The 141,245-nt window shown below is 48.7% G+C and overlaps 6 protein-coding genes across 9 annotated transcripts; 3 read left to right on the plus strand and 3 right to left on the minus strand.

Annotated features, from left to right (window-relative positions):
• Positions 1-12,082: 12,082 nt before the first annotated feature.
• Positions 12,083-28,148, minus strand: DMKN (dermokine). Of its 4 annotated transcripts, none has more exons than XM_049901692.1 (19): positions 27,610-28,148; positions 27,121-27,324; positions 26,943-27,008; positions 26,605-26,655; positions 26,395-26,463; positions 25,614-25,670; positions 24,780-24,977; positions 24,496-24,546; positions 22,745-22,777; positions 22,021-22,074; positions 20,791-20,838; positions 20,557-20,604; positions 18,025-18,081; positions 17,474-17,521; positions 15,638-15,682; positions 15,168-15,227; positions 14,106-14,129; positions 13,947-13,994; positions 12,083-12,453 (listed from the first exon to the last, which is right to left on the minus strand). In XM_049901692.1, exons 1-18 carry the CDS (start codon positions 27,961-27,963, stop codon positions 13,947-13,949), a joined length of 1,515 nt encoding a protein of 504 aa, XP_049757649.1. In that variant the 5' UTR covers positions 27,964-28,148; the 3' UTR covers positions 12,083-12,453. The 4 variants fall into 4 exon arrangements, with proteins under 4 accessions (XP_049757649.1, XP_049757648.1, XP_049757650.1 ...); XM_049901691.1 differs by lacking the exon at positions 12,083-12,453 and adding an exon at positions 12,933-13,365; XM_049901693.1 differs by lacking the exons at positions 12,083-12,453; positions 17,474-17,521; positions 18,025-18,081 and adding an exon at positions 12,934-13,365.
• Positions 28,149-44,910: 16,762 nt separating this feature from the next.
• Positions 44,911-49,451, minus strand: SBSN (suprabasin). Its single transcript, XM_049901471.1, has 4 exons — positions 48,074-49,451; positions 46,552-46,617; positions 46,398-46,442; positions 44,911-44,994 (listed from the first exon to the last, which is right to left on the minus strand). Exons 1-4 carry the CDS (start codon positions 49,406-49,408, stop codon positions 44,971-44,973), a joined length of 1,470 nt encoding a protein of 489 aa, XP_049757428.1. The 5' UTR covers positions 49,409-49,451; the 3' UTR covers positions 44,911-44,970.
• A 5,733-nt stretch (positions 49,452-55,184) lies between these two features.
• On the plus strand, positions 55,185-66,239 carry GAPDHS (glyceraldehyde-3-phosphate dehydrogenase, spermatogenic). Its single transcript, XM_049901472.1, has 11 exons — positions 55,185-55,251; positions 59,111-59,285; positions 60,117-60,213; positions 60,406-60,512; positions 62,776-62,866; positions 62,949-63,067; positions 63,410-63,491; positions 63,811-63,962; positions 64,147-64,309; positions 65,871-65,968; positions 66,056-66,239. Exons 1-11 carry the CDS (start codon positions 55,185-55,187, stop codon positions 66,126-66,128), a joined length of 1,224 nt encoding a protein of 407 aa, XP_049757429.1. The 3' UTR covers positions 66,129-66,239.
• A 459-nt stretch (positions 66,240-66,698) lies between these two features.
• On the plus strand, positions 66,699-68,676 carry TMEM147 (transmembrane protein 147). Its single transcript, XM_049900574.1, has 7 exons — positions 66,699-66,925; positions 67,001-67,070; positions 67,597-67,656; positions 67,748-67,884; positions 68,089-68,173; positions 68,274-68,395; positions 68,480-68,676. Exons 1-7 carry the CDS (start codon positions 66,849-66,851, stop codon positions 68,601-68,603), a joined length of 675 nt encoding a protein of 224 aa, XP_049756531.1. The 5' UTR covers positions 66,699-66,848; the 3' UTR covers positions 68,604-68,676.
• Positions 68,677-72,520: 3,844 nt separating this feature from the next.
• On the minus strand, positions 72,521-85,837 carry ATP4A (ATPase H+/K+ transporting subunit alpha). Its single transcript, XM_049900676.1, has 22 exons — positions 85,826-85,837; positions 85,590-85,730; positions 85,429-85,488; positions 84,718-84,921; positions 83,423-83,536; positions 82,946-83,198; positions 82,458-82,726; positions 81,630-81,828; positions 81,132-81,241; positions 80,917-81,051; positions 80,255-80,447; positions 79,575-79,750; positions 78,462-78,598; positions 78,228-78,378; positions 77,971-78,139; positions 77,726-77,880; positions 75,633-75,756; positions 75,014-75,159; positions 73,376-73,509; positions 72,962-73,063; positions 72,780-72,871; positions 72,521-72,549 (listed from the first exon to the last, which is right to left on the minus strand). The coding sequence occupies exons 1-22, from the start codon at positions 85,835-85,837 to the stop codon at positions 72,521-72,523; spliced, it is 3,105 nt and encodes a 1,034-aa protein (XP_049756633.1).
• Positions 85,838-124,691: 38,854 nt separating this feature from the next.
• On the plus strand, positions 124,692-140,136 carry PMIS2 (PMIS2 transmembrane protein). Its single transcript, XM_049902475.1, is given in 3 exon segments — positions 124,692-124,731; positions 139,644-139,822; positions 139,966-140,136. Coding segments are annotated over 3 exon segments (390 nt in total).
• Positions 140,137-141,245: the final 1,109 nt, after the last annotated feature.

The following is a 141,245-nucleotide window of genomic DNA, read 5'->3' on the forward strand; positions in this document are numbered from 1 at the left end:
CTGAGTGTCTAGTTATCTAGTGCTGCTATAACAGAAATATCACAAGTGGATGGCTTCAACAAATGGAAGTTTCCCCTCTCACAGTCTAGTAGGCGAGAAGTCTAAATTCAGGGCGTCAGCTCCAGGGGAATCTTTCTCTGTCAGCTCTGGAAGAAAGTCTTTGTCATCAATCTTCCCCTGGACTAGAGCTTCTCAGCGCAGGGACCCCAGGTCCAAAGGACCCACTAGTCTACCAGCGCTTCTTTTTTTGGTGGCATGAGGGCCCCCGTCTCTCTGCTTGCTTCTCCCTTTTATATCTATCTCAGAAAAGATTCACTTAAGACGCAAACCAATCTTGTAGATGGAATTCTGCCTCATTAACGTAACTGCCAGTAATCCCACCTCATTAACGTCGTAGAGGTAGGATTTATAACACATCGGAAAATCACGTCAGGTGACAGAATGGTGGACAATCACACAGTCCTGGGAATCATGGCAGAGCCATGTTGACGGATATTTTGGGGGGACACAATTCAATCCATGACACTGACTTAGCATTAGAAAGTAACTCCTGAAAATTTGGCCCTTTACCCATTTGTAATTATGAGACCTCTTGAAATTAAAATTAAGGAAGCACACAATCTTTTTCATTAAATGACAAGGTAATGGGTTTGTTACTGGCCGCTTTCTTGGAGCCAGAAAGAAACAAGTGTAACCATGCCATAGACCCACTATGAGTTGGCATCAACTTGATGGCAGCGGGTTTTTAGAGTCAATTAGTAACTTCAGATGAAAAAAACAGGCCAGTGAAGTTGCAGGCAAGTTCAATTTGGGATCAGGTATTTTTGGTTTTGTGGGTAAGAAAAGCTTCTTGAAGGAAAAGTAAAATATTTTTAATAATTTTTTCCACACGTGTATACATTTCTCCTTTTTCAGATTCCAGTCTCCCTAGACTAAAATTGTTTCTTCACTCCGTTCCCTCGGCACTCACTCAGACACTCTCTTGTTTTAATTATGTACAGTCAGTGTGTATGTGGTATAGCAGAAGCCTTCTGCCCTGGGCCCCCTCCCCATCACATACACGGCTGCCTCTCCCACGAGACAGAACTACTATTCTGAACGTTGTTCATCGTTCTCTGGCTTCCTTTTTCTCAGTGGTTCTCAAGCTTCAGTGCATCAGAATCACCGAGAGCACTTTTTATAACAGATTTCTGGGCCTCGCTGCCGGTTTCTGATTTAGTAGATCTGGGGTGGAGCCCAGGAATTTACATTTCAGTTCCCAGGTGATGCAGCTGATCCCAAGACCACGTTTTGAGAACCCTGCTTTATCTCAGAGGTCCTCTTGACTTTTCTATGATGACAGTTGTCCTCCCCCAGAACCTTGTCACTCAGTAAACGTGTCTTAAGGACTTCCCCCTTCCTTCCTCTACATGCTTGTCACCCAATTTTGAGCGCTCAATCTCTGTTAAATATTTTAATGGATTATGGAATTTAGTCTTTTTTTTTTCCCTCTGGTAATCATCCCATTTATAAGTTTCTTCTCGTGTGTGTGTGTGTGTGTTGTTGTTGTTTGTTGTTACTTAACCAGAAGGCAGGGTATTTGCATGTCTTATTCTTCTGGTCTACAAGCAAAATTTACATGCCTTATTCTTCTGGTCTGTAAGCTCTTGAAGCAAGAACCAGGTTTAATTTCTTTTTATATATAGTACACTTCTTCAAGCAAGCAGTTTGCAAATTCAGTTGCATTTTTTTCCTCCAGTTGCCCTCTAGTCAACTCTGACTCATGGCGACTGCACGTATGAGGGTAAGTCACAAAGTATTGCTACGAGGGTTCCAGTTCCTACATGCACAGGTTTATTCCAGACAAAGCGTGCATAAACATGTCTCTGTGATCAGTGGATGGCTGCAGACAACCACTCTTAGTGATACACTCGTCTTAGTCTCATGAGGGTGCCTTCAAAAAAAGGACACTTTTTGTGGCATGGAAAAAAACGATGTTGAGGTCAGAACTAATACCACATTTTTAACAAAACTCAAGTGGGCATCTTCCCAAATCATTGAAGTTTTGCAGCAAGTCTGTGTGAATGCTGCTGCACATAAAACAACAGTTTTTAGATGGATCAAGCATTTCAAGGCCAGTCAGGAAGACCTCAAAGATGAGCCAAGAGAGGGAAGATCACTCAGAAGGTTATGGTGACAGTTTTTTTGGATTCCAAAGGGGTAATTCTGATAGATTTTCTTGAAGGGCACAGGATGATCACAGGGGCTTATTATGAAGAAGTTTTAAGAGAAATCTGCATTGGTGAGAAAAAGGCCAGGAAAGTGGGGCCGAGGAATTTTTTGCCATCACGACAATGCACCTACTCATTCTTCGAGGGTAACAAGGGCTGTCCTGTGAGAATTTTCTTAGGAAATCTTACCCCATCCAACTTACAGCCCTGATCTTGCCCCTTCAGACTTCTTTGTGTTTCCAAAACCCAAAGAACACTTAAAAGGAACACAATTTGAGCCTCTTGAGGATGTCAAAACTGCCATTTGACGTGGTATAAATCGAAGAGCACAGAATTCTTCGGGGAAGGGTTAACGAGATGGAATCACCACCTTCGGAAGTGTGTAGACCTAGATGGAGGATATATCGAGAAACAATAGCTTCATATTTTGATATTTTTGTTTAATAAAGCTTTCTATGATTTTGTAGCAATACTTTTTGATTGACCCTCGTATGTTAGAGTAAAACTGTACTCCATGGGATTTTCAATGGCTTATTTTTTAGAAGTAGATCGCCAGACTTTTCTTCCAAGGTGCCTCTGGGTGGATTCAAACTTCCAGCCTTTCAGTTATCAGTTTGGTGAGTTAACTGCAACATTCAGGACTCCAGTTATATATAGAGTCTTAAACGGCAACATAAATAAGTGAAGCCTACAAGGTGGAAACTTTACTAATGTGGAGGCTGTGTCCTGTGTAAGGAGAGCAGCTGCTACTTGGCTTTAAGCCAATTGCAGGTCCATTATTCTCCAATTTTCCCCTTTTCAAGAGAAATCAGAAATAATCCCAACTAATTTAGCATTTTAAGTACACTGAGCAGACTATAGAGAATATATCTGTGGGAACTGATTTCAGTCCATGTTTCAAGACTTTTACAGAACATGGATGGATGGATGGGTAAATAATGAATCTGGGTCATTACAGCAGCTCTCTGGTTAGAACTGGGAAACAGTGGTGAGAACAAGCAATTGAGTGCTGACTATATGCCCAGCCCTGTGCAAGGAGCTTTACGTACCTTACATTTGACCTTCGTAACACCACCACAAGTAGTTATCACTCTCGTTCATTTCCATTCTCATTTCACAGATAAAGAAATAGAGGATTATAAAGCCCAGGGTCACACCGGTTTTTCTTTATAACCTAAGTTACCCCCCCAAAAAAATATATATATGTATTGCAGATAGGCTCACGTGATTTAAGCTGTGTCTTGAATTTTGGATTCCATATATCTCTTTATACCAAATTGCCACCACAAATGGAATGGGGTTCTCAAAAACCAGGTAGAGGGCAGGTGTCAGTAGGTGTCAGGGAGTAAGCTTGATTTCTTGGGCATCTCACCAAGCGACTTGTAGCTTCATATTCCTCCAAGATGATATGACAATATTACGGAGCTAAAACACAAGGGGTCTCTAGCCATCTTGTTTGTATGTCCTCCTGATTTTCTTCCATCTCCCTCTGTAGTCCCCCCTCAGAATTCAAGACTTCTGCCTACCAGCCTTGGGCTCTTCCTTGGAGTCCACTCCATCTTAATTCCTTTCTAGAGCTCAGTAGGACAAAGAGACACAGGTAAGGAGATGCTTGGATGGAAAACATTTTATTGGATTTACTGAGCCGAGAGAGTGATCGTAGGATGGTGATCAGATCCCATGCTAGGCCCCTCTTCCATCGAGGGTCGGTAGTGCTGGTCTTGAAGGAATGGTCACTGAGCATCAGGAGTTGCACTCCTTAATCCTTTCAACTGGAAGGAGAGAAGTTATGGTCGGATTGGGGATACCTGGGCGGGGGAGCTGGAGTCCTCCATAAGGAAGCCCAGGACAGGGTGAGGGTACTGATGGAAAGGACTTTCTGCCCAGTCTTTAAGTTCTTGTTCTCTAGACTATAGTAGCTGCGATTTCCCTTGGCTTTGGTGAAAAGAAATTTCACCCTCCTTTCAACACTCCACAGCCTCCCTCCAGTACCCTCTGCTTTTTCCTTACCCTCATCTCCTTGTGCTCCTAATGTCCACATCACTTACCTTAGGAAAGGCATCCCAATTCAGAAAAGGAAGTTTCCTTTTGAAAAGCTAAAAAAGAGAGGGAGGGTAAGTAATGTGCGTAGGTCAGGTGAGCATGGATCAATCAGTAAACACTCACTGAATGAGCTCCCCAGAGTGGTAATGGTGTTCTTGTTTTATTATTATAGTAAAAACCCACCCATTGCTGTCAAGTTGATTCTGACTCACAGCGACCCTATAGGACAGAGTAGAACTGCCCCATAGGGTTTCCAAGGTTGTAATCTTTGTGGAAGCAGATTTCCCCATCTTTCTCCTGTGGAGTGGCTGGTGAATTTGAACTGCTGACCTTTTGGTTAGCAGTCAAGCACTTAACCACTGATCCACCAGGGCTCCTTATTATTACAGTAAGATTCATAACACCTGAGGCCTTATTCTGTATCTGCCTAGTACGAACTGCTCAACAGGCATGATTTGGTCTTCACAGCAGCCTTTTGATGAGGTACTGTTGTCACCCCCACATCACTGATGAGGAAACTGAGGCTCAAAGAACTGAAGACACTTGCAGGAGGTCACACAGCCAGTAAGTGCAGTCATGAGATGCAAGCTGTAGTTCCAGCTGTCATTGACTTAGCCTTCAGAGTTCAGGTGGGCCACCTCACCTGCGACCTCGTTTCCTCGTAGAGAATGAGGGGATTCGAATAAACTCTCGACTGATTAAGTCCCTCCTCTTCCAGCGTTGTCTTTGTGGCCCTGCTCCCTCACTGCCACGCTAGGAAACTGGGGCGTAGCCCTGACAGCCTCCTGGGGAAAGGCTTTTTGTCAACAACACATCAGGCAAGACCCAGGCAGGGCAGTTACTCCCTCTTGTTTTTGTTAGTTGCCATCAAGTCCATTCCAAATCATGGTACCCCCATATGTGCAGAGTAGAACCGCTCTGTAGGGTTTTCAAGTCTGTGACCTTGAAAGAGTTTACCAGGCCTGTCTTCCGAGGCACCTGTGGGTGTGTTCAAGCCACCAACCTTTCAGGTAGAAGTCAAGCACTCAACCATTTGAACCACCCAGGGGCCCTTGCTCCCTCTTAGATCTCAGGAAAGAACCAAAAGGGCTAGAACTAGAATGTGTTGCCATTGCCTTAGAAAGACTGAAAATGATCGAGGAGAATAAGGGACTCCCAAGCACTTACCTCAAAGAGGGCATGCCAGTTCAGGAACTCATCATTCTTAAAAGCCTGTGGTGAGAAAGAGAGAGACCAGAAGTGGGTCAGTTCCAGGGGAGGACAGAGCTTAGACCCAGCCCTCTGGAAAAGGCAAAAGACAGTGGCAGCTTCGCAAGCTCTCTACCAAGCTGTTATCTCCTTTATAATGTGGGGCACTGCTAGAGAATTATACTTACGGATTTCAACTTGTCCAGGTTGAGGAACTGAGTGTTAAAGGCCTAGGCAAAGAAGCGGAGTGTTAAGAGAGTTGCTAAGGAGCACAAAGAGAGGGGGGCAAACTGAAGGCTGGAGTGCAGGGAAAGGGATCGCTTACCTCAGGTCCTGCCGCATAATTACCAATGGTGGTTTCTTCCTGAAAAGTGAAGGGAGAAGAGGAATCCAGTGATCACACGGTGGCAAGTCCCTCGCCCAGATTCCTCTCTGCCGGCTCCTCGAGATTGTAGCCCGTTATCCACCAGGGGGCCCCCTCTATTCCAATAATGCAGATGGCTGGAGAAAAGAGAACTCCACCCAAGAAAAACTAGCTAGTGTTGGTCTACCCAAAAAAAAAAAAAAAGTGGTGTTCTACAGTTGACTTAATTCTAAGAACAGTTGATTTGGGGTGTTCCTTGAGATACCCACACTTAGCCCATATAGCTGGGCAGGAAGGATTAGCATGCTGGTGGGAGCCTAGATGCTGAAGTGACCTGCCTGCCCTTGAGGTTGGTTTGCTTTGTGACTTTATTGCCACCAGCGTTGGAGTCCCTATTTCCCTCTTCCATTCAGAACTCCCCCAGACCTCAGCACTCACCCAAGCTTCATTATTGGCTTCGTTACTCCCTCCTCCCTGCAGTAGAGGTCACAAACGTGTGACCCATGGGCTAGATCCAAATGTTTAGACCACATAGTGGTTTGTTTTTTAATTGAAATTAACCATTATTAATTAGGAAGAATTCATAAATATATCCAGATTTCCAGTTACTCTTGAAAATTGTAAAACTCTGGCCATGCTGGGCACATTTCCCCCCTGAGAAGCCATCATACAGAGTAGTGAATGCCCCCTTTTAGATTGGGCACGTGCATGCCACTTCACCTGAGGCCTGCCAGACTGCTGGCTCATTCACACCACTTGCTTCAGTTCTATGCAGTTGAGCTTTTGACCCCCTATCTTAGACTTTTAAATTCAGAGTTAACATTCTTCTCCTACTTTGGGATAAGATGGGATAAAGGGGACCAGGATTCCTCCTTGGCTGGGGACTGGGCCATCAGTTCCTGCCATCACCTAGGCTCCAGAGATAGTAAGAAGCTTCCAGTCACCTGGAAACCATTCACGGGGATACAAAGGAAGCAAAGATTAGGCTGAGCCAACACTTCCAACCATCAACTCCCATCTCCTCCCAGGATTCAGTTATCCAGCCACCACTCCACATTTCATCATCTCTCTCAGGCATGTCTTTCCCTAAATATCTTCCCAGAAATGCTGTGTTCCTTTCCTCAGAGCCCCAGTTTCTCATTCAGCCCGTGACAGTACCCAAAAATGAGAGCCACTCATCCAGTAACAGAAGATAAATTGCAGAGGGGATAAAGTAGGTAAAAGGTGTAAGAGAAGGGAACCCAGGTGGTACGCTCACCTCAGGACTACCCACGGCAGCCCCCCCGGCAGAATGGAGTGCCAGAAGAGAAAGAAGAGCCACAGCAGGGAGAACTGGGATCTTCATGGTGTCAAGTTTGGGGTGCTGTGAGGCGGAGCCTCACTGCTTGCCCTTTATATCCCCAGGGAGACGGGTATGAGCAGAAATGGGGTCCCCACCCCACTGACTCACCCCAGGTCCTGTCACCCACCCCAGGGCTCTGGGAGGGGGAGGTGTGGACCGCTCCCCACTTAGCTTGAATTTCTCAATTCACATTCTTCCCCAGGCGCTAGGAAGGTGAGACTGCAATGGGACTCCCCACGCAACTGGGGTTGGGATGGAGACTGGTTAGACCTGTCCCTCCAAGGGATTGACGATGACACCCAAGCAACTTCTCCTCTTGTCTTGGTCTCTTTTCCTTACATCCCTCCTTCCTGTCTTACAATTCAGGCTTATTTTCCACCCCACCGAGTTCAGTCTAAACTCCTTCGACTGGCATTGAAAGCCTTCCACGCTCTGGCCTCAACCTGCCTTTCTCCCTTTGCCTTCTACTGCCCCTGCGTGTACCTCACGTTCTGACCAAGCTGGGCTCTTTACCAAATACACCCCTCTTCTTCTCTCCTCTAAGCATCTTTCCATGCTATCCCTTATTCCTAAAATGCCCTTCTCTCATCTCCTGTCATCTCCAGTTCTCAGAACCCAACATCCACCTTGGATGAAGCTTCCCTGATTTCCTCCATCATTCCCCCACTCCCCCCAACCATCGCCCCCAACTTCCACCCCCTCCCCCAAACACACACATACACTTTTTTCTTTCTTGGAGTTGTCATATCGATTCATTTGCATCTCTCTGGCATTGTGCCTGGAGCAACTTATGTTCTTCTCTTATTCTGCTCTTAGAATATCAAGTTCCTTGAGGTCAAGAATGATATCGTAATCCTCTATATGTACATCCCCCTAGCACCATGCCTTACACAGAGTACAGGAGGAGCCAACATGTGTCAGATGGAATATATTAGACTTCACATTCAAACACCCGTCCACCAAGTTGTACAATTTCCTCCCTTGGGGCTGTACCCCTCCCATTATCTAGGTGCCTATTAGTCTTGGTCTTTGGAGCCAAAAGGACAAGGAATAGAGAAGCATACAAAAATGCAAGACCAGGCCTCAGAGATGCCCAGTGGGAAGTCAGATCTAGGCTAACTGAACTTGGCACGCCTACTCCATTTCATTGTGTTTATCTTCCCTTCCCTGCCAGCTTGGAAGTTGGATCACCTCAAAGTGACAGAACATCCTAAGCAAGCAACTGTCTCCACAATGAGGCTCAGGTGGTCCAACTGGTTCCTGGTGTAATGTAACAGGGAGGTGCCGGGACCTGGACTGGTGCCGCCAGGGCAGAGCAAGACCTTATCTAAGAATGGGCCTCCTTACCCTGACCTGATGCCGTGCGCGTAGATGGCCAGCCTAGGCAGGGAGGGCTGGATGTCATTCGTGAACAACCTTTCTGAACACCAGAAGCTGGCACTGGAGTTCAGTGCTTACACTGTCGCCCGCCCCAGTCCCAGACATCCACTCCTCCTGAGCCTCAGGAAGCCCCAGAGTTTTTATAATGGCATCTCCCCTTTGCAGAGCTGCCTGAGGAGACGATGCCTGAAGAACACTCACTAAGCACAGGTGACCACATGGCACGGATGCCATGTGAAATTCGTGTGGCTGGAGGGAATGAGTGAGGGAACGCCTGAGGTGGGTGGAGTGCATCCCGGAAGGTTTTCTGGAGGACAGAAGTTTTAATGTGTAATGAGTTCTTGTTGATTGATTAATAGTTACTGAAGGAGCACATTAACCATCTTCCTGTCAGCATAGGGCCAACACCAGGAGTGGAGGGAATGGAGAATCAAGAGGAGAACTGATAAGCTGTAATCAACTGCAGTTAGACCTGCTAATGGAGGAACACTTTGACGTGGGTCAGCCAAAGCACCAGAAGACCCAAACGCCATCATCTACGGGGCTTGCGAGTCTGTGATCGCACTTTTGCAACAAATGACCCTCTGTGTTTTCCTTTGCACCTACGCTGCTAATAATAATGAGAGCCAGTTTACTGAGGGCTTACTATGTGCCAGGCGTTGTGCTAAGTGCTCTGCATGCATGATCTTGTTGAAATATCAGGGTAATTCCGTGAGGTAGGTATTATAATTAGCCACATTGTATAGGTGGGGGAACCACAGCACATAGAAGCTAAATAACTTACCAGCATCACGTCGCCATTGCATGGCAGCCAGCATTGGAACCCTGGGCTTCCTGATTCCAGAGCCTCGCCTTTTATCACTCCTCTGCTGTGCTGTGGACTAGCGTCCTACAAAGAGCCTTGGCCAGCCCAGCCCGTGAAACACCTCCAGTGAATTAACCCCATGCTGGGAGAGTGGCACAGTGGTTAAGATCTTGGCTGCTCACCAAAAGGTCAGCAGTTCGAATCCACCAGGTGCTGCTTGGAAACCCTATGGGACAGTTCTACTCTGTCCTGTCGGGGCCCTATGAGTTGGAATTGACTCGAGGACAACAGGAGAGTAGAGGACAGGTGCATTCAGCCCCCACTAGCCCCCTTTCCCAGGGGCCCTTTGTGGCGTGCAGCCTACACAGCCATAGGTGGTGACTCCAAGCATAATGCATTAATTTAATTAAATGACAAAAAGGAAAACCGAACTAAGAATTCACTGACACTCGATATGTCCCAGAACGAACCTGCATCGCCTCAGTCCCCAGATGTCTCTCGCAGTACGAGCATCTTGCCACACCAAGTATGGCTGCAGTGTTTAAGACAGGCACTTTTCATATAATGCCTCTCCATGAAAACCACTACTTCATGTGCTCAACCAAAGAAACGGAATTCCTTTCCCATGCTGGAGGAGAAGCTGGCCATGTTGGCCGAATCGTTTGTTTTCATTTGGCACCTGCCCAGTGGGTTTTCAAGGGTAATTCCAGCTTTACATGGTTTTCCCTGTAAGTGCCGATTTTGGAATCTCGTGTCTCTCCAAGCCTCCCCTTCCCCACCACCTATACTGCCTCAGTGAGTCTGTGTCCCTGAGTGTCCAGTGGTTGGACAGGTGGGGGAAGAGAGGAGTGGGGGGAAGTTCTCATTGGTAGAAAGTCCAGCAGCTCAGGTAATGGGTGGCAGGCAGGATAATCCAGCGAGATTCAGCTTTGCTTTGGACATGTCATGTAGGGGTACTGGAGTCAGGCATACGCACAGAGCCTGGCTTTGCATCCCCCTGTTTCCAAGCCTGATTGATTTCCTAGTTCCCTCCCTGAGACTACTAGTACACCCCTGTTTTCCCACAGACACCCCGACCCCACCCCAAATCTGCCAGAACTTGAGTATGGGTAGGAGGTGAGGCACAGCCCAGATTGCTAAATTACAGACACACCTAGGGGCTGGGAGCAGGCCTCCTGGGGTGAGGGAAGGAACTAGGGGATTTGAAGGATGGAAACTTGGTCCTTGGAGGCCTTGATGAATATGGTGAAAAGCCTAGAACGCTTGGAGAGGTGTGGGGCACTGGGAGGCAGGAGCCAGAGAATACTTGCCGATCGCTTCCTCCCTGTCGGTGTTAAGAGCACACCCAGGAGCACTGCTGTACTGCCGGCAGGTCTGGTTTCTTCGTTTGCCGCCATCTTCTGCCCTCTGTGTCCTTCCCTAAACTTCTCCCAGGAAGACTTCTCGGATGGATCCCACTTAATTCTGATCCTTCCTTCCATTCATTAATATTCACAATATTTATTGAGGAGCCACTTTGGCCCTTGGCATTGGGAACTCAAGAGGGACAAGGTACCTACCCTGTGGGGCTTACACTCCAGGGTAGGAGACAGATATAATTAACAAGAAAATAAATAAACATGATAATTCCAGAGAAGGATATGTCTGGGAAGAAAATAAAACAGCAATAGGGATGCGTAGGTATCATTGGTTAAGATGGCCTAGGGAGGGACATTTGAGTTTAGACCTCGAAGCACTTAAACAGGCAGCCCTGTGAAGACCTCAGGTTCTGGGGCAGGGAACAGCACTGTTCCCGGGGCGCCCCTTCTCAGCAGGTCCTAGAAGAGACCTGCTGAGGAAAGGCCAGAGACAGATCACACAGAGCCACACAGACCATGGTGAGGAGGTGGGATTTATTCTGCGCCAATGGAAAGCTTTAGGAGGATTTTGAGCAGAGGAGCAATGTGGTCTGATATCTCCCTGACTGTCCTGGGAGAATGGATGGTAGGGAGCAAATGAAAGTTGGCGACACCAGGAGGCTACGGCAGAGGCCCAGGCAGGAGAAAGGATTGCCTTCCCTTTTATCAGAGGTCCCTTTATGCCAGAGGGCCTGACCTTGCTTCGGGGGCAGATTATCCAATAGACAAGGTAAGCATGGCTCTTACCTTGCTTACCAGACCATCTGCATTGAACAGTTTCAAATTTTGTCAAAGATTCTGCTTCTAGGTATGGCTGGCATCTGTCTCTCCCCCAATCCCACAGCACCTTCCTGCAGAATCCAAGCCTCTTTTCAAATTTACAGTCCCTGAAGGGCAAGTGACCCAGTAAGCCAGGTAAGCACAGGCTTCCTTGTGCCCCCCTACTGAACTGTAGTCAAAGTGCAACAGATGAGTCAGTACAAGGAAGCCCGTGCTCACCTTGCTCGCTGGGTCACCCGTCCCTGTCTAAAGTTGGAAGGACTGTTTCAGCCCTTTGGGCCACCCCAAGAGTCCGGAACCATGTTGACCACTTCCGCTTCTCCCTGACTCCCTCAGTGATTAACTCTAGGAGGCCTGAGCTCCCAGCTGTTTCTGACCCTTCACCCAGGTTCCAGGAAACTAGTTGCCAGGGGACAGTAAAGACTGAGTGTGCTCCCTGAGACGGCCACATGTTCTCCTCCCTGTGGCTACAGGAGGTACTGCAAGGCTTGAGACAACGCAAACCAATAGGTACAATTTAAGGACAGAGGCACTAAGTGCTACAGGCATGCAGAGCAAAGCCGTGGTCCTGATCTTCCTCCCAGTCAGATGGGTTTCGTCAAGAATGTCTCCCAAGTCAGTTTTGGAGCAGGTTTCTGTAACTTATTCATCCAACGTTTGAGGCTAAGCCCTGGGCACGGAGCAATGACCGAGGCAGCAGGAGGTCATGCTCTCAGGAAACTTGACGTCTTGGAGAGGGTCACTGAGGCTGACAGGGTGCTTCATGTCCTCCATGTGCTTCCTGTGCCCCTGCAGGGATGTCAGCTGCAGGGTGCACGGTGGCGGGGCCTTGTTGACTTGGGCATGCTGCATCGGCTTGGTGGGCGTTTGACTCAGAGACTCTTAACTGCAGATTCTCGCCTTGTCCCCAGGGCTCCTCAGGTTGTGACAAGCCCTGGCTCAGCCTGTACCAGGAGTCTGTGTTTCATTGGTACATTAATGGAGTAGACCTGTTCTGCCTCCCTCCCTCGGCACCTTAGAAACACAGAGCAGCTGGCATATCATAAGGTACCAGCACCCCCGCCCAACTTCCTAAACACACCCATTCAACCGTACCCCCTCACTTCTGTATATTTACATGGCCAAGGCAGTTCTCTACCAGCCCCTTGCCCCTATTTCCTGCCCCTCCCTGACCTTCTGGAACTGTCTCATCTCTTTGAACAGCCTCCTTACTCCCAACTCCTGGTGTGAGTAGCTCCGCTGTTGCGTTTTCAGTCACCAGAATACCTGTGACTGCTCCCAGTGCAGTAAGCATGGTATTCGGATGCCGGCAGGGCAAAGATTATTTTTTAGAGATGGGGAAACTGAGGCATGGTAGATAGGCTAGCTGTTTCTTGTCAGGCCTAAAAGCTAAGTCTGTTCTTTCTCAGCCTACCATTTTTCATACAAGGAGAAAGGCAAATTATCTACCCCTAAATCTCTCTTCCATCCTCCCTGACCCAGGCCACCAACACAGTGTTAAAGAATAAAATTTGAGAAAGTTTTAGGGAAATGAGAATCATGTTTTATTTCCACAGTGAAACTTAGAAGTAGGAAGTTCCTCCTGAACAATTGTCACTGTGACTTCAGGTCACAAAGTGGGGGAAGTTAAGAAAGTAGCTGGTTTATCTGATGAGACCAACACGGTCAAGGAGACACTACAATGGGGCGGGAAGAAACAGGGGACAGACAAACCAGGTCCCCCGCCTAGAGAAAGCAGGTGTCAGGACTCAGGCTGGGCCAGCACAGGGTGGGAGAGCTGGGCCGAGTGGGGCCACAGTCAGGCTCCTTTACGACCGGCATTTTTCAGGGCCTCAGTAGTGACTGGAAGAAATTGTCTAGAAGAAAGGAGATCAAATGATAGAAAGCGGCCACTCCTAATCCTGTCAGGTCTCTCTTATTTCAGCATCCTTCCGTTCAGCCTCCACCCTCCCGTTCCTCCGCTGTCCTGCCGGTTCCAGCTGACCTTCCCTTACATGTCTGCTCCTAAATCTACCACAAACTCTCTGGTTTTGCCGAGTGGCTCTGTTATCTCTTCCCCACTGGAGACTCACTTCTTCCTGCTGCTGAACCTTTGCACCTAAAAGGCTTGTTTCTCTACACATCTCTCTCCTTTATGTTCCCTCTCCTTAGCCTAGCACCTCATTCTTCTCAGAGCTGTCCCCAAACGCCTCCACCTCTGCTCAGGCCTTCACTCAGTGTTCGCTCACAGGGTGCCTCCCGAGTGCCCTAGGTCATTTTGCTCTGCTCCCTCCACACTCCCCAGTGGGCTCATTAATATCTTTAAGTGCCCACCCAGATGGAAGCTGACTTAGTGTCCCCAGCTGAGGTCTGAGAAAAGGCCAAGACTCCAGGCCTGCCCCTGAGGAAGGACTCCACTTCCGCTTCCTGGCCTCGTCCGGCTCACGTTGACACTCACCTACCAAAGCTTCATCCAGCGCAGCAGGCCAGGTTGTACCTGGGAAGCCTGCAGGACAAGGAGAGTGTCTGAGCAGTCATCGCACTGCCCCCGACACACACACCTTTGGCCGCAGACCCCTTCTCTCTTGAGCCAGATTTTCTCAGCCCCCATACTCACCGAGGAAGAAGGTGTGACTTGTCCCTGTGAAAAGAAAATCAGAGGAGGTGATTGGTCTGTCTGTACTCAGCCAGCCATGTCATCCAGGCTCAGGAAGTGCCCAGGGCAGGGGCAGGCTCAACCCAGGATTATCTCAAAGATCCCTCGGTCTGGCTGTGGACATTCGGCCCATGGAATTTCTTTCCACAGCAGATTAACCATGCTAAGTACGTTTTATCCAAGATGGTACTGAACATAGTCCCTGCACACGCGCTGACCAAGAGGAGTGAAAGAGGAAGGGTAGGTATCCCTCTGCTTGCTAGCTTGCTAAAAACCGGCCCTTGTAACTGGCAAAGTGGGCACCCACAAGCAGTATCAACTGCATCTCCATCTCTTTTCAGTCCGCGGGTAGTTTCTGGTGTCTCAGGAGAAAGGTCCTCTCCCCGAGGGTGGAGGCCTGATGGTTCAGAGAGCGGGAGGGAAACGCCCGGCCTGTTTTTGCTTTGCCAGCCTAGTTAGTATTCAGAATATTCACTTACCGAACTTCCAAGATTGCTTTCTCAACAACTGAATGAAGCAAAACTCTCTAAAATATTTTTTTTTCTTTTTGTTTTATTTATAGAATGAAGCATTCATTTTCCCACTAACGAAGAGTTCCCAGGCTAGCTTCCCCTGAATGCTAGTCTGCGCGCCCCTTCCAGAGGTCAGCAGTTAAAGAAGAGGCAGAGAGGAAACACTTCAAAGCAAAGCCATTTGTTTGTTTGGCCACACGCCTTGTGTGGTTTTTCAGAGCCGTCTGTTCTTCCTTGAAGGGATCTTGGCTTTCAGTGCTCACCACGGCATCTGACGCAGGTGCTGCTCCCTTTAAACACTTTCTGAGCCGTAGGTGGGTGTGAAGGGCATTGAACCCTCTACCCTGCCCTTCTGAACTCTCTCTCTGGCTGGGAAGGCATGCCTTTTAAAGTGAACAGGACTCTGCATCAGCTAACCAACCTAGAGGTCCCTGTGGTGAGAGCCTGCCTGCCTCTCCTCCGGCCACGGAACCCCGGAACCCCGTGGGAAAACAGCAGCTGCAAGTCTTACCTTAGTAGAGGTCTTGCCACTAGAGGCAGTGGGATGGGGCCGCTGGTTATAATTGTAGTTCTGTGGACAAAAGCCGGGAGGGAAGGTGTGAGAGCAAGGGGGTGAGGGCACTGTGATCTGGAGTACACGGCCTGCCTCCCCGCCCGGAAGGACCTTTCCTAAAGCCTCTGCCTTCTCCTCTCCTTACGGCACGTGCTTGCTTTTATAGACTCTCCTCCAGCCAGCCAGAGCCCACACCCTCGCCTAACTTCATTAATGTCTTAGCCCAGATAACCCTACCTCCTTCTTCCCTTGCTACCGCTCCCAGCTCACAAGTGTTACCTGGGATGTGAGGCTGGGAGACGAGGAAAAGAGGTGAAGGCTAAGTCAGGTGGTCAGGTGACACCAGTGTCCCACCTTAGAAGTTACGGATGCCACCTCTTGCCATCCTGGGCAGACTGAGAAAACTGGAAGGAGAGAGAGAGACTCACCTGATTAGCAGCTGTCCTCGCCTGCAGTGATGAGGCGTCTGCGCCCTGAGAAGCAGATGGGAGCCACCACAGTTAGTGTGTCCCCATGGCCATGCAGGCCTCACAGGCTTCCGGAGCACCAGCATCCCACCACCCCGACCCTCTCAGAGGTCCATGACAGAGGCTGCCCACAGAGCCGGCGGTGAGCCCGGAGGAAACCAATGACCCAGATTAACACGAGACACAGATTTCCACACTCAGGGTGGGGAGCACAGGTAGAGAACCAGGTCTGGCAACACCGTCCGCACCCAGGCATCCGGAGCATTGGCAGCCTGGGATAAGACTGAGCTAGAACAACAACCGCTGGTGCCCCCACAGGTTTCCCTGGGGTGGGCCCACGCACCTCAGCCCCAGCTCACCCTTTGCCTACACCAAACCTTCTAGGCCCTTTTATCTTTGTATGCAAATGCCACTCAAAGGGGAGAAGTAGAGAAAAGCAGGTGAAGCCACTGAAGACTCTCCAGAGACTCGCTTGGCTCCCTTCCAGTCCCCCCAGGCTTTCCCCAGCCCACCATCACCAGATCAAGGCGGAGGGATTCTAGCAGTAGAAGAGAGGAAGTTTCGTTTCTGCCATCGCTTCTCTGCTAGGACCACACACATACACACACGCACACGCATACTCAGTGTAACGATGTTCTTCCTAACTGTCTTTAAGTCTCTGCCTTATCCAGACCTGGCCTTTAATTTTAACTAATATTCGTAACACCGAGGTCGCAAACTTGCTGTCCACAGGCCTCCAGACATTTTTTGCTTGGTCAGCATTTTTCTTTTTAATGAAATGACTTGCTAACAATTAAAACTCAGACATCTAGCTTTTCTTGAAGAATCAGATGACATGACCACACTGGTTGACATGCATGCATGACAGCACTTGGCTGGAGAGCCTTGACCTCCCCCTTGGCACGATCCCATCTGTCCAGCCTCACGTGCTGGCCCACATGGATGTGTGAGTGGGCAACTCTTGCCTCAGTGTCCACAGGTTCTAATTCCCAAAGGCCACTGCCATGCAAAATTAAGGTGTGGTCTTCTGCAGAACCCAGCCATCCTGCCCATCCCTCCCGGGACCCAGATACTCAGACCACCTTGACCAGATACTCAGCCTGCACTTGACCCTGACCTGGTCACCACCTATCGTACACTGACTGCCTTCCTATTTCACTTTAGCACAGGAGAGTTGGCTTCAATTCCGGGTCCCTCCCCTTCCTCTCTCCCGCTTTGTGGTCCCCCTCCCCTGCTTCCCTGCATTGCACACCCGGTAGTCCCACCCCCAACCGAAGCCCTAGTGGCATAGTGGTTAAGAGCCCAGCTGCTAACCAAAAGATTGGCAGTTCAAATCCACCAGCCGGTCCTTGAGAACTCCATGGGGCAGATCTACTCTGCCCTATAGGGTCACTATGAGTTGGAATTGGAACTGACTCCCAAGAAGTCTGGTTTGGTTCGGTTTAGAGCCCCCCCACCCCCCACCCCCAGCCCAGCCAAGCCCATATGAGCAGCAGCAGAGCAGAGGCAGTGGTGGCTGCTGGCATCTGTGCCTGTAGAGGCCCCAGCCATAGGGTCCTTTGCCTTTATCCTAGGGAAGACCTCCCACCCTACTCCTCCTTCCTAGCTCTTCCTCTCTCTCCCACCCCAACCCTACTCACGGTGGCAGAGAGAGAAGACATGGGGAAGGGAAGGAGGCACCTCGGCAGGGAGGGGAGGCAACTGGGGCAGACTCCGTAAGCTGCCTGCCAAGAGCCCAGAATCCTGTGTCCCCAGCAAAGCTAGACCTCAGCCAGGCGTCTGCCCCCGGCCTCTTACCTCAGTAATTGCTTTCCAGTTGAAGAAAGGAGTGTTGTGTTTGAAATCCTGGAGGGGGAAGGAGAGATCAGCGACCCCAAAACCAAAAGCCCACTGCAGTCAAGTCGTTTCCGACTCATAGCAACCCTATAGGACAGAGTAGAACTGCCCGATAGAGTTTCCAAGGAGCACCTGGCGGATTTGAACTGCCGACCTCTTGGTTAGCAGCCGTAGCACTTAACCACTACACCACCAGGGTTTCCATCAGCGACCCACAGGGGACAATTCAGAGGGTGGGGAGGCACAGGGAGTTGGGGCAAGTTTCAAGATCAGGTGTAGGCATGTGGTTTAGAGCCTAGGTGTGGTTAGGGTTAAATGAAGGTAAGCATGCCGGAGATTGGGGGTGTTAGAGTTTGAGATGGTATCGGTGATATGATTCGGGTGAGGTTACCAGTCTCAAGAATGACAAGGAGGGATTTTGTGACAGGCTGGAGGTGAGGGTAGCTGCCCAGAGGGAGATGTGGAGAGGGGCAAGGTGACCGAAATTCCCAGTTCTTCAGAAAGTCTCCTACCTCCCAGACACGGCTGAAGTAGAGGAGGGCTCGAGTGCTGGGGGATGGGACTGGGCCCTATGGATGAAAGGTGGGGAGCTAATTAGGCGAGGTCTGCTTTCCTGCTCACCTAAGCCCCCTGCTCCACTACTCCATCTCTCAGCTGTCAGAATCTCACTGTGACTGAGGTTCGGGAAAAGCTGGACATCTGTGGGGACACTGGAAGCTCTTTTTGGAAACAGAGAGGCAGGCTAGATCTCTGGAGCCATTAACTCCTCACCCTAACACGCACACAGTGTCCTTCTCTATGCCCGTCTCCCCCAGCCTCTGGCAAAGCACAATTTTAGCATAAACCCTGCACAGGGGCTTGCCCCCAGAGCTTCCCACTTTTCCACCTGCCGTGCCACCTCCAGCTCATCTCCCGAAGCTGTGGGGCTGAAGTCACCCCCTCCACAGGCCTGCAGACTTTTTTTGCTTGGTCTGCATTTATTTATTTCTTAATGAAATCACTTGTTAACAACTAAAAATCAGATTCCTAGCTTTTCTGGGAAAATCAGATGACGCGGCCACCCGGGTCTGGCATGGGGGCACGACAGCACCCACAGGGAGCCCTGGCCTCCCCTTGGCGCGGCCCCACCTATCCAGCCTCAAACCCCACCCCACCCCGGCAACTGTGGAGACAAAGAAAGGAGCAGAGACTGGGAGTGTGGGGCAGCTAAGGTTTATTTCAAGGGCAAAGGTTGAGCTTAGCGGTGAGATAGCGATGTTTTAGGAAAGGCTGGGGCAGAGCTCCCATCCATGTGGTAGCTCCTTGTCTGGAAGTCACTGGATGCGAAAGCTCCTCTGGTCCTGGGCAAAGAAATAGGTTCTAAGAGGAAGCTCTAGGAATAGGAAATTCAGGGAAGTAGCGGGCCAAGGCAAGGGTAGACTAGACCCTTGCTCCAGAAATCTGCAGGGCCCTTTTGCCCACTGTTGTCACCCAGTCAAATCCAGATAGCCCAGCTCAGGCTTGAGAAGCCCCCTACCTCACCAGGAGTGTGATTTATAGTTCCCTTTTTTTTTTTTTTTTCTCCTCAGTCCTCACCCAGGCTGCAGCCCTCAGCTCCCTCACCTCCCCCCGCCCATCTCCTGAGGGAGAATGGGGTTCTCCCTTCTTGTCTCTGCCCATCTCCATCCCGGAAGCTCTGCCGGACAAATGAATCCCGTCTAACTGCCATCCCTCCCTTTACTGGACCTCAAGATGCACAAAAACATTTGGCTGTTTGTCCTGGCCCTCTGGAAGGTGTCTGCGTGTGCCCTGGTTCTCCCATCAAACCAGAAGTTCAGGGACCTGGTTGCCCTGTGGGCCACAATGAGGAGAATGTCCCCACCAGAGACTGAATGCTCTCGATTTTGGTTATTTAAGACAGAAATCCACTGCAGCTAGCAACTTTGACACCCTTCTCTTTCACGTCCCCACCCCATTCCCGAAAGGTCAGACCTTGATTTTCCTGAGGTTTGGGCTATCTCTTTGCCTACCCCACGCTCTAGTGCAACCTTTCCCTCAGAAAGACCAAAAGGTTTGTGAGGGCAGAGATCCTAGTCTTCGTTCTTTCACAGTAAGAGTCAGAAATACAACAGCTCACAGGGACCAGTCAGATGGCTGAAATGACCTGGACAGGTAGGGGTATTTGTCTGTAGGCCAGCAAACGCCTCATCACAAGAGGCAGTTGCTACTCAATTCTAGCCCATCACTACCCCATGGAAAAGGGGCCCAGTGTTCCCAATTTTTCTCAAGAGAAACCAGAACAACAAATGATCACGTAAGCTCTCTCTCACTGTTTAAACTTTGACGACTAATTCATATTCTTAAAAAAATGAAGAGTGGATCAGACAAGACACATCTGCAGGCCACCAATTGCAGCTTCTAACTTTGGTATTTGTCTGGATCTTTCATCTGCCCTTCGCCTCTACTCTTGAGGTGCATCTGCTATTCTGGTGTCAAATGGCAGCCTGCCCAGGGGTTCCCCTGCAGGAGATTGGGGTGGAAAGAGAGGAAGGACAGAAGGGGTTCTGGGCCCCAAGTGTCACCTAAGATTATGTACATGCAGGGCCTGTCACCCATCAAGCACTCAAGGAAGTTCATTTCCTTCTCCTTCTGAGAGCGATTATCAGTCCTGTGGCCTTTGAGCTCCACCCAACTCCCCCTCCAGCCTGCCCCGGCCCCACCTCTCTACTCCATCTCTGGTTTCCCAAGGATTGGGCCTACTTACTCTTCCCTTAGTCTACCCGGTCCCAAAGGGAAAACTAAGGTCCAGACCTTGCTCAGTTCTGTACGTTGAGATATTAAGGAGGCCCCATTCCCTTCTCTTATCCCTAACTGTCTCAGATTCTCCCTCTCTTTTTAGGTCTCTGCTGTCCTTCCCCCAGTTTTGTGTTTGTTTGTTGAGCACTCGCCTGAGTGCTTTCTTAGCCATCGTCATCGTTTCCCCGGCTCAGCAAGCAGAGGTTTAGCTTCCTTGTCTATATCCCTCTCCCCCAAAGAATAGGATGGTGTGGCTTCCCAGCCCTTACCTTGTTTATGGCATCCCAGTTAATGAAAGCCAGCTTGGATTTAAAATTCTGCAGAGAAAGGAAGAAAAAGGAGGATGGCCAAATTGGGCCACAATTGAAGTGGCTCTGGGCCTCAGGACAAGAGAGGTCAAGGGCCACCTTCGACTGTTGGTACAGAACGATGACTTCAGTCTGTGGGGGCAAGGGACAGGGTTGGTTTTCCAAGAGTGAGCAGAACAATTTTTCAGAACTCACCTTCCAGAAAGTGTCAAAGTTGAAGACCCCAGGAGATGTCTGTGAGTCCTAAGGAACCAGATGAGAAATGGGGTGAGAGTAAGAACCCATTTTGTGAAAAAGAGGCAGGGGCAGAAGATCTGGGTTTCAGGAGGGAAGGCAAGGATGGTTCGACAACATGGTCCCTGCCCAGGGCGGAGCAGTGCCTCCACTCACCGAAGTATTGATTCCACTGACAGTTTTACCTCTTCCACTCTCCTGACCAGACCCTTGCCCCTGAGTGGGGGAAAGGGGAACCAATCTCCAAGGCTTATGCATCCTGGGACTCAGGCCACCTATCACCTTGCACCTGGCCTGCTTATCTCCACTTAGCTCAAGATCTGTGTGCTCCTCTCTATAAAGCCACCTCCTCTTTTTCTTTAAACAGCACCCAAAAATCCCACCTCCAGAAAGCCTTGCTAGAATGACTTGCTACCTTATCCCTCTATCAGATCCTTTGAATCATATTCTTGCCCCTCCTTATTCCCTGTTCCAAAAGCACCACTAGGAATGAGAGTAGCTAATGCGTTTAATCCCACCATGCGCCAAGACCCATGCCTTATCCTGCACCATTCCTATGTGGGAGAGAACTCCATTTTGCAGTTGACAAAACTAAAAGTTAAACGTTCACTTGAAGCTTAATAAAAGTTAAAAAAAAAAAAATTAAAGTTAGAGCAGTCCAGCAGTAGCCTCAGGATCTGTCTCCATGTCTGACTCCAGTGTCAGACTGTGTACCACCTTGGTCTCTTATGATGCAGAAAGCTCTACAGTAAGTGTGGGAGGTGAGCAGGTTGTCACTGTCCCTATATCACCCAAGAGGAGGCTCAGGCCCAGAGAGATTAACTGGTCTGCCTGAGGACACACAGAGAACAAGTGTTAGAGCTAGACTTTGAGCCCCATCTTTGGACTCAAAGTTCAGTGACTTTCTACTTTTCAACACTACCTTCTTAAGTATGTTTTTTAAAAAAATAGTCCCTTGACAATTCTCTGTCATTTTTGTCTGCTTTTCCCCTCAGAGAGGTGATAGAAATGAATGAATTGAGTTTGAATGGGGATCCCAGGCCCCCATTGTGGTCTCCTAATGAGGGTAACACAGGTTCAGAACAGTTTGCAAGAAGAAACAGATACTTCTTTCCCCAGGCCCCTGGCATTGCGTCCCCACTCTCCACCATCCCTCCTCCTAAAGCCAACCCTGCCTGCTCCTAGACTCACCTGGTTTTTGCCTTGGGAGCTCTCAAGAGGATGACTGCCCTCTTGGCTTACTTCCTGTGGAGACAGGAAATGAAGAAGAGTCAGTGGGGAGGCAGGCAAGTTAAGAGATGAGGGGGCAGGATAGCAGGATTTAGGTGAAGGATTCCTGAATCAAGGGACTGAGGCGTGAACATGACAGAAGACTTCCCAGCACTCTCAGAAAGAGGCCCTTTTATCTGGATAGCTCCATCTTCCCTGGCAAATCTCATTTCAACCTTCTGTGGCTCACTAATGGTGTTTATGGATAGCATCACCATCTTGGTTTATATGCATTTCTGCAAGCTGTCCAAAATCCAGAAGGAAGGGTCTTTGCCACCAAAGCATCTAAATTCTTCTCTGGTTGAGGCAGAACTGAGCCAGGCTGTTGTACTAAATGGATTCAGAATTAAGGGCCTGTTTGGGCTGGTGTTTTGCCCCACTCAGAAAGTGGTGCTAACTGGGGAGCTGAGGTGGACTGGTTTGCCTCCTCCTAAGTTAGAGGTAGGCTTCTCTAGAGTCCAGCTTACATCATTTGGTGTGAAACATGGTGCTTCTCAGGTCCTTCAGCACCCCTTCATTCCCAGAGCTAACCTGTAGACCAGGCCACAATGTGGAATTATCTGTTCCCTGGTCCCCTTCTATTAATATTGCTACTGGAGAGTTGAACCCACCAACAATCTATGCTCGAAGCTTCCCACCTCCTTACCTTGCTGCTGGAGGCTCCCTGCTCTTTGGATCCCTGAAGGACAAGACAGATGAAGATCATTGTTTTCGATGACAGGGCCATCCCACGAACCAAAGCATTGAGTTAATACAATTCCTCTAAAAATCCTAATGGAATTCTCTTTTGGAACTTGTCAAAAGAACCTTGAAATTCATGTGAAAGGATAAATGTCTAAGAAAACTCCAGAAAAAATAAATAGCAGTGGAGAACTTGTACTGGCAGACATTAAAGTACTGTAAAAAGCTACCATAAATAAAGCAGCGTGGCACCTCTCTCACAATAAAGGACTCTATTCAACAAAATAAGACTCCCAGAAGCTCCCCCTAAATATTCGGGCACTTACAAGTGGCATTTTAAATCAGCGGTGGAAATGATACAACACATGGGGCTGGGAATGTTAAGTATTTGGAGAAAAAAATAGCTAAACCTTTTCAGTTTCCTCCCTTCTATTTTAATCTGATTTTCCCTGCACACAGCTCTGATGCAAAGTGGAGGGTAAGTTTGGTTGAATTGAGGAGCGGGACTAGACAGTATCCCAAAAAAGAAAAATCAAACCCGTTGCCATCGAGTCAATTCCGACTCATAGCAACCCTACAGGACAGAGTAGAACTGCCACATAGGGTTTCCAAGGAGCATCTGGTGGATTCAAACTGCCACCCTTTAAGTTAGCAGCTAGCTGTAGCTCTTAACCACTACACCACCAGGGTTTCCAGACAGTATACAGAAAAGTAAATTCCAGATGGATTAAAAAGTTAAGCCGAAAAAATGAACTTTTATAAGTAGTGCTAGAAGAAAATAAAGACCTTTAAAACAGTACACCAAGAGCAGAAGCCATGAGAAAAAGATTGATATATTTGACTACCTATAAATTTAAGACTTTGATATATCAAAAACTAGAAATAGAGTCACAAACTGGGAAAAATTTTCTTAAAACCTATATACCCATAGAGGGTTAGCCCTGGTGGTACAGTGGTTAAGAGCTTGGCTGCTAACTAAAAGGTCAGCAATTGGAATCCACCAGCCACTCCTTGGAAACCCTATGGGCGCTTCCTCTCTGTCCTGTAGGGTCGCTACGAGTAGGGATGGACGCAATGGCAATGGGTTAGTCCTTAATATATGAAGAGCCTCTTCAGAAAGCCTTCTGAACTCAGCCCCCACCTGGCCCGCTTCTCTGCCCAGAGCACTGGCTACCAGTGTCCCCTCACTCAGGAGCTTGTTAGAAACAGAGCCTCGACCCCACCCCACACCTGCTGCATCAGAACCTGCATTTCCACAAGACCTTTAGGTGACTCATGTGCACGTTAGTGTAACACTGTCAGCACCAAGGGTGTTGACATCAAGCCCAGATTTCCAGAATAACTGAAGAGGAAGTGTCACTTCCCAAAACACGTCTCTCTGTCAGAGAGCTCACGATCAAATTCTGTTCACTGGTCGGGTAGAGAACACGTGAAGCAATTCCATTTTCAAAAGGGCTGGTGTACCTACGATTTCTCGCAGCCCCGTCTATGGTGTAAAGCAAGGTGTATCTCGTAAGGATTGGCAACGAACTCTGACTTTGAAGTCCTTAATATTTTTAGGAGTATACGTTGGCTTTCTCCACCCTGAGTTGTAAGCTTCCTGGTGACGGGGCTGAGAAGGAGGTTAGCATCAAGAATGGCCCCAAGCAGCAAGTTCAGCTATGAGAAGCCCGCACAGTTGTGATGAACCGCGGTGACCCCAGCCTTGACTCTCACCTGACCCCCAGACCCTCCAGATATGCGGACTTCGTTCTTTGGGCTGTCACTCTGTGGGAGAAAGAGAAAAGGAAGACGTTGCCTCAGTCCCCCACCAGACACCAATTCCAGCCCCTAAACTGCAGCATTTTAACCCCAGGCCAGCCAACGAATGCCCCGCCTCAGCAGCAAGCACCCGGTCGTTGTCAGCCCCAGCCCCTGCTCTCCTTCCACCCGAGGGGTCTGAACTCCTCCAACATTCCCCCCGCTCCCGTGTGAGGGCCAAGTGCGCACACTCCGCTCACCTCGGGTTTACTGCCACCTCCACTTCCACCAGGTTTACTGCCACCTCCACTTCCACCAGGTTTACTGCCACCTCCACTTCCACCAGGTTTACTGCCACCTCCACTTCCACCAGGTTTACTGCCACCTCCACTTCCACCAGGTTTACTGCCACCTCCACTTCCGCCGCTGCTACTGGAGGAGGAGCTGCTGTTGGATCCCTACAACAGAAGCAGTTCACGTGCTGTCTTAAAGGGACTTGGAATGGGATCAAACAATTTGAAAGGGATTCAAACAAGCTGTGCTGTGAATGTCTTTAACCTGCAGTCGGACTCCAACCCACTGCCCCGCCTCCACACCTTCCCCATTTTTAGCCAGTTGGTCACCCAGGCAAGTTATTCTGAGCACAGAGCGGGCCAGGTGTGGTAAAGTGTATTTGGAAATGCGTACTTGGAAATTGGGAATTCTGAGCTGCTGCCCCCACCCTCAACTGCATGCCAACCGAAAAAACCAAACCCCTTGCCATCAAGTTGATTCCAACTTATAGTAGGACAGAGTAGAACTGCCCCATAGAGTTTCCAAGGCTGTAATCTTTCCAAAAGCAGACTGCCACATCTTTCTCCTGTGGAGCAGCTGGTGGGTTCAAACCGCCAACCTTTCGGTTAGCAACAGAGCATTTTAACTTCTGTGCCACCGGGCTCCTTGACCACAGGTCAGGAATTGGAAAGACTCTGGAGCCCAGCTGCATAGGAGCTGAGATCCTTGCCACCAGGGGGCAGGCTGGGGCTCTTGATGCCCGCTCCTGCCTCTCATCACCCCTCTCTCTCCTGCAACCCAGAAAAGGAAGGAGTCCTTACCTGGGAGCCTGAATGGCTACTTTGATCAGGCTTCTTAGAACTGTCTGAGGGTTGGTCCTAGACGGAAGGAAGAGGGGTAGCAAGAAAAGCAGTAAATGAAAGCAGCTTATGTTGTTTGTCTTGTCACAGCTACTTACCTCCTCTGGCCTGGATCCTTTCCCAGGCTCCCAAGGCTGCCATGCGAGGCTCCCTCTCCCCAGGCCTCCTCTCTTGGAGCAGCCAGGCCGTGGCTTCCCTCCTGGCCCTCTCACCCCTCATGTGGGAGGACTCGTGTGGGCACTGTATTTATTAGTGTCACCTACACCACTGCTCTGTAAATGCCCTTAGATCTCCACATATGCAGCCCTGCCCCCATTCTTCTGGAAGCTTCCCAAGGGCAGGAGGCAAGTGTCATATGTTTCTGTGCCCACCCCTCTTCTAACATCTGCCATCCCTAGGCCTGCTCAGACTTGTCAGATGGACATGACCTGCAGGAACAGACGTTAGACAGGACATGGAACACCCCTGCCATCAGAGAGTGGAGGATAACGGACCAGAGTAAACAGAAATAGGTAGGGCACCTCCACTGGAAAAATTATAGCACGTATTTAAGGAACAGGGCTTGGTTGGGGCTGGAAGGGTGGGAACAGAGGCTGAGGGAGCCCTAGGATGACAACCACCGGTGACACCACCCACCCAGGGCTGCAGCGCCCTTCAGGAAAACCTTGGAGTGCCTCCCTTCAGCAGCAACCACCAGGGGCCACACCCCCATCTCTGCCTTTAAGGAAGGAGCAACACTTACCCAGCTGGGCCCTGGGCCGCCACTGTTGCCTCCACTGCTGCTGCTGCTCCCCTGGGGGCTAGTGCTTCCCTGAGCAGAGGAAGAGACCAGGCCGGGACCCAAGATGAGAACAAAGATGGCCTCCCTCACTCCCCTTCCTCTGCCCACTCAAAGACCACCAGAGCCTGTCTCGTCCCTGGGCAACCTGTTTCAAGTCCCCTCTCTTCTTACCCCAGAGCTGCTAAAGCTTCCACCGGAGCCAGAGGGTTGGGGGTTGGTGCACTGCGGAGAGAAGGAGACAAGCTGAGAGATCTTCAGGCAAAGCCATCTCCACAAGCCAGGCCCTTCCTGCTTGTGGTGGACCGTCTTCCCCTAACATGTCACTCCCTCATTCCCTTCTCATCTCTCTCCCTTCTTCCTATCCTCTGTCCCCACCCACTTGTCCTTTCTAGTCTTCCTCTCACCCCACCCTCTCCCTTCCCCATCTTTCTTTTCACTTTATCTCTCTCCCCCACTTTCTGCCATGTGTCCTCAGACATCCCTCTCCTCCCCCAGCCTCTCCCTTTTACCCCGATATTCTGGTTGCTGCCACTGCTCCTCGCTGAGTCATAACCAGGCAGGGCCACGGTCCCTACCTGCAGGGAGGAAGAGACTGAGTGTGGGGTCAGGGAGGACAGAGAGAGGAGTGGGGAGTGGGGGCTTAGAGGGAGGAAGATGGCTGGGTTCAGGCCTAGGTGGTTACTTTACCTGAGTGTTGGTCCCAATGTTGGATGACCCTCCATTGCCTCCTTGACCCTGAGAGTTGGTTCCAAAGCTGCCACCTGAGCCACTGGGGCATCCATGGTCCCCAGAAGTCCCTGGGCCTCCAGGGTTTCCCTGGCTATGGCTGCCGAGGCCACCCTGAGAGCCAGAGGTACCATGGCCTCCAGATGGAGGTTGTCCATTGGTTCCCTGTAAGGATGACACCCCTACAGTTAGTGTGACCATCTCTGACTCTGTGGGAGGGGGGAGGGGCAGACACAGCAACCATAGAAGGGAACTGTAGGGAGAGACCCCAAGGAGGTGGGAGAAGGGGACAGAACATGTAATGCAACTGCCCCCAGACAACCATAAACAAGAGACCCATTTATCCTTTCAAATGTTTCCCGAGATTCTCAACCCAGCTTCCCACAGCCTCTCATTCCACGCCTGGCCTCCTAGCCACTCACCAAAGCACCATTGCTGCCAGGTACTCACCCCTTGTGAGTAGCCGTGGGCAGCATCTATTCCATGTCGGATGATGTTCTCAGCCTGTCTGCTGGCCTCCCTCCCGGTGTTTTCAAGAGCGTGGCCTGCTTCCCCAACCCCGTTGTTGACAGACTCCTCAACCCTGTGGCTGACGGCACCTCCCACCCCAGGGGCTGTAGCCTCCTTGCCTCCAGAGCTGGCCACCTCTCCAGCCCCTTGGCCAGTGGCGTATCCTGTCCCGTGCCCAGAGGCCCCCCCAGTGCCTGCTCCAGTGCTCCCCCTTCCTCTCTGTACCAGGCCGGCCTCCCCACTGCCCAGGCACAGGGCCAGCAGGATGTAGGCCAGGGACCCCTGCAACTTCATTTCTGCCTCACTCCCTCTCTGTCTCCTGACAGCCTTCCTCTTCTTCCCACCCAAGCTTGATTCTTTCTGCCCTTTTTCTTCCCGTGTCTATACGCCCTCCTCCGTTCTTTCTTCCTTTCTGACCACTGGTTCCTTCCTCCTTCTGGGCCTGCAGCCCTCTCTTTCCTTTCCCAGAGTTCTCCTCCCTGCCTCTACTCCTTATACTGTAGCCTGGGAGAAGGTGGCAGGGCTGGGCAGCCCAGAGTCCCTCCCCCAGTGACTCAGGGCCCGCCCCCGATAGGTTAATGAGCTGTAATTGTGAGTTTTGGGAGTCTGTGTTGAAACAGAAGGCAACTGTGTATCAGAGAGGGAGGGAGAAATGGGATGAGACAGGTGCAAGAGTGTTCCAATTTCCCAACCCCAGGAATTTGGGGTGCAGGGTGGGGGTGGGGCATCCAAGGAGACAGGCTGTGGGGGTTTCATGGAGGCAGAGGGTGGGGGGAGAGAAACTTGGGAGGGAGAAACTGTAGGCAGGAACCCAACAAGGGAGCAAGGAAGCCCAGCAGAATGGGACCCACCTTAGATAAGCCAGGCTGGCGTAGGGCACCAGGATGAGAGGCAGATGCCTTTTCTTGGCGTCTCTCCCTCTCCTCTCTCTCTCTCTCAGTTTCCATAGGCCTTTGTCTCTCATCTCTCTCCCTTCCCACACTGCCACGTAAAGGTGGCTGCCCTCACACCCTTTCTCACCAGCGCACAAGGGGAGACTGGAAGCCATGGGGATTGTTCAAGGTTCTGGGGAAAGCCCTCAGTGGGGACCCCAGGTGTCTGGAAAGGAAGGGGCCATGACCCTGAGAGAGGTCACTGGGTGTCTTAGCTTAGCACGCAAGCTGCCCTTGTCTGGGAAAGCTGGGTGTGGAGCAGGGGAGCTGGGCGGTCCACCTGCTTCCAGGAGCAAGTGGGAGGGAACGACCAAGGGAGGGAGCAGTTGACCATCCTGTTTACCTGGCCTTGGAGGGGGCACATGTGTGAGCTCGTGGCCTCCTGTGATGGGCGAGCCTGTACCAACTTGCCCCACCCCCTAGCCTTCCCCAGGGGCCTGGGCAGCACTGGCAAGGGAGGAGGGGTCAGCAAAGTGGCCAGAGCCAGTGGTCAGCACCATGGCCCTCTCCCCCAGTCCCAGCTCGGGGTACAGCATGCGGGCGTCCTCCCTGGTCTCATCCCTGCTCAACAAGTGTGGCTGCTTCTCTATTCGCAGGAGTCCCAGGTCCTCCCACTTGGCACTGCCTCGTATCACTGGGATTCATCGCCTAGCTAGGAGGGGCCAGTATCCACCTGCCTTTCCCAATGTCTCTCAGTCAGTCTCTTCCACCCTCATTCTCCATCCCTCCCCCACACCCACACCCTTCCCTGTGACATCCCTACACTTCTTACCATGTAAACACAATCCCTGTCTGTCCTCCTCAGCTTCTGCCTCCCTGTTATTCCGTCCTGACTTTTTAATGCAATAATAATGGTGGTGGTGATAATAATTATTGTTATCACTATTGTTATTGCAGCTCCAGCTTATGGAGGACTTTCTGTGTGCCCAGCACCAGGCTAAGCACTTGAAGGCTCATACAGCCCTGGAGCTAGGTCCTGTTATTACCTCACTGAGAGAGGTAGACATTGGGGCTCAGGGAGGACATAGCACGTGTGAAGCCAAGGGCCAGTTCCAGACCTGCCTCAGTCCTAAGCTCTGGCCCCCAAGCATTGTCTGGCTCCCAAGCGGTGTCTCATACTTCCTCCTGCCTTTAAATGCCTCCTAGTCGTCTTCTGGGTAGACCCGGTTTTGGTTTTGTCCTGTGAGCAATGTGTGAGGAGAAGGAGGATGACTGGAGTAAATCTGAGCCTTGCAAGATTGGTGGTGGGCTTGCCACTTCCCACTTCCCAGGCCAGGATCATATGGCAAGATGAGGGGCCCTGAGTAGAGCACGTGCTGACTCAGAGACTCCTTCCCAGACTTCCCTTCACAGTGTTTTATATCTGCCTTCTCTGTTACTAATATTTTATATCACTACTGAAAATGGAAAGTCATAAATAGAAAACTAAAAAAACAAACCCAATGCCGTTGAGTCAATTCCGACTCATAGGGACCCTATAAGACACAGTAGAACTGCCCCATGGGATTTCCAAGGAGCGCCTGGTGGATTCGAACTGCTGACCTTTTGGTTAGCAGCTATAGCTCTTAACCACTACGCCACCAGGGTTCCCATAAATAGAAGGTACTGGAAAAATACAGTGGGAAGCAAACAATGGTATTGCGTTACAGTTGGCTGTAGTTCCTGTGCCCTTTGTTAAAAAAGGGAGATTAGCAAATCCAAGAGAGGTGTTCAGGGCACACCAGCACGCAGAGTGTCTTCCTCTTTAATGTAATCACAAGACTTGGAAGAAAATTAAGACGAGCATAAGTTTCTCAATGTGTGATTCAAGATTATTCAACGCCATGTCAACAAACCACCCACACTCTCCCATGTCACCAGTAGCCCATATTTTAAATTCTGGGGAAAAGCGCCTTCAGACATCTCTAGAGCTGAGGAAGCACTTCAGATCAGATCTAAGGCACATTTATTAAATACCCCTTGTTGGGTGCTTTCACACCAGGGTCTCAGTTAATCCTCACTACGACACCAAGAGGTTACAGGTGAGGTAACCAAGGCTCAGAGCAGTTAAACATCACATACAAGATCATCTGTAAAAAGGTCACGGTAAATGGAGCTGTCGGACTTTGGCTCAGGTCTGTGTGGGTCCAGGGCTTTTTCTCCTGTATCACCATGATTTGTTCTTGTATTTAATAACATCTACAACTCTGACATGCCCACGTCATGTCCAGACTCCTCTGGCTTCAGCTTTTCTCTCTAATCCAATACTTTATTCACTCAGCGAATAAGAAAATATACTGAGTACCTACCCTGTACCAAGGAGCCCTGGCGGCATAGTGGTTAAGCATTTGGCTGCTAACCAAAAGGTCAGCAGTTCAAATCCACCAGCTGCTCCCTGGAAACCCTATGGGGCATTTCTCTTGCATCCTGTAGGGTCACTATGAGTTGGAATCAACTCTACGGCAATGGTTTTTTGGTTCCCTGTGCCAAGCCTATTCTACGCACTGGGGATACAGCACAGAACAAGATCAGCAAAACCACTCTACACAGGGAGCTTGCGGTCATCATGGGGGAAGTTAGACTATGAGCATCATACTGTGATGACCCCTATGAATAAAAGCACAGTGGGGTGAGGAAATAGAGGATAATGGACGGGGTATTTTATTAGGGTGGTAAGAAAAAGGTTCTTTGAGCTGAGACCTGAAGGAAGTGAGAGGGCAAGCTATGATGGTTTCTGAGGATAGTGTATTACCAGGAAGAGAGAATAACAGTGCAAAGGCCCTGAGGCAGGAGCCCACTTGGTGTATTTGAGGACCAGTGTGGCAAGAGCAGGGGCGAAATGGAAGGAGTTGAAATCAAAGAAGTAATGGGGACGGACTGTGGGGTCTTAGGGGCTATTGTGAGGGCTCTGAGTTGAGGAAGGCTGTGACCTGACTCAGGTGTTAATGGACTTCCTCTGGGGAGCAGACTGTGCAAGGCTAAGGAATACAGAGGCCATGGAGGAGGCTACTGCAATAGTCCAAGCAGAAAAATCTGGAGGCTGGACCTAAGTATAGCGGTGAGAAGGGGCTTTGGGTCTAGGTGATGTCTCTGTTCTCTTCTATGGGGTCCCAGGCCTCAAACTGGCATCTGCAGACTCACCTTGTCCACAGTGCCCATTACGGAGCCTAGGTTCAAATTCTAGCTCCACCACTTATGAGCTGTGATCTCACCCAGTCTATGCAACAGTTTCCTCATTAGGGATTAATGTGAAGATTAAATGAGGTAATGTATGTAAAGAAGAGAATTCAAGTAAATAGCTTAGAGCAGCTATTTACACACAGGAGCCCTCAATACATGTTCTTGGTAGTGTTGGACATGTTGATGTCATTGGAATGCTTTCTTGGCAATTGTTTAATTTTAACATGCATGCATACTTCTCCTCAAAGAACCAAATGCAAAAACTTATTTTTAAAGAGGACTTATTTTAAAGTAGCCTCATACCCTTACCTGAAGGTCACAGTGAAGCATGCTCCCTTATTAGCAGGGCTTATCAGCGGTAAAGTTCTCTTGAATTGGAGCCCCACCACCACCACTTGCAAGCTGGGTAGCCTCAGGTAACTCTCTCTATTCTCTGAGGCTCAGCTTCATCATGTGTAAGGCGGAATCATCATGGTACCAGTCTCATAGGGTGGCTGTGAGGATGTAATGGATCATATCTGCAAGTGCTTAGCACAAGTGAGTGAGCACCTAATAAAATTTGGCTGTGAGGGTCCCACCCAAGCCCCTCTCCCTATCCTTCAAATTCTGCAGACACTGGCTGTTCTTCTCTTTGTTATTCTCTAGGCTTGCTCCACCTACCTTGGTCCAAGCAGCCTTTTTCTTGCTCACACTTATTCCACAACCTTTCCCAGGACTTCTCAAGCCAGTGGCCTCACCTCTCCTAGTTGCCAGACATTTGTACCTGACCTCGACCTCCCCTCTTGAGCTCTTAGTCTAAGGGGGAAATGGATATTAAACAAATAACTATATAATTACAAATCGTCATAAGTGCAATGAAAAACAAGATCAGTGTGCCAGAGAGAGAATAACAAGGTAGCCCATTGTTCAGGTTGAGTGGTCAAAGTAGCTGAAAACTGAATGGTGGGGACAGAGGAGCATGGTGAGTATTCTAGCAAAACGAACAACACACAAGGCCTTGAAACAGAAGATGGTCATGCATACTTTACCCTTCAAAACCAACTCAAAGCTGTCTTTTCCAAAGCCTCCTAGATTGATCGCTAGTGCATACCAATGATCCCATATACCTTTGGCTCTATTGGACCCACACCCAGGCAAACCCAAGCAAAAATGTGTGTAAAAATAAGATAAATGAAAGCTGATATTTTATTTTTAAAAATTATTCCCTTGAATATTCCCTTTTCAAAAGCATCCACTGTAGGATTCCTTTAAGGAGGGACTCCTCCAGTACATATGAAATGACGTCCAGTGCAGAGGAGACCCTCAACAAATGTTTGATAATATATGACTGGTTCTATTTATTAAAATGCAGGAAACAGATGTCTGCAATTTACTTTAAAATACATTAAAAAAAGAGTATTGATACATAAGGAAAACCATGCAGGAACAAAATGAGGATCTAAAACAAGTGATAAAAAGAAACCAAACAGAAATATTGTGACTAGAAGGGACACTAACTGAAATGGAAGAATTTAAAAACAGATTTGATCAGGCAGAAGAAAGAATCAGTGAATTAGAGGATGAGATAATAGAAATTACAGACTCTGAGGACTAACAAGGACATAGAATCAAGAAGGCTGAGCACAGTTTAATGGAATTGTGGGACGACATCAAAAGACCTGATGTATCATGGGAATTTCAGAAAGACACGAGAGAGAGAAAAGTACAGAAAGAACATTTGAAGAAAAATGACGGAAATTTTTCCCAATCTGACAAAGCACATAAATCTACAAATTCAAGAAGCTCAAAGACCCCTAAGCAGCACAAATCCAAAGAGATCTACCTCAAGACATATCAGAGTCAGGCTCTCAAAAAGTAAGGATAAAGAGAATCCTTAAAGCAGTGAGAGAGAGGCAAACAGTCACATACAAAGGATTCTCAATAAGATTAAGTGTCAATTTTTTTCTCAGAAACATGGAAGCCCAGAAGGCAGTGGAATTATATACTTAAAGTACTGAAAGAAAGAAAGAAAAAAAAAAACTGTCAACCAAGAATACTGTGCCCAGGGAAACTGTCCTTCAAGAATGGGAGTGAAATCAAAACATTCTCAGACAAACGGGAACTGAGAGAGTTTGTATCCACCAGACTAGCACTACAAAAATTACTAATGGGAGTTCTGAAGTTGTAAGGGAAAAGACACTACAAAGAAATTCAAAGCCATACAAAAAAAGAAAGATCCCTAATAAAGGGAATTGCATGGGCAAGTATAAAGGATAGTAATAAGATATTCGTGCTTGATAATTCTAATTGGTCCTTCATGTTTTTTAATAACAAACTATAAAAAGCAAGGATAAAGTTTTGTAACAGGGCACATGAAATATAAAGATGTAATTAGTGATAACGACAAAATGGGGAGAAATGGTACAGGTATAGAATCTCTTGTATGGTACTGAAGTTAAGCTGGTACCAACTTATGCTGTTGTTGTTAGGTATCATTGAGTTGGTTCCTACTCATAACGATCCTATGCACAACAGAACAAAACAGTGCCCTGTCCTGTGCCATCCTCACAATCTTTGTTATTCCTGAGCCCATTGTTGTAGCCACTGTGTCAATCCATCTCATTGAGGGTCTTCCTCTTTTTCTCTACCCTCTACGAAACATGATGTTCTTCTCCAGGGACCGGTCCCTCCTGATAACATGCCAAAAGTATGTGAGATGTAGTCTTGTCATCCTTGCCACCAAGGAGCATTCTGGTCTTTTTCCAAGACAGATTTGTACGTTGTTTTGGCAGTTCACGGTATATTCAATATTCTTCGCCAGCACCAAAACTCAAAGGCATCAATTCTTCCTCAGTCTTCTTTATTCGTTGTCCAGCTTTCACATGTATATGAGGCAATTCAAAACACCATGACTTGGGCCAGGCACACCTTAGTCCTCAAGGTGACGTCTTTGCTTTTCAACACTTTAAAGAGGTCTTTTGCAGCAGATTTGCATGATGCAATGTGTCTTTTGATTTCCTGACTGCTGCTTCCATGTGTGTTCACTGTGCATCCAAGTAAAATGAAATCCTTGACAACTTCAATCTTTTCTCCCTTAACCATGATGTCACTTATTATATCCAGTTGTGAGGATTTTTGCTTTCTCTACATTGAGGTGTAAGCCATACTAAAGGATATAGTCTTTGATCTTCTTCAGTAAGTGCTTCAAGTCCTCTTCACTTTCAGCAAGCAAGGTTGTGTCATCTGCATATCTCAGTTTGTTAATGAGTCTTCTTGCAATCCTGATGCCCCGTTCTTCTTCATATAGTCCAGCTTCTTGGATTATTTGCTTAGCATACAGATTGAATAGATATGGTGAAAGGATGCAACCCCGATACACACCTTTCCTGACTTTAAACCATGCAGTATCCCCTTATTCTGTTTGAACAACTGCCTCTTGGTCCATATACAGATTCCTCATGAGCACAATTAAGAGTCTTGGAGTTCACATTCTCCACAATGTCATCCATAATTTGTTATGATCCACACAGTTGAATGCCTTAGCTTCCAGACTATGGCAGACTAGGAAGAAGGACCCAGCAGTCTACTTCTGAAAAGAATTAGCCAGTGAAAACCCTATGAATAGCAGCAGAATATTGTCTGATAGAGTGCTGGAAGATGAGCCCCTCAGGTTGGAAGGCACTCAAAATATGACTGGGGAAGAGCTGCCTCCTCAAAGTAGAGTCGACCTTAATGACATGGATGGACTCAAGCTTTCGGAACCTTCATTTGCTTATGTGGCATGACTCAAAATGAGAAGAAACAGTGGCAAACATCCATTAATAATCAGAACATGGAATGCGTGAAGTACTAATCTAGGAAAATTGGAAATCATCAAAAATGAAATGGAATGCATAAACATCCATATCTTGGGCATTAGTGAGCTGAAATGGACTAGTATTGGTCATTTTGAATTGGATGATCATAAGGTCTGTTATGCCAGGAATGACAACTTGAAGAGGAATGGTGTTCCATTCATCATCAAAAAGAACATTTCTAGATCTACCCTGAAATACAACGTTGTCATTGATAGTATAATATCCATACGTCTACAAGGAAGACCAGTTAATACAACTATTATCCAAATTTACACACCAACCACTAAGGCCAAAGATGAAGACATTGAAGATTTTTATCAGCTTCTGCAGTGTGAAATTGGTTGAACATGCAATCAGGATGCACTGATAACTACTGATGTTTGGAATGAGAAAGTTGGAAACAAAGAAGAAGGGACAGCAGTTGGAAAACATGGCCTTGGTGATAGAAACAATGCCAGAGATCACATGATTCAATTTTACAAGACCAATGACTTCTTCACTGCAAATACCTTTTTTCACCAACATAAATGGCAACTATACACGTGGACCTTGCCAGATGAAATGCACAGGAATCAAATCAACTACATATGTGGAAAGAGATGATGGAAAAGCTCAATATCATCTGTCAGAACAAGGCCAGGGGCCGACTGGGAATCAGACCATAAAGTACTCATATGCAAGTTCAAGCTGAAATGGAAGAAAATTAGAATAAGTCCACGAGAGCCAAAATACGACTTTGAGTATATCCCACCTGAATTTAGAGACCATCTCAAGAATAGATTTGAAGAGTTGAACACTAATGACCAAAGTTGTGGAATGACATTGAGGACATCATACATGCAGAAAGCAGGACATCATTTAAAAGACAGGAGAGAAAGAAAAGACCTAAATGGATGTCAGAAGAGACTCTAAAACTTGCTTTTGAACGTTGAGTATCTAAAGCAAAAGGAAAAAATGATGAAGTAAAAGCGCTGAACAGAACATTTCAAAGGGTGGCTCAACAAGACAAAGTAAAGTATTAGGATGACATGTGCAAAGACCTGGTGATAGAAAGCTAAAGGGAAGAACATGCTCAGCATTTCTGAAGCTGAAAGAACTGAAGAAAAAATTCGAGCTTCGAATTGCAATATTGAAAGATTCTACAGGGAAAATATTAAACGACACAAGAGGCATCAAAAGAAGGTGGAAGGAATGCACAGAGCCACTATACCAAAAAGAAGTGGTTGATGTTCAGCCATTTCAGGACGTAACACACAATCAGGAACCGACGGTCCTGAAGGAAGAAGTCCAAGCTGCACTGAAGGCATTGGTGAAAAACAAGGCTCCAGGAATTGACAGAATACCAGTTGAGATGTTTCAACAAACAGATGCAGCCCTGGAAGTGCCCCCTTGTCTATGCCAAGAAATTTGGAAGACAGCTACCTGGCCAACCAACTGGAAGAGATCCATGTTTATGCCTATTCCCAAGAAAGGTGATCCAACCAAATGCAGAAATTGTCAAACAATATCATTAATATCACATGCAAGCAAAATTTTGCTGAAGATCATTCAAAAGCAGCTGCAGCAGTATAACACCAGGAAATTACCAGAAATTCAAGCCAGATTTAGAAGCAGATGTAGAACGAGGGATATCATTGCTGATGTCAGATGGATCCTGGCTGAAAGCAGAGTATACCAGAAAGATGTTTACCTGTGTTTTATTGACTATGCTAAGGCATTCTACTGCTAACTTACTCTGGGATGTTATAAATAAAAACTGTTAAGTGTAATATTCATAGTAACCATGAAGAAAATATCTGAAAATTATACACAAAAGGAAAGGAAAAGGGAAGCAAAATGGCTCACTACAATAAACCAACAACACCCAAAAGCAAGCAGTAATAAAGGAAAAAGACAAAGAAGGCTGAAGACACACAAAAACCAAATAACAAAATGTTAGAAGTAAGTCCCTTCTTATTGTTAATTACGGTGAAAGTAAATGGACTGAATGCTCCAGCCAAAAGATGGAGAATGGCAGAAAAGATTTAAAAAGAAAAAAAAGATCCAACCGTGCACTGTTTACAAGAAACACACCTGACACTCAAGGACACAAACAGGTTAAAAGTGAAAAGATAGGAAAAAATATTCCATGCAACAAATAACCAAAAGAGCTGGGGTGGCAATCTTAATATCAGACAAAGTAGACATTAAGCCAAAATACGTTCGAAGAGATGAAGGCAGACGTGATATAGTGATAAAAGGGTCATTTCATCAAGAAGAATTAACAGTCATGAATGTATATGCACCCAACACTGAAGCACCTAAATATATAAAGCCCACACTGATATAATTGAAGAGAAAAATAGATAGCACTGAGGCTTCAGTAGACCACTTTCAATATTGGGCAGAACATCCAGAAAGAAGGTCAACAAGGAAACAGAGGACATGAATGACACTATGAACCAACTAGACTTAACAGACATATAGAACACTCCATCCAAAAACAGCACAAAATACGTTCTACTCCAGTGCACATGGATCTTTTTCCAGGATAGACCACATGTTAGGTCACCAAGTAAGTCTTGAAAAATTTTAAAAAGATTGAAAGCATACTAAGTATTTTCTCTGACCACAACACAGTGAAGCTAGAAATCAACAAAGGGGGGAAAAATGGAAAATACACAAACATATGGAAATAAACGCTACACTATTAAACTACCAATGGGTCAAGAAAGAAATCTAAAGAGAAATCATAAATTTCTTCGTTGTTGTTAGGTGCCGTTGAGTTGGTTCTGACTCATAGCAACTCCATCTACAACAGAACGAAACACTGCCCAGTCCTGAGCCTCCTCACAATCGTTGTTATGCTTGAGCCCATTGTTGCAACCACTGTGTCAATCCATCTTATTGAAGGGCTTCCTCTTTTCTGCGCACCCTCCACTTCAAGAAGCATGATGTCTTCTCCAGGGACTTGTCCCTCCTGATAACATGTCCAAAGTATGTGAGACAGTCTCGCCATCCTCCCTTCTAAGGAGCATTCTGGCTGTACTTCTTCTAAGACGGATTTGTTCATTCTTCTGGCAGTTCATAGTATATTCAATATTCTTTGCCAGCACGTAGTTCAAAGGCATCAATTCTTCTTTGGTCTTTCTTACTAGTTGTTCAGCTTTTGCACACATATGAGGCTATTGAAAACACCACGGCTTGAGTCAGGCGCACCTTAGTCCTTAAAGTAACATCTTTGCTTTTCAACATTTTAAAGAGGTCTTTTGCAGCAGAATCAAGTGAAAATGAAAGCACAACATACCAATACTCATGGGATTCAGTGAAGGCAGTACTAACTTACAGCAATAAATGCCTACATTTAAAAAGTAAAAAGATCTCAAATCAACATCCTAACCCAACAACATGAGGAACCAGAAAGAGAAAACTAAGCCTAAACCTACAAAAAGAAAAGAAGTAACAAAGATCAGAGCAGAAATACATGAAATCAAAAACAGAAAAACAGTAGAGAATCAACAAAACCAGAAGTCGGTTCTTTGAAAAGATCCATAAAATTGACAAACCTTTAGCTAGACTGACAAAGAAAAAAGAGAAAGAAAAGATGCAAATAACCAAAATAAGAAATGAAAGAGGAGACGTTCCAACTGATCTGTCTTAGTTATCCAGTGCTGTTATAACAAATACCACAACGGGGTGGCTTTAACAAACAGAAATTTATTCTCTCACAGCTTAGGAGTCTAGAAGTTCGAATTCAGAGTTCCAGCTCTAGGGGAAGGCTTTCTCTGTCTGTCTGCTCTGGAGGAAAGTCTTCTCTCTTCGGAGCTTCTGCTCCTGGGCGATCTTCACGTGTCTTGGAATGTGTCTCCCTCCATCTCTCCTCTGCTCGCTTGTTTAGTCTCTTTTATATCTCAAATGAGATTGACTCAAGAAACACCCTACACTAATCCTGCCGCATTAACATAACAAAGCCAGTCTATTCTCCAATGGGATTATAATCACAGGCATAGACGTTAGAATTTACAACACATATATTTGGGGAACATAATTCAATCCATAACGTGACCCAAAAGAAATAAAGAGAATTACGACAGAATATTATGAACAACTGTACGACAACGAACTAGATAACCTGGATGAAATGCACAAATTCTCAGGTGCACACAACCTACCCAAACTGACCCAGGAGGAAATAGTCTCAACAGACCCCTAACAAGTGAAGAGATTGAATCAGTGATCCAAAACCTTCCAACAACAAAAAAAGTCTTGGTCCAGATGGCTTTACTGAGAAATTCTAGCAAACATTTAGAGAAGAATTGACATCAATCCTCTTTAAACTCTTCCAAAAGATAGAGAAGGAAGAAATACTTCCTAATTCATTCTATGAAGCAAACATAACCCTGATAGCAAAACAAGACAAAGACACCACAAGAAAAAACTACAGTATAGATGCAAAATCCTGAACAGACTAGTAGGGAACAGACTCCAATAGCATGCTAAAAGAGTCATACACCATGACCAAAGGGAATTTATTCCAGGACTGCAAGAATGGTTCACATCAGAAAATCAATCAACATAATACGCCACATCAATAGGACAAAGTAAAAGCACCACAGGATCAACTCTATGGATGCAGAAAACACATTTGATAAAATCTAACCCGCTTTCTTGATGAAAGCCCTCAAAAAGATTAGAGCAGAATAGAAGTTCCTCAATATGATTCAAGGCGTATATGAAAAACCAACAGTCAACATTACACTAAATGGAGAAATATTGAGATTTTCCCCTTGAAACTGGGATGAGACAAGGGTGCGCATTCTCACTTTTTCTATTCAGTACTGTATTAAAAGTCCTAGCCAGAAAAATAAGGTAAGAAAAAGAAATAAAAGTTATCCATATTGGAAAAGAAGTAGTAAAATTATCTCTATTCACAAATGACATGATCCTATAAATAGAAAATGCCAAAGAATCTGCGAGAAAACTTGTAGAACTAATAGAAAAATTTAGCAAAGTTGCAGGGTACAAGGTCAACCAATAAAAATCAGTTGAGTTTCTATACACCAGCAATGAGAATTCTGAAAGAGAGACTAGAAAAACAATTCCATTTACAATAACATCTAAGAGAATAAAATACCTAGCAATAAATTTAAGCATGGATGTGAAAGATTTATACAATGAAAATTATAAAACACTGTTGCAAGAGATTAAAGAAGACTTAAATAAAAGGAAAGATGGTTCCGTGTTCACGGATTGGAAGATTGAATATTGTCAAGAAGTCAATACTACATTGATCTATAGATTCAACAACACAATTGTGATCAAAATACCAACAGCCTTCTTTACAGAAATGGAAAAACCAATCCTCAACTTTATATGAAATGGCAAGAGGGCCCCAAATAGCTAAAGCAATGTTGAAAGAGAAGAACAAAGTAGGAGGACTCACACTTCCTGATTTTAAAACAATATAGAGTTACAGTAATCAAAACAGCCTGGTACTGGTATAACAATAGACACATAGACCAATGGAATAGAATTGAGAGTTCAGAAATAAACCCACACATCTATGGTCAACTGATTTTTGACAAGGGTACTAAGTCCATTCGATGGGGAAAGAAGAGTCTCTTCAATGAATACTATCGGGAAAATTGGATTTCCACATGCAGGAAAATCAGACAGGGCCTTGCTTCACAACACACCAAAAAAAAAGATTCAAAATGGATTAAGGACCTAAATTTGCAAACTAAAGCCATAAAATTCTTAGAAGAAAATGCAGGTGCAACGATGTCAGGCCTAGCTTGTAACAATGGATTATCTAATATAATAACAAAAGCACAAAGAGCAAAAGACAAAATAAATATATGGGACCTTATAAAAATTAAAAGCTTATGTTCCTCAAAAGAATACCAAAAAAGTGAAAAGACAAGCTACCGGCTGGAGAATATCTTTGGAAACCATATATCTGACAAGAATCTAAAAACCAAAATGTATATATTCACAACAACAAAAAGACAAATAGCCCAATCAAAAAATGGGCAAAGAACTTGAATAAACATTTCACCAAAGAGGGCATTCAAATGTCCACTGAACACATGAAAAGAAGCTCGGTGCCATTATCCACCAGAGAGATACAAATCAAAACCACAATAAGATATGATTTCACTCCCACTAGGATTGCTAGGAGACCTGGTGGTGCAGTGGGTAAGAACTTGGCTGCTAACCAAGGTCAGCAGTTCAAATCCACCAGCTGCTCCTTGGAAACCCTATGGGGCGGCTCTACTCTGCCCTTTTAGGCTTGCTATGAGTTGGAAGCAACTCGACAGCAATGAGTTTGTTTCTTTGGTTTTGGCTTTAGGATGGCTAAGATTAAAAAAGAAAATAACAAGTGTTGGGGAGGATGTAGGAAATTGGAACCTTTATTGCTGATGGGAATGCAAAATGGCACAGCCATTGTGGAAAACACTGTGGCAGTTCCTCAAAAAACTAAAACTAGAACTACGTATGGCCCAGGGATTCCACTCCTTGGTATATACCCAAAAGAATGGAAAGCAGAGGCTCAAACAGATACTTGTATACCAATGTTCATCGTAGCACTAGCCACAATAGTCAAAAAGAGGGAAACAACCCAAATGCTCACCAGTAGATGAATGGATAAACAAAATGTGAGGCACACATACTCAGCCAGTACGAGAAACGAAGTCTGGATACACTTTACAATACAGATGAAGCTTGAAGACATGATGGTGAGTGAAATAAACTGATCATAAAAGGACAGATATTGTACGCCATCACTTGTATAAAAAGACAAGAACAGCCAAACGTGTGGAGACCAATGTTTGTTAGTGCTGCCAAGGGTGGGAGGAAGGGAGGACGGGCGATTGTTGCTATGGAGCGCTGAATTTCAGTTTACAGTGTTGGAAAAATCGCATTGATTAAGGGTAGGATTGCACAGCCAATTAATGTAATTGCTGTCAATAAGTTATACACCTGTAAAAAGTCGAATAGGCAAAAATTGTGATAGATGTATTTATGACAAAAAAAAGAGTAGCTGCTGAGGCAGCTTGTGTACAACCAAACACCTCATGGGATTTTGTTCCTTGGTTTGGAGGTTTACAGTCATGGTTTCATGGAACATCCCAGCTAATTGGCCTAAACATCACGTTTACTTCTTCTGTTCTACCTCCTAGTTCGTTGCGTAGTGCCTGGGGTTGTTAAAAGCTTGCAAGCAACCATCCAAGGTACAATTGGTCTTTATTTGTCCAAGGTGGCAGAAGAAGAAAGGGAGTCAGGAGTAGGAGGAAGAAATGGAATGTGTGTCTAATTACCTCCATAAACAACTGCTGCCTTTTCCATGAGACCAGAAGAGCTGGATCATGTCCAGCTATCATTAGTGAACATTTTGATCGAAGTTCTATAGCAGAATCATGATCAAAAGGGGGGAGATAAAGAACAAAATTTCAAATTCTCACAGAATCCAAACTTTCTGGTTTGAAAGGTTAGATAGGAGACCTGGGGTGGGGGCAGTAAGTTTAATGGGGGAGGAACAACTCAGAAAATAAAGGTGAGAATGGTTGCACAACTCAAAGAATGTAATCAGTGTCACCAAATTGTACGTGTTGAAATTGTTGAATTGGTGTATATTCTCCTGTGTATATTCTCAACAACAAAAATTTAAAAAATTTCAAGTGTATTGATACATGGGTAGGTGGATAAGTGCGTAATAACGCAAATACAGTAAAATGGCAATAGCAGAATCCAGGTGGCGGATATACAGATATTCACTGTAAAATTCATATTTGCAGTATGTTTGAAATTTTTTCAAAATCAAATATTGCAGGTGGAGAGGAGGGACATATGTGATATGACATTCTACAAATAAGGGAAAATGCAGTGCATATAAGGTGCCAAGACATCACCTTTATTGCATAAGTGACCCCCATGCGTCACTTAATCGTTATGGATGCATTGCTTTTATTTTTTTCATGTTGTTTTTGTGTCTCCTTAGGAAACTATTAATTCCCCAAGGGAAGAACACCTTGTCTCTTATTTTGGTCCCAGGGGTTGATGGAACTTTGGAGCTGGAAGCCATGTTTGCAGCACTCCATGCAGACCCTTCCCCGCTTTCTAGCTGAGGAAATTGTGGCCCCAGAGGGGAAGTGAGCTGCCCACAGGCACTGGGTCCTGATTGGAACACGGGACTCCCAGCACCAGGCCAGTGTTTGGGGTGTGTTTGGAGAGACAGGAAGGGTGACGCCCAGGTTCTGGTAGGGAACAGGGAATGAGATCCAGGCCTGCCGCCTTCTCACAATGACCTCAGTGGACAAGCGCTCTTGTTTCTCAGAGGCTCAGTTTCCTCATCCATATGACGGGAATACTAAAAGGACTTCTGTCATTGAGTTGTTGGACACTTTAATGGTGAGACTATGGACAGCCCTTCGCACGGGCCTCGGACCTAGTAGGTGCCCTGTACGTAGTAGTTGGGCTTTTAGTCATTCCCAGACCTGAAAACAGGGCCATGTCTCCATTCGTGTCATTGGTAGAGAGGCCCTCCCTCCTTGTTGCCCTGCCCTCTCCCTCTCCCCTGAGAGGGTCTCTCACTTGTGTCTGTTTCCCCTTTCCTTAATCACTGACTTCCCATCCCAACTGACGCCAAACAGAAACCAGCCCCCGTATCTACAGAATGTCCTTTGCCTCTCTCAGACTCTTTCTCTCCCTCCACTTACTGACTGTGGCCTTGCTCATGTTTCTATTCCATGTAAGCCTCTGTGTACTATAAAATGGGGCAGTAACAGTACCTCTCACCTCACTGGGAGGTTGGGAGGATTCGGTGATATTGTGCGTGTGAGGTGCACTGCAGGGAGCTGGGCGTGTCTTACCCACCCAGTAAATACAAGCTATTACTGTTCCTCTGGAGTCACGCCCCTCAACAAGGAAGCTACCCCTTGGGCTCACCTAGGCTCCGGCTGTTCTCTCTGGGGCTTCGCTCCCCACTGCCAGCCTGAGGTAGTTTTCCTTGCATGGCTGCTCCTCCCAGCCCCAAGCATGGGCTTCGGACACTTCCAGAGCATGCCTGATCCCTGTTAACCACCCTCTCAGACCTCATCAGCCTGAAATCTCCAGCTCAGCCCACACTGGGCTTCAGACCCCTACTCCTTCAGTGGGTAACGAGGAGCAGAAGGACACACACCCCAAATCCCACCTTAGGGAGCACAATGGCCCATGAGGAGACAGTGCATCACAGTTCAGTGTGTCGTTTATTCATTTACACATTTACTCTTCAGTCCAGCCCCCACGAGGGATGGCAGAACCCCCCTTCCCCCACCCCCCAGCTCCTCCAGGTCATTTCAGCGGCTATGACAACAGGAACATCAATCTGCTCAGCAAGGCCAGGCATCAGTTTAAGGGATGATGTTGGTGACGCTCTGGGAGAGAGCAGAGAGGGAATGAATGTAGGGTCCCAGAGCACACAGTCATGAAGGGGACCAAGACACCCCCTCCCCAAGAGAAGCGAGAGGGAGACTGGCCACCTGGCCCAGGAATTGCTTGTGTTCGGGGACCACCTGAAGAAGCTGGCACCTGGATCTGGGAAGAATGCGGAGCTGGCCCTCCCAGGCAGAGGCACTGAGGCCTCTGTAGGAACCAGGAAGGGAATTAATTTCTCACGTTCCTTTGGGAATTCTGTGAAAGTTGGGAAGAAAAGCCAGGAAGGATGTCCGCCTCCTGCTGACTGGTCTAGCTCAAACTTCCTTTTATTTCAGTCAGTGAAACGCTCTGTCCCCGAGAAAGGCCTTGTCTAGAAACGGAGCCTAGAGGACCCACACAAATGCAAGGCCATAGTTTATTAACCCCAGCACTGACCTCAAATCCACCCCTTCTTCACACAACCCAGCCTTATCCCTAGCTCAGGTGGATCCCTGTCCTTAACTTATCCCCAGACACTCGTCTGTTCCGCCTCAAAGGACCCCATCTTACCCCATCCAAACCACTTGCCATGGAGGCAATTGTGACTCATGGCAACCCCATGTGTGTCAGGCTAGGACTGTGTTCTGTAAGGTTTTCAATGGCTGGTTTTTCAGAAAGAGATCACCGGCCCTTCCTTCCAAGGCACCTGCGGGTGGACTTGAGCCTCTAACCTTCTGGTCAGCAGCCAAGCACATTGACCATTTGCAGCATCCAGGGACGACTCCCGCCCCCACAGCGTGAGGATAAACAGGGCATGCCTTTCCCTTCCAGGTGGCAGCCCACAGAGCTGTTACACACCCTCACCGCTGTGGCCCAGTCACAGGCGGCCAATGTACTAAATGCAGAGTCAGAACTTCCCCTTGGGCCCAGAGCGAGGACCTGGATTCCATAGGAGCTTCTGTGGTGGAGGGAGGGCTCCTCCCAACCATAAAGAGGACAGAACCACGGGGTCCCGTCAGCCAGCATGTAGATGCCAGGCAGTAGGGGAGGACAGCAGAGGTCTTCATACTAGGGAGGGAGGCAGCCAGCCACTGGGACTCAGATGAGAGATGATGAGGAGGGATGAGGAGGGATGGCAGGCTTGGGGGGGTTCAGCAGCCTCTCCCTCCGTCCCTGACTCCCAGAAGTCTTTCCTCCCAGCTTGTGTCTGCCTCAATGAGAAAGGAAAGCACCCAAAAGAAGAAGTCAGAGCAAAGAGCAGGTGAAGAAAGAGAGGGCCAGGGCTGGGCAAGCAGGCTGGGTGACCTCTGCAAAGGCTGAGAGTCTGCCTGCAATGACGCTGTCCGTGGATAAGCAGTGGGAAGTGGGTGTAAGGGCTCCTCCCAAGATGGAGATCAGAAAGTAGAAGCCATGCGGCACTCACCCTCCACAGAGCTGGAAAGTTGATGAAGGGCTTGTTGACCGAGGCCTGGAATTCAAGGACACAAGAGGGTCAGTCTCCAGCATCCATCCCACCACCACCCCAGTGGCCTCCATACACCCCATCTCCAAGCCCAGGCTCTTCTTGGGTGACTTACTCCGGATGACAGGGTTGTGGTTCCAGCCCCTCCGTGAGGGCTGGTGGGTCTGCCTTGCTGACCGCCCTGTGAACAAACGCCAGACCAGCATTACAACCCCCTTAGCCCTTGAGGGTCTCCTTCTCCTGACTGATCTGCTCCCTTCTAGCGTGACTGGGCTTGAGGACAGGGTGGGGAGGTAGGCTTAACTCCCCCTCCCCCAACTGTCCAGAAAGGAATCTCAAGGGAATTAATTTCTCACATTCCTTTGGGAATTCTGTGAAAGTTGGGAAGAAAAGCCAGGAAGGATGTCCGCCTCCTGCTGACTGGTCTTGCCCAAACTTCCTTTTATTTTAGTCAGTGAAATGCTCTGTCCCCGAGAAAGGCCTTGTCTAGAAACGGAGCCTAGAGGACCCACACAAATGCAAGGCCATAGTTTATTAACCCCAGCGCTGACCTCAAATCCACCCCTTCTTCACACAACCCAGCCTTATCCCTAGCTCAGGTGGATCCCTGTCCTTAACTTATCCCCAGACACTCCGCAGTGGCTCTCCAGTAGCAACCCTGCTTCCAGTCACTGTTGTCAGCCTCAAACCCCTAAAAGACGGCTCTCTCCCGGACCTCCTCCATCTGTCCCGCAGTTTGATTCAGACTCCTCCGCCTTACCACGCACACTTCCAACGGAGTCGCTTCCTCCTCACCCACTCATCCCTGGCTCCCTGCCTGGCAGCAGACATGGTTCTGGCCGGTGAGGCTTGGGCCAAGCCCCAAGATGTCACATCTTGCTGATCCCAAAACTCCTCACGGAAATTGGGGAATTGCCGATCCAGGAGCCAGCCTTCTCCTATTCCCCAAGCGCCCTCCTTGGTACCTGTTCTGTTGTGATTGGTGCCACTTGCCTGTCCTGGACTCCTGTATCTGTTCCCTCTACATAAATGGGTGTTGGGAATCCTCCAGGAGGTCTCCCAGTCTGGCAGTGTGGAGGGTGAGAAAGAACCCTGACCTGTGATTTGCCAGATCTGGGTCCTAGCCACATGACTGACCTTGGCAAATCTGAGCCTCAGTTTCCTTACCTGGTCATCAGAGAGTCAGCACCCTCACCCTGACTACCTCAAAAGGTTGTTGTGAAGATTAGACAGACTAGAGCTTATCTCAAAAAGCTGTTTCCCATGTTCACTCTTATCCTCTGGGTGTTTTCAACACTCATTCAGCTTATACTATAAAGATCTTGGTCTCGGTGACAGTTTTCTGTTCCCGGCAGAGGTTTCATGTTCCTCGCTTTAGACCTCCTTAACTAGGTAGAGGCGGGCAGCTCCCTAAGGTGGGACTGGGTCCCTTCCACCCTGTCCAATATGGGGCTTTGTATATAAGATGGCTTAGTCACCAGATGACCACCAGCTCCCTTGTAAGGGAGATGGAAAAGGAAGAGGGGGAACAGTTACATAGCTGCCCAAACTTCTTTTCTTTCCCCAAATGTCCCAAGGGTTTAACCTCCCCCTCTCGCAGCCCACTTCTCCCCAGTTTCCCAACCCCGTTCACCTACATTCAGCAGCTGGTTGGCCTCCTTGCCAGCTTGGTTGGCCCCATTATGAATATTCTGCTTCAACCTGTCCGCCTCCTTCCCAGCCTGGCCAGCAGCATGGTGGACACCTTGGCCAAGTTTCTCCGCTTCCTTTCCGGCCTGGCCAGCAGCGTAGTTGACCCCTTGGCCAAATTTCTCTGCCTCTTTCCCGGCCTGGTGGACCCCATCATGGACCCCTTGGATCACTTTGTCTGCTTCCTTTCCGGCCTGTTCAACGGCATGGTGAACATCCTGGCCAAACTTCTCCACTTCCTTCCCAGCCTGGTTAACTCTGTTATGTACCCTTTGGACCACTTTGTCTCCCTCTTTCCCAGCCTGACCTGCAGCATGGTGGACACCCTGACCAAACTTCTCAGCCTCCTTCAAGGCCTCATTGACCCCCTGGTGGACTCCCTGGCCGAACTTCTCTGCCTCCTTCCCAGCTTGCCCAGCAGAATGGTGAACTCCCTGACCAAACTTCTCTGCTTCCTTCAAGGCCTCATTGACTCCATGGTGGGCCCCCTGACCCAGCTTCCCTGCCTCGTTCCCAGCCTGCCCTACGGCATGGTGGGCCCCCTGACCCAGCTTCCCTGCCTCGTCCCCAGCCTGCCCTACGGCATGGTGGGCCCCCTGGCCCAGCTTCCCTGCCTCGTCCCCAGCCTGCCCTACGGCATGGTGGGCCCCCTGACCCAGCTTCCCTGCCTCGTTCCCAGCCCGCCCTACGGCATGGTGGGCCCCCTGATTCAGCTTCCCTGCCTCGTTCCCAGCCTGCCCTACGGCATGGTGGGCCCCCTGGCCCAGCTTCCCTGCCTCGTCCCCAGCCTGCCCTACGGCATGGTGGGCCCCCTGGCCCAGCTTCCCTGCCTCGTCCCCAGCCTGCCCTACGGCATGGTGGGCCCCCTGGCCAAGCCTCCCCACTTCACTCCCCACCTGGGTGACCCCATGATGGGCCCCCTGGATCACTTTGTCTGCCTCCTTCCCAACCTGTCCAGCAGCATTGTTGACCCCATGGCCAAACTTCTCTGCTTCCTTTCCTGCTTGTCCGACGCCATTGTTGATGCCCTTGTCCGGCTCCTTGCCAGCATAGTTCCCCATGTTGCTAAGTCCATTAAAAACCTTCTCCACTTCTCTTCCAGCTTGAGTGATTCCATTATTGATGCCTTCCAGGGCTTTGTCCACCTCTCTCCCTGCATTGCTCAGCCCTCGGTTTATCCCTTCAATGACCTTCTCAATGGGGTCATTGTTGGCTGCCCATCCAGGCAGGGCTCCCAATAGCAGTAGGAGGGAGCAGGATCTCACCAAAATGGCAGGATGCATATTGTTGGGAAGGTGAGAAGAATTCAGAGAGGAGCCAGGGAAGCAAGGCTCCTATTTATTCTCCGCCTCCCTCCTTCTCCTCCACCCCTCATGACTCAATTACCCCTGTGAGGCACTGACTTGGTCCCCAGTCAAGGAGGTATTTCCCAGGGAGATTGGGGTTGAGCAACGAGGAGAAGGAGGAGGAGAGGATGAGTCATAAATGGAGAAAAAAAACCTGGCATCTTTCCTCCTTCCCTGCTCAGGCCCTCCACCCCAGAGCCTAGATGTCTGCCCTTCCAATCACCTCCTCTTTTCATTCTTCACCCACTATCCAGGCTTCCTCTCTCTCAACTCCGCCTTCAATCTTCCTCCATCCCTGGGACCCAGGCCTGGTTCTTTAACACCTTCACTCCTCTGGAGGGATCTAAGTATCCAGCTTCCCCAGCAGTAAGAGTCTGGAAGGCGGGTGGGGGGTACAGGGAAGTTGAGGGGAGGCGGAGAGTACTCTGGGTGAGTTGAGAGAGTCATCAGAACTTTTTCTTGTTCATGTTGACACCCCAACACATATCCCTACTTACTGTACTCCAGCCACACTGGTCTTCTCCCTACTCCTCGGATACATCAGGCTCATTCCTGCTTCATGGTTTGTGGCTTTTGCACTTACCATTCTCTCTGCCTGGAATGCAGAACCCATATTTTGATATGGCTGGCTCCTGGTTAAGAGCTCGACTGCTAACCAAAAGGTGGGCAGTTCCAAACCACAAGCTGCTCATTGGAAACCCTATGGGGGCAGTTCTACATTGTCCTTCAGGGTCACTATGAGTTGGAATCAACTCGACAGCAATGGGCTTGGTTTTTTGTTTTGTTTTGTTTTGTTTTGGTTTTGGCACCTCTTTATTCTGTTCTTAGGGCTATTCTGTTCTTGGCTCAAATGTCACCTTCTCAAAATAAACCTTCCTTGACCACCCAGCCCTCATTTATACTCTGTAATATCATCCTGTTGTTTTCACAGCACTTATCGCCATCAGAAATCACCTTTATATTTTATGCCCATCTCACCTACCAGACTGTAAACTTCCTGCGGACAGGGCACTTGTCTGTGTTGATCACTGCTATATGCCAGCTGCTAGAGCATTGCCTGGGGAGTCAATAAATAGTTATAGATTGAACAAATGGATGGGTTAAAAGAAGCTAAGGGAAGAGAGGACAAGCCTGAGTCTTAGTCTCATGGGAGACTGGAGGGGAGGGTTCCTGGGCCCCCAGAACAACACCGTGTTCTTTGGGGATGGTTACAGATTTTAGAGCAAGGATCTTACTCTCTTCACAGAACCCAGGACTCCTGCCTCCCAGCCCTTGGGCAAAGGCAGGGGGCTGATTGCCATGAGCTAGGACAGGACGCAGTGTCTCCTGAAAAGCCGGTTGAGGGAGCCATGGGGAGGGGCCAAAGACCCGGGGCAGCAGTCAACTGTCAGAGCCAAAACTGGGCTTTGGGCCAGAAACTCATCCTTCCTGCCCTCCTCTCTCTTAGGGGCTTAGGAGGCTCCAACCTGAAACCCCAAGTGTTGCTGTTTTGGTACAGTTTGGAAGGGAAAACAGCGGAGAGTTTGGCCCAGAGCATGAAGGGGGCCAACAGAAGGCAGGGCAGGTCATGGCTGCCTACAGCATAGTATCTGGGAGCTAGTGTGGAGGGAGGCTGAGACCAGAAGAACAGGAGCCTGTGGGTGGGTTCAGTTGGGTGCAGAGGTGAAAGATATGTGGGTTTTGGTGCCAAGGGGAGAGACTGGGAGAGGGAGTGGGGTAGGTTTGCTGGTGGGAAGGAATGTGCAGGGTGTGAGCAAGTGGGGGCGGCATAGTTACATGTGTGGTTGCCCCAGCATGCTGAGAATCTGCACATGTTTTTAGGCTTTGCAAACAAGGGCAACAAGGCCCACTCCCCCTTAGAGGACCCAGGGCCCCACCCAGATCCTGGACACTTGGCTCCACCCAGGACCAGGCATCCAAGGCCCAGAGATCCAGGAGCTTCTATCTTTTCTGGGCCCTGCCTGCAGAGGGTGACTAATTGTACCACCTCTACAAGCTTGAGCTCATCAAATCTGTTTCCCAGTTTCAGGCTCCAGGGACAAAGCCAAATCCCTAGGCAACTTCAGGTGTGGCTATCCTGTCCTTGTCCAGTGTCTAAATGAGGGAGTTTCCCATGCCAGGAGATTACTGGATGGGGAAGGGTTGGTGTGAGCTTCAGAATCCTAACCCGCCCTGAGACTGAAAGGTGGGGTCTCCCCTTTCGAAATGTACTCCATCTTTCCTTTTCCACCCCTGTTCTCTGCCTTATCCTTCTATCTTCTCTCAGCTTCAGCCCCTCTCCCTCAGCCTCCCCATCTCTATTCATGCTACTATTTGGTTCAGTACTTCGGCATCGGTCTTCATTACTGAGATTGGCCCGAAGCTGTCCTTTCTTGTGCCATCCTCTGCTGGTTTGGGTCAGATGGTTGTGCTGGTCTCCTAGCGTGAGTTGAGGAGGCTTTTTTCAGTAGCTGAACCATCCCAGTCCTTCCCTAAAGTATGCCAGAGAAGGATTGGATGTAAGTCCACACAGTGTGCTTGCTGACCAGGAGTGCCTCTGCATGTGGAAACTGCCCCCCGGGGCTTCCCAGCTTTGGTATGATCTCAGCAGTAGTCCAGAATGACCAAGAATTATTCCCTGCTGGCTAGGTAGATCTTGCCCATAAAACCACCTAGATCTGAAACCTTTAGGATGACATATTGTTACTCTTTCTGTTTCTTCTTTCGTTATTCATCTAGTCAGGTTTGCTATTTCTTCTTGTACCAGTTTTGATCCTTCATACTTTCTAAGACAATTTTTCATTTTATCTAAGTGTTCAAATCTACAGTTGCAAAGTTGCACAGAGTCAATCCCTTTTCAATCCTAGTTTTGTTCATGCTGTCTTTTATCCACTGATTGTATTTGTTAAAAGTTTGTCCCTTCCCACATGAGACTATGTGGGCAGCTCCTGTCTGGAGGGGAGAAGACAGGGCAGAGGGGGTTCAGAAGCTGGCCGAATGGACATGAAAATAGAGTGGAGGGAAGGAGTGTGCTGTCTTATATGGGGGAAAGCAACTAGGAGTATATAGCAAGGTGGATATAAATTTTTGTATGAAAGACTGATTTGACTTGTAAACTTTCACTTAAAGCACAATAAAAATTCAAAAAAAAAGTTTGTCCCTTCCTCTTTTTTCTTTTAAACTAATCATCTGTGTTTTTGGTCTTGGTTCATTTAAATCTCCCCATCTGTACACGCAATGGCGTCCTGGTGGCGCAGTGGTTAGGCACTACTGTGAACTATAGCTGCTAACCAAAAGGTCGGCAGTTCAAATCCACCAGGCGCTCCTTAGAAACCCTATGGGGCAGTTCTACTCTGTCCTGTAGGGTCACTATGAGTCGGAATCGACTCAGCAGAAAGGAGTTACAGGCCCACTCTATGTATTCTCAATTCCACCTCTCCTGGGTCATCCAAGCAGGAGTCCCCCTCCCCCTCCTGTCTCAGGGCTGTTGCTTGGCAAACTAAATTCCCATGGAGGTTTGGGGAAGGAGGTGGGTATGGGAGAGCGTATGTCATTCTGCCCCTTCTTGCTTCCACCTCTTCCTCTGGATGATGACTCCTTCCTGGCCCAAATCCTCATGCCCCTAAACCTAGGTCAGAGCTGCGTGTCAACCGGCCCTGCAGGTGAAGGTGTGTGGCTGTGAGTCACAGACATGCAAGGCAAGCCCCCACCCTCAGTGCTTTGGGGGAGGGGGAGCCATTTGTTCTTCCCTAAACATTTTTTGAGGAGCCCTGATGGCGCAATGGTTACGCACTCAGCTGCTGTCATGATTGAATTGTGTCCCCCAAAAATAATGTGTCAACTTGCTTAAGCCATGATGCCCAGTATTGTGTGATTGTCCTCCACTGGGTGATTTTCCTATGTATTATAACTCTTAATCTCTGCCTGTGGTAAAAAGGATTAGGGTGGGACATAACACTCTTGCTTAGGTCACATTCCTGATCCAACGTAAAGGAAGTTTCCCTGGGGTGTGGCCTGCACCACCTTTTATCTTACAAGAGATAAAAGGAAAGGAAAGCAAGCAGAGAGTTGGGGACCTCATGCCACCAAGACAGCAACACCGAGAGCAGAGAGCTTCCTTTGGACCTGTGCGGAGGACTCAAGATTCCTGCACAGAGAAGCTCCTAGACCAAGGGAAGGTTGATAACAAGGACTTTCCTCCAGAGTCGACCAAAAAAAACCGAACTCATTGCCGTCGAGTTGATTCCAACTCACGGTGACGCTATAGGACACAGTAGAACTACCTCACATGGTTTCCAAGGAGAGCCTGGTGGATTTGAACTGCCGACTTTCTGGTTAGCAGCCGTAGCTCTTAACCACTATGCTACCAGAGCCAACAGAGAGAGAGAGAGAAAGCCTTCTCCTGGAGCTGACACCCCGAATTTGGACTTACAGCCTACTAGACCATGAAAGAATAAATTTCTCTTTGTTAAAGCCATCCACTTGTGGTATTTCTGTTATAGCAGCACTAGATGACTAAGACAGCTGCTAACCAAAAGGATGGCAGTTCAAGCCCACCAGCCACTCCATAGGAGAAAGACTCCATGGCAGGCTGCTTCCATAAAGATTACAGCCTTGGAAACCCTATAGGGCAGTTCTACTCTGTCCTGTAGGATCCGCATGTGTCGAAATCCACTTGACGGCACACGACAGCTGAGAGCCTGCTTTGCGCTAGGCACCATTCTAGGTGCGGGACGCACAGTGGTGAACAAAACAGGCAAGAATACATGCCCTGTGGGAGATCTACAGCCCAATGAAAGACACTGATCATGTAACCCAATAACCAGATCATGACAAACTACAAGAGAAGCTCCAAGGAAAAGAACCAGGCAGTGTGAGAGGATATGCCTTGGGGGCTGCTTTGAGACTGGGGGTCAGGAGAAACCTGGTGACGTTTACATACTCACTCGTTTCCTGAGTGAGCACCTTCCAAGCGCCAAGCGTCTTCTAGTCGATGGGATACAGAAGCGATCAAGGCAGACAAGGTCCCTGCCATCACAGAGCTCACACTGCAGTGGGCAGAGACAACAGGCAGATAAACAAAGGAACAAACAACGTGATTTTAGAGAGAGAGATGTGCTATGAGGAAAATCAAAACCCATAGAGTGAACCCCAGAGCGGTTTGGACATTGGAGTACAAGAGGGCTTCCCAACCCAACCCAGGGTGGGGAAGTCAGAGAAGGCTTCCAGGAAGATAGGCAGACAGTGGGCAGTAGATCATGACAGAAAGGAAGGGACTTTAGATGGGGAGTCCGGGAGGGCCTCTCTTAAAGGGTGACATCTAAGGGAAACAAGAAGCAGCCAAAAGAAGACTGGGAAGGGCATTCCAAGCCTAGGGAAGCAGCTGCATGCAGCAGATATCCACAGGGGAGGCCAAGAAACAGCATGGGGCCAGTGTGCCGAGGGGGAGAGAGAGGGGCTTGGAGGGACCAGGGTGAAAAGTTGGATTCCACTGCAGGAGCCTGTGGGTGTTTGCAACGGTGTGCACAGCGAGCGAGGTCACACTCCTAGACCAGGATGAAGTGGGCAGTGCACCCCCCCCCCCATCTCCTGCCTATGCACAGCCCTGTCTGTGACGTCACTGGACACTGTGACATCAGGAAAGAAGCTTCGGCCCGAGAACCCCGGGCGCCCAGCATCTCAGTACCATCACAGCGGGTACCGGGGCGGCTAGGCCATGAGACCTTAGGAGGCCATGTCGAAGCGCGACATTGTCCTCACCAATGTCACCGTCGTCCAGCTGCTGCGACAGCCATGCCCGGGTGAGGGAGGCAGCGGAGCGATCCCGGGGAAAGGAAGAAAGTGTGGTGTGGGGGGACACGCCTCCCCCACACAGGGTCCTCGTCAGTCCCGAGTACCTCCTTCCAAAGGAGTGCGCTCGGGGAAGGCAGGAGGCACAGGAGCGGGTCCGCACCTGCCGGACTGGGCTCTTCCATCCAGGAACCGCCTCACTCCCTCCTCCCGCCTCGCCTTGCTCACCTCCAGCAAAGTGGTTTTTACCGCGATGGTGGGGGCACGGGGACCCTCCGTCCCCGGGCAGGGTGGACCTTGCGCAACTGTGGGGCCGTGGGAAGGTTAGAAGCAGCAGCCAGGACGGAGGCTGGAGCTCCGAGGGCGGCGAGGAGAGGGGCTTTAGGGCGTTTGTGAGGCGAGCTGGCGACTGCTGAAGGGCTGCTGGCGGGCTAGGTTTTCGTATAAGCTTGTGTGATGTTCGTGGCGACCGGCTGCTGTGGATGTGGGTGGACTTGGTCCGCCCTGGTGTCGCACAAAGCAAGGGCACCCGCAGCCTGCCAGGGCCGTGTTAATCGTGGGCGTGCGCTCACTGAAGCCTCGCAACCAGGTGAGGTCAGTGTGTTTACTGTCCCCACTTTCAGAGCGATTGGCAGAGGTAAGGGAGGGCAAATCACTTTCCCAGGACTCTCAGCAAGCGGGTGGTAGAGCCGGGGGCCCAGCGCCGCTGTTCCACGCCTGTGGGCAGCCCGGCCTCACCCAGCCAGAGCTGCGCGCGCGCGCACATATTCCACCCAGACTAAGCCAGGAAGGCAACCTCGGTTCCCTGGCTGTTGCCTCACTTCCCAGGGCTGGGGAGCCAGCCGGGAAGCCTCCGTACCACAGGGGTAGGTGTGGCGCCGTGGGGCGGGGCTTTGGCTGGGCTGCGGGGTAGAGGTTAAAGGTCACTGGGCTTGAACGCCTTCCAGGCTCATCGCTTGCTCTGTGACTTGGAATCTCAGTTCCCCCCCGCCAAGTAGGTTTATAGCGCATGCCTCACAGGACCCAGTGAGATGACGAACACTAAGAGCTCAGCATAGCACCTGGCCCCTGATAAACCCGTGGGGTGGAATGGATTTCGACTCACAGATACCCTATAGGACAGAGTAGGACTGCTCCAAAGCGTTTCCAATGGTGGATTCAACTGCTGACCTTTTGGTTAGCAGCGAAGATCTTAACCACTGTGCCACCAGGGCTCCCGGCACCCTGGAAATGGGAGCGTCATTGTAATTGTGAATGTGCACGCCAAGGCCTTGTTTCACCTCCCAGGTGATGCTCTGTACACCGCAGTTTCTCCCTGCTGGCTCTTCCTTCCTAGCACAGCACTCTCCTTCATCCCATGTACCCCACCCCTACAGCGGAGAGGAGGAGAGGGCTGGGGCTGGGGGAATAGGGAGATGAGGACCATCAGGATCTTTTCTGAAAGGCCCTGAGTTGGCTCAGATCCCCGCCCTTAACCCAGGTAGACGAACCTCCCCCGTTCATGACATCAGAAACAGAACCCCCAGGAATGCAAACATCCTCAACGTCACCAAGAACCTCAGGGTCACTGTCACCATCAAACACTAATATGCTGGTGGCTAGTGGTTATTTTCTTTTCTTTTTTAGTGGTTAAGAGCTATGGCCACTAACCAAAAAGTTGGCAGTTCAAATCCATCAGGTGCTCCTTGGAAACCCTATGGAGCAGTTCTACTCTGTCCTATAGGATCACTATAAGTTGGAATCGACTCGACAACAGTGGGTTTGGCTTTTTAATATGCAGTGGTTAACACACTTTAGCTGCCAACCAAAAGGTCAGTAGTTCAAACCCACCAGCCACCCCTTGGGAGAAAGATGTGGCAATCTACTTCAGAAAAGGTTACAGCCTTAGAAACCCTATGGGGCAGCTCTACTCTGTCCTATAGGGTCGCAGGGGGTCTGGTTTTTTAAATACCCTTATGGATTCGTACTGCCACTGGGAACACCCACAGTCCAGCCTGAGGCCACAAGGTCTGTGGCAGCAGGGAGACAGCAGCAGAGGGTCAGGCCAGCTGGTCCCAGCCCTTATCCAACCTTCACCTCCCACCAACCCCAACCACCTCCCCGGAGCCTCTGATTCTGGTGCCAAAAGCACCTCCCGCCTTCATCCTCCAGGCTCTCTCCTACCCCTTCTCTCCGTTTCCTCGTGAACACTTTTACTATCAGACTACCTCTGGTCCCCCAGTGAAAACAGCTTCTGTGCCTTGAGGTCTCGCTGAGCCATCACAGCGGCCTCCAGGTGGAGGGTCAGATGTGACACCCAGGAACCAGACCAGGGAGGTTCATCGCCTTTGCGAGACGGCACCTCTTCGGGCGGCTGAGCCAGGGCTGGTACCCAGGCCTGATTCCGCAGCCTGAAACCCTCTGCTGCCCAGGCCCCGCCCTGCTGTCTCCCCTCCTCTCTCCCAGCCCTCGTCTGTAGCTCAGGTAGAAGCACACTTGCAAGCACAGGTGTTTCTAGGTGCGACGTGGCAGCGCGTGTTGGGAAAGGCTGGGGCCGAGCTCTCAGTCATCTCACATGGCGGTCATACACTCGTGCTTCCTAACCTTCCCTGAGGATAAGAATCGTTTGGAGTACGGGGCTCAGTGCAGACCATCTGAGTCATATTTTCCTAGAAAGAGGCCCCCCCAGATGGTTCTTACCATCAGAACAATTCACGGACCAATGGACTAGATCAGCAATTATCAGACAAGTCTGGGAAGTGATCACGGAAATACATGTGTGGGGTGTTTCCTGCTCTATCGTAGGCACCATGTATTTTGTTGCTGTTAGGTGCTGTCAAGTGGATTTTGACTCCTAGAGACCCCATGTGACAGAGGAGAACTGCCCCCTATGGTTTTCTAGGCTCTAATCTTTATGGGAACAGATCACCAGGTCTTTCTCCCATTCGGCCCCTGGGCGGGTTCAAACCATTAACATTTCGGATGGCAGCCAAGCACTTCACTGTTGAGCCACCAGGGCTCCTACTACGTATAATGCTGTTGTCAGATGCTGTCGAGTTGCTTCTGACCCCTAGCAACCCCATGTACAACAGAATGAAACACTGCCTGGTCCTGTGCCATCCTCGCAATTGTTATGCAGCCACTGTTGATGGTCTTCCTCTCTTTTGCCATGTATATCACCTCACCTGATCTGCTGGCACAATGGTTAAAGTGCTGGGCAGCTGCTAACCAAAAGGGCAGTGGTTGGAACCCACCAGCTGCTCCATGGCAGGAAGATTTGGCAGTCTGCTTACATAAAGATCTACGGCCTTGGAATCCCTGTGGGCCAGTTCTATTCTGTCCTAAACAGTTGCTATCAGTTGGAATCAACTCCACGGCAGTGTTTTTGTTTGTTTTTGGTAATTCTCCCAGTTACCCTCTGAGACAACTGCTATTATTTCCATTTTTACAGAGAAAGAAACTGAGGCACATAGAATATCACCCAGATAAATTGTTAAAAATACATGCCCGCTGAATTAGAATCTCCAGAGGAGGGGCCCTGGCGCTGATATTTAAAACACACCTGCTCCCTCCCTTCCCATTCTGTGATTAAGTAGGTCCAGGAGACATTGGGCTAGTCCATTGACCACTCGGGGCCAGGAACCAGGAGCAGGTTCTGGGTGGTGGTTTGATCTCTTTCACTCTGATTGTGCAGTTCATTGTCCCTGTCCCCCTGATTTCCCTCCCTGGTGGCACAGTGGTTAAGAGCTCAGCTGCTGTCCAAAAGGTCAGCAGTCTGGATCCACCGGGCACTCCTTGGAAACTCTATGGGCCAGCTCGACTCTGTCCTACACGGTAGTCAGAATCGACTTCGTGGCAACAGGTTTTTGGTTTGTCTTTTTTGCCCCATAGTAACCAGAGCACCGCCCCCACCTGAGCCCAAGGTTGAGGCAGAGCCAGAACCTCAGCCTGAGCCCAAGCCCACACCGGAGCCAGTCACGGATGTACGAGCTGAGCCACCGCCGCCGCCGCCACCACCACCTAAGAAGCCTTCTGCGGCCCGGGAGTTGACTGTTGGCATCAATGGGTAAGCCTCTGCCCTGGCCCCAAGCTGCTCCTGACGCCACAGGGCCCCAGCCCTCCTCTGATACACACCGAGGGCCTGTCCACATCTCTCACCAGGAGGGCTTTCACTCTGCTCTCCCCAGACACACAGCAGGGAATGAGGCAGACAGGGCCCCTGCCCTCAGAGAACTCACAGCCTGGTGGGGAGAACAACAATCAAATAAATACAAGGGACGGTTGAGTGGTGTGTGCTGAACAGTACGGCGCCCAGTCGGATGACAAGCATTAGCTGGGATGGTCAGGGAGGCCTCGGGAGGAGGCGGCACTAGAGTAAGACCTGAGCGATCAAAAGCAGCCAACATACAGCTTGCTGGGGAAAGTCTCCAAGGCAGAGGGACAAGCAACAGCTCTAGGGTGGAGGGGCCAGGCTCCTATGTTCAAGAACAGCCAGAAGGTCGACGTGGCTAGTGAAGAACAAGCAGAGGAGGAGGGAGGGAGGTGGAAAGCCCAGCAGTGGGGCTAGTAGGCCACGGTGAGGAGCTTGGACCTTGTTTAGTGGTGGGGAGAGGAGAAGGTTTCAGGCCGAGACATAATCGGACTTGCCTGTTTCAAAAGCTCCATCCAGCTACAACGTGGAAAACAGGGGCTAGGGGATGGATGGGCAGAGGAAGCAGCAAAAGGTTATGAGGCTGAGGAAGTCATCTGGGCAAGAGATGATGGCGGCCCACGCATGGCCTTCTTCCCCAGATTGAAGCCTCCTACCCAGTCCTCCACACCCTCCTCTCCCATCCCATCCTCTGCCTGCTGGACGAGGATTCTGAGGCCAGCCCTCACAATCCTTGTCCCTGGACAGATTTGGACGTATTGGTCGCCTGGTGCTGCGCGCCTGCATGGAGAAGGGCATTAAGGTGGTGGCGGTGAACGACCCGTTCATTGACCCAGAATACATGGTGAGCAGTGAGAGAGGCTATGGGCAGGAAGGGTGGGCCCAGGCTGGGGAGGTGGCTCGGGGGAGCTCTGGAGGAAGGCTCCCAGCTGCAATGTGGGGCAGACCCACACCTTCACCAGTGTGGGGACTCTCTGGGGTACTCGCTGTTCCATCCCTGCCACCACAAGACTAGGACCCATTCTGTTTCCTGCAGGTGTACATGTTCAAGTATGACTCCACCCATGGCAGATACAAGGGGAACGTGGAGTGCAGGAACGGACGGCTGGTTGTGGATGACCAAGAGATCAGTGTTTTCCAGTGGTAAGGGCAGCATCCATCTGATGGCACGCCTACAGCACGTTAAGACAGGGTGTGGAGATGACCAAAACAGGATTCTAGCCTCTCAGATGGGGTTCATAACCCCCCAAATTGTGTGTGCATACCTCTGGGTACTGTCTGGAGAGAGGGCCTCCGAGAGGTCCCAGTCCCCTAAAATGGTTAAGAAGCACTAATCTAGAAAGATGTCCCACTGTACTGAGGAATAACTTCTTTTAAAACACACATTTGTGTGTTTTCTCACAGGCATATCAACTCAACATATTGAAAATTCTTGATTCACCATCAATCCCCAAACCTATTCACCTCCCTTTCCAGGAAATGGCATCCCCACCTAGCCAACTCCTTCCAGTCAGTTCCTACACAGCAGCCACAGGGGTCTTTCTAAACATCAGCTGGACCAGGTTACTCCATCTAAATGCTCCAAGGGCTTCCCGTTGCCCTACAAATAAGCTCTCAGTTCCTGATGGGGCCCCCAAGCACTATGCACCCCACCCAGCGGCCTCAGCCACGCTGACCCTGCCTCCTGGGACGCTGACATAGCATCTCTCACTAGGTGTGAAAGGGGAGTACCAGCAGCAGCCGCAGAGCTTGGCTAAACCCACCAGGGGGAATAATGAGGACCACCATCAGCCCAAAGCTGATTCCCATGAGGTGGAGGTCAGACACACCTCCACCCTCCAGCCTTTTTACCAATTCTTACACCAGCCACCTCTCCCACGGCACTCTCTACTTCTCTCCTGGGTTTGATGATCCATTGCAATGGCCACACAGAACTCACAGACAGTCAAATGGTTTATTAAGGAACAGGGTACAACACACAAAGCATGTAGGCAGTCTCCCTTCTTCAGCGCAGGACAGCTCTCTCAGTTCCTCTTGGCAGGACAAGCCTCCTCTCGGCCACCTGAGGACAGGCTCCTCTCAGCCCTGCCTTCTAACCACTAACTCTCCCACAGGGCCCCTTCTGGGCCTGTCACCGCCTGGCTCTGCCACTGGGCCCTTCTAGGCCTCTAGCTGCCTTCAGTGTTACACCTCTTCTAGGAGGTTCCTTGACTCCTGTCTCTCTCCGCTGCTTCTTTCTGCTTTCTTCCTTCTGCTTCTCTTCTTGCTTCTGTCTAGCAAGCCTCTGTGGGGCAGGCTGCTACATCTACTAACTCCTCATCAATTTCAAGATATAGCCCTCCCACCAGGCCAAGAACTGGCCAATTCCCTCTCTGTAGGCCACAGACACTTCATTTACATAGTAGGTAGGCTACAACTCACCTCATTTGCATAGTTTACAGATCAATCCCTGCAAGATGCATACCAATCACAGCACAGGTTGCAGCCCAGGACCAGGCAAAAAATATCGAACCAGGTTGTTCACAGCTTACCCAGGAAATGTCAGTCAACCCGGGCAAAAGTAACCTCTAGGGTAGAAAACTAGGGCAAAGATAATCCCCATGGCTTAGGGGGAAAATCTCTCAGGATGTTTTTCCAAAGAACCAAGGCAAAAGGTCACATAAAGGAACTCATTTCGCCACATGGGTGCCGTGCTGGCTTCTCAATACCCGTTTCACATAGTTCACACCGGTATTAACACTCATCCTTCATTTGAAGATGTTCAGAATCTGTAAGTCAGAACCAAACCAAGCCCACCACCATCAAGTCAATTCTGACTCATAATGACCCTGTAAGACAGAGTAGAACTGTCCCATTGGGTTTCCACGGAGCGCCTAGTGGATTCGAACTGCCGACTTTTCTTGGTTAGCAGCCAAATTCTTAACCAGGTAGATGTTTAGTATATTTCAAATGGAAACATTTGACAAAACAGCAAATAAAAATGTAAAATTACTACATGGGAAATAGCAAACCACCTTTACTTTTCTAATACAAACCATTAGCCATTGCTGGCCTCAAGGCTGCCTCAGCCTCAGCCCTCCTCTGGGGCAGCTCTCTGGAACCTAGGTGTTTTTCCTGGCCTCCGGTTTCAGGCTCCCTGTTACAGGAGCTGAGTGGCAAAGACAAGAGGGGATCGGGGGACGGGGGACGGGGGACCAGGAAGCAGAAGCAGCAGGGCAGACCTGGCCCTCGTGTAGTTCACATTCTGAGCAGCCAACGTAGAAAGCGTCTGACCTGGCTGGGAGTAGCCAGAGACAGTCTCCTGAGGAAGCTGAAGTGCGGGTTAAGGAGGTAGCGGGCTGAGGACCATGAAGGTGAGGCCCACACAGGAGAGGGCCTGGCTCACAGCTGCGCCACCCCTCCACAGCAAGGAGCCCAAAGAAATCCCCTGGAAGGCCGTTGGGAGCCCCTTTGTGGTGGAGTCCACAGGCGTGTACCTCTCCATAGAAGCGGCTTCGGTGAGTGAGAGAGGAGCCAGGCTGATGTAGAGGAGGGGCTGCAGCACTGGAAGCGCCTCCTAACACCTGTGCTCCCTCCTAGGCCCACATCACGGCAGGTGCCCAGCGTGTGGTCATCAGCGCACCCTCACCGGACGCACCCATGTTCGTCATGGGTGTGAACGAAAAGGAGTATAACCCTGGCACCATGAACATCGTCAGGTAACAGTGGGGTGCCCGGGTGGGGGATCAGACTCGAGACCCCTAGCGCTTTCTTCCCAGGGATCTGCTTCTCCCCCCTGAAGTCAGCACGGCAAGCATGTAAACCTTACCCTAAGACTACCTGGTAGAAATGCAAGGCTTTGTAGAACACGCTTGAGGGAGCCCTCCAGCTACACCTCTGGTGCCACCTGCATTCCAGTGGCACCCCCAATGACCCATCTCACCTCCAACCTGACTTTTCACAAAACCAAGCCTGTGTAAACACTCCAAGAGAGGGGCAAAGGTGGAGGGGCGGCTCTGGGTCCTGCCTCACAGTGCCCTTGCCCACTTGGGCCATTGCAGCAATGCATCCTGTACCACCAACTGCCTGGCCCCCCTGGCCAAGGTCATCCATGAGCAATTTGGGATCGTGGAAGGACTGATGGTGAGCCAAGGACAAGGGGCTGGGGCAGGAGGGATGGGAGGGAAACCCAGGTAAACCTCTGCTTCCCCAGGACCTGCTCAGTTGTAGCGTGACAGAAAAAGGCTGGCTAGGGAAGAAGCCCATGGGTGGTGATGTCTTTTAAAACACTGTGCAACTCTCAGGCAGGCAGGACTGAACCCTGGCATGTATGTGCCCTTCTGTAGTCTGTGGTGAGAGCCCCACTAGTCTCCACATCTGAGCCACTGCCCCAGGCCTGAGAGAAAAGAGGCTGGGGGCCTGGGAGCAGGAAGGCCTCACCTCAGCCCTCTTCTTCCCCAAGACCACAGTCCATTCCTACACGGCCACCCAGAAGACTGTGGACGGGCCATCAAAGAAGGCCTGGCGAGACGGACGGGGTGCTCACCAGAACATCATCCCAGCTGCCACAGGGGCTGCCAAGGCCGTAGGCAAAGTCATCCCAGAGCTCAAAGGGTATGAGAGCAGGAGGGCAGAGAGCCAGCCTGGGTGGAGGGCACACCCCAGGAGGATGGGACTGGTCCTAAAAGTCTTGAGGTGTTTGTTGAAGGGAAAGCAGGGGCCTGGCCAAGCCTCAGGGCAAGGGGGTGGAGGGAGAAGACCCTGGGTTCTGAATCCCATCCCTGACGTGAGTCTCCAGGAAGCTGACAGGAATGGCATTCCGGGTGCCCACCCCGGATGTGTCTGTCGTGGACCTGACCTGCCGCCTGGCCCGGCCTGCCACATACTCGGACATCAAGAATGCCATAAAAGCGGCGGCCAAGGGGCCCATGGCTGGCATCCTCGCCTACACCGAGGATGAGGTAGGGGCTGAGAAGGGACCCTGGGGGGGCCCTCTGCGGGAAGGGTTGGGACTTCCACTTGACAGGGAGCTGCTCAAAGTGTGTCAGGACTGGAGCTGCAAGGCTGAGAGGACAGATCTCTGCCTCAGGGCCTTTGTATCTGATGCTTGTTTGGTCTGGAAAGCCCTTTGCCTTCGTGGCCACACAGTCTGCCCTCATTTCTTTCACGTACTACAATCCAGCTCCTCAGCAAGGCATCCCCTCTGAAAGACATTCTCTGTGTGGCTCTTTCCCTCACTGCTAGCCCCACGCCCGTGTGCACCACTCTAAAGAAGCAGGGACTAGAGACATCTTTTCACGCCCCCAGCCCAGGTCTGGCACACAGCAGGCCCTCAATATACACCCAGTGAGTGAAGGACGATAGCTCCCGTTCCTTCAGCACTTGCCCAGAGCCCAGCCCCGGTCACGTGCCTTCCCGGTGAGGCGAGGATGTCACTCCCTGGCACATCGCTCCCAGGACTGCCATCTCTGCATGTCCACCTTGGTACTGCCTCCCTGCCTCAGCTGCTGCCAGCCCACTCTCAAAGGGCACCCAGCATCTCTTAATGATATCAGATCAGATCACATCACCCTCCTGCTGAAAACCCTCCCAACACCAAAAAAAGCCAACTGCCTGTCCAGTCAATTCTGATTCACGGCAACCCCACGTGTGTCAGAGTAGAACTGTGCTCTATAGGGTTTTCATGGCTATGATCTTTCAGAAGCAGATTGCCAGGCCTTTCTTCCAAGGCCCCTCTGAGTGGGTTCGAATGCCAGCCTTTCCTTTAGTAGCCAAGCCCTTCACCATGTGCGCCACCCAGGGACTCCTGGCCTCCCACCACAAAACCCAAAACCCACTGCCACTGAGTTGACTCTGACTCACAGCGACCCTATCGGATAGAGTAGAACTTAAAACTGCCCCATAGGGTTTCTAAGGCTGTAAATCTTTCCGGAAGCAGACTGCCACATCTTTCTCCTCCTGCAGAGCGGCTGGAAGGTTTGAACTGCCAAACTTTTAGTTAGCAGCCCAGAGGGCTAACCACTGCACCACCAGGGACTCCTGGCCTCCTATCACACTGGGGCAAAAACCTCAGAGCCTCTGTGCTTGCTGCTCCTTCCTCCCCAGATACTGTGCTGAAGGCCTGAATTAGCTAGATCCTCCTAGGCGTCCAGGTGCAGGCTCACCACCTTCCTCAGAGAGGGCCTCCGTGCTGGCTGTTCTGAGTTGCCTGTGCCGTTCCTAGGGAGCGGTGGCTATCAGGACAGCATTAGGGTGTTGTGATCAGCGTCCTCTGGTCAGTCCCCTGCAGGCAGAACTATTTGCTTTGGTCAGGCCCTGTGCGGGGAACTTTACAGTCCTCATCTCCTGACACTACCCTCACCCTGCAAATGAGACAGGCTCAGAGAAGTGAAGCCCCTTGCCCAATGTCACACACCCCATAAGTGGCAGGGCCAAGAATAGGACAAGCCTAAACCCCAAGCCTGAGCTCCTGGTGGGCCTTGCTCTGCTACCGGCACTTATCTTTGACTTTCCGACCCCCAGGTGGTCTCCTCGGACTTCACCACCGACCCCCACTCCTCCATCTTCGATGCCAAGGCCGGCATAGCTCTCAACGACAACTTTGTGAAGCTCATTTCCTGGTAAGGCTGCCGGAAGGAGTCGGAGAATGCGGGAGGGGGGCAGGGACGTCGACGGGGATCTCCTGACCCCCGCTCCTCGCTCCCCAGGTATGACAACGAGTACGGCTACAGTCACCGGGTGGTCGACCTCCTGCGCTACATGTTCAGCCGAGAGAAGTGAAGGGCAAGACCGCCCGCCAGCCCTCCTCGCTTCATGGGTTTCACCCGAAACTCCCATCCCCGCACGCGGCTTCCCCGAGGAGGGGCACCAGACGTGAGGGCCCTGCGCCGCTTTGCCCGCTGATGAAATTTAAAAAAAAAAAAAGAAAAAAAAAAAGACAGAAGGCTTACAACTGTGTTCTGTGTCTCTGCGCCGGGTCATGTCGGGTTCACACCCGGGTTCAAGGCCCGCCGCCCCCTTAACTCGATCGACCTGCACCCTAGAGTAAGGGGCTGCAGGCTCGACTCCGAGCCAGGTCCCACTTCGGGGAAACGAGACGTCCGCACTGGTGTGTAAGGCCCAGCGTGGCCGTGACCGGTCCCCAAAAGCGCGGCCCGGCCCCCTGTGCTCGCGCAGCGGTGACCCAGGCTAGGGCGCGCTCCGCCCCTTCTGCCTCTGACGTCACCGCGCGCCGACGCTCCGGGCCGGGACTACGGCTCCCAGAAGGCCGCGCGCGGGCCGCGGACGAGGCCGGTGAGCGCCGCGACCCGTCTGCCTCTGACGTCACCGCGCGCCGACGCTCCGGGCCGGGACTACGGCTCCCAGAAGGCCGCGCGCGGGCCGCGGCGGAGGCAGGTGGGCGCCAGGCACCGGCTCCGGGGAGAGGGGCGCCTGCAGGGACCGGCGCTTGGAGCCGCCGCCTCGCGAGCCCCGCGCCGGCGGGAGCGGGCGCCCGGCGTCATGACCCTGTTCCACTTCGGGAACTGTTTCGCGCTCGCCTACTTCCCCTACTTCATCACGTATAAGTGCAGCGGCCTGTGAGTGCGGGGCGGAGAGGGCGCGGGGCGGAGAGGGCGCGGGCCGGGCGGACGCCTCACCGCCTGCTCCCCCAGGTCTGAGTACAACGCCTTCTGGAAGTGCGTCCAGGCCGGGGTCACCTACCTCTTTGTGCAGCTGTGCAAGGTGAGAGCTGTCGGGACTCAGGGATCCGCCCCCGCCGCCCGCTCCTCGGGGCGGGACAGCCCTGGGGACTCCGCGTGGAGAGGGCTCCAGAGCACCCATAGAAGAAGGGCTTTGGAAGGAGTGGACCTTACGGAGGGGTCTTGAGACAGCTTTTGCATAGCGCTTTTGGTAAAGCTGAGAAAAGCTTAGCTGCATGGTTAAGAGTTTTGTACAGTTAAGAGAGCTAAATAACTCCCAGGACTTCATACGGTGCCGCCAACACTGCCCAGGTAGCCAGCACCGCTGCCTGCAGGCCTGACCGGATCCCCAGTGGTCACCGCAGAACTCATACTTCCAGCCCCTCAGGGACCAGAGCTCCTGCCCACTATCTCATACAGCCCTGGAATCTTGTCACCACCTGGTGGCCTCATTTCAGCTGCTCCCAGAGCCCCGGTGTCCTGCTCCTCTGCCACACACGAACCTCCCACAAAGCCCAGGTGGTTTATCTCCCTCACTTTCAGGTGACCTCCCTGTTTTCTGTTCCCAGATGCTGTTCCTCGCCACTTTCTTTCCCACTTGGGAAGGCGGCATCTATGATTTCATCGGGGTGAGTGGGGCACGGGAGAATGAGGGAGTACAGGAATGGGGCCCCTTACCCCATGCTTCCTCAAGCCTCAACCCAACCCCTGGACCCACAGGAGTTCATGAAGGCCAGCGTGGACGTGGCAGACCTGATAGGCCTAAACCTTGTCATGTCCCGGAATGCCGGCAAGGGGGAATACAAGATCATGGTTGCTGCCCTGGGCTGGGCCACCGCTGAGCTCATTATGTCCCGGTGCGTGCAGCAGCCTGGAACCCAGACTCTGAGAAAGAACACCTGGGTCCCAGGAGGGTATAGGAGGGCAGGGGCTCGGATTTTGGGTACCGAGAGTGCGCGGGTACCGAGAGTGTGTGGGTACCGAGAGTGCGCGGGTACCGAGAGCGCGCGGGTACCGAGAATGTGCGGGTACCAGAGAAGCCTTCCCTCTGCCCTCCTCAGCTGCATCCCCCTCTGGGTCGGAGCGCGAGGCATTGAGTTTGACTGGAAATACATCCAGATGAGCATCGACTCCAACATCAGTCTGGTATGCTGTCCTGCCCCCACCTGTATCCACACACGCACACATGCCTTTTTGCTGGTGGCCATATGCCTAAGGCCCAGTCCTGACTTCTGCCTCCCTCCAGGTCCACTACATCATTGCATCTGCCCAGGTTTGGATGATAACGCGCTATGATCTGTACCACACCTTCCGCCCAGCTGTCCTCCTACTGATGTTCCTTAGTGTCTACAAGGCCTTTGTCATGGAGTGAGCTGGCTGGGGCCAGAGGCTGGGTTCCAGGTGGAGGTGGGTTATCTCTTCTCCTTCCCTCATTGTGCTGTTTCCCCACAGGACCTTTGTCCACCTCTGCTCCCTGGGCAGCTGGACAGCGTTGCTGGCCCGTGCGGTGGTGACGGGGCTGCTGGCCCTCAGCACTCTGGCCCTGTATGTCGCTGTCGTCAATGTGCACTCCTAGGCATGGTGTTCAGACATTCATATACCTGCTCCCCGTTTCTCTCCAGGTTTCAGTAAACAGTATTTGGACAGTTGTTTCTGCCTCATTTTTCTTTCTGGAATTGTCTCCCAATACCAGGTTTACCCTGGGTCCCGGAGGAGCTAGGTAGATGAGCTGGGAAGCTGGCCGCTGATTGTCCTTCGTTCCTGGAGCAGCCCCTCGGGTCCCTTGTTTTCCCAGGATGGGCTGAGGGCGTGAATGAAGTAAATGATCTTTAAGCAGCAGCAGAGGCTAGTTAGAGCCCGTGGGGCTCCTCCTCTCATCACATCCTCACTCACCTTGGTCCAGCCTGGCTGTCTCCCACATGGGCCCTGCCTCAGCTGATCATCTACTAGGCTTCTGGCTGCAGACTCCCCCTCTGATCTGCCCTCTGTGTGGCTGCCAGGTGATCCATCTGACCAGTTTAACTAGGTCACCATCCCTACTTAAAAGCATCTGCGGCTCCCCATTGCACAGTGGATAGTCCAACCACCTGACCCTAGGTTTTGCCCTTGACCTCTGGAGTTGCTTCCTGGAATAACTTGCTCCAGGCAAATTCTTAATATTCAGTCTTAGCCCATAAGGCACTGGGGAGGGTGGGCAGGCATCTGTGACTCAGCTCATCAGTGCTTTGCCGCAGTTCTGTGGCCCTAGATAGGTCCCTGGCCTGAGTTTTAGGGCAGAGTATCAAACCAAAAAACCCGTTGCCGTGGAGTTGATTCCGACTTAACGACCGTATAGGACACAGTAGAACTGCCCCACAGGGTTTCCAGAGAGCAACTGGTGGATTCGAACTCTGGACCTTTTGGTTAGCAAGTGAGCTCTTAACCGCTGCATCACCAGGGCTGAGTACCAAAAACCGAAAAAACTAAACCTGTTGCCATCGAGTTGATTCTGACTCATAGCAGTCCTATAGGTCAGAGCAGAACTGCCCTGTAGTGTTTCCAAGGAGCAGCTGGTGGATTTGAACTGTGAAACTTTTAATTAGCAGTGGAGTTCTTAACCACCGCACCACCAAGGCAGAGTACAGATATAGCAAAGAGCAGAGCAGTTGAGCCTACCACCTTGGATCTCATCCTGGATGTCACTGTTCCCTCCCCCAGGGGTCCTGCTCCCTGCCTCATTCCCTCCACCTCCCTAAGAGATGTGTCAGAAGCAGGACTTTGAATGTCATGCTTAAGCTGCCACCTTGATACAAACCCTGCCGGCCCAGGAAGCCACTCCCCAGGCCTGGTGTTTCCAGTGGGATCCTCAGGGGTAAGAGGGGCACCAGTCTTTACAGGCTGTTGAGGTCCTGCCATAATGTTCTTTAACCTTGACTTGGAAACCCTGGTGGTCCAGTGGTTAAGACCTATGGCTGCTGACCAAAAGGTCAGCAGTTCAAATCCACTGAGCGCTCCTTGGAAACTCTATGGGGCAGTTCTGCTTGGTCCTGTAGGGTCACTGTAAGTCACTATTGACTCAGAAGCAACGGGTTAGGTTTTTGGTCTGGTAGGAAACACTAAGGACAGTTCATCTCTGCTGTGACAGTTGGGTTTTCAGAGGTAGCATTTACCCTCAGATGGGATAGCCACCATCTAGCCCTACCCTCTCATTGCCCTTTTGGGGGGCAATGATTGATCGGTCTTGTTGACTTTGATGTGGAAAGGTTGTAGCTGGGACCCTCCCCCAGCCTATCTGGGTCACCTGATGGATATGTAATGGGGTCATTTTTCCCCACACCTTCATCCCTGCAAATGAAGGTTGCAGAAATGATTGTTAGTTCAGCAGCTATTTACTGAGGATGGGCTCTCACACAGGCCCCCTGCTGGTGACCAATGTGACATAATCCTAGCTTTCATGGGGCTTATCTCCAGATAATAGACCAGAGTGGTCTAGGCTGAGGTGGGGGAGCTTTGGCCAGAGTGATCAGGGCTGTGGTAGGCGAAGTTTGGGCAGTGGTACGGCTGTGATGGGGAAACAGGGTTACAGAAGCCCAAAGGAGGTGCCTGACTTGGCCCAGAGGGTAGGGTGGGCTCCCTGGAGGAGGGCATGTGTGAGCTGGACCTGAAAGATGACTTAGTGAGGTAAAGAGGAGAAAAGCAGGTGTCAAGGCCTGTGTAAAGACCTTGAGATCAGAGAATGGGCCTGGCCTTTCCAGGGAAACAAGGCCTGGATGGAACTAGAGTTCAAGAGGGCTTGTGAGACTGCCCAAGTCAGCAGGGGCCAGATAACAGATGGCTGTGAAGGCTGGGCCAGCGAGGTGACCAGGGGCACTGGGGAATCACGGAGAGCTCTAGGGGAAGGCCAGGGGCCAACGTGACTTTAGGAAGATCTTGGTGTAGCAGGTGTGCCGCTGTGTCAGGGTGCACCAGAAGGGGAGACCAGGGCAGGGCTAGAGTGGGTAGAGGAAGAGTGGATAGAGGCTGTGTTGAGAGGCAGCAGTAACTCACGGGGCAGTGGGAAGATGATAAGTGAGTAAGGAAGGAGGCCAGGGGAACACAAGCTGGGGGCTTGTAAATGCCCTGAGGTCTCACCCTATTTTCCCAGTCTAGGTGAGTGAACCACACTGGTGGGACCATGGGGCTGTGCTGAGATCGAGGCCCTGGAAGGGAGCGGGTTTGGGGGATGATGCAGGGCCCATGTGGGCCACCCTGGATGTGCCAGGGTGGCTAGGGATGTGTGGGCATCACCAGCCAGGGACAATTGTGGTGAGGCTGTGGGCCAGGAACAGGGCAGGTGAAGAGGCAGGAGAAGCCAGGCCCCAGTCAGAGGGACTCATTAAAGAAAAGTTGGAAGAAGAGAAGTGACCGAGAAAAGGTGCTGCAGGCAGCATGGAGGAGAGGGGCATTTCCAACAGTGGAGGTGGGGGTTGGCTTTTCAGGTGGGGGGAGGACCTGTGGCGTCAGCCCTCAGGGACTGACCAGTGATAGGACACCCACTGCAGGAGCAGAGGGTGAGGAAGTGGAACCAAGAGCGAAGACACCTGTGAAAGGCAGGAGCAGGGCTGCTGGTTGTGGAAAGATGTTCGACACTTGTGTCAAAGAGCCTCCTAAGGAGGGAGGAGGGGTGCTGAGAAAAACGAGAGCTCAGGTGGTGGGTGGGGTGGTAGAGTGGTCAAAGGCACCTGCTCTGGAGGCTGTCTGCCATCGCATCCTGGCTCTGCCTTTAAGTGCCACAAATGGGAAGAAGAAAAAAAAAAAAGATTGATCCCCCCAACAAACATTTATTGAGTACCTACTCCCCACCAGATGGTGTTCTAGGCGCTATTTGTTCTACAGCCCTCAACAAATAGCCTGGTGGCGCAGTGGTTAAGAGCTCAGCTGCTAACCAAAAGGTCGGCAGTTCGAATCCACCAGGTGCTCCTTGGAAACCCTGTGGGGCAGTGCTACTCTGTCCTATAGGGTCACTGAGTCGGAATCAATTTGACGGCAACAGGCTTGGGTTTGTAGGATTGTGGAGGATCAAACGGGCTAATGAAAAACTGTTGGGACGGTGCTCGGCATATCAGTGTGAGCTGGTTTTATTACAGTCATGCAGAACACAGGTGTGTTTTCGACAGAGCACCCCAAAACAGCCCTCTTGTCCTGCCTGGAGCCCTAAGAACAGACAGACTCCACCAGGAGCTGCTAGCTCCTCCCCACCTCAAAGCCCACCACCACTTCGTGTGGGGCTGCGCCAAGACCAGCTGAGAGGGCTGGGCCAAGGGGGCTTCCCCAGGAGTGGTGGTGACCCCTTGTGGATGGGGAAGGGGAGTTGGTAGGGTCCCTCAAGGTTGGGGAGCCGCAGGCAGCAGAAGTGGACTCAGGAGGTCTCCTAGGACTCTTGATTGCCCAGCTGTTGATGGCTGTCCACAGAGGGTCCATAAGCCCTGTCCCCACCCGGCTGTGGTGGATGCAGGGACGAAGGTTGTGGTCCCTCTAATAGTAGAGCTCCTGGTCCCACCAGCCTGCGAGAGAAGGGGGAGATGGAGACTCAGTGCTGGGAGGATGCAGGTCAGGGTTTGGGGAACCCAGGGGCAGGCACAGAAGGTCAAGGTTGGGTAGAAAGTCAGAGGTTTCAGGTGAGTGGTGGTCTCTGATGTGGAGGTCAGAGGTTTGGCAGTCAGGTGTTGGTCGAAGCATTTCATCTGACAGCTTTCCATCTGCTTACGCCCAACCTCCCCATGCCCACACTCACTCCCTGGGCAACAGCGAACTCCAAGCTTCCGCAGCTCGTCATAGACAAAGATGAGGATGCCGTAGGGCAGGGGCACCAGCCACCACTGGTACCTGGAGGTACAGGGGAGACGGTGAGGTGAAGCCTCCCCCCGGCCTGTGACCTGCAGCCCTGCCCCTCCGCCTGCGCCCCCAGCCCCTTACCGAATGGGCATGAAGTTGAAGATGTTGGGCATTCCGGGGCAGTAGCACAGGAAACAGCCAATGCAGACCTGGAACACGATGGCGATCACCAGGATCCTATTCCTGCAGTGGGGCAGACGGGCCGGCTCGGACCGAGGCACCAGGATAAAGCTGGGGACCCGACGGCAAGGGGGTGCTCTAAACGACAGCTCTGGAGTGGCCTGCGCCTCTGCCAGTGGATGCTGCTCTGTGGCACGAGCCCTCTAGGCGATGGGACACAGAGGGCCCGGTTGGGGGCACGTGGAGGAGCTACTGGCCAGGCAAGGAGGAAGAGCTCTGTGCCAGTGTTGGCCGGCTGCCGTCAGCCCCGTTTAGGGTCTGCGGGGGCTGGGCTCAGGTGGGAGGGCAGGGCAGGGCTGGGGCCTGCGGGGACACCTGAAGAAGCCCTGCTGGAAGGCCGAAAGGCGGCGTGTCTTGCGGATGAGGACGTCGGCTATCTGGCACACCTCGATGCTGATAAAGAACACGGTGTAGCAGGTGTACTGCTGGTACAGGCGCTGCCCGAACGTCTGTGAGGCCGGGAGAGAACAGAAGCAGCCTGAGCCCAGCGGGGGCCTCTGCGGCTGGGGGCACTGGGGCTCTAGGGCCACCAGCCCCTAAATGCTCTCCTTCCCTCTCATAGAGGCTGGAGCAGAGGAGACGAGATGCCAGGTTTGTAGAACCCCGGGGCAGGGCGGGGGCAGAAACCCCAGCCAGGCAGAGCTTGTTGGACAGCACCTGGGCCAGAGAGAGTGGAGGCCGGGTTGCTTTCACGACGAAAGGAGGGGTACAGAATTTCCTGGTCTCTGAGGAGTCTGGGCAAAGGGCATCAGAATCTTAAGGAAGGATTCACAAGGTCCAGGGACTCCAGGGGCCAGGCAGATGGCAAGAATGAGTGAGGTGGGCCTTTGGGGAAAGAGGGCACCCGACCCATTTAAAGGGGGCAGTCACCACTCAGCCTTTTTTCAACACAGCTAACTTTGTTGTTGTTGTTATGTGCCTTCAAATCGATTCCAACTCGTAGCAGCCTCATAGGACAGAGTAGAACTGCCCCATAGGTTTTCCAAGGATGCCTGGTGGATTCGAACTGCCGCCCTTTTGGTTAGCAGCCAAGCTCTTAACCACCACGCCACCAGATCAGTGGTGCTCAACTGTTAGTGTGCAGCAGAATCCCCTAAAAAACCCATTGCCATCAATGGGTTCCAACTCATAGTGACCCTACAGGACGGGGTAGAACTGCCCCATAGGGTTTCCAAGGAGCAGCTGGTGGATTTGAACTGCCGACCTTTGGTTAGCAGCCAAGCTCTTAACCACTGTGCCACCAGGGCTCCAACACAGACTGCCAGTCCCCACCCCAGAGTTTCAGCCCCAGAGGCCTGAGAATTTGCATTTCAAACGAGTTCCAGGTGACACTAATGCTGCTGGTCCTGGGACTTCACTAAGAAACCCCACTGCCATCCAGCCTATTCCGACTCAACATCCACCGTGAACACCACCAAGGTAGACCTTAGTATTCTTCTCACTTCACAGGTGAGAAAACAGGCACGGGGAGGCAAAGAGATCGTTAGGCTTGTGAGGGGCAGTGCCAGATGATGAATCCGGGCCGCCTGGCTCTGAGCTCTGCATTCTTAACCACTGTGGTGGATGTTAAAAGGGAATACCCTGCTGTAACAAAACCCACGTGCCAGCCTCTGTGCTCCACACTTCTAAAGACTGCCTCATCCAAATTCTGTGCGCGAGTGACGCTGCAGAGAAAACAACAGGGCCTGGTCCCATGTCTGAGTGGTGTGTTTACTGTCAGGGCAGGGAGTGGACCCAGCTGCAGCCGCCCTCATTAGAAGCAGGAGTTCAGAACTAGAGACAGTGGTAGGGAGGCCCCTCATCCCAGAACTGGCAGAGGGTTGGCAGTAAGTCTGGGAGTCTAGGTTGCCTTGGCTTTGCATGGTTGCACGTGGAGCAGTGAGCGTGAGCCACACACAGGGCAGGGGGCTCCCGGCACGCGGCCGTCCTGGGGTGGAGCGGGCAAGGGCTCACCCACTCCTGGCCATAGCTGTCCTGCAGATCTTGCAGGTGGTGGTCCTCCCACTGCGGCCGCAGCCCCACACACAGCAGTGGGAACCAGCCCTCCTGGGCCATGGCTGTGAAGTAGTCGGTGAAGCCAGCAAATGACTGGATGGCACCTGGGAGAGAGGCAAGGTGACACAGGGAGAGGCAGGAAACAGGCGGGGACACAGAGGAGCAGGGACACGGAGAGACAGAGGGTCACGAACATGAAGAGGGTCAGGGACACGGAGACCAGGACGGAGAAGACAGGGATGCAGAGTCATTGATGTGGAGAGACGAGCAGGGACACAGGACACTGTTAGGCACAGAGAGACCAGACAGAGAGTTAGAGATGGGAGAGAAAGGAACAGGAACACAAGAAAGAGAAGGACAGGGACCCCGAGAGAGATCGATAGGGACACAAGAGACAGAGACACAGAGAGAGACTGAGAGAACCCCAAAAGAGGAAGAGGCAATGACTCAGAGACAGGGTCAGACAGAGCAGGGGGACCATAGAGACCGTCCAGCCAGAGCCCAAATCAGAGACCCTGAGGCTGGCGAGGGGCCCTGCTGGAGAGCCCCTACTCCTTCTGGCCCAGTAGGCACTCACCAATCTGAAAGTAGGAGTAGGCAGCCAGGGGCTCGTTGACCAATCTGTCACGCTTCGGGTTCCGTGGCCGCAGGTGCATGATGTCACTCTCCGCCTTCTCATAGGCCAGAGATACCGACGGGAACTGGCCAAGGGTGGGAGGAAGGGCCCTGGCTGAGGGTTTGCCTGGGCTCCTGTCCCCTATGCTCTGGAGCTCCCCAGCGGGCAGGTGTGGGACCACAGTCACACACACCTGGATGCCCTGGGCTGGGCTGGCCCCGCTCAGGAGTGTTGGCATGTCCAGGCCCATATCTGCGTCCACATCTACCCTGGGGCTGCTCTCTGTCTTTTGTTTCTGTCTTCTCTGTCTTGTCTCTGTCTCTGTGTTTGCCTCTGGGGAACCCTGGTCTCAGCCTCAGCCTCTGTGTTTTCTTGTCACGGTCTCTCTCTATGTTCCTTACTCTTTTTGTTTCTTTGTCCCTAGCTCTGGTCTTTCTCTGTGACTCTGCCTCTGTGTGTACCTGTGTGTCCTTGTCTCTCTTTGCACTCTCTGTCTCTCCATCTCTGCCGTTTGTCTCTGTGTCCTCCTCCCAGCCTTGTCCGACTGTAACCACAACGTGGCAGCAGAGCATGGTCTCAGCTGAGGGCCTTTAGATTGCCTGTTCCTTCTGCCACAAACACTCTTCCCTCAGATTTTCACAAGGCCAACTCCCTCACCTCTTTCAGGTCTCTGTTCAAGTGTCACCTTCTCAGTGAGGTCTTCCCTAAACCGAACCAAACCCATTGCCATTGAGTCAATTCCAACTCCTAAAAAAAGCCATTGCCAATTAAGATGGTGCCCAGCTACCACCAATGACTGCCCTGACAGGGAGCACAACTGAGAACCCCTGAGGGAGCAGGAGAGCAGTGGGATGCAGACGCCAAATTCTCGTAAAAAGACCAGACTTAATGGTCTGACTGAGACTAAAAGGACCCCAAAGGTCACGGTCCCCAGACCTTCTGTTAAGCCAAGACTGGAACCATCCCCGAAGCCAACTCTTCAGACAGAGATTGGACTGGCCTATGAGATAGAAAATGATACTGGTGAGGAGTGAGCTTCTTGGCTCAAGTAGACACATGAGGCTGTGTGGGCAGCTCCTGTCTGGAGGGGAGATGAGAAGGCAGAGGGGGACAGAAGCTGGCTGAATGGACAGGAGGAATAGAGCGTGGAGAAGAGGAGTATGCTGTCGCATTAGGGGGAGAGCAGCTAGGAGTATATAGCAAGGTGTGTATAAGTTTTTAGGAGAGTCAGACTTGATTTGTAAACTTTCACTTAAACCACAATTAAAAAAAAAACAAAAAACATTGCTTTCGAGTTGATCCGACTCATAGTGACCCTATACGACGGAGTAGGACTGCCCCATAGGGTTTCCAAGGAGTGGCTGGTGGATTTGAACTGCCGACCTTTTGGTTAGCAGCTGTACACCTAACCACTGCACCACCAGGCTCCATTTCAACTCGTAGTGACCTTAAAATTGAGCCACCACTTCCCTCCAGGGTACTTACCGAGGGCACAGGCTCTGGGGCCCTTGACCTCCCGGGCTTAGATCCCAGCTGTGCCACTGGTTAGCTGTGTAACCTGGGGGAAGCCACTCAACCTGTCTGTGCCTCAATTTACTCGTTTGTGGAAACGGTTTGATAACAGTAAAGCCCATCTGATAGGCTGGTTGAGGACAAAACTAAGTTAATTAATAGGTGTGCCTGGCCCGTAGTCGGCTCCATGTAATGAATGTAGCCTGTCAGCATGGCCACCCATTTGGCTGCATTCAGGGCTGCTTCTGTAGCTCTTTTCCATCTGCCCTGGGGTCAGTCCAAATGTGTTTATCTGTCCCTGTCTGTTTAGGGATGTCTGTCTGCAATGCGGGTATCTGGGCCAGTTGAAACTCTGGGTCCCTGTGTGTCCACAGGCTTGTCCTGCCCACCTGTGTGTCCGTGTCTGGCTGGCTAGCTGTGCATCAATACGCCTTGCCTGGGTTGCTCTAAGAGTGTCCACGGCAAGCTCTGTCCGTCATTCTGTCCGTGAGCACCTGTCTGTGGGCACTGCGGGGGTGGGGGCACCAGGGCTGTAGACTCACGATGTCGGTGCAGAGCTCTATGAAGAGGATGGTGATGCAGCCGAGGGGCAGGGGCACGCTGACGGTGATGTAGATGAGGTAGGGCGTCAGCTCAGGGATGTTCTTGGTCAGCGTGTAAGCGATGGACTTCTTCAGGTTGTCAAAGATCAGGCGGCCTGTGGGGACGCAGCAGGCACCTCAGCCTCCTCGCAGCCTGCTCCCCCCTGTGCCCACACTGCCCGGGCCCTCCCCGGCCCAGCCCGGACCCTGCTCCACGCCCGTCACAATGGAGGCGAAGTTGTCATCCAGGAGGATCATGTCGGCTGCATTTTTGGCAGCATCTGAGCCAGCGATGCCCATGGCCACACCGATGTCTGCCTTCTTCAGGGCCGGGGAGTCGTTCACGCCATCCCCTGTCACAGCCACGATTGCACCCTGCGGGGAGTGGGTGCAGGCAGGCAGGAGGTCAGCGAGAGGCCAGCCCGGTCCATCCATCCACCCACCCTCACCATCAGGTTCGCACCAGTCGCTGGCAGCACTCCACAATCACCAGCTTCTGCTGGGGACTGGTGCGGGCAAACACCATCTCAGGGTGGGTGCGCAGCGCCTCAACCAACTCTGACGGGTCCATGTCCTTCAGCTGCATGCCGCTGATCACACAGGCGCGGGCATCCCTGGGGGGAGAGGGGAGGCCTCGCTGGGCCCTCAGCCTTCAGGGGCATGGGAAGAACTGTGAGAAGGATGGAGGGGGTCTTACTTGTGATTAACCTGGTCCACAGGCACTCGGAGGCGGGCAGCGATGTCTTCCACCGTCTCACTGCCTTCTGAGATGATCCCCACGCTAGATGCGATGGCCTTGGCTGTGATGGGGTGGTCACCTGTCACCATGATCACCTGCGAGGGTAACCAGGAGACTCTTGACCCCTTCAGGTCAGCCCAATTTTCTCATCCTCTCTTGTAGACAACTGTTGATAGACCCATTCATTCGTTCAACCAATCATGACCACCGACTAAGTGCCAGGGATACAGCAGGCACAAAACAAACAAGTCTGTCCTGGTGGAGCTCACCTTCTAGTGGAGGAGAAAGGAAATAAACATAGGAAAGAAATGAATTCTATGGTATGTTGTTACTGTTGTTGAGGGCCACCCCCGAGTTGGTCCCTGACTCGTGATGGCTCCGTGTCCAGTGCTCTGGCACCATCCCCAAGATCGGTTGCAGATTGAACCATTGTGACACACAGCGTTTTCAGAGGCTTTGAAAATGATTTTTGGAAGTAATCACCAGGCCTCTCTTCCTAATCTGTTTTAGTCTGGAAGCTCCACTGAAGCCTGGTCAACATCATAACAACACACGTCTCCACCGACAGATGGGTGGTGGCTGAGCATGGCGTGCACTGGCCGGGAATTGAACCCGCGTCTCCGTCATGGAAGGTGAGAATTCTACCCCTGTATCACCAATATCCCCATATAATATGTTAGAAGGTGATAAATGCTAAGAAAAATAATAAAACTGGGTAAAAGGGATGGCAAGTGCTGGGTGAAGGAAGTGGTTGTTTTGATTTTAAGGTCACTGTGAGTCAGAATCAACTCAATGGCAAGGGGTTGGGTTTGGTTTGGTTTGTTTGGTTTGGTTTGGTTTGTTTGGTTTGGTTTGGTTTGGTTTGGTTTGGTTTGGTTTGGTTTGGTTTGGTTTGGTTTGGTTTGGTTTGGTTTGCGGAAGGCCTCATTGAGAAGGTGCAGCTATGCCTGAAGCTTCATTCTCCAGAGGTTTTCAGCTTTGTGAACCAACATATTCCCTTTTTTGTTCAAGCCAGTTTCTGCCACAGAAGCTCCACCCTCACCGCCTCCTGGTCCTCTCCCAGTGGCATACCCGGATGCCTGCAGTGCGGCACTTGAGCACAGCGTCTGGCACAGTGGCTCGGGGTGGGTCTATCATGGATACAAGTCCCGCAAAGCACAGGCTGCTGGTTGGAAAGTTCATGTCCTCCACGTCAAAGGCATAGCCAGGTGGGTAGTCCTTCTCACTCAGGTAGAGCTGGCAGAAGCCTAGCAGGAAACAGAGAGGTCAGAGAGGAGTCCTGGGAGAGCCTGCCATCATCTCATTCCATCCTCTTGCCAAAGGTCACACAGCAAGAATAGTGAAGGAGCTGGACCACAGGTCTGTGCCTTCCGGCGTCAAGGCTGGGGTTAGGGAGGTTTAAGGGATTAGGACAAAAATTGGCGGAGGTCAGGGGTCAAGACAAGGATAGGGAAAGTCAAGCTAAGGAAGGTCAAGGAGTCAAGAGGCGGTTTTGAAAGGTGTCAGCTGAGGCAAGCGCTGGGAAAAAATCGCGGGATCACAGGTCAGGTCAGGACGGGGAAAGCCGGGTGGGGAGTAGGTGAGGAGATCAGTATTCAGGGTAGGGGCTGAGAATGGTGGGGGGTCAGAACTGGGACAGGGAAAATCAACGGCGAGTGTACACTGGGGCACGTCCGCTGTCAGCCAGGGTCCAGGAAGGGCGAGTGGGCTCTGTGTGGTCTGCTTCCCCCTCCCCTGCCTGGGGGTCTCACCAAGCACGCGTTCGCCCAGGCCTCCCAGGCTGAGGTAGGCCGTCTGGAAGGCCTCGCGCCACTGCTCGTCCAGCGGCAACTCCTGGCCCTTGATGAGGATCGAGCTACAGCGCTCCAGCACGCGCTCGGGGGCGCCCTTCATCACCAGCACGTGCCGCGGGTCCCGCGGGTCCTCCAACGTGTGGATGGACAGCTGTGGGCGGGGGCGGGGGCGGGGGCTATGAGGGCGGGGCTATGAGGGGAGGGGCGGGGCTGAGGGCGGGGCTACTGGGGAGGGGAGGGGCGGGGCCGAGGGTGGGGCCTGGCAACTGGCGGGATTTGGCAGTGGGTGGGTCGGGGATGGTGGCGCAGTGGTTAAGAGCTCAGCTGCAAACCAAGAGGGCAGCGGTTCGAATCCACCAGCTGCTTCTTGGCAACCCTATAGGGCAGTTCTACTCTGTCCTATGCTATGAGTTGGAATCCACTCTATGGAAACCGGTTTGATTTTTGTTTTTGTTTTTTGGGGCGGGGAGCGGTTACGGGGAGGAAGATGGGGTTTGGCCAGGGAAAGGCCAGGGACTGAGGGCGAAGGCCCGCCTTGGGCAAGGCGTGAATGTGGACGGGGCGGGCGGTGGCGGGACTCTGCGCAAGGCGGGACTGGGCAGCGGGCGGGGGCTGCGCACCTGAAACTTGTTGGTGGAGTTGAAGGGGATCTCGCAAACTTTGGGGAAGCGCTCGCGGTAGCCCATGGCGTTGCCCAGCGTCAGCTCCGAGAACTTGAGCAGCGCCGTCTCGGACGCGTCCCCGATCACGATGCGCTGGGAACGGGGGGCCAGTGTCAGGGGCGAGCCCGGCTGCCCCAGGCTCCCGGGGTCACGCGAAGGCCCCCGGCGCTCACCTTGGGCACCGGCACCGCGTCCTGGCCCGACTTGAAGGCGGCCCGGTTGCACAGGGTGAGCACGCGGCACAGCGCCCGCCACGTCTCCGAAGACTGGTCAAATGTCTGCCCTGGAGGCCAGGTGTCAGGGCTGGAGCCGGGAGGGGATTCCTCGGGCGCCCCAGGCCCGGGGCAGCAGCTCTCCCAGGCAGGGACCGAGCCCCTCCGCCTGGATCTAGTGGGCATCCCCTCCGCGGACCTGAGATCCAACCCCCTCCTCATACCAGGCATGGAGCCTCCTCTCCAGACCCAATATCCAGTCTCTCTCAGACCTGAGCACGCGCCTCCCGGGACCCAGGACCCAGCCTCTCTGCAGATCTGGCGTCAAATCCCCTCCCTTAATATTAACACCCCCCACCCCCTTGAGTAACCTCAGATCTCCTTCTAAAGCTCCACCATCCGCCGGAGAAAGAGCCCCGATCCTGCCTGCCCCGGCCCGGTCCCTGCAGACCCCCACACCTGACTGGTCTTCGGTGGTATCTGCTGAATGGATGTGATTGTCAAACCACAAGTGGGACACGGTCATGCGGTTCTGAGTCAAGGTTCCTGTCTTGTCCGAGCAGATCACCGATGTGGAGCCCAGTGTCTCCACTGCTTCCAGGTTCTTGACCACACAGTTCTTGCTGGCAAGCCGCTTGGCTGTCAGAGACAGGCAGACCTGGTGGGGGAGAAACCCAGGCACCAGGCTCAGTCTTTGCTTCTAGTCCCACTTCCGACTCACTGTGACCTTACAGCACTCGGGAGTTCTTTATTCCAGCCACAGGTGTGCCTATGCAACGTTCCTCTGAAATAGCCAGGCTGTGTCTTGCCTCCAAGCCTTTGCTGTCTACCCAGTATGGCTTCCCCAGTCTGCCCAAATGTAGCCAGGCCTCTCTCAGAGCTGCCCCAACTCATGTCCTGTAAGTCCTCTTATCAACAGAATCAAAATGAGAAAACATTCCCCTGGGCCTGTCTTGGGCTGGGGGTTGACAGTTGAAGACCAGCTACACCCTGGCCACCCACACTGGCCTCAGCCTCCTCCGGCCAAGGGCCCCGCCTATTCATCTCTGAGTCCTTCCTCAATGCCTAGCACAGAGCACCATCCAAAGTGACTGTTTGCTGAATGGACAGATAAATGGAGAGATGGGTGGGTGGGAGGGTGAGTGGACAGGAACATGGGTGGGTGCATGGGCACGTGAATGGCTAGATGGACAAATAGGGAGATGGATGGGTGGAGCTTGGATGAATGGCCAAACAGATGGAAAGGCCTCTCAACTCCCTGCCCCCCTCTTCTGCCCCCCATCTCACCGTGACAGTGGCCAACAGCCCCTCAGGCACATAGGCTACCACAATGGCCATGAAGAAGACCATGGCCCGCAGGAAGGTGTAACCGATGCACATGGCCACCACAAAAAATGTGGCACCAAAGAGGATGGCCAAGCCTGCGATGATGTCCACAAAGTGTTCAATCTCAATAGCAATGGGCGTCTTTTCATTTTCCACTCCTGATGCCAGGGATGCAATGCGCCCGATAATGGTGCGGTCGCCTGTGTTCACCACCAGGCCCTGCGCTGTGCCTGCAGTGGGGCCAAGAGGGTGACTCAGAGCGGGGTGGGCAGCAATGGGGTGTGCACCAGCAGAGTGAACTGAGGGAGGGGGCAGTCATGTGGAGTGGGGCAGCGGCGTGTGCCAGAACGCAGCAGCGGAGGGGCCAGCGGAGGCAGTGTAACTTATCAGTAATGGGAGGTGTGGAGGTGGTGTGGTCAGCTGGGCAGGCAGGCAGAGGCCTCACAAACCCTCAAGGCACATGGTAGAGAAGAAGGCGATGTTGCGGGTCTCCAGGGGGCTCTCGTGTGTGCACTCAGGTGAGCGGGTCTGCGGCTCCGACTCCCCAGTCAGCGAGGAGTTGTCCACCTTGCAGCCCTGGGCTGCCAGGATGCGGATGTCGGCTGGCACTCGGTCCCCGCCCTTCATCTCCACCAGATCTCCCACCACAAGCTGGTCCGCGTTGATCTGGCATTTGTCCCCGTCACGGATCACGGTTGCTTGCTGCAGGGTACAGGCACCAGAGTTGAGGGGGGTGGGAATGAAGGTTTCTCAGCGAAATGGGGATGTGGAGAGGTGAAAAACATGGGGAGAGGTGGGATCATGGGAAGACCCGAGAGTCTACGGGGAGAGATGAGGTCCATGGGTGGAGGGCAGGTTGGTTCTGGTGGGAAATAGGAGCCCACAGAGAGATGCCAGGGGGCCTGCCCAGGATGGTTTGGACCCACCTGGGGTACAAGGTTCTTGAAGCTGGCAATGATGTTGGTGCTCTTAAACTCCTGATAGTAGCCAAAGCAGCCAGTGACCATGACTACAGCAATGAGGGCCAGTGCCAAGTATAGCTGGGAGGAGAAGAGTGCATTGGGGTTATGTACAGGGGCTAGAAGTGCCCTGCACAAGGCCACCCACCTGCTCCTTGGTTCCTTGGTATTCTCCGGGCCACCCCCAGGGTTTTCCCCAGACACTCTACTGAGAAGCTTCAAGCTTTTTTCCCTGTGGTCTATGTCCCCCTTCCCCTATGTTCTTCATGTCCTACAACCAAATGCCCTGTAGCCTCAGTGTCTTGGGTCCCTGTGTCCCCATATCCATTATCCTCTGGCCCCTTTATCTCCCATGCTCCATGTCCCCATGTCCCTTGACTTGTGCCCCATGTCTCCAGGTACCTTGGTTTTATGGGCTCCCTTTTCCTGTGTGCCCCATGTCTTTCATATCGTCCATTGTCCTACATCTCCTCGTGTCCTGCATTGCCTGTGCCCCCCCGTTTCATTTTGTGTTCTTTGTGACCTAGTGCCATCCTCTCTGCTCTTGTGTCCAATAGTTCCTATGACCTTGTGTCTCCATATCCCCATGTTTGTTCTGTGAATCTTATGCTCCATGTTCTGTGTCCTTCATGGTCAGTGTCCTCCTGTCCCCAACCCCATGTCCCTATGTACAATGTCTCCTTATGTCCCCATCTCATGTCCTGTGTCCTATGACTTTTCAGGCCCCTGCCCAACATCACAAGATGTCCCTAGTTCTCCATGTCACCTGTTCTGATCCCATCCTGTACCCAGTGTCCCCTTATTCTACATCTCCACATCCTCTGTCTCTTCATTTCCATGTTTAATGTCTTATATTGCCTCATGTCCTGGGTCTTATGTCCCTTGTGTCCTTCCATGTCCCCATGTCTCAGTCTCCATTTCCCCTGTGCCCCATGTCCTTAGTTGGTTCCATGTCCTTATATCCTTTGTTTCCCAAATCCCATGTCTTGAATATTGCAACTCTGTGTCCTTATGTTCCCATCCTATGCACCCCCATGTCTGAGACCCATTCTCAATGTCCCCAGTTTCCTGTGACCTATGTGTCCTTGGGTCTGTCCTATACCCCAGTGTCCTCTGTCCCCCATGATCCGTGGCCTAGGACTGCACCTCCATGTCTTTATATCCTTACCACATGCCCCCCTCATTCTCAGTCCCATGTTCAATGTCATCTTTTCCCCCATGCTCCTGTGACTGATATCTGCCCCATAAAACCTGCCACTCACATTGTCATCAGTGGTTAGGTCGCCCTCGCTGGCCTGAATGGCGAAGGCAATGAGGCAGATGGCAGCAGCCACCCACATGAGGCATTGCAGGCCGCCTGCCAGTTGTCGCGCAAACTTGACGTACTCTGGGGTTCCCCGCGGCGGCCTGAGTGCATTGGGCCCATCCCTCAGCAGCAGCTCAGCTGCCAGGCTGGCAGACAGGCCCTGGGAGCAGATGGCAGGGGTTATGGTGGGTGCTAGAAGGACTTTCCTCCCACCACAGACCCCTCACGGGGGTGGGTGGGGTCACCCCTCTGTCACTGTCCCCTTTTCTTCTCTCTCCCTCTGTCTCTCTCCCCTTCATTTCTCTTCCCATCTCTGTCTATTCGTCCCCCTTCCTCTCTCCCTCTTTTGCCTCTCCGTCTTTCTCTTTCTTCTTGTCTTTCTCTTCTTCTCTCTTTTCCTGCTATCTCTCTGCCCTAGTGTCTCTCTCTGTCTCCTCATTGGCTCTATCTATCTCTGCCTTTCTCTGTCTCTTTTTCTTTTCATCTGCTTCTCTTATTAAGTCTCTTTCTTTTTGACCCTTTTTCCGTAATGCTTTTTCTCCCTCAGCCCTCTCTGTATCACTCAGTGTCTCTCTACATGCCTATCTCTCTCCCTGGTCTCTTTCTCTCCTCTCCATGTGTCCGTGTGTATCTCTCCCTCCCTCCCCCTCACCGGCCCCCAGCTCACCTTGGTCGCACTGGTCTGGTACTTCTGCTCCAGTTCTGCCACTGACAGCTGGTGGTCATTCTGTGCGGTGGATGGCAGGGACTCGCTCTCTGGCTCTCAGCAGACCCACCCCTGCCCTGGCCCAGTCCCCTGTCAGCCCCCTGCCCCAGCCCCATGCTCACAATCTCCATCTCCTTCTTCATGTTCTCCAGCTTCTCCTTCTTCTTGCCTCCACCACCACCTGCCTTCTTCTTGCTCATCTTGGCTGCCATGTCCCCACCAGGGCCCGGACCCAGCTCCACCGAGTACAGCTCGTAATTCTCCTGGGGGGTAGGAGGTAGGTGGCGGGGGCAGTCATCAGATCCCACTGGAATCCCTACCCCCAACCTCCAGCCTCTGACCGCTGGGCCCCACTCACCGCCTTTCCCATGGCGTCAGGTATGGCTTCCCCCCTTTGCCTGGACAAAGCCTGCCTGGGGTCTGGACCAGCCCTGATATAGCCCAGGAGGGAGAGGGTGGAGCAGAACCAGCCTGTTTACAGTTGATTACGGGGCTCCTTAGGGTGACCTTCAGGTCTAGATGGCTTAAGCATTCCCTACTGGACTGCCCCAACCTGCCCAGACCCTACGGAGCTTCCCCTCACCTTGCTGCTGAGATCAGTGAACCACTGGATATATCCATAACAACAACAATAACACACAGTGCTCATTCATGTGTCAGGCACTGAGCTGAAAGCTTTCATCTATTAACTTATGCAGCCTCACAACAACCCTTTGAGGTGGGAACTACTCTTCTCCCCCCTTTACAGATGGAGAAAGTTGCCCATGGTCCCAAGCTAGGACATGATAGAGCTGGGACTCAGGGCCAGGCAGGCTGGCTGCAGCGTGTCCCCTCTTAGGTTGTGTTGTAGCATGTGCCCAACCGACTGGAGGAGGAGGATGCTCACAACAGTCCCCATAATGGCTGTCGTTTACCGAGTATTTGCTATGTGCTGGGCTCTGGTGGTGGCACGGTGGCTGAGAGCTACAGCTGCTAATCAAAAGGTCAGCAGTTCCAATCTATGAGCAGCTCTTTGGAAACCATATGGGGCAGTTCTACTCTGTCCTATAGGGTCGCTATGAGTCCGAATCGACTTGACAGCAATGGTTTGGTGGGTTTGGGGTGGGGCCCAAGAATTTGCATTTCTAACAAGTCCCCTGGAGCCCTGGTGGTGCAGTGGTTAAAGAGTTCGGCTGCCAACCAAGAGGTCTGCAGTTCGAATCCACCAGGCGCTCCTTGGAAACCCTATGGGGCAGCTCTAATCCATCCTATAGGGTGGCTATGAGTTGGAATCGACTCCACAGCAACAGGCTTGGTTCCCCCCCCGGGGTGGGGGAGAGCCTCTGCTCTGTGTGATTTACTCAAATTGCTTCATTAGCTCATCACAACAGCTCTATATAGTTACATTATCTTATTAGTCCATTGTACAGATGAGGAAAACAAGGCACAGAGAAGTGAAGGACTTTTCCTAAGGTCACAGTGTCTAAGTATCAGGGAGAGGATTGTTTGCCCATGTTCCACCCCACAGCCTGGATCTTATATGGTACCAGTCTTGAAAAATCCAAATTTCACAATAGCAGCGCCAAGCATGTGCCAAGTTAGGCACATATGTGGCCTCACGGGTCCTTGCAACAAGCACCTGCTAGGGTAGCAGTATCGTTCCCATTGTGCAGAAGGTGAAACTGAGGCCCAGAGAGGTCCACAGAGGATCTCAGAAGCACTGCACACAACCAGCTGCAGCCAGCACAGCTTTCAGTCACACCGTCCTGCCCAGACAGGGAAACTGAGGCGCAGAGCAGGAGAAGAGGTGGGTCCAAGGGTCCTGGCTTGAGCTTTGTGCCGGGTTTGAGGTCTGGAGACCCTCTCCAAGTCTCCCAGGCAGGGAACCTTGTGGGCAGCAGTGACGGGCCAGGCTGGTGGAATGTCAGGGTCCTTCGGCCCCCTGGGGTGGGTGTGTCTCCTGGGGTGACTGTGGGTGTATCTGATAAGATAATTGCCTTGGTGATATCCTTCTCCTTGGGGCAGGTCGTCTGGGAAAGTCAAAGCTGTTGGGCAGCCCAAGTTCCTCCAGGTTGGCCAAGCCCAGCCTGCTACAGGAAACCCCGGGAGAGGGGGCAGCGCTCAGGCTGGGTCCACTCCCTCACTGGGGGAGCTTCATCTCCCTTAGCCTCACGTGTGAAACAGCTGTGTCGCTGCCTGCTTCCCTTCCCACTCTGCTCAAACTTCACCGTCTTTCCTGGAGTTTCCAGGAAGCTGCAAGATCTGGCCCCGGATCACCTCTCCTATCTCAGTCTCTTCTATGGTTCCACTGGCGCTGGCCTGACCACACTTTGTACAGGACAAGGTCATTCCTGCTCCAGCACTTTGCACCTGCAGCCCTTCTGCCTGGCACCCCATTCCTTAGATATATGCATGACTCTTTCTTATCTCCTTCAGGTCACTCTCAAATGTCACCTTTTCAGAGAGGCCTCCCTGTAGTACCGCACCCCCACCATACTCCCTCCCCTAACCCTGCTTTATTCACACTTTATCCCAACTTAGAAGCCCTGGTGGCACAGTGGTGAAGCACTCAGCTGCTAACCAAAGGGCCTGAGGTTCAAACCCACCAGCTGCTCCGTGGGAGAAAGATGTGGCAGCCTGCTTCCGTAAAGATTGCTGTTGTAGCTGAATGACAGGGACCTTCCCCCAGAGCCAACAGAGAGAGAAAGACTTCCCCTGGAGCTGGTGCCCTGGTTTTGGATTTCTGGCCTCCTGGACTGTGAGATAGTAAATTCTCTTTGTTAAAACCATCTACTTGTGGTACTTCTGTTATAGCAGCACTGGATGACTAAGATAAGGACAAATAGTCTACACAAACCATGGCTTCATCTTCCCAGAGACCAGAAGAACTAGAGATGGTGCCACTACCGACCATTCTAATCAGGGCCACAAAAGAGGGGCCCTGATAGAATGGGAGAAGAATTTGGAACAGAACCTCAAATTCATAAAAACAAAAACAGACCTACTTGACAAGTTGACTGGAGGACTTCCAGAGACTTTTATACTGAGATACTTTTCAAACCTTGAACTGAAACTAACCCCTGAGATCACCGTGTAGCTAAACAATAAATTGGCTGAAAAAATAATGACTATTGCCCTTGAGTACTGTGCTCCTTAAAAAATCACCTATATAAGACCAAATGGTCAATAATTACTTTAAAACAAAGATGAGAAGTTAAGGAGACAAGGAAGCTGTGTTAATGGAAATGAAACAACCACGACAGAAATAATGAGAACCTTCGTGCATTGTGAACAATGCAATCAATGTCACGGAACGATTTGTGTAGAAATTGTTCAATAAGAATCTAAACAACTGTGTAAACCTTCACCAAAAACACAATAAAATATTATTTAAAAAAACAACCCAACCGTAACCTTAACCCTAAAGCTAACCCTAAATCTAAACACAAAACCCTAAGCTTAACCTAACCCTAAAACTAAACCTAACCATTAATCCTAACCTTAAATGTAATCCTACCCCAAATTCTAAACCTGAACCTAACTACAAAACTAACCCTAACCCAAATATTCTTTTAAACTTAAAGCTAACACTAAACCCAAATACTAAAACCTAAGCTTAACTCTAACACTAAACCTAAGCCTAACCATAACCTTAGCCCTAAAATTTACCCTAAACAAAACACTAACCCTAATCCTAAACACTAATCCCAACCCTAGCCCTAACCCTAACCTAAACCTAGCACAAAACAAACCCAACACACACACACACACACACAAAAAAAAAACAGCATCCCAGCTAGGGCTGGCCCTCGGCTATACTGGTGATGAAAGTGTAAAGCTGAAACACCTGCTCCTGGGCTGGTAACGTGGTCCTGCTTGCACACCTTGAATGGGCCCAGACTCTCCCCCAGGACCCCAGACCTCCCATATCCAACCACTTGAAGGGGATACCTAGACCAACGTGACCCTTTTCTAGCCCCATAGTCTTGTTCATTCCAACTGGCAAGAGTGCCCAGGCTATGTTGGTGGCTAAATGTTTGAGATGGTACCCAAATTCTGTGTCTCTAAGGGGTCTTTGCTTGAGTAACTTATTCTTTTACAGTATGTCCAAGCTCTACTAACCTCCGCCTTGGGAGGTGGACACAGAGGCTTTTACCCCAGGGTGAGATCTGGATAAAGTGAGACATGTCCCAGTGTCTTTGGAACCCTTGAGCGCATACCAGGTGGACTGCGTCATGCCGTTTCCAGCTGATGGGCGACTCACTCTCTTCTCTTTGACCCAGAATTAAGCAGCAAGCTGGCTTGACTCAGGGGCAAAGACTTGTCACAAGAACGTTGCAAGCTTGACGCTAACCATTTACCACAGTCGTGCAAGATTTCTCTAAGCCTGGGCCACACGGATCAGGTGGAGAGTTGTTTTTTTTTTTTTAAGAACAGTTAAAGATCAGAAATTTTTTTTTTTTCAAGAAAGGGTGTGAAGGACAGACTATGAAATAGATGGTGAATGTTATGTGGGTTTTAAAGGGGGATTTGAGTAAGAGTCTCCTGAAACCTCGACTCAACACACCTTTAGGGACTCACAGGCCCTACAAGGCCTGATGGAATCAGATTCCTGGCTGTCGCCTCTTCCTCCCGTGAGCCTCTTTCACCTTTCTTGCTGTGGAATTCAACCCACCCAGGCCTTCTGTTTTTCAAAATGATCATTTTAGGACCTTGGCATGTGCCATTCCATTTGCTTGAAATGCCCTCTCCACCTCTTCCCCATGTTCAACTGCTCCTTGTATTTTGGTTCAGCTCAGATATGTCCCTTCCTCCAGGAAGCCTTCCCAGATCACCCACCAGGCTGGGTTGGGTACCTTTCCTGGGCTCCCACAGGCCATTAGTTTCCTCATCACAGCCCTGACCACTCTAGACTGTCGCTATTTGGTGATATTTCATCTACCCCCATGGGCTACATGGGGACAGGACCCAGGATGTCTCTAGCAGGGCTGTGGGACCTGTTTTGCCTAACCCAGGGCCGACCAAGGCTAGCCTCAGGGAGTGTTTGCTGAGGGAAAGAACTCATTGTGACCGTGACTCTTGGTATGTGTTTGCTTCTCTCTGATAAGATAGTGGATTTAGCAATGCCCTTCACCTCCTGAGCAGGTCACCCCCTCTTACCAGCCCTGGGAAGATTGAAATTAGGGGCTGAGAGGACAAGGACCTTGCTGTCTCCTTTCTCTGCAAGCCAGGCATAGGAGCAGACACTGCATCCAGGGGGAGAGGTATGATCTGGCCTTAGCCTAGCTGAACTGGCAGCTAGGTGCAGCACAGTAAATTACGTAATATGGTCCTTCTAGCCATAATCTTTGTGACTCCCACATACTTAGTGTGTGGTGCTATGCAAATAAGGTGCTGTGGCCCACCAAGGGGGATTGCACAGCTTGCTAATAACGCAAATGAGGTGCATGGAACCCTCGGGGAGTGGGGGTGGGACCATGAAAATACAGTGTATGGAACCCTAACTAGAGGGTTGGACAGTTTTGCCATCCCACTAGGCTTAAAAGAGAGCTAATCCCAGAACAGAGGGGGACATCCTACCACCAAGAAAGGAGAGCCGGGAGTGGAATTCCTATGCTGAGACCCTCCTATACCCAGGAGACACAGACAGAGAGCTATAACACCAAAGATGGTGAGAAGGCAAGAAGCAGTGGCAGCGACAGGGCAGCGCAGAGGCAGCAGAACCAGGGGACCGGCAGGAGATGTCGTGGTGGGCTTCTTGGCCCACGGAGCAAGAAGGCTGAGCACTTTTGGGTAGGAGGCTTCCTGGTGGAGTGTGGGGCCTCTGAGCACTTACTGGCAGAGTTAAAAGAGCTTTGTAACACTTGCCTGAGCAGGGCAGAGGCCAAGGGGCCAGAGAGGCACGCCTGGGGGCACAGCTAGGAAGAGGCTGTCGTATGGAAGAACTATATTCTGGGTGTTCCTGATCCTACATTGTAACCTGTTACTTCCTAATAAACCCCATAATTATAATATTGTGAATTCTGTGTGGCCATTGCAACAAATTATCAAACCCAGCAGAAAAGCAGAGAGTGCCAAGGGAGGGATGGCTGGTGTCAGAATTGGTAAAAAGGTTGGATAGAGTGTGGAAGCATGTCTGATCTCCACCTCATAGGACTCGGCCTTGGGCTGTTGATCTTGATTCCCTTTCCCTCTGGTGAAGTTAGAGGTCAGGCTCCACCACACCATTTTTACATCAGGTCTTCTGTGTTCCATTCTTCCCCTACCTTAGTCCAAATAGGGAAAGGTCAGCCACCCTGGGTCTGGGTGTACAGCCCTCTGTGTCCTTAGGAAATTGCCTGACGGTCCTTGTCCTGGGGTCTTAAAACCATATCCAGATTCCAACTATCTCTTCCTTCTCCTCTGTCCCACCCTGGTCCAGCCTCCATCCTTTCCTGCCTGGAACATCAGAGCAGCCTCCTCCTGGTCTCCCTGCTCCCGACCCTGCCCATACTGTCTGTTCCCCACTTGCAGGCGGAGGGAGCCTGTGAACAACTGATCAGACCAGGGCCCTTCTGGCTCAGAACCCTCCAGTGGTTCCACCTCACCTTGGGTAAAAGCAGTATCCTCACCTTGACCTCCAAGACCCTAGTGATCTTGCTCTGTCGCCTCCCTCATCTCACTTCCTCCCAGTCTCCTCCTTGCTTGCTGGATTCCAGCTACTCCTACCTCCTTGAGGCTCCTCAGACACAGCAAACAGGCCTTTGCATTTGCTGTTTCTCCTCCTGGGAAGCTCTTCCCCCAGATATCCACGTGGCTCCCTCCATTCCTCCTTCCATCCGGTTTTCACTCAAATCTTGTCTTTCCAGTGAGGCTTCCTTGAGCAGCCTGATTAAAATTTTAGCCGGCTGTCGGCACAGTAGTTAAGAGCTTACGCTGCTAACCAAAAGGTCAGCAGTTGGAATCCACCAACAGCTCCTTGGAAATCCTATGAGGAAGTTCTACTCTATTCTATAGGGTCGCTATGAGTTGGAATCCCCTCGACAGCAGTGGGTATAGTCACCCCCCGCAGCACTCTCCACTCTGTTACCCTCTTCACTTTTTCCCCAACACCTTCTAACATACTACACCATTTTTCTTATTTACTGGGTTTCTTGTGTGTTTTCTGAATCCCCCTGATAGAAGGTAGTTCCACAAGGGCAGGGATTTTTCCTGTTACTAAAAAAAAGAAAACAGCGTATCCCTAGTGGCTAGAACAATGTGTGGTAGGGGCTCAACAAACATTTGTTGAATGAACCAATCTCAGTGTCCCTGGACGCTCAACAACATGCAGCTGCCCTCACAGCCACAAATACTGACGTGATCACATGATCCTGCCCTGGCTGATGTTTCTCGTACAGCAAAGACACACAACGGCAACAGAAAACAGAGGGACAGACACACAGACAATGACAGAAACCTATGATAACAGCCGACATGCGGCGAGAACTTACTGCACTCAGCCCTGCCATGAGTGCTTTATAATTTGCTTACATTGGCAAAGACCCTATTTCCAAATAAGGTCACCTTCATAGGTACTGCAGGCTAGGACTCCCACGTATCTTTTTGGGGGACACATCCAACCCACGGCAAACACCAATTAGCCTTGTTTGTTCTTGAATTTGCTACAAATGGTATCATTATAATATGTACTATTTTGTGTCTGGCTCCTTTCACTCATCATGTTAACCGTGACATCGGGGGTGGATTAACCAGTAAACAAGGTACGCACCACTTTACAGTAAGCAAGGTAGCAGACCTACTCATCTGCAGTGAACAATTTCACACGGGTTTCACCATCTGCTCTTGGACGTGGCGAAAAGCAGGTGAAATGGGTTTCACCACATCTTTGATATCGTTGATGTGATGAAAAACAGGTGAACTTGTTCACTACAGATTAATAAGTACACACAAGTAAACCGTGCATACCTTGTTTATGGGGTAATCCGTCCCTATGTGAGATTCGTTTATTTTCTTATATGTGTCAGCAATTCATTTTTCATTGCTGCATAATATTCCATTGACTGAATATATTCAAACTTACTTATCCATTTGTCTATTGATGGACATTTGGGTTGTTTACAGCTTTTTTTTACTTTTATGAATCCAACTGCTATGAACATTCTTATGTAAGTCTTTCTGTGGACACATGTATGTATAGTCATTTCTCTTGGTCATATATGTGGAATGTAATTACTGGGTCATAGAAGAGACACATGTTCAACTTCAGTAGAACTTGTCAGACAGTATCCCAAGTGGTTGTTCTATGTTGCATTCCTGCAAGTCTCTGCTCAGGTATCTTGCCCACTCCTAATTGAGTTGCTTATTATTGATTCGAAGAGGTTTTAAAAATATATTCCAGATATCAGTCCTTTATCAGATATCAGTATTGGTAGTATTTTTTTCTGGCCTGTGGTTGATTTGCCTTTCCATCTTACTAATGATGCCTTTTGGTAAGCTGGTTTTGATTTTGATGAAGTAAAGTTTATTTATTATGGAGCATGTGTCCTGCTTAATCTTTGCCTACCCCAAGGTCACGAAAATATTCTCCAGTGTTTTCTTATAGAAGCTTTCATGGTTTTGGCTTACACTAATATAAATTAATTTTTGTATATGGTGTGAGGCAAGGAGTCAAAGTTTATTTTGTCTTCACATATGTATCCAGCCATTCTAGCACCACTTATTGAAAATAACTTCTTCCCCCCCCCCCGAAATGCATCAATGCCTTTGCTGAAGATCAATCAACGTTGTATTTGTGGGACTATTTCTGTGCTCTGTATTTTCCTCTACTGTTCTATTCACCGGCCCTTATGCCAGTACCACACTGTCCTCATTACTAGATTTCTAGTACTCCTTGAACATATCGGACGCCTGGTGGCACGGTGGTTAAGAGTTTGGCTGCTAACCAAAAACTTGGCAGTTCGAACATGTTAGACTACTCTGATTTTGTTTCTCAGGATTGTTTTGTCTACTTAGGTCTTTTGCATTTCCCAGATAAAATTTAGAATCAGCATACCAAGCCTGCTAGTATTTTAATTGGGATTGCATTGAACCCAAAGACCAATTTTGGAAAAAAAAAAAAAATCTCAACAATGTTGAGTGCATCAGCCCGTGGGTATTGTATATCTTTCCATTTATTTAGGTCTTTTTTTTTTTTTCAGCACTGATTTGTAGCGTTCAGTATAGAGGTCTTGTACAATTTCTGTTATTTCTAGGTATCTGATTTTTTAAATGGTATTATAATGCTATTTAAATTTTTTTATTTTCCAAATATTTATTGCTAATGTATAGAAATAAAACTGAATTATATGTATTGGTTTACAACCAATCACCTTGCTAAAGTCCCATAATAACATAGATTCCTTTGGAGTTCCACCATACACACCAATACCCACCAAATCAAACCCATTGCCATTGAGTTGATTCCAACGAGCAGCTGGTGGAGTTGAACTGCCAACCTTCTGGTTAGCAGCAGAATGCTTAACCACGGCACCACCAGGGCTCCATACAATATCATCTGCAAATAAAGACTGTTATACTTCTTCCTTTTCTATACTTACGCCTTTTTTTTTTTTTTTCTTGCTTCTTCCACTGCCTAGGGCCTTCTGTACAATGTTGAATAGAAGTTGTGAAAACGAGTGTCCTTTCTTTGTTCCCAGTCTTAAGGAGGGACCACTTAATATTTCATCATTAAGTAAGATGTTTGCTATAGGCGTTTCATACCTGCCCAGCCTCACACTGAAGTGGTACCCACCCATCTATTCCTAGTTTCCTGACAGTTTATCATGAACAGGTGTTGGGTTATTAAAGAACTCTTCTGCGTCTATCAAGACAATCAGATTTTTTAGAACTTAATTTATTATTATGGCCAATTACTTTGATATTTTGAGTGTTATACCAACCTGGCATCCCTTTAATAATCCCAATTTTGTCACAAGATGAGTCAGAATCGACGCCACAGCAACGAGTTTTGGTCACAACAAGTTCTCTCTCTTATAACTTTGCTGAGTTCCATTTGCTAACATTTGGTTTAGGATTATTTTTTTATTTCAGGGACATTGATTTGCAATTTTCTTTTCTTAAAATGGCCTTATCGGGTTCTGGTATTAGGGTTATCTGACCTCGTCATGGAACCCTGGTGGCATACGCACTGGTTAAGAACTTAGCTGCTAACCAGAAGGTCAGCAGTTCGAATCCACCAGCTGCTGTTTGGAAACCCTGTGGGGGCAGTTCTACTCTGCCCTGTAGAGTCACTATGAGTCGAAATCAACTGGACGGCAATGGGTTTGGTTTGGTTCGGTCTTTGGGTGCTACATTTATTCTTGTGCCAGTTTCAGTAGGTTGTGTTTTTCAAGGAATTTATTTCATTTAAGTTGTCAGGTTTATGGGCAAAAAAAAAGTTGTTCATGATATCCTCCTAATATCGTATGGATATCTACAGGTCTGTAGTGATCTCCCTTTTGAATTCTTGATGTTGGTAGTGTGTGTTTTCTCATTGTTTCTCTTGATCATTCTTGGTAGGGAGTTAGCAGTTTTGTTAATCTTTTCAGACAGCCCTCTAACCTCCTCCCCGGCCTCATTTGAATTCCTCCCCTTCTCCAACACCACCTCCCTGTGGCCCTACAATTCTCTCTTGGTCATCAGCTAACTTCCTGCCTAGTGTCCACTGACCTTCGCGGTCCTCTCCTGTAACCCCCTCCCTGTCCCCCTCTAAGCTTTCCTTGTCCCCTTTCAACTCCCCCGCTCTTCCACAAACCCAGTTAATGCCAGCAGGACCTCCTCTGCTCCCGGGGCCCTGAGGTTGCCCTGGTGATTTGTGTCACAGGGCGTGGCCTCTCCATCTATTAGTCACCACTTCATTATGATTGGCTGCTCCTACGGGGGGGGGGGAAGGGGGTGTCACAAGCTTTTAGGCTCAGCCCCTGGTTGGTTCATGGAACTAAAGAGGCGTTACTCAGGCACTTTCCCCTCCTCCTATCCTGTGCCTACCTTGTTGATAGAATCAATAAATAAAGAGTTGGGGTTTCAGTTACTTGGCCTTTTTTGTTCCCAGTTTGAACTCCTGATTGGGTCAATGGATGAAATGAGCGGGTCTCAACTAAGCCAAAAATACAAAGCAAACCCGTTGTGGTCAAGTCAATTTCAACTCACAGCGACCCTATAGGACAGAGCAGAACTGCCTCATAGGGTTTCCAAGGAGCAGCTGGTGGATTCGAACTGCAGACCTTTTGGTTAGCAGCCGAGCTCTTAACCAACAGGGCTGCGGGTCTCAAGTGCTGGCTAATAAATGCTGGACTGATTCTTTGATTGGTTCCCTAAGTGCGGAGGCTGGATATAATTTTCTTTTCCATATGAAAGTGTTAGGCGCCTATAGTGCCCCAGGCAGTGCTCTACTCTTGAGGAGCAAGTAAAGACCAAAATAGGCGAGGCCAGGGTTCTCTGGGAGTTCACAGTCCAGGAGGGAGACGAAGGTTAAAAACCCAAATAAATAAACCAAATGATTTCAGAAAAGGCTATGGGGAATACCTATAAAATGGAGGGACAGAGGCCCAAGATGAAGACATGAGGTGGGATGGGCGGAAAGTCCCCGCTGCAGAAGGGACATCTAAGCTGAGACCTGAAGGATGAGAAGCCAGCCAGAAGGTCTGGGGGACAGTCCTGAGATGGGAAGGAGGTTGCTGTGTCCCGGGAACAGAATCAAGGGTATCGTGCCTGGAGTGTAGGAAGGCAAGAGGAGGGGGCAAAGGAGGGCAGGATCAGCCCGGCAGAGCCTGGGAAACCGGATGAGGGGTTTGGGTTTTGTCACGTCTCCCAAAAATATGTATGTCGATTTGGGGGCCATGATTCCCAGTATTGTGTGATCGTCTACCATTTTGTCATCTGATGTGATTTTCCTGTGTGTTGTAAATCCTATATCTATGATGTTAATAAACTGGGATTAATGGCAGTTATGTTAGTGAGGCAGGACTCAATCTACAAGATTAGATTGTGTCTTAAGACAATCTCTTTTGCGATATAATAGAGAGAAGCGAGCAGAGAGACATGATGACCTCACACCACCCAGACGCACTCGGAGCATAGCATGTCCTTTGGACCAGGGGTCCCTGCACTGAGAAGCTCCTCAATCAGTGGAATATTGATGACAAGGAACTTCCTCCAGAGACTGCAGACAAAGCCTGGAGCTGGCACCCTGAATTTGGACTTCTAACCTCCTAGACTGTGAGAGAAAAATTTCTGTTAAAGCCATCCACTTGAGGTATTTCTGTTATAGCTGCACTAGATAACCAAGACAGCTTTAATCTCAAGAGCTTCAGGGATCCTTTGGAGGGTTTAAACCAGGGAGGGACGTGATCTGATTTAGATTGTGGAGAAGCTCTGGTTACCATAAGGAGAATGGAGAGTGGGAGGCTTCTGCTTTGCCTGGGGGCAACCTGGAGGGTCAATGCTTCAAGAAAATGGGGTACGGCCTGACACCTGGGTCCCTTGGCCACGGGGGTATCTGAGTATGGAAGGGGGATCGTCTGTCACAGAGAAGGCCCAGGAAACATCATCCAGGGAACAAGCCATGTGGGATCTGCGTATGTCTGTATCTGGGTGTGCTTCCCTCTCCTAAGATGCTGCACTCAGCAATGCCCTTCACAATTTTGGGCGGTCACCCACTCAGTCCCTGAAAGCATGGAAGTTGAGTATTGGGAGGTGAGTAGGGGTGGTGTCAGGAATCATGCTGCCCAGCACTTCTCCCCATCTTTCCCCAGAGAAATCACCTACTTGGCCATTAAGAGTGAAAACCCCTTCCTTGGTTGAGGGTTCCTTGGTTGATATATTCCTCGCCTGGTGGATCCCTGAGCTGATGTCCATATGTCTCTTGAATAGTGAGTTATATTCCAGGGAGCTGTCCACTCCCAGTGTACCTTCTTTCTAAGGGTTTAATGTGCCAACCAAGATCAGACCCATTGCTTGGTGGAGTGTCAGCAAGTGAGAGTGAACTGCAGGGGCTCTGTGCTGCCTGAGACTTCCTCCAGGGGCTTGCCCAACTCCTGAAATGTCCTTTGATTACACAGTCTAGAGTCTGCTTTGTCCATAAAACTAGACACAAGGGCAGGGCCAGGAAAATGGCTGTCATGGATTCACTGTCACCCAAATATGTGTATCAACTTGGCTAGGCCATGATTCCCAGTATTGTGACGTTGTCCACCACTTTGTGGTCTGATGTGATTATCCCATGTGTTGTAAATCCTACCTTCAGGATGTTAATAAGGCAGGATAAGAGGCAGTTATATTAATAAGGCAGGACTCAGCCTACAGGATTAGGTTGTATCTTGAGCCAATCTCTTCTGAAATATGAAAGAGAGAAGCAAGCAGAGAGGAGAGGGACCTCATGCCACCAAGAAAGAAGTGCCAGATGCAGAGCAGGTACTTTGGACCCAGGGTCCCTGTGCTGAGAAGCTCCTAGACCAGGGGAAGAGTGATGACAAGGACCTTCCCCCAGAACAGAGAAAGAAAGCCTTCCCTGGGAGCTGGTGCCCTGAATTCAGACTTTTTGCATCCTAGACTGTGAGAGAATAAATTTTTGTTTTTTAAAGCCATCCACTTGTGGTATTTCTGTTATAGCAGCACTAGATAACTAAGACAGTGGCTAAGAACAGAGCTGGAGCCTAGTATATGTGTCTGGAGCTCACCTGTTCTGTACTTCTTGTACTGTGTCCAATGCAATAGACACTAACCACATATAGAAAATTAATTATACTTAAATAAAGATAATTGAATTATTTACTAGCGGCAGACACATTTTAAGTGCTCAATAGCTGCGTGTGGCTATCATATTGAACAGAGTGGATTAGAGAAATATTCCTATCATTGGATAAAGTTCTGTTAGACAACACTGACCTAGAACTATCTTGTTTATTTACATTTTACTCTTTATTTTCTGTGTCCTCTCAATACAGTGTAAGTTTTATGAAGACAGGTACCTCCTCTGTCTGCATCAGCACTGAATCACCATGTCCTAAAACGGCTCCTGACACACTAAAAACCCCACTGCTGTCAAGCTGACTCTGACTCATAGCAACCCTATAGGACAAAGTAGAACTGCTCCATAGGATTTCCAAGGAGTGGCTGGTGGATTTGAACTGCCGACCTTTTGATTAGCAGCTGAACTCTTACTCACCTTGCCACCACAGTTCCTAAAGTGGTTGCCCAATAAATGTGCATTGAATACGTGAAGGAGCCCCGTGGTACTTAGCAAAGTGGACATCCGGGGCATGCGAACATGTGTGTACATACAGCAGATAAATCAGAAGGCAGAAACTTCCTCATAAAATTTATTGCTCTTAAAAATGCTGACGGAGAGGTCCTTCCTCCAGCACAGGGAGGTTTCTGATGTCATGTCCAAGTTCCAAGGCTCCAAGGGAACCCAGGAGGTGCAGCTCATGACTGTCTGTGGGAGTGGGCCTCCAGAATGACCTCACATATCCTGTTTCAAGAGTCTGATTACAATGGAGCAGACGATCACAGTGATGCTCACCAGGATGCTTGAGACACTGAAACCAAAGGCCAGTCTGGAATATATCTGTGCTTTTTCCTGATGCCCAAGGACGTTAGCTTTCCGGGTCTGTGGGGAGAAGGCAGGCTGATGGGAGTGTCTCCAGGAGAGGAGGAATTTGAGGGTGAGGATCTCTGGGGAGAGGTTAGGGGAGCATGATCAGGAATGGTGGTGTGAGGGAGGTAAGGACAGGGTCCAATCCCCTGGAGAAAAAAGGAAGCGACAAGGGGGCAGGATGAGGGAGTAGACCTGGGCAGAACAAAGAAGAAGGACAAGCAAAGACAGGGCTCCTGAAGGGGAGCAAGGGCAGCTAGTTGGTGAAGAGGGAGGGGCAGACGCCCAGGACCAAGAAGAGACCCCAGGGAAGGAGCAGGGAGGAGGGACAGGAAAGAGGGGGCAGGTCTAGGGACAACATTGTTTGGTGGCAGCTGGACGGTGCCCACCTTGAGGGAGAATATGAGGGCTGGGATTGCCAGCGGGATGAAGAAGAGCAAGGATGCGATGGAGAGAAACAAGTAGTCTCTTTGTGGTGGATGCAAAGGCATCAGGATGACCGGCCGCATTGCAGTGAGTGGCTGCATCTGACGGACTGTCTGCATTGGGATCACCTTGAACTCTTGGCCCCTGAGGTCAGCCACAGTAGCCATAGACCCTGGCCTGAGATGGTGACCCTGGGAATCTGCAGATGGGAATAATGGGGCCAGGAGAGGGGACATCTGAGTTCCCAAGAAATGGGGGCCAGCTGAACCAACTCCTACGGCTATAAGGTCACTGAAAACTGAAACTGCCCCACCATGGGACAGCCTGGCTCCCAAGCCAGGGAAAACAGGGAACCCACGACGCGTCCCCGTTCCATAGACCTTTGCTGGCCCTATAACACACTCAACCCTCCTGTGTCCTCTCATAACCCCTCCCGCCTCCCCCCGTGGTCCCCTTCTTGTCTCCCTCAAACTGTTTCACTTTCTTCATCTAAATTCTCCCCCCAACCACCACCACACACACAAACTCCCCCATTCGCTCCTGATAACCCCTCACAAACCTAGTTAAGGCCCCTAGGACTTCCTTCGATCCTCAATGCCTGAGGCTGCTCTGGCAATTGGAGCTGGGGACGAAGGCGTGGCCTCTCTATTGGCCACCCCCTCATTATGATTGGCTGCTCAGGAGCGTCTCAAGGGTTTAGACCTGGCTTATGATTGGTTCAATGTATGGAAGGGGCTTAACCCCGCTCCTCCCCTTTCTGTTTGCCCTCTTGATTGAGTCAATGAATAAGGGTTACAATTATTTGCCACCCCTCCCCCTTTTTTGTTCCCAGTTTGAATTCGTGACTGGTTCGACGTCTGGGGTCCTGTTGGCGCAGCGGTTAAGCGTTTGGCCGCTAACCAAAAGGTCGCCAGTTCAAATCCCCCAGGTGCTCTTTGGAAGCCCTATGAGGCGGTTCTACCCTATCCTACAACGTCGCTATGAGTTGGAATCGACTCGACAGCAACGGGTTTTTTTTTTTTTTTTTTTTTGTCATTGTTTTTGTTTTCCAATGTATAGTGACAGGTATATTCCAGATTGAATTTGAGTGCAGTGGGTAGGTTCATTCCTAAAACGCTACGGTGCATTTCCATTTTGTAACACATTGGGTCGCCATGAGCCGGGATGACTAACGGCAATGGATTTTTTTGTTTTTTTGGAGGCTACTGTACATTAGGCTTTATGCTGGCACTGAGGGCCACTGGGTGACTAAGGCAGACAAAACCAAGGCTCTCCTTGAGTTCAAAGCCCATGGGAGAGTAGAGGATAAACACAGAAATTAATCAAATGATTTAAATGAGGATTCTTAGTCATCTAGTGCTGCTGTAACAGAAATACCACAAGTGGATGGCTTTAACAAATAGAAATTTATTCTCTCACAGCCTAGACGGCTAGAAGTCTGAATTTAGGGTGCCGGCTCCAGGGGAAGGCTTTCTCTCTGTTTTGGCTCTGGGGGAAGGTCCTTGTCATCAATCTTCCCCTGGTCTAGGAGATTTTCAGAGCAGGGACCCCAGGTCCAAAGGACACACATTCCTGGCTCTTCTTGCTTGGTGGTAATAATGCCCCCCGTCTCTCTGCTCGTTTCTCTCTTTCATATTTCAAAAGAGAGTAACTCAATATACAACCTAATTTTGTAGGTTGAGTCTTGCCTCATTAACACAACTGTCTCTAATCCTGCTTTACTAACTGCTGGGGGCAGTGGGTGCAGAGGGGCCGCCCTGGGAGCCAGGCTGCAAGGGCGGCCCCTCTGCACCCACTGCCCCCAGCAACTAACATCATAGACATAGGATTTACAACACGTCAGAATATCATATCAGATCACAAAAGGGTGGACAATAACACGTACTAGGAATCACGGCCTAGCCAAGTTGACATGCATTTGGGGGGGACACAATTCAACCCATAACAAGGACCAAGGGCTATCAAGGGAATAACTTAAATGCGGAGGGAGAGGGGCAGAGGAGGGCCACATGGGGCTGAGAGTGTGCGGTCAGAAAGGTCTCTCTGAGAAGTGAACACTTGAGCTGAGACCTGAAGATTGATAGGACCCAGCCACAAGAAGATCTGGGGAAAAGAGTTCCAGGCAGGGCATAGGCCTTGAGGTAGAAGGAAAACAGTTGAGAACAGAAGTATAAACAAGAGCAGTGTAGCTGGACTCAGTAATGGACCTAGACGCATAAGCAGCACATACCACAACACATATGCGAACACGCACACTCTGAAAGCCAGCAAGTCCCCTTTGAATGTTTTCATCTTGAATGCTTTCAATATTTCCTTTGCTTTGACAGTCCTGTGTATGGTGGGGAAGGGAGCCAAAGCAAGCAAGTGAGGTGTCTGTGCTCACCTCCTTGAAGAATTAGGTTTGCTATCTGAAGGATCCCTGCTGGAGGTTCCTTGGCTGGAACATTCTTTGGCCGAGAGTTTCCATTGGCTTTGCCAGGCCATGGCAGAGAGGTTAAAGTTCCAAGGTCCCTGGAAGAGATTCACTGTCATCTCCAGGCTTTACCTTTGGGAGGTTTGTTGGGTTCTGCAGGTAGAGGCTCCTCAGCTAAGTCCTGCGTTGGATTTGATGTCCACCTCTTTCCTAGATGCCAAGACATCAGAGTTCTAAGCTGGAATGCTCTGAGCCCAAGAATGGGCACTTCTACTTCTCCACATTTTTACCTGGAAACTAGGAAAATTTTTGTGGCCTAAACAGTTACTATGGTGAAGCAAAGCTCCCCCTGCAAACCTTGTAATTGTCTCTAAACTCTAATACCCAAATTCCTTGAAATCATGTCTCTCCTCTGTGCTTCCCATCATTCCAGACAAATCCCACTCCTTCCTTGAGTTTTAACTCCTAATTGGTTCCTTAGCTTTTTTTTTTTTTTTTTTGGCTTGTCTCCTGCCACATTTCCCATTGACAATTGATTGCGTGTTCGTGGGTCCCCGAACATGCCTCTCCTCTCTGACCTGCACCAAGACACTTGAGAACCAAGGGTTGCGGCCTTCAGAGCCTGGCAGAGAGAGGACAGGGAGCTGTGAGAGACCCATGGCCAAAACCAAGAGAGTTTCAAGAAACAGAGAAACAGAAAAGGGAGCAAAAGGAACAATGGAAAACGTTAATAAAAGAGAATTTCACCTAACCCAAAGACAGCCTCGAGTCTTCAAATCAAATTGAAAGGGCTTACAGGAAGGACCAATCCCTGAAGAAGGACATCATGTTTGGTAGAGAAGAGAGTCAGTGAAAAAGAAGACCCTAAATGAGATGGATTGACACAGCAGTTGCAACAATGGGCTCAAACATACCTACTTCTGTGAGGAAGGTGCAGGACCAGGTAACATTTCATTCCGTTATACATAGGGCCACTATGAGTTGGAGCCAACTTGACAGCACCTAACAACAACACTACAAATATTTACAGGCGTGCACGTACAAATCTAGACATACTGTTGTCAAAATCATGAATTTCAAGGATAGGGAAAATTTTTTATAAGTTTGTGAATTGAATGAATGAAGTTGTTTATAATGGAGAGAGAATCAAATAAGCCACAGGTTATTAAGAGAAAATAACAAGGAATTTAATGTCACAGTAGACATTTCCAATTATCAAAGAGTGGAAAAAAAGAATGAATACAAGCTGAGCATACTACAGAAAAGGAAAACAACACTTTATACATAAACCAAAATGGAACAAAAATAAATCAGTTACCACACTGAATGTAAATTTTCCAAATTCCCCTAGCAAGTAAGATATTTCAAATTAAGCCCCCCCAAAATTTAGCTAGGTGTTGCATTTAAGCAAAAACATCAAAAACAACAGACTGAAACAAGGATGTGAGCAAAGTGCAACATACTTACATATAAAAATAGAGTGGTACAAAAAGACAAACAACCCAATTAAAAATTGGGCAAAGGATATGAACACGCACTTCACTAAAGAAGATATTCGGGCAGCTAACAGGTACATGAGGAAATGCTCTCGATTATTAGCCATTAGAGAAATGCAAATCAAAACTACGATGAGATTCCATCTCACTCCAACAAGGCTGGCATTAATCCAACAAACACAAAATAGTAAATGTTGGAGAGGCTGTGGAGAGATTGGAACTCTTATACACTGCTGGTGGGTATGTAAAATGGTACAACCACTTTGGAAATTAATCTGGCGGTTCCTTAAAAAGCTAGAAATAGAACTACCATACTACCCAGAAATCCCACTCCTCGGAATATATCCTAGAGAGATAAGAGCCTTTACACGAACGGATATATGCACACCCATGTTTATTGAAGCACTGTTTACAATAGCAAAAAGCTGGAAGCAACCAAGTGTCCATCAACGGACGAATGGATAAATTATGGTATATTCACACAAAGGAATACTATGCATCAATAAAGAACAGTGAGGAATCTGTGAAACATTTCATAACATGGAGGAGCCTGGAAGGCATTATGCTGCCAGAAATTCAAGCCGGACTCAGAAGAGGACGTGAAATGAAGACTACCATTGCTGATGTCAGATGGATCTTGGCTGAAAGCAGAGAACGCCAGAAAGATGTTTACCTGTGTTTTATTGACTATGCAAAGGCATTCGACTGTGTGGATCATAACAAATTATGGATAACATTACGAAAAATGAGAATTCTGGAACACTTAATTGTGCTCATGTGAAACCTGTACATAGACCAAGAGACAGTCATTCAAACAGAACAAGGGGATACTGCATGGTTTAAAGTCAGGAAAGGTATGCATCAGGGTTATATCCTCTCACCGTAGTTATTCAGTCTGTATGCTGGGCAAATAATCATAGAAGCTGGGCTACATGAAGAAGAATGGGGCATCAGGACTGGAGGAAGACTCATTAACAACCTATGATATGCAGATGACACAACCTTGCTGGCTGAAAGTGAAGACGACTTGAAGCACTTAATGATGAAGATCAAAGACCACAGCCTTCAGTATGGATTACACCTCAACATAAAGAAAACAAAAATCCTCACAACTGGACCGATAAGCAATATTATGATAAGTGGGGAAATGATTGAAGTTGTAAAGAATTTCATTTTACTTGGATTCACAAGCAACACCCCTGGAACCAGCAGTCAAGAAATCAAACAATGCATTGCATTGGGCAAATCTGCAAAAGACCTCTTTGAAGTGTTAAAATGCAAAGGTGTCACTTTGAGGACCAAGGTGTGACTGACCCAAGCCATGGTATTTTCAGTCACCTCATATGCATGTGAAACCTGGACAATGAATAAGGAAAATCAAAGAATTGATGCCTTTGAATTATGGTGTTGGCAAAGAATATTGAATATACCATGGACTGCCAGAAGAATAAACAAATTTGTCTTAGAAAGAGTACAGCCCAAGTGCTCCTTACAGACAAGGATGGCAAGACTTCATCTCATGTACTTTGGCACTTTGTCAGGCGGGTTCAATCCCTGGAGAAGGACGTCATGCTTGGTCAAGTACAGAATCAGCAAAAAAGAGGAAGACCCTCAAGAAGATGGACTGACACGATCGCTGCAACAATGGGCTCAAGCATGACAAGGATTGTGAGGATGGTGCAGGACAGAGCAGTGTTGCGTTCTGTTGTACACAGGGTTGCTATGAATCACAACAACAACATCCAGGCTTCAGCATACCCAGCACCAGAGTAAATAAGAAAGTTGCATGAGGAGATGAAAGAGACCAATGATGTCATCTGCCAACGTTGCATCCAGCTTTGCTGCACTAGTGCCTTTCTCTCAGCTCGTACTTGTAGCTGCATAGGGCATCCCTTACAGCTAGCTGGCGGGAGGGAAAGGCTGATCCTGGTTAATGGATAGGTCAGCTCTGTATAGGGGTGCAAGCTAAAAGTAGGTTTGCTGATGCTTTATAGTCCTACTCAGGTGTGGCTCTGACAGAAACTGGTGAGGTAGAATTTGAGCAATGTGCTTGGGTAACTCATACTGTATGAATCAGGAAATATTCCCAATAATAATATATGTGAATTCATGGGCAACTGTGAAAGGCTTAGCTGGCTGGTCAGGGGCTTGAAAGGAGAAATACTGGAATAGCAAAAACAAGACCTGGGAATAGGCTTGTGGGTGTAAGAATAAAGTGTGAGATATTTGTATCAAATGTTAATGCCCACTAGAGAGTATCTGCCATTTAAGAGACAGCAAACAACAACTAGACAGAATGACTTAACCAGTTGGTGTCAGGCAGTCTCGGTCTTCAGCCACCCCAGTACTGGCCCATGACCATATGAATAGAGTAGACATAGTAGCAAGAACGGATACTATGCATGAACCCCGCAAAAAGGGCTCCCACTCACCAATGCCGCTCAGTCTACTGTCACTGCCAAATATCCAGCTTTCCAACAACAGAGACTTTGCTGAGTCCCTAATACGGCATCATTCCTTGAGAACACCAACTAACCATTTGGTAATGAGGTAATTATATTGGATCCCTTCTACCCTGGAAGGGACGACAATTCATCTTGACTGGAATAGACACATTTTCCAAGTATGAGTTTGCCTTTCCTGCCCATAGGACCTTGGCCAGCACCATATTCAAGGCTTTACAGAGGGTTTGATCTACTAATATGGGATCCTGCATAACATCACCTCAAAGCAAAGGAGGTGGCAGTGGGCTCATTACCTTAGGATCCATTGCCCTTTTTACACATTACACATCCCAGAAGCTGCTGGCCTGATAGAACGGCTTTTGGAAGATGGAGCTGAGGTGCCAATTCAGGGATGACACCCTATGAGGATGGGGAAGAAAGCAGTACACCCTGAACAACGACCACTTCATGGTGCAGGGTCCCCAATGGCTAGAATACACGGGAATAAAGGCGTGGAAGTAGGAGTGGCCCTAGTTACCATCATTCCCAGTGACTTCTTCACAAATTTGCACTTCCCCTCCTTGTTACTTCAGGCTCTGTTAATCTAGACATCCTGGTTCTAAAAGGAAAACTCTTCCAACAGGGAACAAAGTAAGAGTACCCTGTCATGTCAGGCTCTTTGTGTCAAGAGATGAGCAGGCAAGGAAAGGAGTTAACGTGCTTCAGTCCCTAATCGTCAGGAGGAGGTAAGGCTGATGTTACACATGGGAGCAGGTGATCCCCCAGAGCATCTGTTGGTACTTCCTGACCCATTTTCAAGGTAAATCAACATATGCAGCCGCCACAGCCTGAGAAAGGCGTGGTGATTACATGATCCTTCAGCCTGGATCCCGCAATGACGACGATCTGGAGAAGAGCTGAAAACTGACTAGTTCAGCAAGAGATTAATGTTTGATGCATTTGAGCCACGGAGACGATGGGTCAGTTGTTACCGGAGCATAACTTAGTCTAAGCTCGTTGATAAATTCCCCACTCGTCGCCTGTACTTCTACTAGATTGTCTAGGACAGAAAGCCGCACTGTTTGAGTCTCAGATTGCACAAAGTATTTACCGACTGTGAAACTTTCAGCTTTACTAAAACCTCTCTCACAAAGCATCTTTCTTATGCTTGGCACAATCAGCCCTCTGTTTTTTTTGATGATTGGATTAATGAATGAGAGTTGGGAACTCACACACAAACACCTCCCACAGGCAGAAACTTCCCAAAAGATTTATTGCTCTCCCAAAGTCTGGTGAAGGGACCAGGGTCAAGGGCAGACTCTAGTCCAAAGTGGTTTTGAAGATAAAGAGGGATCTCTAGTCCCTGGGGCTCCTGGAGTTCTGAGGGAAGTTTCCTGGCTTATGAGTCCTTCTGTCATAGGAGGAAGAAGAATGAAAGTCTCACAATGTAGATCCACAGGCCCAGGATGACAGCTGTAAGGCCCAAGGAAAAGGCCAGGTTGGAATATCTCTCTGCCTTGTGCTCATCTCCACGTTTGTTGGCTTTCTTGGTCTGTGGAAGTGAAGGCAGCTTGGTGGGAGAGCTCTCAGAAATCAGCATGAAGGTGAGGAGAAGGGAAAACCAGCAGGGTCCCTGGGATGAAGCAAGAGGGGCTGATCCAGAAGGAAAGATGGAGATGGAAGAATGGCCTCCTTGAAGAAAACAGAGCAAAGTGAGTGAGGGACAGGGTAGGTTTCCTCTGTGAAAGAGGGAAGGTAGAAAGTTGGATGTACCAAGGTAAAGTCCCACAGGAGGAGAGAAAAGATGGTTGAAGGTTTCCTCTAGGAGAGAGAGGAAGTGTTAATTTCCAGCAAGAAGGGGTGGTGAGACACAAAGGGGCTGGGGGATGGGGATTCAGACAACACCCACTTTGCAGGTGTAAATAATGGCTGCAATTCCGAAGGGCAGGCAGCAGAAGAGAGCCACGAGGGACAGAGTCATGTACTCCGCAAAGGGACGGGTCGGGGGAGTCTCATCAGAGTCACTCTGCGCCATGACCTACGGTGGCCTGAGGGCAACAGACTAAAGAGAAGGACAGACAGGGAAAGGGTCTGAGCTCAGCGGCCAGAAGAATGGACGGCAGAGACCTCTACAAATGGAGAGCCAGCTGAACTGACTCCGCTGGTCAGAGGAGCTCCGAAAACTGACACTATCCCATAGCGGAGCAGCTTGGCCCTGGCATCACCCCACTCTCTCAATATAACATCCTCACTGACCCCCCCTATAATGCAACTAGGTTGCCTCATTTCCCTCCCTAATTGATTTTCCCTCTTTTTACCTACAGCCTTCCCTGACTGCCCCCCAGTGACACCTTTTCTGTCCTCCGTAACACCTTTTCTGCCCCCTGTGAATCCCATCTCCACCTTAACCTTCCCTGTTCTCCCATAAATCCCTTTGTAATCCCTCCTTTCCCCATGATAACTTCCTCTTATCTCCCTGTAACACCCCATCCCCACTAGTCTTTTTGTCCCCCTGTATAATCTTCCCATATAACCTGTAAGGTGTTCCCTTATAAACTCCTTAAGGAACGAGGGCCATTTCTCAAATTCAGGATCAAAGGCGGGAGGTTGTCATGGTGAGTGACGTAATCGGGGTGTGGTCTCTATTCACCAATGCGCTCTTCGCCCTTAATTCCTCCATGTGATTGGCTGCTGGAATATAAAGGGCGGAGTCTCAAGTGTTCAGTGCGGATTTTTCCTTCAAGGAACCGCAGCCTCCTTACCTAGGAAAGCCTCTTCTCGATGTAGAGTTCGAGTTTCAGTCATTTGCATTTATCCACGGTTTGAACTCCTGACTGGTTCAGTGTATAGTGTATATGGGCCTCAGTTACTGGCGGCTATATTCCTGATTGAACCTCATATTGGTTCCATGAGTGCGGAGGGCAGGATTTATGAATTCATTCAACTTATTTGAATTAGGAGCCTGGTGTCTATAAGTCAGAATGGACTACGGCAGTGGGTTTGGGGTTTTTGTTTTGTTTTGTTTTCTTTTGGTGTTACCCGGACGTGTGCTCAGCCCCGAGTCTAAGTAGTGATCAAAGACAAGGCCGTATCTCTCCTGGAGTTCATGATTCATGGGGCGGGAGGAGGGTGGAGGGTCAGGGATAAGCAGTCAAATAAATGAGGTTGTTTCAGAGTGGACCGAGGGCTGTGAAGGGAATAACTAGAAAGGAGAGGGACCCAGGAGAAGGGGGTGCAGAGAAGCCTCTCTGAGGAGGGGACACCTGAGCTGAGATCTGAAGGATGAACTTCTCCAGAAGGAGCTAGGGGAAAGGAAAGAGCGCCAGGTAGGGGAACAGCTGATACAAAGGCCCTGGGGGTGAGAATGAGTCTTGAGTGTCCCAGGAGCCGAAAAAAGGGGCAGTGTGACCGGAGTGTGGGAAGGCAGGAGGGGAGGGAGTGAGGAGGGCAAGAGCAGGCCAGGCAGGGCTTGGACACCTGAGCCAGGGATTTAGATTTGATCCTAAGAGCCATGGGAACCTGCAGGAGGATATAAGTCAGGGAGAGATGTGACCTGATTTAGATTGTGGAGAAGCTCTGAACTCTCCCTGAGCAGAATGGGGAAGGGCGCGGGGGGAGGTCCCTGATTTGTCATCTAGGAGAGAATTGTGTGGTATTCTGCATTTGTGTGCACACTCATCTCTGTGATAAGGTGATGGCATGTATCTTCGCCCAAAGCCTCCATAAGGCAGAAGCTGGACCTGCAGATTGAGCAGGGCAGGTGTCACGGAGGTCCCCCAACTTCCAGCCTTTACAGTAGCATTATCTGAGGTGACACGACTGACCATTTGGTGGCAGTCTGCAGTGGTTAAGAGCTCTGCTGCTAACCAGAAGGTCAGGAGTTGGAACCCACCAACTGCTCTTGGAAACCCTATGGGGCAGTTCTACTCTGTCCTGTAGGGTGCTATGAGTCGGAATCAACTCCATGGCAACGGGTTTGGATTTTCTTGGTGCTAAGCTGAGGCCTTCTTCTGTCCTGGCCCAGCCAACCTGAGTCTGTGTCCGGTATCCCCTTCAGGAAAGGCAAGATCTTCTCAATCTTTGTCCCATGGTCTTAGAGTCACCAGGACACGCTCCTTCTCCTGCCCTACAAGACCTTGCTTCACCAGGCCCCTGCAGACCCCATAAACCTCAGTTTCACCCTTTCTCCCTGCCTCACCTTACTTCGACCCTGTCCTCCCAGAAGCAGCACCTTGCTGTGCCATGTTGGACCTAGAGGCAAAAGGAGAAATGTGTACCCTTGTACATGCTTTAAAAATCCGGAATATTGAAGTAGTTGAAAATATATGGAAAAAATGAGAAATAGTGAAACTCACAACAATATTTTCAGTTTAAATGTTTCCTTTAAACTCAAAATGGAATTTATCATAATTTTACTTTGCTTACTTTGGTGAAGGAAAACTCATCAATAATATTTTCAAAATCTATTTTTTTGCTTGTCTTATTTTCACTTGAGAGAATGGGCACATTTGGCAATTTCTCTTGACTACATGACAAACAATTTTTAATTATCTTCAGCTTACAGAAACTTCTTTTACAGGACATCACTGTGACTGATAATTACTTTAAAAAAATTCTGAAGGCCACTCCCAAATTTGAATAATATTGCACTAAGCAGAATCTGTGAATCAGATTTAGAAGATCCAAACATGATTCTTACTTTATATTACAAATTACTGATGTTACTCACTGCTTAAAACTATTCAGATAAAGTTTCCATGGGACTGAAGCCAACTCTTCAGACAGAGATTAGACTAGACAATAAGACATAAAATGATGCTGGTGAGCTGTGTGCTTCTTAGCGCGAGTAGACACGTGAGACTGTGGGCGGCCCTGTCCGGAGGCGAGATGAGAAGGCAGAGGGGGACAGGAGCTGGTTGAACGGACATGGGAAATAGAGGCTGGAGAGGAGGAGAGTGCTGTCACATTACAGGGAGAGTAACTAGGGTCACATAACCATGTGTGAATAAGTTTTTGTATGAGAAACTGACGTGAATTGTAAACTTCCACTTAAAGCACAATAATAAAAAAAAAAGTTTCCACGGGACTTAAAAAAAAAAAAATTGGGACTTAAAGCGTCGGAATATTTAAAAGCCAACTTTGTTGTTATTGTTGTTGCTAGTTCCCGTGGAATTGGCTTTGACTCAGTGACCTTGTGTATAACAAGGAAACACTGCCCAGTCCTGCGCCATCCTCACAATCATTAGTGTGTTCAAGCCCATTGTTGCAGCCGCCACGTGATCCGTCTCAAGTGGATCCCCATTTTCGCTGACCCTCCACTTTGCCAAACACGATGTCCTTCTCTAGCAATTGGTCGTTGTGATTACATGTCCAAAGCAAGCAAGAGAAATCTTGCCATCCTTGCTTCTTTTTTTGCTTCTAAGGAACATTCTGGCTGTACTTCCTTTAAGGGTGATTTGTTCATTCCTCTAGCAGACCATGGTATGTATATTCAATATTCTCTGCCAACACCACAATTCGAATGTGTCAGTTCTCCTCCAATCTTCCTTTGTCCAGGTTTCACATGCTTATGAGGCGATTGAAAAGACCATGGCTTGGGTCAGGTACACCTTAGTCATAAAAGTCACACCTTTGCTTTTTAAAACTTTAAAAAGGTCTTTTGCAGCACATTTGCCCAATGCAATAGTCATTTGATTTCTTCTCTGCTGCCAACTAAGTGGCTGCTTTTTGTAAATCAGATATATTCAGGAAAAATAACATTTCTATGGTTAAAAATCTTAAGAGACTTTGTTTAATTTTCCTTATCTCCATTTCAACGTGAAATTAAGATGTCTATAATATCCTTAATTTATGTTTGATATGCACTTTTCCTACAACAATTGATACTCTTATCTGGTAATTACTACATTTCCAATTTCTTTTCTTTTCCTTTATTTTCAGATCTGGGAAGTATATTCATCTCTCTTACTAAAGTTTAAAGGGCACTCACTGCCAGTGAAGGCTCAGAATGAAGTGAGGAACATATTCTAGAAAACTGACGGATGGAAGATCCTTGTCACATGGTGGCAGAAAGCTTAAAAATTGTCTCCTGCAGTTACATGGAAAGCAGAACTTGTAAGTGAAGTTGTTACATGGCTAAGGAGATTTCCAAGAAAAGTATTAAAGGCACCACCTGGTTTCTTCTTTTTTCTTATAGTAAAATCTGAGAAAAGAAAGACAAATTAAGGGAAGAACAGTTAATCATAAAGTAACCATGACTTGACCTGAGTTTGAAAATTCTCAACCTCTCAGATGGCAAAAGATGCTAAAATTCAGAAATGGCTGCTGAAAGCATGGCATAGAGAAAAACCTGAATGGGTAACTGTATAAACTTTTGCTAAAACCTCAGAAAGATCAAATGTCACATGAAGGACCTTTTCAAGATGTATGCCTCACAGATCCCCTCAATAAAACTATGGGACCTCTAGGAAGCTTAGGGGTATTTCCCTCAGCCATCCCAGCTGGACCCAAAGATGGAGAAGGGGTGATATTTAAAATATTTGTGGGTATGGATTTTGTCTAATGGAGTGAACAACACTAACAAAGTTTTTTAGGAGATTATTTCAGTAAAAGCATTGCCAGCTTGGGCTAAATGGGACACCAAACCCAAAAACCAAACCCTTTGCCACTGAGTCGATTCTGACTCATAGCGACCCTAGAGGACAGAGTAGACTGTCCCACGGGGTTTTCAAGGACCAGCTAATGGATTCGAACTGCCAACCTTTTGGTTAGCAGCCGAGCTTCTAATCACTGTGCCACCAGGGCTCCAAATGGGACACAAGAGTACAAAATGAAAGAAGGCTGTTGGACCCCAAAATTCTAATGGCAGGAAGTAGGCTGATGAAACTACTCAGCTCCAAACATTGCTATTTCTATGAAAAAAAAGAAGGATGATTCAGAGGACAGACCCAAAAATCCAGATGGTAGAGCCTAAAGCCAGGGAGGAGTATTCCTAGGCCTGGAATCGATTTATATGATGAAAAACTGGACTCTGAGCTGATGCTATAATGGGATGAGACTCTGGGGGAACTTGGACAGAGTAAATGTATTTTTATGTGGGAAGGATGTGAATCACTGGGGGCCAGAAGGCAGACTGTGGCAGACAGACCCTAGGGTGACCCTTAATGATATCCACCTCCTGGTGTTTCTCTTTGTGTAATACACTCCCCTGGAATGTAGGAAGGACCCGTGACTTGCTTCCAATCAGTAGAATATAACAAACATGATGGGTTGTCACTCTCATGATTATGTTATGTTATATGACAAAGGTGATAGAATGACACTCCCATGGTTATGTTACAATATTTTACAGTTATATAACTTTGAATCGTCACTCTCCTGCTGGCCTTGAAGAAGCAAGCTTCTATGTTGTGACCTGTCTATGGAGAAGGCAACATGGCAGGGAAATGCAAGCTGCCTGTAGGAGTCGAAAGCCTCAGTCCTACAACTACAAGGAAATGAACGTAACAAAAATCTGAGTGAGTGAGTTGGAAGTGGTCCCTTCCCAAACAAACCACCAGATGAGAATGCAGTCCAGCTGACCCCTTGATTGAAACCTGATGAGACCCTGGAGAACCCAGATAAGCTGTGTCCAGACTCTTGACCTACGGAAAGTATGAGATAATAAATATGTTGCTTTAAGCTACTCAGTTGGTGGTGGTATGTTACACACCAATAGATAACTAAGACACCTGGAAATACACAAACTGCCAAAGCTCACTCAAGAAGAAATAGATCAACTAAGTAAGCCTGTATTTATTGAAGAAAATGAATTTTTTTATTTTACTTTAGATGAGGGTTTACAGAGCAAATTAGTTTCTCATTAAACAATTAATACTCATATCGTTTTGTGACATTCATGCCAACCCCACGACATGTCAACACTCTCCCTTTTTCGACCTTGGGTTCCCTGTTACCAGTTTTCCTGTCCCCTCCTGCCTTCTTGCCCCTGAGCTGGCATGTGCATTTATTCTCGGGTTTTTTTGTTTTTGTTTTCTGGGCCTGTCTAATCTTTGGCTGAAGGGTGAGCCTCAGGAGTGACTTCAGTACTGAGTTAAAAGGGAGTCTGGGGTCATACTCTTGGGGTTTCTCTAGTCTCTGTCAGACAGTAAATTTGGTCTTTTTTTGTGAGTTAGAATTTTATTCTACATTTTTCTCTAGCTCTGTCCAGGACCCTCTATCGTGTTCTCTGTCAGAACAGTCTGTGGTGATAGTCGGGCACCATCTAGTTGTGCTGGATGCAGTCTGGTGGAGGCTGTGGTAATCGTGGTCATTAGTCCTCTGGACTAATCTTTCCCTTGTGTCTTTGGTTTTCTTCATTTTATTTGCTCCAGATGGGGTAGGACCAATAGAGTATCTTAGATAGCCAGTCACTAAAGAAAATGAATTTTCAGTTAAAAACCTTGCCACGAAGGAAACTCTAGGCACAGTTGGATTCACTGCTGAATTCTACCAAATATTTAAAGAAGAAATAATACCAAATCTACATAAACTCAGGAAACTGAAAAGAAGGGAATATCTTTCAATTCATTTTATGAGGCCAGCATTATGCCTATAATAAAACCAGACAAAGATAACGCAGGAAAAGCAAACCACAAATAACCGAGTAAAAAATTTGAACAAAAGTTTAGAAAACTGAATTCAACAATATGTAAAAAGGATAATACATCATTTCTAAGTGGGGTTTATCCAAGGAATGCAAGGCTGCTTCAGCATTTGAAAATCAATCAGTGTGATTGAGCGCATTATCACACTAAAAAAGAAAAATCGTGTGTTCATCCCAATAGATGCAGAAGAAGCATTTGACGAGATACAATATAAATTCCTGATATAAACTCAGCAAACTTTCTCAATCTGATAAAGTATATCTACAAAAACCATGCGCCTAACATACTTAACGGTAAAAGACTGAACACTTTCCCTCTAAAATCAAGAACAAGACAATGATCACCGTTCTCAGCACTTATGTTTAACATTGCACTGGTTGTTCATCCAGGCAATAAGGCAAGAAAAAGAAATAAAAGCATCCAGATGAGAAATAAAGAAGTAAAACAGTTTTTATTTGCAAACATTATGTCTCTGTAAAAAAAGTCAATGGAATTTACAAAAAACTACTAGAACTAATAAGTGAGTTTAGCACAGTACAGGATATAATATCAATATACAAAAATCAATTTATTTCTAGCAAAGACTAGTCAGACATTGAAAATTGAAGGATGCCATTTATGTAGCATTGCAAATATGAAATACATAGGGAGAAAACTGATGAAAGATATGCAAGACCTATACATCAAGAGGCAAGACGGCAGAGGCAAGAGGCAAGGATGGCGAGACTACATTTCACATACTTTGGACAGGTTGTCCGGAGGGATCCGTACCTGGAGAAGGACATTATGCTTGGTAAAATACAGGGTCAGTGAAAAAGAGGAAGACCCTCAATGAGATGGATTGACACAGTGGCTGCAACAATGGGCTCAAGCATAACAACAATTGTGAGGATGGTGCAGCACCGGGCAGTGTTTTGTTCTGCTGTACACAGAGTCGCTATGAATCGAATTGACTCTTCAGCACCTAACAACATCCATACAATGGATACATACAATAAAAATGAATGAACTATGGATACATACAACGACATGGATGATTCTCAAAATAAGTATGCCGAGAGATATAAACCAGATGAAAGACTACATACTGTATGACGCCATTTATATAAAATTCTAGAAAATGAAAACTAATCTATAGTTACACAAAGCAGGTCAATGGTTGCCTGGAGATGGGTGGGGTGGGTAGGGGAGCAGGACTTGAGTAGCAGTAGGAAAGGATTACAAAGGGGCTTGTGAAACTTTTAGGGGTAATGAATGTATTCCTTATCTTAGTTTTGGCAATGGCTTCACCTGTGTACACATACGTCAAAACTTATCAAATTATACACTTTAAATATGCAAAGTGTTTAAAACCAAAGCAAACCCACTGCCGCTGAATCCATTCCAACTCATGGCAACCCTATGGGACAGAGGAGAACTGCCCCATAGGGTTTCCAAGGCTGTAACCTTTACAGAAGCAGACTGCCACCTCTTTCTCCCACAGAACGGCTGGTGAGTTTGAACCACTGACCTTTTGGTTAGTGGCCAAGCGCTATAACCACTGCACCAAATTGGCAAAGGCCACAAATCAAGCTTTTTTTCTCCAGAGAGCCAGCAGTTAAACATTTACCAACACACCACTGACTGAAACCATATGAATTTGCCATGTTTATAGCACAAAAGTGATTAAATATGAACACTTCAACCAAATATTAATATTGTTACTGAGAATCATCTTCCTCTTCTGCAAAGCAGAGCCAGTTTCAGTTCTAAGTTAGAGAGCGGACACAAGGGGATGATTCTTACAATGACAGCAAACAGCTACATGCGGCTCACTCAGCGCCAGGTGCTTTCTAAGCACGTTCCACTTACCTGAGTGCTCACAACCACCCTGCAAGTGGTGACAATGCCTGGCGGGCCTTTAGAGACATGCCAAGCCTGGAGTGACTGCTATGACAATAACGCGGGTGATGCCTGCTCATCCCGTCTCCACACTGTAACCTTTTAAAACAGTGATGACCTCCCCCGCACCACACATGGTGTGCTTCATCCTCTCTGTGCTGCTTGCACACCATCCTTATGGGATGCCCTTGTTTGCACCTTCTCTCAGCTAGAAACTCCTTCTGATGTCTGCTCAGACCTGTACTTCCTAAGAAGGAGAGAAGAGAGAATGGACCCCGTGATGGTTAAGGTTGTGCGTCAGCTTGGTTGAGCCATGATTCTCAGTGGTTTGGCAGTCATATGATGCAATCACTTCCATGATGAGATTTGATATAATGAGATCACCTCCATGATGGGATCTGCTGTGAGTAGCCAGTCAGTTGAAAGGGAGTTTCCTTGGGAGTGTGGCCTGCATTGAATATAAGTGAACATTCTGGCAAGGCTTGTGGGCCTTTCCTCGTTCTGGATCCTGCAGCTGTCTCCCTTTCATCTGACCTCCGGTTCTTGAGGCTTGAGCTAGCAGCTTACCTGTGGTCTTGCCTGCTGATCTTGGTATTCAATGATCTCAGCCTGTGAACAAGAGCCCTGCTCTCTGACCTGCCAATCTTGGGTTGGCCAGCCCCTGCTGCTACATGAATCAGGAGATACTTCTATCCTGAGCCATGGACTTGGGATGTTCCAGCCTCTACAACTGCGTGAGCCATTTTCTTGATATAAATCTTTCTCTCTCTCTCTCTCTCTTCCTCTCCCTCTCTGTCTATATAAATGCTTTACTGGTTTTGCTTTAGGGAACCTGGCCTAAGACAGCCCCCTTCCATGTCCTGCCTTCTGCCTCTTCCCAGGTATTACATGCTTCACTTCCAGTCTGATCCTCTTTGTGGTTATAACTTCCAGGGTCCAGGGACCCAACAGGCTGAGTCCTTCATGCTACCCTTGCCTGCTATGGGACCTTGTAGCAAATACATTATATATCATCTCTCCAGGATTGGTCTGGGGTAGGGAGAGACAAGGAGAAAGAAGTGATAGACCAACCTGGAAAATCTACAGAAATGGACCTATAGACAGTCTGGAGCCATCTAGACCTGGATTTGCACCTCGGTTCTGCCACCTTCTCACTGTGTGACTTTGAGCAAATAGCTTCATGACTATCAGTCTCCATTATTCCATCTACAGAATGGTGTTATGGATTGAATTGTGTCCCCCAAAAATACATGTATTGACTTGGCTAGGCCGTGATTCCCAGTATTATGTGATTGTCCATCATTTTGTCACCTGATGTGATTTTCCTGTGTGTTATAAATCCAATCTCTACGATGTTGATGAGATGGGATTAGTGGCAGTTATATTAATGAGGTAGGACTCAATCTACAAGATTAGATTGTGTCTTAAGCCAATTTCTTTTGAAAGATAAAGGAGAGAAGCAACCAGAGAGACTTGCGGACCTCATACCACCAAGAAAGTAGAGCCAGGAGCACATGTCCCTTAGACCTGGGGTTCCTGCGCTGAGAAGCTTTTAGAGCAGAGGAAGATTGACAACAAGGACCTCCCCCCAAAGCTTTCTCTGCCCCTAGAAAGAGAAAGCCTTCCCCTGGAGCTGGCACCCTGAATTTGGACTTCTAGCCTCCTAGACTGTGAGAGAATAAATTTCTCTTTGTTGAAGCCATCCACTTGTGGTATTTCTGTTACAGCAGCACTACATAAGTGAGACACACAGTGACATATTTTTTGGATTTGTCTTGCACTGACCAGTTGACCCTATCAGCCCTGTCCACCCAAAACCTCCTGAACTGCATCTCCACAAGCCAAAGGAGCTCCTTCCCCTCACTCTCATTCCTAAGATAATGCCAATCAATATGTAGCCCCACACAGCCCATCCCACTTGTACTTCTGAAAATGCAATGATTGCTTGGTGGTGGCACTGTGGCTGCCCGTTGGCTGAAGAGTGAGTGGTACCAGATGACCCAGCCCCACACAGACCACGGATGATAGCACTAGGGTTGATACCTGGACCAGCCTGGGTTGTGGCTCACCAGGCAATGGCAAGTTCCTGCACAGGCAGGTCGACATCAAGGTCTAGAAGAGAACCCTAGCCTTTGGGAGGAAGCAGGGGAGCTTAGGGAAGCATGGGTGCTAGGAGAGCTGGAGGTTTCCCTTGTCATTCCAGGGTTACTTAGTGGGTTGACTATTTACCTATTGTCTATTGGATTCCCCCCTTCCCACGTTGCTCAGTGATGCTGGAGCTGAACTGTAAACTACATTTCCCTGTTGCTCTTGCTTTCTGCCTTTCAATTAGGTTCTGCTAATGACTGGCACCTGTGGGAGACTGGAAGGTGGGAGGAAGGGAGAAGGGATTATATTGTAGCTTCCAGCTCAGATTTGCATCTCTCCAGGAGCTCTGGCTCTGGCCCCCAGCTTCTTTCAGCACTCAGCAACAGCATTACTGTAACCTGTTAAAGCAAGAGCTGCCAGCTACTAGAAGCTGAAAAGGTGGCACAGCGGTTAAGCTCTCAGCTGCTACTCAAAATGTTGGCAGTTGGAATCCACCAGCTGCTCTGTGGGAGAAAGATGTGGCAGTCTGCTTCCGTAAAGATTACAGCCTTGGAAACCCTATGGGGCAGTTGTTTACTGGCCAGCCGCTATGAGTCAGAATCATCTACAGGAACACAACAGGAGCTGAAAAAGCCAAAGAGGCTCCTCCCCCAGAGCCACGCCCTTCATTCAGACTTCTAGCCTCCTGGGCTGTGAGAAAATAAATCTCTGTTCTTTAAAGCCGCCCACTTGTGGTATTTTTTGTTATGGCAGCAGGGGCAGATTGCTTGCTTATTAAGCAAGGTATACACAGGCTCACTTTTGTGTACTTACTAATCTGTGTGAACAATTTCACCTGATGTGGTGAAAAACAGGTGAAAGTGTTCACACAAATTAGTAAATACACACAAGTAAGCCTGGGTGTACCTTGCTTACTGGGAACTCCATCCCTGTCAGGGATTATAAATTTGAAAAGGTTTTGTTCTGTAGGAAGGTGCTGTAGGGTTAGGAGAGAGACAGGAGCGGCCATACCTTACAAACAGAATCTTTGATGGGGTGAAAAAGTGTGAAAGTGTTCCCTACAGATTTGTAAATACAATAAATGCAAGTAAGCCTGTGCATAATTGGTTTATTGATTATTCTACCCCAGTTCAGCAATGGAGCCCCAGTGGCGCAGTGGTTAAGCATTCAGCTGCTTTCCAAAAGGTGGGCAGTTTGAATCCACCAGCCGCTCCTTGGAAACCCTGTGGAGCAGTTCTACTCTGTCCCATAGGGTCGCTGTGAGTCAGAATCAACGGCAACAGGTTGTGGGTTTTTTTGTGTGTGCAGCAATTTGTAACTACAACACTCAGCATCCCCCTTTTTGCTCTTTCTGGTTTCCAGTGCTTGTGTAGTCAATTCCCTGTTTTAAAATCTCTGTTGGAAATACTTTTATCAGTTGATGAGTCAGAATTGACCCATCAGCAACAGGTTTGGTTTTGGTTTTCCTAACTGGACCCTGACTGATTAAAAAGACACCCCCACCACTAGCTTAAGAAAGGGAGACTCCTTGTAAGACCACAAGAGCCATCTGAGGAGCAGCATCTAAGGGAAGGGTGTTCAGTACAGCAGGCGTGTCAGTCCTCGGAGTTCCTGGGCTTGTAGCTGCTTCTGCTGTGTCTGTCTGTTCACTTGGCGTCTTCCCCGTGGGTGTGTCTGTGTCTATCCTGCTCTTTTTATAACTTACAAGGGTTTAGATTTAGGAACCACCCTACTTGCATATGACCTCATTAACATGACAAAAGAAAACTCCTACTTCCAAACAGTGTTACTGTTGTGGATTGAAATGTGTCCCCTCAAAATATGTGTCAACTTGGTTAGGCCATGATTCCCAGTATTGTGTGGTTCTCCTCCATTTTGTGATTGATGTAATTTTTCTATGTGTTGTAAATCCTAATCTCTGCCTGTGGTTAATGAGGCAAGGTTAGCTTATGTTAAAGATGATCAGGGTGGAATTCAGGTCACACCCCTGATCCAATGTAAAGGGAGTTTCCCTGGGGTGTGGCCTGCACCACCTTTTATCTTACGAGAGACCAAAGGGAAGTGAGCAGAGAGGGGGACCTCATACCATCAAGAAAGCAGCACCAGGAGCAGAGCACATCCTTCGGACCTGGGATCCCTGTGCTGAGAAGCTCCTAGACCAGCAGAAGACTGATGACAAGGACCTTCCTCCAGAGCCGACGGAGATAGAAAGCCTTCCCTGGAGCTGACACCCTGAATGTGGACTTCTAGCCTACTAGACTAAGAATAAACTTCTGTCTGTTAAAGCCATTCCCTTGCAGTATTTCTGTTACAGCAGCACTAGATAACCAGGACAGTCACGTTTACAGGTACAGGGGTTAGAGTTTCAAAGCATATCATGGGGGGACACAATTCCATCCATAACACTGAGATAACTCAGAAATTAACACATGCAGGAAGCAGTTACCACTCATAGAGCTGAGAGGACTGAAGGAAAGAGATGGTGTTACAAGGACTTAGTGAATGAGTAGCCCCGTGGCTGGTACACAGACCTCTGAAGATAGGTACATCCTGTTGACTAGGTTTTGGGCCTACAAGAAGGAGCATTACTGGCGGGTGAGGGTGCCTGGTGTGGCTGGTACTGTGAATGGTAGGGGTGCATGAAAACTCTAAAATATCAGTCCTCAAACTTTTTGGTCTCAGGACTCCTTTACACTCTTAAAAATTATTGAGGGCACCAAGTAGCTTTTGCTTATGTGGTTCATATCTGTTACTATATTGGAATTAAAAACTGAAAAAATAATTTGAATGCTTTTTTAATTCATTTAAAATAACAGTTAAAAATTACATGCTCATATAAGCAACATATTGTTTTCATGAAAAATAACTGTTTTTCAAAACATTTCTGAGCAGCGTAACACTTTTAAATTTCACCAATCTCTTTAATGTCTAGCTGAATAGAAGACAGCTGAATTCTCATATCTGCTTCTTTATTCCATCTGTTGCTATCTATCACACAACATGTAGTCCTTGCAAAACGCACGAGAAAATCAGAGACTAAAAAAAAAAGCCTATTAACATCTTAGAATTATTATGAAAATAGCTTCTACTTTGTGGACCTTGAAAGGGCTATGAAAAAGCCCAGGGGTTCCCCATACCACTGTGGTATTTTTTTTTATGGCAGCACTAGGGCATGAGACATTCAGTGTCTTAGGCTGGGTTCTCACAGAAGCAAAGCCAGTAAAGCATATAAACGTATACACAGAGAGATTTATATCAAGGAAACAGCTCATGCAATTGTAGAGGCTGGAACACCCCAAGTCCGTGGGACAGGATAGAGGCTTCTCCTGATTTACACAGCCACAGGGGCTGCCGGACCCAGGGCTCTTGCTCACAGACTGCAAAGATCAATGAATCCCAAGGTCAGCAGGCAAGACTGCAGGCAAGCTTCCAGCTCAAGTCCCAAGAACCAGAGGCCAGGTGAACAGGAGCCAGCTGCAGGATCCAGAACAAGCAAAAGCCCCGGAGCCCTGCCAGAATGTCCATCCACATTCAGATGCAGGCTACACGCCCAAGGAAACTCCCCCTCAACTGATTGGCCACTCACAGCAGATCCCATCATGGGGGTGATCACATATCAAATCTCAACAGGGAAGCGATCGTAACACCTACAACTGCCAAAACACTGAGAATCATGGCCCAGCCAAGTTGACACACAATCTTAACCAACACGCTCAGTATCCCCTCTTTGTTCTTTCAGGTTTCCAACCCTTGTGTCATCTGTTTCCTGTTTTAAATCCCCTCTGTTGCAAATACTTGTGTCTGTTTTCCTGACTGGACCCTGACTGATACACCTGCTAGACTGAATATTGTCTCCTTAGATGCCTCTGAAAAGCCCCTGTAGTCTTTCAAGAAGTCTCCCTTTCTTAACATAGTTTTAGGAGTGTCTTTTCCTTACAATGAAGCCATCTTTGATTAAGGCAGCTGCTAATCTTGGCTTAGATTACTTACACATCTTACCTGCATTCACATGCATTCCATTCCTCCTTCCTAACATGAAGAGGGTGGGGGTGATTCCCACATGGTCCGGGTCCTACTTAATAATAATTCCTTAAATACTGCTCACCACATGCCAGGCACTGTTCTAAGCACTTTACATATATTAGCTTACTTAATCATCACAACTAAGTGATGGAGGAACTATCATTATCCCCGTTATGAGAAAACTGATAATGGCCAGAAAGTTTAAGGACAAGTTTATTGGACAGAAAGTTCATAGGACAGAGTAGAACTGCCCTATAGGGTTTCCAAAGAATGGCTGCTGGATTTGAACTACCAACCTTTTGTTTAGCAGCCAAGCTCTTAACCACTGCTCCACCAGGGCTCCATTGACCCCATAGTGCCCCAGAAACTGGAACCCATGTTCTCCTCCGCTGTTGCACTGCCTTGCCTTTCTCTTTCATCTTTCATCATCAATTTTTAGAAATTGTTGTCTACACTCCATCTACACGCCCCACGTCTCACTCACATCTTGACTCCCTGAAATCTAGTACCTGCCCTCAATGATCCCTTGAAATTGCCCTCACCAAGGGTACTAACACCTCCCTATCCTTAAATCCAGAGGATATTTCTCAGGTCTTGACACTCTTGTCCATGCCCTCCTTTCCAGAATGTTTCTGGCTGTCCTTCTCACCTCTGGCCCAGGGTTCTTCCTTCCTCTTCTATACCCCAGAGTCACGGGCCAGCTCTGAGAACACGGCACCAAGGGTCCTAGAGGAAGCTTCCTAGGGACCAATACCTTTCCAGACTTGCCCCTGGAAACGAATAAAATCACAAGGCAGGTTCTCTAGGCACGCTTATGTGAGTAGTCAGCATGCCTGTCTGATGAACCAATCAGAAGTTGAAAGTAAAGAAAAGGGCAGGCTTTACTATCTCAATCATGGAAAAGTTGATACCTTCAGACTTACAGCCTATTAGGAGTCAGCAGCAGGCAGCCTTGTTTCTTCCTACCTAGGGACTCTGGCTAAATCCTCTACTTTCTCGAAATTGAAACCCAGTGTTCCAAGCCAAGAAAGCTTACTGTGTATGGAAAGAAGAAAGAAAAAATAGTAAAAGAGAGAGTAGGAGAAGAATAGGAAACAAAAGATACACAATAGAGAGGAAGTATTCATCCAGCCTTTCCATCTGCCTCTAGCCATCATAACCTTCCTCGCCCCTCTATAGATCAATGAAGGGGAAACAGGTTTTGTGAGGCCAAACATGAGTGCCTTCATGTGTCCCACTAGCTCACCACCAGTTGGTGAGTCACTCTTATGTAAACCCCTGGCTCGTAGCCACTATTGTCCGCTACCACTATAAAACCTCTGTCCTCCCGCTGCCCAGAGCACAGAGATCTGCTTTGGTCCTGCAGCTGCCCAGGACTCACCTCAACTGTAAGTCAACCTAATAAACTTCTTTCCTGCCACTCTGGAGTTGCCCACTTCTTTCTTTGATCTCTCAGCACCCTTCATTTTGGGGGGCAAGTTTCTTTTCTTCTAATGATTTTTTTCCTTTTATTTATTTTTTTATTGTACTTTAGATGAAGTTTACAGAACTAGTTTCTCATTAAACAGATAGTACACATATGACACTGGTTAACAACCCCAGGACATGTCAACACTCTCCCTCGTCAACCTTGGATTCCCTGTTACCAGCTTTCCTGTTCCCTCCTGCCTTCTAGTCTTGCTGCAGGGCTGGTGTTCCCCTTTAGTCTCGTTTTGTTTTATGGCCCTGTCCAATCTTTGGCTGAAGGGTGAACCTCAGGAGTGAATTCATTACTGAGCTGAAAGGGTGTCTGGAGGCCATACTCTCAGGGTTTCTCCAGCCTGTGTCAGGCCAGCAAGTCTGGTCTTTCTTTTTGAGTTATCATTTTGTTCTACATTTTTCTCCAGCCCTGTCCAGGACCTTCTATTATGATCCCTGTCAGAGCAGTCAGTGGTGGTAGCTGGGCACCATCTAATTGTACTAGACTCAGGCTGGTAGAGGCCATGGTAGATGTGATCCATTAGTCCTTTGGACTAATCTTTTTCTTGCATCTTTAGTTTTCTTCATTCTTCCTTTTTCCCAAAGGGGTGAGACCAGTGGGGTATCCTAGATGGCATTCACAGGCTTTTAAAACCCCAGACACTATTCCCCAAAGTAGAATATAGAAGGTTTTCATTATAAACTATGTTATGCCAATTGAGCTAGATGTTCCCTGAGACCATGGTCTTGGGGGACAAGTTCCACATTACTGGTCCATGCCTGGACAATTGGTGAGTCAGCTGAAGACCAAGGAAATGGCAGGTGGGAGCGAGGCCTTTAGGAGGCAAATCCTGGGTTGGCCAGTGACCTCCATGTGGGGAGGTCTGCCCCATATGCTTCATGCTTGTGGACTGCCACATGAGTACGGGGATGTCACAAAAACACCAAGCAGCCTAGCCCAGTTGTAGGCAGATGTGCACCTTCGTAGTGTGGAAGGGAAGCTAGGAAAGCATTAACGGCTTTGAGATAGCTGCTGCTGTGGACTGTTCAGCTGGCCGCAGAAGTACACATAAGACCTTTGCAGAAACGGCTACAGTTGGAAAGGGACGTGTGGTAGTCGTGCATGGCCACAATTGATGTATTGTGCAGCTGCATCCGCAAACAGGACGAGCAACTACAAACGCTCATCTACAGGTTGGTAAAGGTGGGGGTTCAAGGGCTAGGGGAACAATTTCCTAGCCATTGCTCAAAGCCCTCCAACAATGGGACCAGAGATAGCTGGAGAGGCTGACCAGGTCCCTGCTGCTGAGAAAACCGTGTAACACCCAGTGCAAAGCAAGAGTAAAAAAAACAGAGGAAGGTGGAGCCAAGACGGCGGAAGAGACAGCTGCTTCCGTCCAGCCTTCTTTACAACAAAGACCCGAAAAAAAACAAGTGAAAAGAGTATATTTGTGACAAACTGGGAGCCCTGAGCATCAAAGGCAAGCTTAGACAATGAACTGAACGGCAGGGGAAGGAAGAGGCCGTTCAGAAGTGGAGAGGAGTTGCCGGCCCTGAATCGAGGGGAGCCCTCAGGCACTATTCCTAGAGCAGCGGCGGTGACAGCAGCGGGCTGGTCCTAGCGTTTGGCCGTGGTTTCCTCAGGCAGAAGCAGCAGCCACACAGCCCACTCACACCTCCAGAACCTGAGCAGAAGGGCACTCTTGGCAAAAGCTAAGTACTTGCGTATATTTTACTGCGCCCCCTCACCCCCAAGCCGGCTTCAGCAGCTGAATCCCTGGGCATGAGATAGACCCTGGTGAGCACCTAGAGCCATCCTCGTGGCCTTGGGGAAGGAAAAAACTTGCAACTGGGGGGAAAAGATAATTTGCAAGCTACATTAACTAGGGGAGCTCAGGACAGAAGCGGCTCCTGTCCAGACATAAACCATCTGTGGACCTTGATCACCTTTCCCTTCTGCATGGACCTGTGTGGGCCTATTTCGGGAGAATAGGCCCTTGTTGGCAAACTCCAACCATTTCAGCGGTGCAGTGGAGAGGTGGGTGTTTGACGTTTGACATCGCTTTGCCTATTGAACAAGGTCCTCACCTACCCACAACAGGGACCTAAGGACTGGTGGTTCCACTTGGGTAGCCCAACCACCCGTAACAGGGGTCCAGGGGTAACTGGTACCTCCCAGTCCTTACAACAAAAACTTTGGGTGCCCATGATCCCTCTGCAGAACCCAGCCACCAGCACACTCTAGGGAAAAGAGATGTGTTTTCCTCAGAGACACTTGGGGGTCGGTTCTCAGCCCCCTGCCTTGTTCCGAGCGCAACCCCCTGCTGCAATCAGATACAGGTATATATGCCAATCACCCCTGCCCCTCTAAGACTGTCGGACAGAGCCTGTACCACACACTTGATGATTAGCTACCGGGAAAGCTGAGCTGAGTTCATACAAGAAAACTGAATGGACTCCTAGACTGATATACCTGATAACAGCTCTAGCCAGCTGGGGACAGGACACCAGAGCTCCAAAGGTGAAAATAATCAAGCTAGCTCAATCAAGCAACCCATAGGGTTATACCAAAACAAAACAGAGCAAGCAGCTATGACACAGTAAGCAAGCATAAACTAATACAATAACTTATAGATGGCTTGGAGACAACAGTCAATATCAAGTCACATAAAGAAACAAGCCATGATCACCTCAACAAGCTCTCAAAACAAAGAATCCAGGGATCTTCTAGATGAAAGTGCATTCCTGGAATTACCTGAGCCAGAATACAGAAGTTTAATATACAGGACCCTTGAAGACATCAGGAAGGAAATGAGGCAATACACAGAACAAGCCAAGGAACACACAGATAAAGCAACTGAAGAAATCAGAAAGATTATTCAGGAACATAATGAGAAGTTTAATAAGCTGGAAAAATACATAGGCAGCAATCAGAAATTCAGAAGACTAACAATAAAATTACAGAATTAGATAATTCTATAGAAAGTCAGAGGAGCAGAATTAAGCAAAGAGAAGCTAGAATTTCTGAACTCAAAGATAAATCACTTGGCACTAATATATTTGAAGAAAAATCAGATAAAAGAATTTTAAAAAATGAAGAAAACTTAAGAATCACGTGGGACTCTATCAAGAGAAATAACCTACGAGTAATGGGAGTACCAGAACAGGGAGGGGTAACAGAAAACACAGAGAAAATTGTTGAGGATTTGTTGGCAGAAAACTTCCCTGATATTGTGAAATATGTGAAGATATCTATCCAAGATGTTCATCAAACTCCACATAAGGTAGATCTTAAAAGAAAGTCACCAAGACATATTATAATCAAGCTTGCCAAAACCAAAGATAAAGAGACAATTATAAGAGCAGTGTGGGATAAAAGAAAAGTCACCTACAAGGGAGACCCAATAAGAATAAGCTCAGACTACTCAGCAGAAACCATGCAGGCAAGAAGGCAATGGGATGACATATTTAAAAAAATTGAAGGAAAAAAATTGCCAGCCAAGAATCATATATCCATCAAAACTGTCTCTTAAATATGAAGGTGAAATTAAGACATTTCCAGATAAACACAAGTTGAGGGAATTCGTAAAAACCAAACCAAAACTACAAGAAATACTAAAGGGAGTTCTTTGGTTAGAAAATCAATAATATTAGGTATCGACCCAAGACTAGAACACTGGGCAGAGCAACCAGAAGTAAACCAAGACACAGATATTAAAAAAAAAAAGAGGCAAGATTAAAAAAAAAAAAGCCCAACACAGGGTAACAGCAATGTTATTATATAAAAGAAGACAACATTAAAATAATAAAGAGGGACTAAGAAATGTAATCATACACCTTCCATATGGAGAGGAAGATACGGTGATACAAAGAAATAAAAGTTAGTTATAAATTTAGAAAAATAGGGGTAAATAATAAGGTAACCACAAAGGAGACAAACTATCCTACTCATCAAAATAAAATACAAGGGAAAAATACAGACTCAGCAGAAACAAAATCAACAACAACAAATATGAGGAAAGGACAATATATAAAGAAAATCTACTCAGCACATAAAATCAAGTGGGAAAAATAAACTGTCAACATACCAAAAAAGACATCAAAATGATAGCTCTAAATTCTTACCTATCTATAATTACCCTGAATGTAAATGGACTAAATGCACCAATAAAGAGACAGAGAGTGGCAGAAGGAATTAAAAAACAAGATCCGTCTATATGCTGCCTACAAGAGACACACCTTAGACTTAGAGACACAAACAAACTAAAACTCAAAGGATGGAAAAAAATATGTCAAGCAAACAACAATCAAAAAAGAGCAGGAGTGGCAATATTAATTTCTGACAAAATAGACTTTAAAGTTAAATCCATTAGAAAGGATAAGGAAGGACACTATACAATGATTAAAGGGACAATATACCAAGAAGATATAACCATATTAAATATTTATGCACCCAATGACAGGGCTGCAAGATACGTAAGAAAAACTCTATCAGCATTGAAAAGTGAGATAGACAGCTCCACAATAACAGTAGGAGACTTCCACACACCACTTTCAGTAAAGAACAGGACATCCAGAAAGAAGCTCAATAAAGACACGGAAGATCTAAATGCCACAATCAACCAACTTGACCTCGTAGACATACACGGAACACTCCACCCAACAGCAACCAACTATACTTTCTTTTCTAGTTCACACGGAACATTCTGTAGAATAGACCACATATTAGGCCATAAAGCAAGCCTTACCAGAATCCAAAACATTGAAATATTACAAAGCATCTTCTCTGACCATAAGGCCATAAAAGTGGAAATCAGTAACAGGAAAAGCGAGGTAAAGAAATCAAAACCTTGGACACTGAACAATATCCTGCTCAAAAAAGACTGGATTATAGAAGACATTAAGGATGGAATAAAGAAATTCATAGAATCCAATAAGAATGAAAACACTTCCTATTAGAACCCTTGGGACACAGCAAAAGCGGTGCTCAGAGGCCAATTTATATCAATAAATGCACACATCCAAAAAGAAGAAAGGGCCAAAATCAAAGAATTATCCCTACAACTTGAACAAATAGAAAGAGAGCAACAAAAGAAACCCACAGGCACCAGAAGAAAACAAATAATAAACATTAGAGCTAAACTAAATGAAATAGAAAACAGAAAAACAATTGAAAGAATCAAGACTAAAAGGTGGTTTTTTGAAAAACTCAACCAAATTGATAAACCATTGGCCAAACTGACAAAAGAAAAACAGGGAAGGAAGCAAATAACCAGAATAAGAAATGAGAGGGGCACTAGTACAACAGACCCAACTGAAATTAAAAGAATCATATCAGATTACTATGAAAAACTATACTCAAAGTTGAAAACCTAGAAGAAATGGATGAATTCCTAGAAACACTCTACCTACCTAAACTAACACAAACAGAGGTAGAACAACTAAATAGACCCATAACAAAAGGAAAGATTGAAAAGGTAATCAAAAAACTCCCAACAAAAAAAGCCCTGGCCCGGATGGCTTCACTGCAGAGTTCTACCAAACTTTCAGAGAAGAGTTAACACCAGTACTACTAAGGTATTTCAGAGCATAGAAAAGGAGGGAATACTACTAAACTCATTCTATGAAGCCACCATAGCGCTGATACCAAAACCAGGTAAAGACACCACAAGAAAAGAAAATTATAGACTATATCCCTCATGAATGTAGATGCAAAAATCCTCAACAAAATTCTAGCCAATAGAATTCAACAACATATCAAAAAGATAACTCACCATGACCAAGTGGGATTCATACCAGGGATGCAGGGATGGCTCAACATTAGAAAAACAATTAATGTAATCCACCACATAAATAAAACAAAAGGCAAGAATCACATGATTTTATCAATTGATGCAGAAAAGGCATTTGACAAAGTTCAACACTCACTCATGATAAAAACTCTCAGCAAAATAGGAAAAAGGAAAATTCCTCAACATAATAAAGTGTATTTATACAAAGCCAACAACCAACATCATCCTAAATGGAGAGAGCCTGAAAACGTTCCCAGTGAGATCTGGAACCAGACAAGAATGCCCTTTATCACCACTCTTATTCAACATTGTGCTGTAAGTCCTAGCCAGAGCGAGTAGGCTTGATAAAGAAATAAAGGGCATCCAGATTGGCAAGGAAGAAGCAAAAGTATCTCTATTTGCAGATGACATGATCTTATACACAAAAAACCCTAAGGAATCCTCCAGAAAACTACTGAAACTAATAGAAGAGTTCACCAGAGTATCAGGATACAAGATAAACATACCAAAATCAGTTGGATTCCTCTACACCAACAAAAAGAATATCGAAGAGGAAATCACCAAATCAATGCCATTTACAGTAGCCCCCAAGAAGATAAAATACTTAGGAATAAATCTTACCAGAGATGTAAAAGACTTATACAAAGAAAACTACAGTACACTTCTGCAAGAAACCAAAAGACACTTACATAAGTGGAAGAACATACCTTGCTCATGGATAGGAAGACTTAACATTATAAAAATGTCTATTCTACCAAAAGGCATCTATACATTTAATGCAATTCCGATCCAAATCCCAACGACGTTCTTTAATAATATGGAGAAACAAATCACCAATTTCATATGGAAAGGAAAGAGGCCCCGGATAAATAAGGCATTACTGAAAAAGAAGAACAAGTGGGAGGCCTTACTTTACCTGATTTTAGAACCGATTATACCGCCACAGTAGTCAAAACAGCCTGGTTCTGGTACAACAACGGATACATGGACCAATGGAACAGAATTGAGAATCCAGACATAAATCCATCCACATAGGAGCAGTTGATATTTGACAAAGGCCCCAAAACAGTTAAATGGGAAAAAGACAGTCTTTTTAACAAATGGTGCTGGCATAACTGGATATCCATCTGCAGAAAAATGAAACAACACCCATACCTCACTCCATGCACAAAAACTAACTCAAAATGGATCAAAGACCTAAATATAAAATCTAAAATGATAAAGATCATGGAAGAAAAAATAGGGACAACGTTAGGAGCCCTAATACATGGCATAAACAGTATAGAAAACATTATAAAGAACATAGAAGAAAAACTAAGTAACTGGGAGCTCCTAAAAATCAAACACCTATGCTCATCCAAAGACTTCACCAAAAGAGTAAAAAGACTACCTACAGACTGGGAAAAAGTTTTTAGCTATGACATTTCTGATCAGCACCTGATCTCTAAAATCTATATTATGCTGCAAAAACTCAACTGCAAAAGGACAAATAACCCAATTTAAAAATGGGCAAAAGATATGAATACACACTTCACTGAAGAAGACATTTAGGTAGCTAAAAGATATACGAGGAAATGTTCACGATCATTAGCCAATAGAGAAATGCAGATCAAAACTGCAATGAGATTTCATCTCACTCCAACAAGGCTGGCATTAATCCAAAAAACATAAAAGAATAAATGTTGGAGAGGCTGTGGAGAGATTGGAACACTTCTACACTGCTGGTGGGAATGTCAAATGGTACAACCACTTTGGAAATCGGTTTGGTGCTTCCTTAAAAAGTTAGAAATAGAACTACCATGCGATCTAGCAATCCCACTCCTTGGAATATATCCTAGAGAAATAAGAGCCTTTACACAAACAGATATATGCACACCCATGTTTATTGCAGCACTGTTTACAATAGCAAAAACATGGAAGCAACCAAGGTGCCCATCAACGGATGAATGGATAAATAAATTATGGTATAGTCACACAATGGAATACTACGCATCGATAAAGAACAGTGAGGAATCTGTGAAACATTTCATAACATGGAGGAACCTGGAAGGCATTATGCTGAGTGAAACTAGTTGCAAAAGGACAAATATTGTATAAGACCACTATTATAAGAACTTGAGAAATAGTTTAAACTGAGAAGAAAACATTCTTTTGTAGTTATAGGGGGGAGGGAGGGAGGGTGGGAGAGGGGTATTCACTAATTAGATAGCAGATAAGAACTACTTTAGGTGAAGGGAAAGACAGCACACAATACAGGGGAGGTTAGCACAATTGGACTAAACCAAAAGCAAAGAAGTTTCCTGAATAAACTGAATGCTTTGAAGGCCAGTGTAGCAGGGGCAGGGGTCTGGGGACCATGGTTTCAGGGGACATCTAAGTCAATTGGCATAATAAAATCTATTAAGAAAACATTCTGCATCCCACTTTGAAGAGTGGCGTCTGGGGTCTTAAATGCTAGCAAGCAGCCACCTAAGATGCATCAATTGGTCTCAACCCACCTGGATCAAAGGAGAATGAAGAACACCAAGGACACAAGCCCAAGAGACAGAAAGGGCCATGTGAACCAGAGACTACATCATCTTGAGACCAGAAGAACTAGATGGTGCCCGGCTACAACCGATGACTGCCCTGAAAGGGAACACAACAGAGAACCCCTGAGGGAGCAGGAGAGCAGTGGGATGTAGACCCCAAATTCTCATAAGACCAGACTTAATGGTCTGACTGAGATTGGAAGGACCCTGGTGGTCATGGCTCCCAGACCTTCTGTTGCCCCAGGACAGGAACCATTCCTGAAGCCAACTCTTCAGACATGGATTGGACTGGACAGTGGGTTGGAGAGGGATGCTGGTGAGGAGTGAGCTTCTTGGATCAGGTGGACACTTGAGGCTATGTTGGCATCTCCTGCCTGGAGGGGAGATGAGAGGGTGGAGGGGGTTAGAAGCTGGAGAAAAGGATACGAAAAGAGAGAGTGGAGGGAGAGAGCAGGCTGTCTCATTAGGGGGAGAGTAATTGGGAGTGTGTAGCAAGGTGTATATGGGTTTTTGTGTGAGAGACTGACTTGATTTGTAAACTTTCACTTAAAGCACAATAAAAATTATTTAGAAGTAAAAAATCCTTCAAGACAGCTTGTGCTGAGCAGCCTTGCAGAGACCTTGGAGGCCCTCTCTGGTGTTCTCTGATAACTACCCCCGCCAAGACAAGCAAGCAGCAACATAGCCACAGCTGTAATAGTAAGGGGAAAACTAAAATAGGAGGGAACCGCATCCATTTTACCAGGCAGCTGGGCTGAACCCCTGCTTGCGCTTGGTGTTGTGGAGGCATGGCTCCACAAATGTCCCATGGCTCTTTCAATTTTACTCAGGCCTTCTGACTTTCAGAAATAATGAAGACAGGATTAAGCCTAGGTCCCTCTGTCACCAGGGAGAGCCACAGGCCTTACGCTACAATTAAAGATCAATGAGGAAATGCAAAGAATTGTACGTCTTGGGTTTTTAGACCTTTGCACAGGTAACTGTGATCTCTAACACCTGGCAGCAAAATGAGGGAAACTTTCGTGCCTGAGGTTACCCATCATTGAGACCCTTGCCCAAGCCTGACCGTGGATAAGTTCCTTCAGGGTCCCTACGAACCCCTATTGTATGTATCGATGATGTTGATGTATTAATGTATAGTTCTGTAAGCTTTTGCCTCCAAGTCCTAACGGGAATTGGTACAGTTAGGGTGGTTTTAGTGGGACACGGGAAAACTGTGACGTGGGCTATAGCTCATTGCCTGGTCTCTCAGTCTGGCCACCACCACCCGCAGGCTGAACACAAAGCAAGCTCCTATGGGGATGAGACATCTGGACAAGAAAGAAAAAATATCATTTCTGTTCCTGATAAGCTTTTGTTACTTGTGTGGACGGTCACCAGAAACCCTCTATGCTGCCAGGGGAAAGCAACCAATGAGCAGACCGGTCTTGCCCACTGACTGCAGAGGCTGGAACCGTCCTCTGCTCCCGAGGAAACAGATGCGCTCCTGGGTTTAAGAGAGGACGGCCTATGGAGATTCACACGCCATCCTGGACTGGGCCTGTATGCATGGACTGCCACTGTCATCGGAAAATGCCAAACAGCTTAGAAAAGCCGACCTGCTTACGAGACCCTGGCCAAGACTAAAACCCGCTCAGGGACAGATTCCCGAGCCAACAGGCCAGGTCATTCTCGGCAGGTAAGTCATATGGGACCGCTTATCCTACACAGAGGCTTCCGCTGGATCTTGAATGAACTCTTCATGCTCTGTGTCACCCCCAGGGCGTAAAGGCAATTGAGCACTTCAATGGACAGGCTTAAACAGCTGATGGGAGGGGACAAGACGACCCCAGCCTGAACTATACATCTCAGACAAGCAATATGGGGTTTCAATGCAGCAGTTACCTGCAAGGGCATTTCTCATTTGCACCATATGTTTGATCAAGCCGTCAGTTCCATAAAGTGTGTTTCCTTTGTATACAACTGTTCCTGACAAAAAAATCTGGGCTCCCACAGAGATCGCTGCCTCAAGACTAGGACAGACAGCTTCCGTGGCTTTGCTCGGCAACCCTCACCTCACCTCACACGGGAGATGGGGGCGAGATTTGTTAACGTCTCTTTTTCTCCTCAGATTATCTTACAGCAATGGACAGGCCCCTCATCTACGGACCCCAATGATACAGGCTTTTGTTAGAGCTACCAATCAGACCGACTGTTGGCTCTGTCAACATTAGAATCCAGATGACGAGTCATCTCCCCACATTGTTCCAGCTGATCTGTCAACAAGGAGGACACCTCATGGACCAGCTGAATGTGTAACCTGGTGTACTGCGGAAATCGTGTGGCAAATGAATACAGTCAACTCCACTACTCGTGGAAAACATCTTTTCAAGTATGAAAGCTACGTCTGTGGAGGGCTCCAAATTTAAAAGGAAATTTCTCTCTGTGTGTTAAAAATGTAAACAGCATGAGACTGGATGGTTTGACTCTGAGAAGAATACTTTTAAGACAGAGTTCGATACTACTCTGGACACAGAAAACTTGCAGAATGTGACCAGGTGGTCCAATGTACATTGACTGACTACACGAAGTCTGAATTAGCCTGGTCTGGCAATGGTAAGGGAAAAGGGAGCTTTTGTGTTACTTGTACTGAAATGTGTACTGTTCATATAATGAGCCATATTGGGAGAAGCATGCTGTTTTTACATAAATGAATCAGGACATGTTATACACATATAATATTGGACAAATGCAGCCCTTTGATCTATTCAGTTGGCTTGGATTAAGCCACAACTGGGGTAACTGGTTGGGTTCTCCCCTTCAACCAGGCCTGATCAATCTGCTGGGGACAGTCCTACTAGTAACCCTCATTAAATGCTGCCTCATACAGCTATAACATCCTCCACAGTTAAGCACCAAAACACGGACATGCAACCCAACAACCAAACTGTGTCATGGGCGTACCAGAATTTGGTACTGCTTTGCTTTTTTTTCTGGCACCCTGATGGGAGTCAGGGGGTGGACTGTTGGGGGAACGGTCTGCCTGTATGCCTCCCATCCAGGCTGCCTAAGTAAAGGCCTTGGGACCAGAGCATTCTCGGGTAAGGAGGCTGGGAACTGGGTCACCTTCTCTCTCCGGTTCCATCTCCTTGTAGGAGAAGCCTTCCCCCTGTTCTGAGCACACAGTAACTTCTCTGCCTTTTGCACAGGCACAAATACTACACGGCACCTGGTCAACCCCACTTCTATATCTGTTCCCACAGCAAGGGAATGGGGTCTCTTGTACTACGGCACATGAGGGGGAGCATGCCAGGTTGTAAGAGCCAGTCTTGAGGGGTGGATTGAAGACGAAAAAGGCTTTGCAAGGCCAAACATGACGGCCCTCATGCATTCCACTAGTTCACTACCAGTGGCTGAGTTACTCTTATATAAGCCCCTGGCTTGTAGCCACTGTTGTCAACCACCACTGTAAAGCCTCTGCTCTTGCACTGCAGAGGGTGGAGATGTGCTTTGATCTTGGGGCCACCCAAGACTTGACTTGTCTGTAAATCTCCCTAATAAACTTCTTTGCTGCCACACTGGAGTTGCTCGCCTCTTTCTTTGGTCTCTCAGCACGCACCATTTTGGGCAGCAAGTTTCATGTTACTGCTCCATGCCTGGACAATTAAGAGAGACAAATGGGAGGCAAACGGTCACACAGCAAGGGAATATTCATGTCAAATGCTTTTCCTGAGTTTGCCTGCCATAATACTCCACACAAATGTAGTCTTCTACATTCCATTTCTTGTTGATCAGGTGGCATTCCAATTAAGGGGCACATCAGCTGAGGGTCATTCCAATCAAAGGATTCACCTGACAGGAGATACATGAGCCCAGGAACACAGAGCCTAGACAATCTACCCTCCCAAGGCCACCTCAAACAGGGAACCTGCTGGTCAAGAGACCCTCCTCACCCAAGGTTCCCATGTCCTAGGGACTTAGCAGCCACCCACCTGCATTCTTCATCCCACCAGACCTTGAGAGCTGTCCTCCCTCACCTAAAAAAAAAAAAAAAATTGAACGGTCACCATCAAATCAACTCCGACTCATGGTGTGAACAGTCACCATCAAATCAACTCTGACTCATGGTGTGAACAGTCACCATCAAATCAACTCCGACTCATGGTGGCCCCGTGTGTGTCAGAGTAGAACTGTGCTCCGCAGGGTTTTCATGGCTGATTTTTTGGAAGTACATGGCCAGGACTTTCTTTCAAGGAACATCTGGGTAGACTTGAATCGCCAACCTCTTGGTTCATAGCCCAGCCTGTTAACCTTTGCACCACTCAGAGACTCCCCTACCTTAAAACCCAAACCAAACCTGTTGCCGTTGAGTCGAAGCTGACTCATAGGGACCATATAGGACAGAGTAGAACTGCCCCATAGGGGTTTCCAAGGAGTGGCTGGTGGATTCAAATGGCTGACCTTTTGGTTAGTTGCCATAGCTCTTAACCACTGCGCCACTAGAGCTCCTCCTTCACATCAAAAAAAAGAACAAACCCATTGCCATCAAGTCCATTCTGACTCATAGAGACCCTACAGGACAGAATAGAACTGCCCCACAGGGCTTCCAAGGAGCGCCTGGCAGATTCGAACTGCTGACTTTTTGGTTAGCAGCTGTAGCACTTAACCACTGCGCCACCAGGGTTTCCTCCTTCACCTTAGGAGCCCATATTTTTTCATCTGGAACATTCACTTGGCCCTTTAAAATGCTCTAACCAATTCATTCCATGAAGAATTTCCTGCCTTTGGATTGTGTGTTACCACTGTTCTTCCCATTGCTTTTAGGTCCTTCTTGACTGTGCTTAAACACAGTTGTGTCTTTGGCAAACAATTTTGGAGTCTATACTTGTGGACTTCACTGTGTCACCTCCTACCCACTTCCCAACTCCCTCTAAATTGGCTCCTCACAACCTCTACTCCCCTAAAACCACCAGCTAAGGGAACCACCAGCTAAAACCCGGTGGTATTAGCATCCATTGATGGTTCTTCCCTGAATCAGTAATTACTATGGTGCTTGGAAATTGTTGTTAGATTTCTAATGATACATAACAAATTACCACAAACTTAGTTACTTAAAACATCACCCATCACATTAACTCAGTTCTGTGGGTCAGAATGGCTAGGTTCTCTGCTCAGGGTCTCACAAGGCTAAAACCTAAGTGTTGGCCAGGCTGCTTTCTCTTTGGAAGCTAGAGTCTTCTTCCAAACAAATGTGTTATTGTGGCAGGACTCAGACTCTTGCCGTTGTAGAACTAAGGGCCTCATTTCTTCGCTGGCTGTCACCTGAGGAGGTTCTGAGCTCCTAGAGGCTGTGCACATTCCTTGCCACACAGCCCCCTCCATCTTCAGTGGAGAATCTCCCTCACTTCCAGTCCCTCTCATGCTTGGAACTTCTTGTCAGGAAGACCCAGTCCCTTTGAGGACTCTCCTGTTCAGGTTACACCCACAGAGGATAATGTCCCCATCTTTAAGGAAGCTGACTTGGAACCTTAACTACATCCTTAAAATCCCTTCATAGCAGTACCTAGATTAGTGCTCGATTGAATAACTGGAAGGTGTGTGTATACAAGGGAGACAGGAGTCTCCGGGCCATCTTACAATTCTGCGTACCACAATACCAGAAAACCCATTGCTATCGAGTTGATTCCAACTCACAGCGATGTCCTATTTCCATCATTCTATTTATTAAATTCTATTTAAAAAAGACCTGTACCATTTTCTCTTCCATCCTTCCTTCTTTCCTTTCTTCCTTCCTGTGAGTAGGGACTAAGAATTCTTTTTCAAAATTTTATAATCCATTACTGACTTTCCCTACTGTTTGTAAATCTTCCAGTTCTACTGGGCTTGTCTACCTCCTTTCTCCGGCAGCTGTAGGGGGGCCCTATCTGCAGATGGGGGTCCACAGGAAGAAGGAAGGGACAGGATTCAACACTTATGGCTTCCAACCCATCCCTACCAGGCTGGGCAGAGCCAATGTCCTGACAGAGGGTGGCATCGAACTTCCAGTGGAGTCCTGGAATTGTGGAACACCGCAACCACGCCCCCCACAAAAGCAGCCAATCAGGTCTCGATGTGGCCTTCCCCATTATGAAGGACTGGCAAGTGAGAGCCTGGGCCTTGAGGTTCTGGTTAGAACAAGGCGAGGGGTGGTGGGTCTAGCTTTCTGTGGGGAGACGGAGTGGGTCTGGCTTCCTGTATACAAGACACTCGGGGTCCGCCTTCAACTAAGTGAAAAGTCATGGCACCGAAAGCGAAAGCCGCATCTGGGAAGCAGGCCCCGGCCCCGGCCCCAGCCCCAGCCCCAGCCCCAGCCCCAGCCCCAGCCCCCGCGCCTGCCCCAGCCGCCCCGCCTGCCCCGGCCCCTCCAGGTGCTCCTGCTGCCCCCGGCGCCCCTGGCGCCCCACCTGCCGGGCCTGCAGAGCCGCCAGAACCTCTTCAGACGCCCGAAGAACTGGCGTTTTACGCCCCGAGTTACGTGTGTTTAACCGTCTTTGCTGTAATTTTATTCCCTCCCATGGGACTTCTCGCTGCATACTTCTGTAGCAAGGTAAAACGACGCCCAGTCCACGGCCCGTCCTACTCCCTTTCTGCTCCCTCCTCCGCCCTCCGTATATGATCTGTCCTAGGACCTGGGTAAGGGTTTCCCCACAGCAATTGCAGGTCTCTAGCCCTTCCCCAAGGGTGTCATAGGGCTGGACTTAGAAACCCACATCTACTCTCCCATCCCTACAGACCATGAATGCTAACAAGAAGAGCAGATGGGAAGAGGCTTACATTAATTCAGGCCGAACTGGTTGGCTGGATGTATTCGCCATACTCACCGGTTTAAGTATACTTTACTACTATTGCCTTTTTAAGTGAAGGCCAGGCCCAGCAGTCCAGGGACCCACACCGAGGGACCCACCCAACAAGACATTGACCAGCCAAGTCAACCACCAAGCAAGACATCCAGTGGCTAAGACACCCCTCAGCCAGAAAACCCACCAGCCAAGGAACTCAGCAGCCAAGGAACCCACTAGCTCGATGACACCTAGGCCACCTACCTGCACCACTTCAGGCCTGTTAGGCTCCAGAGCTGTCTTCGTCCACCTCGAGATCCTCATTTTCCCTCCCTAGATTCCATTAGCACCTTGACACTGGGCTGCTCATACAGAGACACATCTATTTAAACCAATAAAATTGAAGGAATTATTCTGGCCTCTTGGGTCCGTGTGTATGTGGGAGAGAAGAGCAGTTTCTGGATCGGTGCCTGTGTTTCACTGGGGCTATGTGTTTCCCAAACCATGTGAAAATCAAAATGTCCTAATCATAAAGCCCAAGGACATGGAAATCAGGCAGATGTGAGTTTACATCTTATCGCTAACACATAAAAATTGTATACCCTTGAACAAGATGCTTTTCTTGAGCCTGGTTCCCCTGTCTGTAAAACAAGCATAATAATTGCCAGTGGGGTGATATTTTGAAATTGGAATCAATATTTATTCTCTAGGTGTTTCTCCATTCAAGCATGATGTTAGACTTCTAGTGTCTCAAGGCAGGAATGGGAAAATAGGAACTTCTTTCAGCTTTACAGATTCAAAGTCAGTTTCTCTGGAGGAAGAATGGAAAGACCTGAAGAAATGCACAATAGATTTGGCATAATAGCTGGTGACGACAACCTCTCCCTCAATCCCAAAAGGTAAATGGTCTTCTGTTCATGAAAGAAAGGAAATGGGGAGAGATTAGATGTTAGTATATCTCTAAGGAGGGCCTGTAGCCTTTCCCTCAGGAAGGGGGGTGTCAGAAACCCCAAATATTACCTGTATTCCCTCTTCACAGATAAGGCCTAGGGAAATTCCAAGAACTCAAAGAAGATATGCTGAGTGGTGTGGAAATCAAGGAAGAAATGGCGTGTAGGCAGAAATGGCCTCAGACAGCCAAGTAGGGAACCTCATGTCTCACTATGATGAGGGGAGGTAGGAGCCATAAGA

The sequence above is a fragment of the Elephas maximus genome, chromosome 11 (assembly GCF_024166365.1).
Source record: "Elephas maximus indicus isolate mEleMax1 chromosome 11, mEleMax1 primary haplotype, whole genome shotgun sequence".
Lineage (NCBI taxonomy): Eukaryota > Metazoa > Chordata > Mammalia > Proboscidea > Elephantidae > Elephas > Elephas maximus.

Excerpts from the sequence above, each read along its gene's own strand:
- GAPDHS (XM_049901472.1), top strand. The coding sequence starts at position 55,185 with ATGTCGAAGCGCGACATTGTCCTCACCAATGTCACCGTCGTCCAGCTG. Across the intron at positions 55,252-59,110 it reads GCTGCGACAGCCATGCCCGG|TAACCAGAGCACCGCCCCCA; the intron begins GTGAGGGAGGCA and ends TTTGCCCCATAG. Across the intron at positions 62,867-62,948 it reads TCTCCATAGAAGCGGCTTCG|GCCCACATCACGGCAGGTGC; the intron begins GTGAGTGAGAGA and ends GCTCCCTCCTAG.
- SBSN (XM_049901471.1), bottom strand. The coding sequence starts at position 49,408 with ATGCATCCTGCCATTTTGGTGAGATCCTGCTCCCTCCTACTGCTATTG. Across the intron at positions 46,618-48,073 it reads AGGCCAACCAGCTGCTGAAT|GGCGGTCAGCAAGGCAGACC; the intron begins GTAGGTGAACGG and ends GTTTGTTCACAG. Across the intron at positions 46,443-46,551 it reads CCACAACCCTGTCATCCGGA|GCCTCGGTCAACAAGCCCTT; the intron begins GTAAGTCACCCA and ends CTTGAATTCCAG.
- ATP4A (XM_049900676.1), bottom strand. Across the intron at positions 83,199-83,422 it reads TCAAGAACCTTGTACCCCAG|CAAGCAACCGTGATCCGTGA; the intron begins GTGGGTCCAAAC and ends TGTACCCTGCAG. Across the intron at positions 75,160-75,632 it reads CTACTCCTACTTTCAGATTG|GTGCCATCCAGTCATTTGCT; the intron begins GTGAGTGCCTAC and ends CCTCTCTCCCAG.
- DMKN (XM_049901692.1), bottom strand. The coding sequence starts at position 27,963 with ATGAAGTTGCAGGGGTCCCTGGCCTACATCCTGCTGGCCCTGTGCCTG. Across the intron at positions 27,325-27,609 it reads CCCACGGCTACTCACAAGGG|GGAACCAATGGACAACCTCC; the intron begins GTGAGTACCTGG and ends TCATCCTTACAG. Across the intron at positions 22,075-22,744 it reads AGGGAGCCTCCAGCAGCAAG|GAAGTAAGCCAAGAGGGCAG; the intron begins GTAAGGAGGTGG and ends CTGTCTCCACAG.
- TMEM147 (XM_049900574.1), top strand. The coding sequence starts at position 66,849 with ATGACCCTGTTCCACTTCGGGAACTGTTTCGCGCTCGCCTACTTCCCC. Across the intron at positions 67,071-67,596 it reads TCTTTGTGCAGCTGTGCAAG|ATGCTGTTCCTCGCCACTTT; the intron begins GTGAGAGCTGTC and ends TTCTGTTCCCAG. Across the intron at positions 68,396-68,479 it reads TACAAGGCCTTTGTCATGGA|GACCTTTGTCCACCTCTGCT; the intron begins GTGAGCTGGCTG and ends GTTTCCCCACAG.